Source organism: Carassius auratus, chromosome 16 (genome assembly GCF_003368295.1).
Source record: "Carassius auratus strain Wakin chromosome 16, ASM336829v1, whole genome shotgun sequence".
NCBI lineage: Eukaryota > Metazoa > Chordata > Actinopteri > Cypriniformes > Cyprinidae > Carassius > Carassius auratus.
Genome location: NC_039258.1, coordinates 16,717,405 through 16,838,921, shown reverse-complemented (window position 1 = coordinate 16,838,921; position 121,517 = coordinate 16,717,405). Strand labels below are relative to the sequence as shown.

At 37.4% G+C, this 121,517-nt stretch overlaps 8 protein-coding genes across 11 annotated transcripts; 3 read left to right on the top strand and 5 right to left on the bottom strand.

The window, feature by feature from the left end:
• Positions 1-1,399: 1,399 nt before the first annotated feature.
• Positions 1,400-6,271, bottom strand: trim109 (tripartite motif containing 109). The gene is made up of 6 exons (XM_026284425.1): positions 5,625-6,271; positions 4,011-4,106; positions 3,673-3,906; positions 3,260-3,351; positions 3,054-3,169; positions 1,400-2,837 (listed from the first exon to the last, which is right to left on the bottom strand). The coding sequence occupies exons 1-6, from the start codon at positions 6,069-6,071 to the stop codon at positions 2,332-2,334; spliced, it is 1,491 nt and encodes a 496-aa protein (XP_026140210.1). The 5' UTR covers positions 6,072-6,271; the 3' UTR covers positions 1,400-2,331.
• Positions 6,272-9,578: 3,307 nt separating this feature from the next.
• LOC113116331 (histone-lysine N-methyltransferase ASH1L-like) lies at positions 9,579-35,520 on the bottom strand. 4 transcript variants are annotated; one of them, XM_026284420.1, is made up of 16 exons: positions 34,984-35,517; positions 30,196-30,876; positions 25,998-29,511; positions 20,490-21,180; positions 20,275-20,369; positions 18,980-19,053; positions 18,482-18,527; positions 17,779-17,881; positions 17,539-17,641; positions 17,362-17,429; positions 17,056-17,222; positions 14,852-14,980; positions 14,699-14,753; positions 13,265-13,379; positions 12,673-12,922; positions 9,579-10,582 (listed from the first exon to the last, which is right to left on the bottom strand). In XM_026284420.1, the coding sequence occupies exons 2-15, from the start codon at positions 30,700-30,702 to the stop codon at positions 12,815-12,817; spliced, it is 5,775 nt and encodes a 1,924-aa protein (XP_026140205.1). In that variant the 5' UTR covers positions 30,703-30,876; positions 34,984-35,517; the 3' UTR covers positions 9,579-10,582; positions 12,673-12,814. The 4 variants fall into 4 exon arrangements, with proteins under 4 accessions (XP_026140205.1, XP_026140206.1, XP_026140207.1 ...); XM_026284421.1 differs by lacking the exons at positions 9,579-10,582; positions 12,673-12,922 and having other exon boundaries at positions 17,061-17,222; positions 34,984-35,519; XM_026284422.1 differs by lacking the exons at positions 9,579-10,582; positions 12,673-12,922; positions 13,265-13,379; ... (2 more) ...; positions 17,056-17,222; positions 17,362-17,429 and having other exon boundaries at positions 17,779-17,849; positions 34,984-35,520.
• Positions 35,521-37,595: 2,075 nt separating this feature from the next.
• Positions 37,596-42,759, top strand: dap3 (death associated protein 3). Its single transcript, XM_026284419.1, has 13 exons — positions 37,596-37,758; positions 38,062-38,103; positions 38,217-38,324; positions 39,321-39,422; positions 39,563-39,671; positions 39,759-39,851; positions 39,937-40,067; positions 40,210-40,290; positions 40,575-40,748; positions 40,888-40,947; positions 41,830-41,919; positions 42,078-42,195; positions 42,578-42,759. The coding sequence occupies exons 2-13, from the start codon at positions 38,065-38,067 to the stop codon at positions 42,661-42,663; spliced, it is 1,191 nt and encodes a 396-aa protein (XP_026140204.1). The 5' UTR covers positions 37,596-37,758; positions 38,062-38,064; the 3' UTR covers positions 42,664-42,759.
• Positions 42,760-42,892: 133 nt separating this feature from the next.
• Positions 42,893-46,632, top strand: gba1 (glucosylceramidase beta 1). Its single transcript, XM_026284417.1, has 11 exons — positions 42,893-42,932; positions 43,064-43,199; positions 43,299-43,487; positions 43,922-44,068; positions 44,155-44,288; positions 44,379-44,551; positions 44,673-44,910; positions 44,991-45,215; positions 45,621-45,784; positions 45,979-46,095; positions 46,179-46,632. The coding sequence occupies exons 2-11, from the start codon at positions 43,145-43,147 to the stop codon at positions 46,282-46,284; spliced, it is 1,548 nt and encodes a 515-aa protein (XP_026140202.1). The 5' UTR covers positions 42,893-42,932; positions 43,064-43,144; the 3' UTR covers positions 46,285-46,632.
• A 91-nt stretch (positions 46,633-46,723) lies between these two features.
• On the bottom strand, positions 46,724-60,077 carry LOC113116328 (E3 ubiquitin-protein ligase RNF115-like). Its single transcript, XM_026284418.1, has 9 exons — positions 59,941-60,077; positions 58,868-58,926; positions 56,005-56,059; positions 55,626-55,894; positions 53,493-53,561; positions 49,918-49,990; positions 49,737-49,830; positions 49,368-49,483; positions 46,724-47,600 (listed from the first exon to the last, which is right to left on the bottom strand). Exons 1-9 carry the CDS (start codon positions 60,016-60,018, stop codon positions 47,484-47,486), a joined length of 930 nt encoding a protein of 309 aa, XP_026140203.1. The 5' UTR covers positions 60,019-60,077; the 3' UTR covers positions 46,724-47,483.
• Positions 60,078-60,462: 385 nt separating this feature from the next.
• On the top strand, positions 60,463-66,116 carry polr3c (polymerase (RNA) III (DNA directed) polypeptide C). Its single transcript, XM_026284416.1, has 15 exons — positions 60,463-60,591; positions 61,453-61,599; positions 61,732-61,996; positions 63,174-63,377; positions 63,586-63,668; positions 63,762-63,863; positions 64,068-64,160; positions 64,351-64,431; positions 64,542-64,593; positions 64,893-64,953; positions 65,037-65,187; positions 65,288-65,389; positions 65,476-65,525; positions 65,608-65,757; positions 65,839-66,116. The coding sequence occupies exons 2-15, from the start codon at positions 61,453-61,455 to the stop codon at positions 65,918-65,920; spliced, it is 1,623 nt and encodes a 540-aa protein (XP_026140201.1). The 5' UTR covers positions 60,463-60,591; the 3' UTR covers positions 65,921-66,116.
• Positions 66,117-66,260: 144 nt separating this feature from the next.
• On the bottom strand, positions 66,261-101,356 carry itga10 (integrin, alpha 10). The gene is made up of 31 exons (XM_026284415.1): positions 101,214-101,356; positions 100,402-100,615; positions 89,490-89,601; positions 89,197-89,306; positions 89,008-89,096; positions 86,366-86,480; positions 86,156-86,283; positions 84,602-84,750; positions 81,196-81,346; positions 76,975-77,140; positions 76,150-76,223; positions 75,840-75,984; positions 75,574-75,722; positions 74,452-74,595; positions 74,053-74,256; positions 72,731-72,861; positions 72,407-72,573; positions 72,175-72,317; positions 71,868-71,978; positions 71,682-71,767; positions 71,292-71,433; positions 70,241-70,333; positions 70,055-70,131; positions 69,844-69,933; positions 69,674-69,758; positions 69,471-69,584; positions 69,268-69,375; positions 68,371-68,484; positions 68,150-68,245; positions 66,996-67,109; positions 66,261-66,864 (listed from the first exon to the last, which is right to left on the bottom strand). Exons 2-31 carry the CDS (start codon positions 100,451-100,453, stop codon positions 66,808-66,810), a joined length of 3,516 nt encoding a protein of 1,171 aa, XP_026140200.1. The 5' UTR covers positions 100,454-100,615; positions 101,214-101,356; the 3' UTR covers positions 66,261-66,807.
• Positions 101,357-108,160: 6,804 nt separating this feature from the next.
• Positions 108,161-113,948, bottom strand: crabp2a (cellular retinoic acid binding protein 2, a). Its single transcript, XM_026284414.1, has 4 exons — positions 113,569-113,948; positions 110,350-110,528; positions 109,926-110,042; positions 108,161-109,819 (listed from the first exon to the last, which is right to left on the bottom strand). The coding sequence occupies exons 1-4, from the start codon at positions 113,648-113,650 to the stop codon at positions 109,769-109,771; spliced, it is 429 nt and encodes a 142-aa protein (XP_026140199.1). The 5' UTR covers positions 113,651-113,948; the 3' UTR covers positions 108,161-109,768.
• Positions 113,949-121,517: the final 7,569 nt, after the last annotated feature.

Below are 121,517 nucleotides of genomic sequence, written 5' to 3'. Positions count from 1 at the left end.
CACCATGAGCTTGATAGTGACTATGCATTTTCTGTCCTGTACTGTTTATGAGGCTTGTTGCTGGAGAAACCATATAAGATTGATAGCATTCATGATTTTCTTTTCGGTGGATATTCTGCATCTGTATAATCCTTTGAATCAGTTTACATACTAAACCTGCATGAGTGTGTATGAATGTGTGTAGCAAATGTCAGGTATTCATCAATACAACTTATTTGTGTGCACAAATACTTTCACTCAGACTACAAATGCTAAAGGAATAGGCCAGGATTTTAATGGCTGTAGTGGAAAAGGTTACTTTAAATAGTGCTTGGTTATTGTTGTTCTATAAATGGCCCTCTGTTTCCCACATGTATGAATTTTTGTCACACCTTTTGACTTGGCACTGCTAATCATAAATGTACTAGACAATTGAGAGAATAACCCGGTCACGTTAGTGTGCCAGTCCGCAAAGAGCATCACACCACACAAAAATATGCCTTCTGGATTATTCCAACCAATAGCAAAAAAACAGTGGGCTACAGTAGCAGTAACCAATTCACATTGCTGTAAATATAAGTAAAATTAATGTATGGGATTTATGCATGTATGAGTTTGTCAAGGGACAGTTGATAAAGTTTTTAAGATATAGTTTAGGAGACTACAAAGTCTGAGATTTAGCTCCTTGAGAAGTTAGCATTGTAATTGGCTTGAGCTTTAATGTCCGTGTTTTGAAAACAAAGAAAATATAATAAAACCATATGGTTGGAGAAGTAAGCAAGCAAGCAGGGGTTCGGTAATTTTTTTTAAAATAAATCATATTTAGTGTAATAGTTACCTCACAGGGCAAACTGCAATGATGCATTTTTTTTTTATAATTATTATAATTATTTCTTTTTATTTTTAGTTCTTGTAGTAGTCATTTTCATTATAACTGTGCATTTATAATTGTGACATTTGAATTTCATTAATATGTTTGCAGAAAGAAACAGCTATGTTGCATTATAAATATAGAGTGCTTATTGTTTGTGGTTAATATACCATACTATTGATCTGCTTTTGATCTGTTCCTCTTGTCTATCTCTCTATCGATCTCCTGTGTGTGGTAATGAGTTGCGTAGCTCTGTGTGGTAATGCCCATCACTGGTAGCACACTTAAAGCATATTATGTACTGTACCAACTCTTGAGTTCTGTAATTCCCTGTGAATCAGCTCTATGCATGTTGGTGTTTGTAAATATACCCAATAAAATATTAAAAGAAACATTGGCAGAGAGTGTGATGCTGAGGACGTATGGTGTTGTGGTGGTCACAAATGTAGTGTTTATGTCAATTGCAATACCACAGGTCACATTAAGATGTCACAAAATGAACAAAAGCTCTTGAAAGGACTAATATGAGACAACTCCTGCACAGATACGGCTGTTGTGATGTGTTTAATGTGACGTCAACTTCAGAACAAGCAATTTATAATATAAAAAAGTCTAGATCAAGCCTCAAGACCACATTGCATTACAGACAATATATTTGCACTTAACTGCATTCACTTCTAATACACACTTTGGGATACAATATCAAACCCATATTATGCGAGTTCATAGAGACAGATCTAATTACCATTATTAATATATTTTGATCCCAAACCATGATTTCCAGAGTCAGTCCCTGTGTTCTCACTGAAAATGTATAACACTGCCCTCTTATGGCACATAAAGAAACCATAATTATGACATAAGCAGTCGTTATGACATCATTACAGCCATGAAATAATTATGACAAAACATTCAAAATTATAAAATAAGCAGTCATTATGACAGCAGAACAGTCATTATGACAATAGTTTTGGCATAAACAGTCATAATTATGGTATAAAAAGTCATAAGTGAAATGATAAGTTGAAATTGAGATAAAGTCAATTATTACATAAAAATGACTTTTTACTCATATTATGGCTAAGCATGTCATAATTTTGACAAAATTATAATCATAATTTGGACTTTATATCTTATAGGTTATAATTATGACTTGGTAATTTGTGAAGTTATGTTCTACAAAATTTTGAAGGTATGTTATAGTTATTATAGCTATATATTTATAGTTATATATATTATACACCAAAGAATATTTCTTTTTTCTAATGTAGCAGAAATGGCTTTAAAAGGACAAAAATAAATTTGGTGGTTTTAATGCCTGTCACAAATATTCTAAGATAAAATCAAGTAATCCACCCGCTAAAAAACTGAGCAAGTAAATACAGCAGCCTGTAACTACTCTCTCAAGCACGATTACATCTCCTCAAAAACCATAAATGGACAATTTCTTATAGCCATCTTACTAAAGTGTCCCAGACGGATCAGTTCCAGGTCACTGTGAGCGGATCAGCATTCTTCCTTCCCAGATAAGCTCCTGGAGAGAGGCTGAGGGAGTAAGGGATGGATGAAGGGTATGTGGAGGTGTGCAGTAGAGTCATGCCATCAGTGTTATAGAAGCACACCTGACACCGGTCACAGTCCAGGTACAGCCCTATCCTGCGTGGCTTCACCGTCAGATCGATCTCTGTCACTGTCTCATACTCTTTGATGCAGTAGCCTTGGTCATGCTTAAGGTGAAGCCCAATGTCCTTGTTTAAGTTGCTTATAGACCCACCATCGAAGCCCACACTCCAGTCTATCTTTGCTCCCACATCCACTTCCCAATAGTGCTGTCCTGACTGGAAGGTCTTGTGGGTCCTGGCCAGAGGCCTGTAGTCTTTGTGACGCAAGAAAATCCCCTTTTTGGATGTGCGGACGACACTGCGTCCATCAGAGGAGACCCTCAGGTATGGGTCATGACAGTCATGTATGACATTACGATCAGGGACTAAGGAAGACAAAGCGTGAAAGATAAATGCAATGTAGTTTTACTTTATTTACAATCAAACAATGCAGCCTTGGTGACCATATGATACTTAAAAACATAAAAGCACTATTATTCCAAGTAAATTAGCAAAATGTTAATTTCCATAATAGACATTTATATATTTTTAACATTCATTCTAATACATGGTCCACATATATAGATATCTGATGTCCTCACCTGGTTTAATAAAGCTCAGCATCTCCTTCCACACAGTAAACTGCAGGTGCGTCTCGTGAAGGCCAAGGAACAGAGAATTAGGTGTCAATTTCACACTTTTCAATGCTGACTTGAACCTACGATGCAGGAGATGAATATAACTGATGGGATATTTACTGTACAGTGCCGGTTATGTTTATCTGAAGCAGTGCAGTATATTGTCCTACTTGGTTGTTTGAGAGACAATGTCATTATTTTCACAGCAGCTTTCGTTGTCTTTCATCTCTTCGACAAAGTCCAGCCCCTTCTCAGTCCACCACTACAGGAGAAGTAGAACCAGACAAAGAAAATGGTGAGCATTTTGAGAACCACAGCTATGAATAACCCAGTGTTACATATATGCAACAATAATATAACTCCCAAAAATCACAATCTTAAGCTTGCTTTTCACTCTCAATATTCAATGTTCATATACTAGTAGTTAATATATTCAGAGTACAAAGGTGTCCCTTTAAGGGCACTTTCAGTGGGAAGTCGCTGTCCCTCTAAAGGTACTTTTTTCACATTTTTGTTTCTTACTTTTGTTGAGGTTATTGCATTAATTGGACAATCTGTGCTGAATGCATTTGTTTGTTTGAACCTGCAGAAAGCCGTCAGGCTGATCAGTCTCAAAGACCGAGCGTAGAATCCCTTCCTTCTCTCTTCCATCATTCAGCTTCTCTTCTATTTCTGCTCGGTTTCTTTTCATCTTCTCGATCATATCCTTCTCCTCTTTCTCCAGCGTTTTCTTCACTTCCTCCTCCTTTTTCTTCAGGAACTGGTGCATCTCCTCAAACTGAGCAGAGATCTGAGCAGAGAGCTGCCGAGACCTTTCCTGAGCAACAAAATAGATGACAGATAGTAATGAACCCTGCGGCTCTACTTTATGAAGTCTTTATATGGCTTGTTTTACTCTTTTGTGTGAGGTGTATTTTTCACCTCTGTTTTAGAGATCTCATTCGTCTGTTTCTTCATAAGAGCCTGCAGCTCTTCATTCTCCTTCGACAGGAAGCTCAGAGGCTCTAACAATAAATTCTGCAACAACACACGGGACAGACTTGTGGGCGTTTGACATGAATATTTCAGACATTACCTTAAGGCGCCGGTGCTCAGTCCTGCTCCTAGTGATCTGCTGCATCCTGCGGAGGAGCAGGAAAGAGCACTTCTGACTTGAAGTAAATATACAATTATGCATTTCGATGTGTTTAATTATTCATCTACAATGTAATACATCAACATACATAGTGATTAAATGGATTGTCATCAATTACCCAGCCTGGAGTTGTTCTAATGACTTTTTTTCTTCTGCTGAAGACAAATAGACATTTTGAAGTGTGTTGGCAACCAAACAGTTTTTAGGCCCATTGGATTTTTTAATATGAAGGTCTAAGTTGACCACCAACTGTTTGGTTACCAACATTCTTCAAAACATCTTCTTCTATGTTCAGCAGAGGAAAGAAACTCATACAGGTTTGGCACAACCCGAGGATGAGTATATTTACACAAATGCTCCAGAAGCTGCTTACATTTATCTTTGTTCCTCAGGTTCTTTTGAGCCTTATGTTTGAAATCCCAGTGTCCCAGTGTTGTACATGTCAAAATAATGTCACTTTTGAATACTTTTAAAATTAACCTCTTACTTTCCATTTACATTCTTTCAACAACTTCTAGGGTTTTGGATTCTGGCAAGTTAAAACAGTATAACTGAAGCGTTATACTCTATTTTACCACAGTAATGTACATTTCAAAAATATGACTGATATCCAACAATACAATACAATATAATAAAATAGACAACAGGCAAGATCTTATATGAAGATCCATTGCATTATTAAAGCTTCATTTTTAAAATCTCTGAAACATAATGAATGTATTAAGCATGTATGAAAATGTTACCAAGTTCAGTTTAGAATATGACAAGTTCTTCTAATTTAGTAATATACACTTCATAACTTAACAGACTTCCACTGTGAGCTTATTTGTACAGCTTCAAAACCACTATAGCCAACTTGGCAACTTTGTAAATGGTTTAAGCTGAAAAACGTATCTTAAAAACGTAAAAACTTAAAATCATACACTAATTGACCGAGGAATTTCAGACTTTCAAAGTCTGAATAGAAACTCAGAAACAGGCATCATGAAAACAAATGAAAATGAAAACAAAATGTGTTTAAAATCAGCTAAACTTATCAATCAAACACTATTTGATTTTCTGTTAAATTATTCATCTCAGATCTGTAAAGTGGCTCTGACTTTCTTAACTATTATCGACTTGTCCAGACTGCAAATTGGAATTAAGCTAAAATCTGCAAAAGTTGCGTATTCCAGCCAATTGTCAAAAGTCAGGAAGAAGCATGCTTCAGTGTTGAACAGAAATGGCAGTAAAATGACCCTGGCGTCTCTGAGACCACAAACAGAACCTCTCTCACATCCAGTGTGGAATTAGATACATCCAAAATAGAAACCAAATGAACTTCTGCTTTCGTATGGCTGACCTGGATATGACCTGAAACTTGAGCAGCGTCAAACTCAAACCATCAGTCCTTTACAGACCTTTCTGGGCTCCGCTGCCTCCTCCACAGGTTTGAACGTGTGTCCCTGATGTCTCTCACCATCCCTACAGATCAGACACACCAGTTTCTGATCCGTCTCACAAAACAGCTTGAGTCTCTCCTGATGCTCTGAACACACCAGCTTCTCTGGATCCTCAAACACTCTCGCTCCTGCTCCACAAGCCGCTACGGTCCCGTCCCTGAGGGCCTGCTGCTCGCTCAAGTGTTCCCTCACGGCAGACACCATATTCCGCAGCACTCGGTTGGACCGGAGGTCCCACATGGTATAGGGTCGCCTGCATTCCGGACACAGTTTCAGACGGCAGCTTTGGGAATGATTGCTGATACACTGTCGGCAGAACGTGTGGTCACACAGCAGGCTCACTGGATCTGTGAAGTCCCCCAAACACACCGAGCACTGGATCTGTTTCGACAGCCGAGAATCCATCACAACTAGGTTACTTGTTTGAAATACGTCGGCTGACAAAATGCTGCTTGTGTCCCCTAAATGTCCCAAACACTCACTGGCAGGGGGGTTTAGATATGAGCTGTTGTCCCAGCAGCTGCGGAGACAAATGACAACACATGTCTAGCACATGTGCAGGGGCAGGAGCGTGTTTGGGAGATCTTCCTCTGCCCTTACTTGACTAACACTTGTTTGTCCTAGTGTGCTATATAAAGGAAGTCATATGACTCCCTGCACAGATGAACTTGCCTCTATAAATCATATCACTGCCCTCAAACACATTTAAATTACAGTCTAACTGATTTCTACCAACTGTATTTGTTCATTTAGAATGAAACAAATGGTAGCTTCATGTTGCCGAAGTCAGATTTGACCTTCTGTCTGATATGGAGGGAATCAACAGGTGGTTGGATGATCACATGTGCATATAATATAAGCCGGCTGTTTTCAACACTATAATTAGTTACTGTGTCTTAGTTACTGTAATGCTCAACACTGTAAAGTCCCTTTATTACTTTTATCCACTTACTGAAAGAGTTTATATTTTGGTGTAGTTAGGCCAAATTTATTTGATCTAAAATACAGTAAAAACGTTTAAAATACAGTAATAAAAATTTTATTACAATAAAAAAAAAAAGTTTCTACTGTAATGTGTTTTAAAATAAACGTATTATCATCAGCCATTACTCCAGTCTTCAGTGTCATATTCTAATAAAATGATTTGCTGCTCAAGAAACATTTATTACTATCAATTATTATCAATGTTGAAAGCAGTTTTTTTTTTTCAGGATTCTGTGATGATTACGGTTACGGATACCACATGTTTGAACAGTAGTGGAAATTGAGATTAATATATAAAGTATAATCAGAGTTAAGGGTCAGAAGTTATCCAGAGCTCAGTGCAAAAATGCAGCAAAATAAAAAAATGAATAAAATCACAATGTAGGATATCTTGTGCTATTTGCATTACTGTTCTGGTCCAATTGCCACTTCTAGCTCTAAAAAGCTTGACCGTCATCAAATTGATCTCAGCTCTACCAGCTGGCAGTCCAGCTGATCCTTCATCTAAACGCTTACATCAGCTATCAGCTAAAGACCATAAATCATCAGTCTGGTTCATCTGGAAACCATGTAAAATATAAATTCTATATTTGTGCTACAGCAGAGGTCCAGTTGCTGTATATCCAGGCCCTTCACTGCTGCACATAATGATAAAAATATATACAATATTAAGTATATAAAATAACTTTATCAGAAACAATGCTGAATGTTTACTACACATAGCTGAACAATTTACGACAAAGAGTTTTCTTTATTTTCATGACTGATAATTGTAGATTCACACTGAAGGCATCAAAACCATGAATTAACACATGTGGAATTATATATGGAATTATATACATAACAGAAAAGTGTGAAACAACTGAAAATATGTCATATTGTAGGTTCTTCAAAGTAGCCACCTTTTGCTTTGATTACTGCTTTGCACACTCTTGGCATTCTCTTGATGAGCTTCAAGAGGTAGTCACCTGAAATGGTCTTCCAACAGTCTTGAAGGAGTTCCCCGAGAGATGCTTAGCACTTGTTGACCCTTTTGTCTTCTGTCTGCGGTCCAGCTCACCCCTAAACCATCTGGATTGGGTTCAGGTCTGGTGACTGTGGAGGCCAGGTCATCTGGCGCAGCACCCCATCACTCTCCTTCTTGGTCAAATAGCCCTTGATGCCTTCAGTGTGACTCTACAATTTTCATAGTAATGAAAATAAAGAGAACTCTTTGAATGAGAAGGTGTGTCCAAACTTTTAGTCTGTACTATATATATATATATATATATATATATATATATATATATATATATATATATATATATATATATATATATATCCTCCATACAACAGTATGCTATGCAGCAACTGTTTCACCAAGGTGAATATGAAGAATATTTTTTTAGCACAGATGCTCTTCACTGATCTCCTGAGTCCACTGGATGGCGCTATTATGCAAGTGTAATTCACCTCCACTCCCACGGAAAATCCCAGAATCCATAAACAGCCATTACTCCAGTCTCCCGAGTCTCGTGATCCTTCATGAATATTGAAAACAGTTTTTGTTGGCTAATCATTTGTGGCACTACCATGTTTTTGTTTTGAGTTTTAATTAAATACTTTAAAAATATATATATTTTTTTAGCAAGGATGCATTAAATTGATCAAAAGTCACAATGAAATCATTTAAGTTACGAAATATTTACATTTCAAATAAAATATTGACGTTTAAACGTTCTATTAAAATAAAAAAATAAAACAATTAACAGTTTTTTTTAAAATAAGAACCATTATTATTAAGTATAATTGAGGATCATAACGGTATATTAAAATTATTTAATACGATTATGTGTGATTCTGAAGTCTATAGCTGCTGAAAATTCAGCTTTGCCGTCTCAGGGTAGATAACATTATAACGATGATGAAAATATTATATATGGCAAATATTTCCACACGTTGTGATCTTTACCTGGATTTTTCTTCTGTCGTCAGATGTGATCTTCCTTCTCAAGTATCTTCACTGAGTCTGCAGCTGGCTTCTTGATAGACGAAGCTTATAACTTTGAAAGAAAATCTATAAGCCATTTTGTGTTTAGGAAAACAAGAAATACAAAAGTGCTACCCAGGATGCCACTGAACAAATGTCATATCATAACAAATCCAAAATTTTTACGGTTCTTTTCATTCAATAAAGTTATTTAAACGTTTGATTTGGAGTCGAAATGTTCAGTGAACATACTGTTGCACATTCAGATCTGCATCTATATTAGTATCTTAGTGTTTGTAGGCTATTTTTACCATTAGAGAGTGCCATATTCCCTTCTAACAACAATCCTGACACAGCCATCAGATGAAATAATAACTAATAAAGCTATAGGCAGGTAGTCAATCTATACATTTCGGAATTTAGGACCCAATTATTTCCCTTGCAGTCTTGTTTGCAAAGACCCTGTGGAGAATATGCATGACAGTCACACCAGAATCTATTCTTATCACCTTGTTATATAACAAGAGTGTGAAATCAGCTCCACCATGTACAAACAGACCTCAAAAGAAACTTATCTACAATTTTCCATCTACACAGGACTATACGTTAAATAATTTGACATCCAGCTTTTGACTTGAATACAGTTTGAGTATAATGTGTTAAGGCCGCGAGGAGATATATTTAATGATTCATATGATGCAATAACCTAATGTAGGTCCACTGACACACATTTTAATTGCTTATTGACAAAGCTAAAGTAATGAACATTTGGCTTATGAAGCACTAATAATTTAATGGACAAATTAAAAGATAAAAATAGATCTGCAGCTCTTCCTGTGGGTTTATTTGTGTCTATTCAAATTATTAGCACTATTGTCTATAAAGAATAAAACCGAATAAATCTAGAAAGCACAATGGTTCAAGTATCGACTCACTTTTATGAGTAATTACTAATGTAGCTGGGTTAATTCATTTATTCTGCGTTTTAATAAGCTTCCAACGATTAATTTCTTAGTTCAGCATAGACATAATCATTTGTGGCATATGTATACACAGCTATTATACATTATTAAGCAACATAAAGTATGCCATGCATAAAGAAGAATATGAAAATCTGATGTTTTACAGACATTAAATGTCCTGTCTCAAATTACACATGCATCGAGACACCAATAAAAACATTATTAAAGAACCAATGGAAAACAGGGCAATTCCCACAACAATTTAGGACTGTAAACCGAGTTTCTTGAACCATTCGAAAACATAATTTAGCTAAATATACATTAATTTACAATATACTGTACAAGGTATAAAATATTTCTGAGTCTCAAAGCTATAAAGATTACTGCTTCAAATCAATGTATTACAAAACATCACTAGCACAAGACAGCTCTGGACAAAGTGGTCGTCAATTCCCTTTAAAATAAAAATTACTGGTCTAAAATGACTATAAACTCACATTTGCTCACATTAAGGCTGTGTTATTGAACCTTTCATGCATTATTGCTTACTTTATAGGTATAACCTTCAACACAAAACACTAAAAGTCTGTAGACCACAAATCTGTTCACATCACACAAAACTGTTCAGTCAGCGAAGCCTCTTAAGAGCAGTGAAGTCCATTTTCTTGCAGGTATGCTGATGTAGTGTGTTGAATGATTTAAAACAGCCTGTGGATGTTCATTCCTTCAAGATGAAACAGAACCACGTCCTGTTCGCATGGCATCCCATTCAACATGTTTATGTTCAGTGTTACATCTCGAAATGAAAGAAATGCATGTTGTTCGGGTGTATGAAATCATCTGGAGTCTCAGATGTTGATTTGTGTTATGTCTCCCGTTCCTTCGCTTGACTTTCTTTTCCCTGAGAGAGAGAAAGGCTGAGCTGCTTTCAACTAATCATGTTGTGAAGCATCAGCCGTGTCCATGCTCACAAATGGCATTTCCAGGAGTACTGTCTTAACCTACAGAGGACAAAGAAGAGGAGAAATAGTAAGTGAGAGCACCTTACCAGCACAGAATAATACAGAACACTTGAAGTGCAGAGAAATAATGGTCTTTGATCCACGCAAAGGCCTCAGAGCTTTTACAGTTTGTGCTTTACACTCGGAAACTACTGGCTTGTGTTACATTTTCCAAAGCAAATGCTTTGGTTAGCCTTGAATGAACAAAGGAAAGATTCTATTGATGCTAACAGAGTTAGTGAGGTTCATGATTAAAATAGGAAAGAAAGAAAGAAAGAAAGTCAATGGCAAAGGCAATAATATTAATAATAATTTAAAAAATACTTTGAAAACATTTACTTGTAAATATGTCTTGCTTTAAGAATGTTTAGATGTTTTTACTGGAATAGAAGTCTAATTAAGTCTTCAAAAATACTGATTAATGATTTAAATATAATGTAATCTAATTGAAACATATGCTGATAATTAAATACTGGTCAATATGATAATCCAATAATTATTTCCATGTTATGGTCGAAAATTGCTAACATGAAGATTCAGTACTATTTAAATCTAAATAAATGAAAAATAACGCTTTTATATAATTCTAAATGTATTTAAAATAAAATATCAAACATTAATTCATGGCTAATAACTAATAACTGATAAATGGCTAACATTAAAGTTCTATAATATTTAAATTCAAATTATTTAAAAGATAATGCTTCATTTTATACTTAGTGAACAGAAAATAAAATGTAAAAAAAAACAAACAATAATAATGGACTAGGGCTGTGCAAAAAATCGAACGCGATTTTCATGCACATCTCATCAGTAAAGACGCTCCTTTAATTATAAGTATTATCTCCAGCACGTGTGCTCAGATCAGGGTTGCCAGGTTTTCACAACAAATCCTGCCCCGGTGCTTCTCAAAACTAGTCCAAAACTAAACGCGATTCCAGGAGGTTCCCAGATTGAAAAAAAAATACTTCCCGGGGTTAAAATATACGTTTTTTTTGGCATGGTTGTCTTGGTAAAATTCACATTTTAGGGGCTAAATATCACGTTATTGGTATTGGGGTTGCTTCGAACCGCGGACATGAAAAACAACCGCAGACCTGGCAACACTGGTTCAGGTGGAGCGGCAGTTACTACACAGAGCCTTAGTCTACCGACAACTAACACAAAATCGCTTTCAAAATCGACAAAGAATCGCCTCCGATTTTAAAATCGATTTTGTGTAGATTGTCAGTGAATTACGGCTCTGTGTAGTAAATGCCAACCAATGTTGCCAAGTCTGTGGTAAGTTTTTCATGTCCGCGGGTCGAAGCAACAATACCAATAACGTGATATTTAGGCCCTAAAATGCGAAGTTTACCAAGGGAACCATGCCATAAAACTTAAATTTTAACCCCGGAAAGCAATTTTTATCGGGGAACCTCCTGAAAACGCGATTGGGCTACTTTTGGACTAGTTTTGAGAAGCAACTGGGCAGGATTTGTTGTGAAAACCTGGCAACCCTGATCTGAACACACGTGCTGTAGATAATACTTCTAATTAAAAGAGCGTCTTTACTGCACTTTACTTATGAGATGTGCATGAAAATCGCATTCGATTTTTTGCACAGCCCTATAATGAACAAATGGCTATCGTTACAATTCTATACTATTTGAATCTAAATAAAATATGTTTTGTTTTTATAATTTCTAAGTAAAACAAAATATTAAGAATTAAAATCAATTGTTTTAAATGCTACAAACTAATTCAGGTATAACATATGTTAACATGTTATAATACACATAATGTACAATATAAAAAAAAGTATATTAATTTTGATATTTTCCAACAATTAAATTTAGCTAAATTGTACATTAAATGACAACAAATGTATTCTAAATGTAAAAATACAGAAAATAAGCATTCACAATTAAATATTACATTACATTACATCTATCAGACATGACTGTTACTTCAACTCTAATATCAAGTAATCAACAATAAGGTACCAACATACTGTGCATCCCTAGCAGTGATAATTATAACTGAATTAATATTTCTGAAGGTATTCACTTGTTCAAGGCACAGCTGTGTATAAATGGCAAACCTTTTACCTGTGCAGTGCATCTGTGAGTGCAACATACAGCAGGTCTTTGGTATCGGAGAGCATTATCTGCCTTCTGGAAGGCCCATCATGCCTCTGGGTTTGGTCACAGCAACACCCTGATAGAGGTCGCTGACGCGGTTTTCTGTCACTCACAGGAAACTGCCGGTCTGAGTTAAGGCCTCCTGATGAGCACTGTGGTACACTTCCCTCAGCTGCCTCACGTCACGACCCACCGACGACTCACAACCGTAGTATTTCTGATAAGATTGAAAACATAATGAGAGCAGAAAATATTAACACAGTGCATTTCTAAACATTTTGCTGAGGCAGATATTATGAAAGGTAGTGAGACATGGGACATTAGCACTGAACCCCAGGCTGCTCCAGAGAGAAGCCTCTGTAATAAATTCAGGGTGCTGTTCTATGGTAACATTAAAGGGAAATACTCTGGATGTGCAGCAATATAAAATCTATTCTGTTTCTTTCATGACTATTGTTTGATGGTCAGTCTGAGGTGTGACCCAGACAGCTTAAAAGCTTGTGACAGGTGCAGAACAACATCAAACAGTTTGAGTCCATGAACCTTCTGTGAAACTGACCTCGGCGCAGTGGAACACCTTCAGCATGTCTGAATGAAAGCTGTCCAGACTCTCATAGTAGCCTGAGAGGAGCTGCTTCTGCAGCGTACTGAGATCCACAGGAGCCGAGGCTGATCTGGAAGAGGAAACACAGACAAAATAATTTTAAGAATACTATTCCCAACAACTGGTCAAAATGCACAACACCACTGTATGCTGCTTAAAAGATGTGTGTGCGCTCTGATGTAAAAAAGCGCATTAGTAGTACATTGGGAAACACTTGAAAGATGCACTGAATGAAAGTACATTCACTCTCTGACAGCAGATGGCGCTAAACTGCAGAAAATGGAGCCTTTACTCTGGAAACCCCATAACTAAAGCAGCTGCTACTTATTTAATCTGTATTTAAATAGCCATTCAAGTTTGTGGATTTGCAATGGTGTTCATCAGAGCCAAATACTTAAATATTTAGACTTTAAAGGCTATTTATTTTCAAACGTTTTTACATTTAAATCTGGACTACAACATTCTCTAGATATATTGTTTGAAAGTGTTTTGATTCTTTATTGTTTGTTCACACTTTACATTAGGGCTTCATTAGTTTAGTTAATTCATTAGTTAACAAACTGCCAATGAAAAATTCTTCTGAACATTCATTAATCTTAGTGTCTGAACATTTATTTATCTTCATTAAAACATGTTAAGTTCTAACTTTGCAACTGTGTTATTTAATGAGCTAACATGAACTAAGACTTGCATTTTTTTCAACAAAGATTTATAACTTCTGCAGCAAATGTAGCTATTGCTCATTGTGAATGTTAATGGTTAATTAATGAGATCTTATTGTAAAGTGATACCTTTTGTCCTTTATAGTTCTTTTGCACTTTAATCTGTGTAAAACTTTTAACTTTATAAATTCTTCTGTATTGCTTTATTGATTTTAAATGTTCAGTTATTTTTGTTATAAGAAAAATGTTACTAAACCAGTTATACTGTATTATGAACACTTTTTAAAACTAAATTTCAATACCGTGATAATTCTGTATACTGTAATGAAAGTATTAGCAATTAATCGCAACATGAAAATTGGATACAGACATATCCCTTCTTTGCTTATTTATTTTTAATAACAAAAACCTAAAGTCCTGATTGACCCCAATCAGAGGCAGGCACTGAATAAAAACTTTATGCTATTAACATTAATTTATCAATTTAAATAACAGAAAATACAGACAACAGACATCTTTAATTATAATCATCACCACATCATCACTTTAAGAACATTGTGCATTCTACTGTAGCTGTCAGTGACAAGAGCTTTTAACTTGCAGGTTCCCTCAATCTTTAATCATCTGGAGACTGTGAAAAGAACAGCAGGAGAGCCACTGAGCAAACAACACAGAGTGAGTGGAAAAGCACACACACACACACACACACACACACATCCGTACAAACCTCTTTCTGGAGCACAGGTTCAGCAGGGGAGCGGCGAGGGTTTGTCCAGATGACCCTGAAAAACACAAATGACAGAAAGAGTGATCAGCTGTGCAGATCTTCACACTGAGCCTCTTGTGACAAGTCTCTTATTAATAAAATCAACAGATGTACCCTTGTGACTGACAATGACGTCATAGATCCCCTGGAGTGTTTGCGTGAGGTTTCTGCTCTGTACACTTCTCCCCTCCTCGTCTCCCTCTCTGTTTTCAGACTGTGGGCTCGAGTGAGTCAGGCACTGGTCTGCAATGTGCAGAACACACATCCTCTTACACACACCGAATATAGTCTTATTACAAGCACATCATACACGCCACATTTGAAAAACATGCAGCTGTCAATTCAAAGACTATTCAATGCACATTCAGTAAAGATCTGTAATCTGAAGTCCCTCTTAGCCTGTCATCTTTAAGTGCAATAATCGGAATGCACTTAAAAACACTTTTTCCATGAACTCAACAGGACACGGTGGCTTGCGCTAGCCGTTAACCACATGTCCTCTTCTGCCCTTTTGACTAATGCTGAGTGGAAATAGAAGTGAGGTGGTTTTGGGAGCTGCTCCAGAGCTACAGCCCGCTGAGCGTGAAGGAGGGAGAGGAGAGGAGGAGGAATAGCTGATGCCATGTTCTTCATGAAAAACCAGCCTCAGGTCACAAAAAGTGCTATAAACAGACTGTCCCACTTAATGAAAATGTACCTTGGTAGCACTAGTATAGGACATACGGGTAGGTTAAAGTGAGCCTTGCTGACAAAAAAAACACTCTTCATCCAAAAACCTAGAATGTATAAAATTAAATCATGCTACATTCAGATTTAGAAAAAAAATTAGGCTAAAATTAGTTGTTTTGTACTGTTGCAATGGGAATACGTTACGGCTATACAGCAATTTTCCAAAGATGTTGGCAAGCATCTAGGGCCACGGGCATATGGACATGATGTCAAGTTTGATCTATTTGGAAATTCAGAAACTTGGCCCATATTAAGGAAAAATATGGATAGATACTTATTTTCTCTTCTAAATACTTTAAGAAGTTCTCTGAAGTCTGATCTTAACCGATTTTGAGGGACACAAATTGACTTGATGTATAGCATGTTTCACACAGAACCTGTTACAGAAAGATGAAGGGAACCCTTGTGAAAAAGAAATACACTTCTTTACTTGAAGAGTACTTATTACAGAAGTAATATACTTTAAAGGAATATACTTTATAATAAGTGCAATCTGAATGCAATGTTCTAACACTTAATTGCATGTTAATTTCACTTGAATGAAAATGTATGGAAACACTTTATTTTAAGCTGTCTTTGTTACAAATGTAACATGTACTTACTATTATAATAACAATAAAGGTTGCACTTTATTTTACAGTACATGTACTTACATGTACTTATAGTGTACTTACACTATATAAATACTTATGTATTTATCTAAGAAAGTTCTGGTAATACAAGGTAACTACATGGGGTAGGGTTAGGTTTAGGGGTAGGTTCAGGGTTAGTACCTAGTTATTACATAGTTATTGTAATTACTATAATAAGTACATAGTATGTACATGGGGAACGGGACTGTAAAATAAAGTGCTACCACAATAAATTATGCATAATTACATGCAAGTAACCCTAACTAAACCCTAATCCTAACCATAACCATATAGTACATGTAGTAAAATAATATTACTCAGTACTTAAATCTATAATTACACTGTAACAATAACACCTTAAAACAAAGTGTAACCAAATGTATTATAGTTTTAATGTATTTAATGTGTTAAATTTAACTTAAGACTAAAGTACGTTTATATGCAATTTCACAATTCTACTGTCTTCGCTGAATGAATATGCATATGATAAACTAAAATAACTTTAATGTTATTTCTATTCTTTTTGCAATTCAGTACATTTTAAGAATATATAATTGTAATATCATACACACTTCAGTTAAAATTATGGTCAAGTACTTGAAATGTGGCTTATGTCAGTCAACACATCAAAATAAGTGTATTTCTTTAAAACACAACAAAAGATTACTAAAACAGTGAGTTAATGTACTTTAAAGTAGAATTTTTAAGTGCGCACTCAATACAATTAAACACACTCCTTTTTCACGAGGGAACTTATGTTGGACAACAAACCCTGCAGTTTGTGACTAAAAATAACAGCAAAGCACTGTCTGTCACTGCAGATGTCACAGCAGTCTGCACAATTAATAAAAGTTAAAGTAAACTGAAAATGTTTTTTCAGGTAATCTATCCCTTAAGAGCCAAGAACAATGCGACAACGCACAAACACACATTTTACAGCTATACACACTGCTGGACCTGACTTAGTGCTGGTGTCTTCGAGATCCCCTTTCTGGCTGTTCCCTCCATCGTCTTTGTTTTCTTCCTCTCGCTCTGTCACCTCCTCCCTCAGGAGCAATGACTGTCTGTCTCTCATCTTCTCATAGTTTCTCACCAGAAAAATGCCATGTTCCAGGACGAAGCTCCTATCAGGGGAATGAGAGCAAATCAAAGAAGTACAAACTTAAGAGATATTAGCCAATGAAAATTAAAAGAAGAGCATGAAATGATCCAAAAACATAAATGGGTAGAAATGCTATTGTCGGTGTTTATGCGTGTTCTTGCCTCTCCTCACAAGACAAGGGCATCATCAGGAGAGGGGAGGGGATATTTTCAGCATCATTGCCTTTCTCCTGGAAATAAAGTCATTCAAAGTGACCAAACTGACCATGCACTTTAAATGATGCAGGGATGTTGTAATAGAATTAGAAAAGTGAAGCTGTATCTAGATTTGCCTCTTACTTGCTGTTTGGGAGGGTCAGGTTGATTGGGAAGATTATTTTCATTGTCTGTTTCACTAATTTCTTTTCCGATCTCTTCTGTATTAGGTCTAGGGCTGGCATTCCTAAGTTAGGGAAAAAAAGGTTATGGGACAGGATGAAATCAGTGCATTTGAAACCAAGTGGGCCTGAGAGAATTCATCTCCACTTTAAATTCAGCACTAGATGGTGAATGTGATTGTGTATGTGTGTGTTGATTTACCTATTAGGGCTGTCAGAAACGCAGTCATGAGGCACACTCAGCTTCTGATGTTTACGGGAACTGTCTTCGGTCTGAGTGCGAGACATTACATCAACAGATCCATCTCAAAGAGACAGAGCAAGAGACAAAGAAGAATATGTTTACACAATATTAACTGCTTTACACACTTACTTCAGAGAACAAGCCATTTTAAATGTAATAGTACACAGTAGTCAGTGCCAGTAATCAAATTCGATTGGCCGATCAAGAGTTTTACAGCTTATATTGCTTAATTGTGTTTGCAGTGTTCCAGACGTATTGGAAGCCAATTTGTGACACATGAGAAAAAACATGCTTTGGAAAATCACGACGACATAAAATGGAATAATTATGAGAAATTTTATTATTAACTTTATGGGAAATACGGCAAAATTATGAGACTTCTGTTAACTTTTATGTCATAATAACAATTTCTTATCTCATAATTTCACCTTTGTATCTCATAATTATGGTTCAGAATGTGATTTTGCCTTTTTATGCCAATCACAATTTACTATAGCATGTTTTTATTTCTTATGTGGCACAAATGGGCATCCATACGGACAAATGTGTGACTGAAATTGATTATTTAATCCATAGAGTTGATTAGGCCTTACATACAGAAACAAACACATGCAAATACACACAAAAAATCTTACATGAACGAGAAGGTAAGTCTACTTACTGGATGGGGCAATCTTTCGTGGGGTCTTTCGTGACTTTTTAGGATGCTTTATTGGAACAGAGATTGTCATAATTATTGTATGACAGTCATAGAATGGAAATATTTGAAGGGATAATTCACAAAAAAATTCAAATTTTCATCATTTGCTAATCCTAATGTCATTCAAACCCTTTTAAAACCAATGACCCTTGACCCAATGATCATTGGTTCTCACGTCGTTACCAATTGTGACAGATGATTTTTGAATGTGCAGGATAGTGAATGGAATTCAATAACTACAAGGATTTCGGCAAATTATTTAGACTTAGAAAAAGATATCGCACATCATAACTTAGGTAAATTTTGTCTAATTATGGTGTATTTAAGGAAAAGGGAAGTTTGACAAAATTCCACCTGTTCTATTAAAGACATGAAGGTTTGGAATGACATGAGGGCCAAAAAAAAAAAAACAGGACAGACCACTCATGCTTTATGCTTCTTAAAGTAATCTAAAAATACCTTTTGCTTTGCACAGAGTCGATATATGTCATAGGGCAACTGAAAGTCAATCCGTTTCAGCCTCAGATACTTCCCTGTCACACACACATGGGTTATGAATGCATTGAAATTCAGTCACTACACACTTTATTGCTCCCTTTGTTTCCAAGAGGTGTAAATATAAAGTTCACAATAAATTACGACATACATATCTGCACACTTGAACTTAGCAAAAAAAAAAACGATTGCAAAATCAAAAGTTGGGAGTTTGTAACCTTTTTCATGTTTTTGAAAGATGTCTCTAATGCTCACCAAGGCTGTATTAATTTGATCAAAAATACAGTAAACATAATAAGACATGGAAATATTATTACAACATAAAATAAGCAGCGGCTATTTGTGAGTGTAAACAGCATACTTTCTTAGCGATAGATGCTATTTACACTTAAGTGCAAATAGCTATAGATTCTATTTACACTATGCTAAAATAACTGGATTTTCTGCTATTTATACTACTTACTGCAAATAGTGGCAATAATCTGCACCTCAGTATAAAAATGTACACAATAAAGGCATTGAGTGTAAATTATCATTCTAATTCTAATCATTAAATGGACGCCACTCACTGGGACAATAAAGCCCTCCCTACACATAACCTAACCCTACCCCATATTTTATTTTATACTTTTTGATGATTTCATTCATTAAACAAGTGTTAATAGACACTCCGTATAAAATAAATGTTTTATATTTTTTAAATATTTTAAAATGTAATTAAAGTCGAATTTTCAGCAGCCATTGCTCTAGTTTCACATAAGCCTTCAGAAATCATTCTGTTGTATTGATTTGATACAAAACTAACATTTCTTTTTATTTACCAGTGTTGAAAACTGACAAATTAGATCATTTACATATTTGTTTTTTAATAATAATTTGTTTTTAAATTGATTAGATTAATCGTACTATGAAGGCTTAGCTCATTAATAATTAGGCAAGCTGAATGTAAAGTTATCTAGAAATGTCAGCTCAGTTAATATTAATATTAACTGATAATTATTCATTGATTACTTACTTATTATACATTAGCAAAGTCATTGCCATGCCATGACATCATAACGAGTTTGCCAGCGGCCCTTCCCACTTCAAATGCCAACTTGAGTCACACTAGATTCCTTTTAATCAATATAAATCAAGTTTGGACTTAATTCCAGCTCATTATTGACTAACAAAAATGATTTGTTCCCCTTGCAGTTCAACTTTTATAGTGACCTCCAAATAACCCCAGTAACCACACACACACACACAGACAAACTCACCTACGTGTATAGGTGCAGGAAGTAGACCGTGCTCATGTTCTTCAGGATCATAGTCAAGGCAGTCTGTGTGTACTGGAGAAAACAGACTCGTGGGGCTGTGCAGAATAAACAAACAGACAGAGGATCTGTCAAGCTCTTTGTCAAGAGCTCTCTAAATAAAGGCTGCATTTAAACAAATATTCTTAATGCTTGTTTATTAATATATAAGAGCTCACTTCTCGCTTTTATACACATCAGAGTAAAGCCCCGCCCACTCATATTTCTTTTCAGCTTCCACATCAGACCTCTTCTCTGACTGGCTGATTACAGACACTGATGGATCCTGGGAAGGTGAGGATGTGTTGACGTGCAACTGTGACGGCTCTTGGCTCGGACCTGTGTCTTCGTCTTCATCTACCTGTGCTTCACTGCTCCTCGTTTCATCTCTTTCTTTCCTTCTTTTCTTTTTCTCATGTTGAGCCATGGACTCAATCGCACTGAGTACTGTGTAGTCATCTCTTTCACCTTTTTTACGTTTCCAAGGAGACTCTCCGGCTTCATGACGTAAAGGTGTAGCAGGGAAAGGTGGAGAAAAGCACGGTGCAGGGTTTTTTCTTGGTCGACCTCGTCCTCTTCTCTTCACCTCACTTCCTGTGACCTCTTGACCTTTGGGAGTCTTCTTCTTCAGAGGCTTTCTGACATGTTTCAGTTTACTTTTGGTTACCGTCATATTTTTAGAATTATATAAATGAGAGAGGCTGACTTTGGAGGTGTTACATGAGGAAAAAGGCCTGGTATCGTTGGTCTGAAAGTGTGTTTTGCTGATGTTGGGTCTTTTCTCTCTTCCTCCTCTCTCTTGACGTTCATTAAGAGGGGGACTGGCAGAGAAGTGCTCGGAGAAGAGTGTGCCGCCAGGCTGGAAGCTCTCTGAAACAGCAAGGTAAAGATGTGACCAATCAGCTGGGGGAAAAGGATGAGCTGCACCCACTGACGGCGACTTTAATTTGCACACAATGTCTGTGTTGTTTTAGACCTAGTTTCACCAAAGGAATTATGCAAATCAGGTAATACCCAAATGACCAAAAAAGCTGTTCTGAACTTAACTTCCATGATGCAATTCCCTAGGACTTTGACTTGGTTTTGAATGCACTACAATCTGGCAAATTTTACAGGGACTGTACAGCATCACTGATTCGGCTCTTTAAAACCAGCAGAATTTTGCACGCAACATTTAATGAGAGCCATTTAATAGAAAGAAGTTCCTGTGTAGGAAAATAAAAGTAATATGTGCCTGGTCAAACTGAATTATAGATGGTAAGTGACTAAAGTTTCATGCACACTATAAAGATAACTATGATAACTTTATTTGCATCCACAACAACCAAAGTTAACACTCAATTTTTTTTATTCCTTAAGCATCATTCACTTTAAATGCTTGCACTCTTTACTATTGGGTGCATTCTGACCTGCTGTCAATGTTTTTATCGTTCATCATCTATCAAAGTGATTCTAGCAATATTATGCTTCTGTCTCATTAACATTATAGCTAAATTGACTTTCCTATTCTCATAGAATTAGACTGTTAAAACTATCGGGGATGTGAGACAAATACTAATATTTTAAACTTATAAACTATCAACTCTCTGGCTAACTGTCATACATGCATTTATGAGTTCACAGTATTTGTCAACACATTGTGAAGTCATCACTTCTCACATGAGTTTCACATGACAGTTGGCTGGAAGCACTGTTTTATAATTACAAAAATAATAATAATATTAGTATACTTCACACACACACACACACACACACACACACACACACACACACACACACCTATCGTTTCGATTCAGAAGATATTGATTCAACAACTGGGGTCTGTCATTAATAGCGGACCAGGAGGAACTAAACAGACAGGGTTTTTAAACACCAGGAAAGTAATCAGGGGTATGGTAACAGATGGGGATTGATCAATTAACAAAATGAGGAATGGAACATGACCAAAATAGGGACACAAAAAAAGGAACAGAAAGTCTATGATCATGACAGGTTTATGCAGTTTCGTGAGTCCTTTTACACACCCTTCCTGGACCCACGAGGACACCAGTGAGCATGCACGGGGGAGGGGGGGGGGGGGATGTTGGAGAGACCAGTTTCCCGAAGAGAGGCGCGTTGGGCATTTAAACAGCGGCAGTGATGAGGCTCCATTTCCTTCAGGTGTGCCCCATCACACGCCGCCAGCCCTGACTCGTCCAGCGCCCCTCCTCTCACACACCCACTCCAGTCGGGAGCCTGTTAAAGGGCGGCGATTTAGGACAGGGTGCCGATGACAATCAGGGAGGAGGCAGCTGACTCGTCACAGTAGTTATAAGGGTGGATTAAGGTGTATGGGTTGGGTCAACAGTGTAACTATAAATGTAATTGTAGAAATTAATTTAAGATGTAATTACATGCAGTTTTTTTTATATAAGCACAATGTAAAAGATAAGTGCATTGTATCAAATTCTTAATTTAAATGCAAGTACATAGTAGTTAGGACTTTCAATTTCAATAACATGAATATCTTTTAATTGTGTTACTGCCCTGGGTTATGGTGCATATAGGGCACAGCCACAGTTTGGGAGCCACTGGTTTAGTGCATGTTCAATCAAGTTCTGATTTTGTCCGGTCTGCCCACATCCCCACTGCACAATGATATTTCCATTGTGATACTAAGCAAGAAAGTTTGAACAACCTTGGACACTGTCTTAACACAGCCTTCACAGGAACTATAATTACAATTATACAACAATGATTGCAATTACTGCTGGTACAAATTACAATTACAGTGATGGAATTAAAAGGAAGGTAAGTTTCTTTCCTGTTTTTGAGCAAAACTCATCATCATGAAGCATCGTTCTAACTAAACCATTACTAAAACATGGAGAGCCAGGGAGACAGCACGTTCATGAAACAGTTGATGTTTTTGAGAAGCAACTACTGTAATCCTGACCGTGGGAATTATACTGCAAGTATTCACTCCTTTACTGCAAATTCCACTCTCCTCCACCAGTACAGCTAGTTTAGACACAACACTAAATCAATTTCACAGAGCTCCACTGGAGTGCATTCCACAGCGAGACATACCCTGAGTCCCCAGCACAGAGATCGGGTGAGTGCTTGAACAGACTTTACTAGAGTGATAAAATCTCACATTTGACCGTATATAAAGGCTGTGTAATACAATTAACATCACATTCCTGTTATTCCTCTAAAAACTCTCTAAGAGAGACAGCAAGGAAAAAAGAAAGAAAGTCAAAAAAGATAAGGGAAAAGAAAATGGCCTATGTAGCTTTATCCTCAAGCATCTACAAAGAGCTATTTCTGGTCTACGGATGACAGCCAAACCAAGACTAAATGGAAGTGTGAGGACACATTAACGTCTGATATATCAGATACACTCAGTTTTAATAACATCTTTAGGCAGAGTAAATACACAAGAGTAGCATTTTTAGAGCACATCTGGCTCTGATTACAAAACGTGTTATTGCCATATATTCGCTTTCGCTTACATAAACATTCCTTCCTTTCTTTGTCAATCATTTTTCACATTTCACTTGTAGATTTCCATGCTCAGATTTCATCCTTTCCACTAGCATCACCACATTTCCTTACCGCTGCCGAACGCCTGCTTTTTCTCATTCACCCTTTCCAAATCAAACACAAGGTTTTGGCCACAGGCTGACAGAAGGTCTATGACAGTCTTAAATGGAAATTGTTTGGCAGGAACATGACAGAATAAGCATATAATTCATAATGTCTAAATGTATAGCAGAAATCTTGGTGGTTCCCATTTACAGAAATACTCAAATGTCAACTACTAAGATTAAAGCATGCGTTTTCTTATAAATAAGCACTTTCATATCTCACTGAAATGTAAAAGCAATTTTGATACCCTATCTGAATCCATGCCAACTGAAAATACAGAGTCAGCATGACAGAAAAAGAACTAGTGTGAACTATTCCTCAGTTATATGGACGTGGAAATCCCTGCAGTACTTGTTTAGGCATTTATATCCACAAAGTTGACTTTGTTGATTTTGTGTGCTAGACAAGTGAGTGAAATTAAACAAAAGCAAAGTGGTTCAAATGAGGCATTTCATTCCCTAAACCTAAAATCTAAGATTATGTTTACGGAAATGTTAACACTATTCTTTTACTTCCTTGCAAGATCTGGTATTTCCTTAAGGGACTCAGTAAAAACAAATCTTTTATTTGTTGAGAATTAACTAGTGTGTCATGGACTTCTGAAACGAGAAGGAAAACCCCTCTGGGTTTGGGTTTTTAGTACTATGGAAATTCATGATCCCAATTCATATTTCCTTTAGCAACTATCATCAAGCAACCAGTGACATAATACTTGTAATCATTTCAAGTTAACTTCAGTTCGGATGTGACCGAAAGTGGAGATGTCCAAGTAAATGAGCTTTTAACTTTGTAATTAGCTCGTCGATTTGAATTAGTTTTAATCATTGAGTCCAGACTGCATGTGAACATGATAGACGTGCACTATTGAATAAACAGGGCAATTAGCCAATCATGATAATGATAATGGTACGCAGGAATCATCCAATTGACAAGGTTATCAGTCAATCACAATGACATGAAGCCATTGGATTTTGCCTGTATTTTGCACATTTACAACACCTCAATGATGTGAACAAGGACTGTTGCACTCTGAAGGCTGTTGGAAAATGTTGCTTTAGATAAATGAATGCTACTTTCATTTTTTTTGTGTCTGCCTCTTCCTCTGAGAAGGAGCCCCTGATGGGCAGGTATATTTAATAAACAGTAAAAGCTGCATGCACAAAGACTAGCAGACACCACACACAACGCAACCAAATGTCCCTGTCTTCCTGCTGAGAGAAGTTCTTCACATGCTGGTGTTTATTTCTTACCATATGTTTTCATCACTGCTAATTAACCAAATATGCATTTCTTTTGATTCTAAAAGTGTATGTTTTCAGAGAAAAATACTTAAGCATTGATTCACACTTGGTTTCATGACAAAGAGCAAAAATACAAATATCTGTTGTATAAACAAATATTAAATTCTATTCAACTTGGCAATAAATCACATTTTCCACAGGTGCTACTGTGAGCCACAGTTACATGATAGTATGAGATAAAATTCACAGAGACATTAAATACATACCGTACATAGCTTTTGCAGTTCCCTTACACATCACTCAATCTAAAACTAGCTAAGAGTGCATAAGACAGAACAAGAACATAATGATAGCAACATCAATGCCAGAATACCACATAATGTGTACAGCTAATGCGTAACAACATTTACACATAAGAGAGACCGTATACCTCTCAGTGGACTTCTAAACAGATTCCCTGCCAAGGAAAATCTGTGTAGCCAATTACACGCAGAGCAAAATCAAGCTCCATTTTGGTACCCAACTAGTAAAACAGTGGGAGATAAATAAGACCATAGACTCTCAATCCTGTAATAAAACAAACTTATTTCACTGTTCAAAGTCTGTAATTTGTACAAGCATTCCTAAACATTTTCTCACCTAGTTAATAGGAACAAAAGGATACTGAATGTTCCAACTGAACCTTTTAATGCCAAACACTGAAAATGACTTATAGATTGTACCCTTAAAAAATTATATATTCTGTAGAATGTCACCTGAGCAGTGGCATTAGTTTGTTAAATGGAAAAAAAAAATAATAATCTCATGCCATCTCACCTGATGTCCTTATGCCTCCAGCTGAGCAATTGGTCATCAATGAGCTTCCAGGTCTCATTAAGTTCCTTGAAGCAGACTGAACTTCACCAATCCTCCTTTGAGCTGTCATTTGACTGTACGCGCTACTAGCAAGATTGGGGTTCCTCAGGAAAGAATGATGGTGGATGGCTCTGTCTCCTAGGGGAGGTGATGATAGGTCTTCGTCACCTTCATCATCATCCTCCTGGTACCCCGACCCAGCTCCTTTGTTTAAAACCCTGTTCCCCGGCTCTACCTGAGTGCTCTCTCTCCACCTCCATGGCTGCTGATGCTCTGCCCACCTAAGTTTTGATACCGGTCTCAGATGTGCAGGTCCTATATATGAAAGTGGTGAGGTTTTGTGTTTGTCTGCTTGTTTTGAGGGTGTTGAGGAAGAACAGGGAGAATTTGAGGCCGTGCCCCTTCTGAAATGGTCTTTTCTGAGATTACTTTGTCCTAGTAAACTCTCTTTTCCTTCTCTTTCTCTAAGCCAATCATCCACAAACCGTTTCTCACTAGCCTGATCTCTGCTGTCTTCTCTTTGCCAGCTATTTCTACTGAACCAGTCACTAGGGGAATGAGATGTTACATTAGCATATGCCCCCTGTGGCTTCCCGCCAAAAAGCAGAGAGTCACGTCTCAGAAACTTGTGCTTCTTTTTATGGAACTTTGATGGACTTAAAATGGGATTTTTAGAGTAGGGGTGCACATAAGAGGGTAGAAAGGGTGACGAAGGGTATATAGTTGCAGATGGAGGGTATCCCCTATAAAGTCCAAAACCAAGTGAAGTGGTAGAGAGTGGCATTTTGTATGGTGGATGGTAACAACCGCCTCCTGACATTGGGAAGCCAAGTTTGTGCACTACTGGGCAATGTGTGACAATATGTTCACCGGCTTGAGAGGGACACCCATTGTTCCTCTTAAAATCTGCCATTCCGACATAATGCAGAGAGTCACGAGAAAATTCTGACTGAGGGGAGTAGTAACCACTGAAGTTGATTTGAAACATGGTGGGATGATGAAGGTTTTGTGGTAGACACTGAAGAACGTGAGGATGAGCTTTCCCTTTCCCACTCTTCCTGCCAGATTTTGCTTCATCGCCACACCCTCGTGATGAAATATGATGCACAATACGAATCTCACTAAGTCTGACCACTAACTCCTCAATCTCAGCCTGGAAGGCAGGGTCTTGCCTTTTAGCCCTGAGTTGAAGATACTTCTTCTTACATTTGTGTGTATGTCCTTTAACCTTATCATGGCTGAAGCAATTGTGACCTTTTCTATGGCACTTGTATTTGAGTCTTTCTTGCTCCATCAATACTGATCGCCCAAGGTGTGTAGTTCTGCGATCTTGAATCCTTACAGAGCCTAATTGAGATTTGGCAGAAGGGTGTGGTGCAGATTGCGAGGAGGAAGGAGGTTTTGATTTCTCTTTGTGCACTGCTTTTACCTTTTGGGAACTGGTTACCTTAGGAGCAGAAAGTTGATCATATTCACAGTTGCCAAGATGAAACTTTCTTCGGAAAGAACTAAGAGTGGGTGAAGGGGACTCAAGATGCTTAAATGAATAGGGAGAGCTACACAAAGGAGACTGGCCATCGAATGTATGACTATGTTCACCAGAGGTGGACCAAGAGTTCAACTTATTAGAAGACTCTGTCAAGACTTGCTGAGACTTTTGACCCAAAACTTGTTCAGAGTCTTGACCAGAAGTTTCTGTTTGAGCTTTAGGTTTACGACCTCTCCTTTTTCCTATGTAGATAGTTCCACGTTTGCTGATATTTATTTGTGGACCAAGTTTTCCCCCAAAAGAGGTAACAAGCGAGGATAAAGAGTGTGCTCCATCTGAAACTGAACAATCGGCATCACCTTCATTGTCTTTCTGAGAAAAATCTGATCTGTTACTTTGTTTTTGCCCTGAAAGGAACTGTGTGAGTACCTTATCCTTCTTCTTCACTCTCATCCTATTAATATTTGTGATTACTGTCTTCATTATCAACCTGTTTCGTTTGCGGCTGATCTGAGCATCTCTAGCTTTAGACAAGGAGGGTCTGAGTTTTCCTTCAGCACCCCTCTTCCCTGATGCTGAGTCTAGTAATTTAGATCTCTTTTTCTTGACAGAGGTGGAACATTTGGGTTGAACTAGTGTTTTGGGAGCTGGCTTTGGCAGTTTCAGGCCATTCTCTGGATCAGGGATATTTGCATGTTCAAGTATAGGAAACTTAGTAGGGGACATTTGAGACTTACTTTCCTGAAGAGTCTCTTCCAACCTGGCCATTTTTGGACGACCCCTTTTCTTAGGACGGGGCTCAAAGGAAAAGGTTTCTGATATAGGTGATGAATTTGGCATTTCTATAGAATTAGAAGGTTGTCCAACTTGTCTTGATTTACCCTGCTGTGTTGACAATGCCTTTGATGAATTAATGGAAGGAATTTTTTTAAGGTTTAATTTTCGTGGAACCTTTTTACAGGCAGTGGAACTAACATTAGCAGTCTTCAACAATTCCATCTCCTTGCCCAGATTTTCCATCTTAGTTATTTGAACAGCTTTTTGTTTCTTCTGTGACATGATGTTTGGTTTGGGATGTGAAGGTGGCACATCACTTGGAACGGAACTGTTAAACTGAGAATCTGCACACCCAGGGGGTTGAGAGGAACACTGCACATCTTCGTCCTGGTTTGCACTATGCCTAGATCTCTTCTTATTCTTGTCAATGATATGTCCCACCCTGCTGCCATCTTTTGGCTGGACAGCAACAGCTTGAGTTGGTTCCACAGTCATCTTTCTGGTGTCATCTATAACTTCACTTTCAGTATACTTCTTATTTCTTCCTCTGCTGTCCAGTAACTCTGGCATACAAGTGCTGTTCTCGGGAGTTGCTGATTCGGCAGGTTTATCTGAAGCAGTAAGGAGCAATGGTCTCTTGATAGAGGGACTTTGCTGATGCAATAAACCATTTTCCTTACTCCTACTGTTAGTTATGGTGTTACTAGTGTTTTTGGAACATGCAGAATCACCATCTTCTTTCTCTTTAGCATTTAAAACCTTGTAAACATTACTTTCCCTGATTCTAGTTTTTTTTGCAGGGCAGGGAGCTTGCTTTACAAAATTTTCACTACATGATAATGGAAGTGATGTACTTTCACTGTCATTTTCAGTATTGGAAGAGGACTGCAGAGATGTCTGAGCATTCATATCATTTGAACCATGTGAACTGAGGGAGGAGGTCATTGCTTCTCCAGTTGTGAGATCTTCACCCTTTTCTTTTTGAGCATTTAAAACTTGGGAGCTGTCTTGTGGACTGGAGTCCTGTTGTAATAAGGAAGGTGGAGAAGGGGCAGCTGGAGGTGAATACGTCTGCTTCTGCAAGGTAGAGGAGGTAGTCCTATCTGAAAGTGGTACTTTGCTATCTGTCTGTGGTTGAACTGCATACGGAGGTCCATCTGATGTTAATAATGACTTTGAGTCAGTCTTCTTCAAGTGCTTTGATGGAGCCTGTTGGAAGAGAGGACATGTGCCGACCAGAATTCATCAGGAAATGTTTGAAGGTATTCAGTCATTCAGGTCACTCAAGGATATCCGGTAAAATTAAATCAAAGGCAGTCTGGAGCAGCTATAAATTTGAGGAAATCTGACAGGCTTCATTAGTTGATGGCTCTGAAAAGCTTAAACTTAATTTCAAACATTTTAAAATAACATATCACTAAGAGTCATGGTAAATAAGGTTTTTATTTTATTTTATTTTTATTCTTTTTTTTGTGTAACCACTATTTTATTTTAGAAGAATCTCATGGCACATGACATTTGAGCAAAAATAAATCAAATGGGAGGAATAAATATAGCTTTAGTCTTTCCAGTAACTGTTTGCTGGTCATAAGAATTGACAAAAATTAATAACAGAGTGCAGATGAAGGACTTCCATCTGCATATTTTTCAGTGTACAAAAAGATAAGTGAGAATTAAAGTAACAAAGAGAACATATGATCTGACTGAAGAGAAAAAAAACTGAGAAAGCAAGTGATAAAATGAAGGGATGTAAAAATAGATATAACAAATGGTAAACCACTGGTGGCTAAAAATGGCAAGATGCAGACAGAAATAGTATCAATCATTTGCCACTATATTTTTTTTACTAGAAATAAAGAAACAAAAAATGAAAGCATACTTAGAAAGTCTTACCTTTTTAGAGGCTCTAATGACTGGTGTAGAGTAATCTTTTCTGGATGTTTTGGAAAGTGGGACACTCAGCCTTGTGGATGCTTTTGGAGAGATGCAATCGTTCCGATCTTTTTTCTGAATCTCAGAATGTGATTGCTTGGCTACTCTGATCTCAGAATTGGAGACTTCACCTCCACATGAACTATGGCCATCTCCATGTGCAAGCCTCTGAGAGATTCTGATTGTGGGCCTGCATATGAAGTTCTCAAGGCTCTTTGGGGGCTTCTTTGTCCGTTTTGCTCCAACCCCTATTTTCATTCTCAAATTTCCATCTGACTGGTCAGACTTTGTATCTGTTAACTCCCTCGGACTAGGCTGCTGCTGCAGCTTAACTTCACTGGTAATACTCTTTGAGGAAGCTTCTGGTTCAGCCCCTTTGGTTTTTCTCATCCTCTTCCTGTCTTCTGTCCTCTCATTTTGTTCTTCTTTCTCCAGTCTAGGTGTTGTCTTTTGACTTGTCTTATCCATTTTAACTTTTAGATTAACACACGTGAATGGGACAAGTACTTTGACAGTCAAAGTTTTGTCAAAAATTTATGTTCTGCTTATGAGAAAAGGTAATTTATTTAATCTTATTTAATATTCTTCTATCATGTCACTTGACTTGAGAAAGTATTAAAGGTATTGGTACCATGGAAGGGGCTGTAAAAAGTAAAAACAGGGAAGAGAAAACATTAGTCACGGTTTACTCACAGTGTATGTGTATCACATAGTATGACACAACATTAAAATTTTTTTAATGTTTTAATGTTATAAGTTTCTTTCATAGGAAGAAACTCATTGGTGAAAAGAACCACATGGTGAAAAGATCAGATATGCAGACAGTACAACAGAAAATGCCACACATTTCAACATTCACCCAGATCAAAACACATATCTTGCTCAAAAAGCCTGCAACTTTACACTCAACTGTCCAGTTACCTGAGCTATTGCTGTGACTGACTAGTTCAAATACTTAGTGCTCAATTTAGAGGCATGGATTATCAAAGCATGTGCAGCTGGCTCTGAACATGCAGATTCAGATGCTAATGGAATCTGTTATTGAATAGCTGGCATGGAATACTTTTAGAAAGTAGACGACCTGTAGTGTGACATGTTATACTGTCTTTAAAACTAAATTCATTTGCCACGATGCAAGATTACGAAACTAAAAAAGAATAAAATAAAAACTTATGAACAGAGGAATTATTCTGAATTAATCTGTTCAACATGTGTAGATGCTTTCAGCTATGTTTGACTGCAAAAAAAAAAAAAAAAAATGCACCACATAAAAATAAATATTAGCAAATTAAGCATTAAACTAAACAATCTGAGATTAAAAGGCACCAAATGTATTCAATTATCATTACTGTCAGAGATCTTAAGATGTTACCAGCTTTATAGTTGGGTCGGGGCCCACTAGGGGCCTTCAGCAAACTTCTAAGGAGGCCGGAGGATGACTTAAAACTATTTAAAATAAGAAAAAAACAAGAATTAAAATCAGATAAAACAACTAAAATATTCTAAAATGTTTTTCTTATTTTAAAATGAACCTAATTTAATTTCTTTGAAGAATCAAGGTTGCCACAGTCTTGAAAATCCTGGGTACATGACGCATCTAGACCTGGAAATGACATATAAATTAATAAAATCTTAAAACTCTAGGGGCATTTTTATGATGAATATAATTTTTTTTAATTATTCCAAGCTCTTAAATATTTGATCAGGTTTAGTTGTGGTTAGGTTAACCTTTTATCTGTACCCAGTAAAATACGAACTGGAAAAGTCATACAAATGCATTGGTTAAAAAGAGTAGAAACCCTGAAGAATATCCAGGGCTACTAAAACTTTTAAATCCTGCCATTTAATTTACAGAAACTAGGAGTCTCTGGCATTCCAATATTGTTGTGGACAATTAGAGGCCTTGGAGTCATAAAGGTTGAGAACCACTGATGAATGGTAAATCATTAGATTACATAAACATAATACATGAAAATGGTAACAATCTTAAAGGTAACAATCTTAAAGGAAATGGCTGACTGTTCAAGTTGTTAAATAAAAATTAGGTTTTATGCATCAAGGCTACAACTTTGACAATATTTTTCAACTGGAACCCGAAGAGGAAACTTTTTTTTTTAATGTAGAAATGAGGAATGTCTTGTTACTGCTTTTAACCCAGTCGAAATGCATTAATCTCTCAGCTCCCTGAAGATATGCACATTTTCAGCTTGATTGTGGTTTCTCCATTTATTGCCCTGTCGGAACAGTTCAGAATATTTCCAAATTTGGTGTAATGTAAGAGCAGCATGGTCTCATGCCGCATGCGTCATCGCGAGATAAAAACTTCATCTTTAAAAAAAATCCAGATAGCTTTATCTAATAAAGTTGAGTTCTTTAATATACAGAATCAATTACAATGTAAACTCTAAAGGAAACTTTACAGTAACTGTAAAGGGAAGTAGGTTAGCCAGGTAGTGTTTACCTTCAAGTCGACTCTTAATCTACAATACAAATCTTTTTAACCTAGATGAAGAGCATGATACATCTTAATCTCCTAAAGACCACTTCCCTCGGGACATACCCACATAAAAATCCCCAACAACTGCGAAAAGCTGGCTGAAACTCTGTTCTGAGTTGCCTGAAAGGCAGGTGCTTTCCCACACAGAGTGAGGTCATTCTATGGAAGATTTCGCGTGATGACCTCATTGCGTTAACTTGCACAGGGGACCTATAAAATCCAGCGGCTGACCTGCAGGCTGCAGGGAACACACTAATAAAGCCCAGCATCGGTAGCCTGAGCCATCTGAGAGTTGTTGACTGGGCTCTGTCAAAGTACTTCCAATATCAAACTTTATCACTTGTACAATCTCGCCTAACCATAAGGTAAAGTTTCCCCCCCTGATCTCCCGTCTTGAATCATTTCGTGAAGTGCTTTAGCGACCCGTTTCTAGCTAGTAAAAGTAACACCCACTGCAGGCTGTTTCAGTCTTTGCAAATTCTCATAAAGAAGACAAAATCCAGCAGCGTTACACTTGCTGAGCGCAATCTTCTCAGCTCCTCCTTTAGGATTTGGTGCTAAGAAAACAATCCCTATGGAACGCTTGAGAAGAAAAATGGCCCGAGGAGAGGAGAGAGAGCAAAGTACAATGATGTGTGTGTGTGTGTGAAGAGGGAGCTCTGTGGCTATTAGTAGCACAGTTCAGACGCAAAGTGAGAAGGACGTTTGAGGGTCTTTCTCTCCCTGGGATATAAGCCTACTTTTCTGCATTTACCATAATTATTCATTTTCTTGTGCTGCTTCAATGTTCCCTCTATCTGCAGGTTTTTTATCCCCTCCTTCTCTGCCTTTTCCCTGTCCTTACATTTAATTTACTTTTGTTCATAATTTTTCTTTTCGGTATATAAGCTCTTTTACAATATATCTCTAAAGCATTTTCAAAGCAGACCACACCAAGCGGTTAAATAACTCACTGTTTCCCTGTAAATCAAAGCAATATGCTCTTCCTTAAAAATCTGTTTTGGGGTTGCTGATACAAATCTTTGCAAAAGTGAAAATTGACTAAACGGAGATCACTGCTTCCACCACCTAGAAATAATTAGCATTTCCCTTTCCCCAAATTTTCTTCACAGTGTCAGTTTTATTGATCTTTTACCCAGTGTATTCTCAATTCAACGCTTCAGCGTCAAGTGCGATGAGTCTCCAGGAAGTTATTAAGTTTCACTATGTCTCAGTTTGTGTATGTTATCTCATTACAAACGGTTATCTTATACTGTTTGTCCCAATGGGGTCTTCAAGTTCAAGTCTGCTTTATTGTCAAGTCTTCTGTCCTCTTCGAGACAACAATATGCAGGTTAACACCAGCTTTTGTCAGTTATAAGCAGACCTGTTAAGCTCTTCCTCTGTTTCACTTGTCAAGCAGATTCAGGCAAATATTGTTAATCGGTGCAATGTGAAAGTATCATACAGAAGTCTGAAGTGCAAACAAGATGACATCACTGAGCACTGCCCTTCATCCATCAAAGCTTTTCTCCCTGACAAGATTTAAGGCTTCTCTGGGCAAACTAAGAGAACTGACTGTGATTTGCCAGCAAATCCATCGGACAAATGTGAAAATACAAAAGGGATAAAGGTGTTTCAATTCTACAGGCTCCTCTGTGACCTAGATATAGGCGGGTGCTCCAAAAATAGCAGAAAACGAGAGCATTATATGAAAATATGACAGAGATATGGGCGAATAATTAGGAGTCCATGACCATGTTTTAGTTGGCTCGAGCAGACAAGCACAGCATGTCAATGTAGAGTGAATACGACTTGACTGATGGGACATAACAAGTAGGATGTAATAAGTTACTGTTCCCCTCGCTATATAATAGAATAGAATTTGAAGAAACAGTTAATCCAGTGAAAAGTCAATACAATCCTGTCATCTACAGCGCGAAGGCAGAATCGATATAAAGTTGTCGGGAAAGTGGCAAAAATAGAATAGGGAGACTGCGAGCAAGGTTTCCAACCTATTATAGTTTCCAATTTTGAGATGTATACTTGTATTACTATTTGAATAGCTCGCATACCGCACGCGCGTATATGTTTACGATATAAAAAGTGTCGCTGCGTATTCCTGCGCGAGGGCCTAACCCGTTTCAAATTACATTTTTTATTAAGCAATGGGAGTACAACACTCCGAAAATGAGCTGTAAAACTCCTCGGAGATCTGAGGAAACAACAGCAAGCATTTCCACACTGTTTCACGAAATGAAAAAATGACTTACCCGAGCTGCAACGAGAGGACGTATCTCAAGAAAATGAGCAGCTAATTTACAAGTGTGCGCAACGAGCTGAAACGATAAATGGAGGGATGTTGCGTGTCCACTGCGCGAAGCGAAGGACCCATGAAGATGAACATTGTGCAACAGCACACGATACTCACGTCCCCCCTTCTTCTTCTCTTCGCCCCCCTGTTTCTATCCGTCTCTTGCGCAGTTGTTTTACATCAAAAGCATGGTCGTACATTGTGTACCCAATAGCCACAACCCAAGTTCACCGATGAGGGGAGACGGAGGAGAGCAATGACCATGCTGTGTATGTTCGGTTACTGAGTTGATGCCTGCAACTTGAGCTAAATTTACCCACCAATAACGCAAGAAAAGAGAAATGTACACAGACTCGCGCATTTATCACCCTAGCGGATGCTGTTTTATCAACACTATCAAAGAGAGGATCAAAGCAGTGATAATCATTGTAATCTAGCATGAGTGTGTTAGAAAATGATATTGAATAATCTAACCCGAGATGGCCGACTTTGAAGTGATGAGCAATGATGTAATTGAATTGTGGGCCAGCCTGCGTCGTCTGGTTTAAAGATGACACGTTATTAGTCTATTTATCGAGGTGTTAATATTTTGTCATTTATCAATAATTGACATTTTATTTAATATTTAATATAATCATCACTATCTGGAAATCATGTGCCTAGACGTTTGGTTCTTATATTACTGATGCGATCTATCGACAACACCTATTTTTTGTTTTCTTTAGGCTACTTGCATTACGTTGTATTACAGCATGCAACAACTGCGCTTTTACTACGAGTGACCTATAGGTGGTGGTGCAATCATTACAGTTCATATCTATATACTGACAAGCTGTAAAAAAATTAAAAAAAACTTAAATATATGCAATAGTTGTGTAATGCACATGTTAGATTAAGAGGTAGGAATTAAGCTCATAATACACAACACTGATCTAGCAAATCTGAAATAGATTTTCAATCAAGCGCATACAATAACTGTAGGTTCAGTTTAAACTATACGTATCAACAAATTCTTCATTATAAGCTAAGTTTGGGTGAGTCTCAGCTGAAACCCAAAGAAGAAAGCTTTTCATGTTTCTGAGGAAAGACTTCGTGATGATTTACAGGGGGTGCTATATTTAGATTACAGCCATGCTGTGAATTATATTTATCATTTCTCTCTTTGGGAGTCTGCGATACTCGGGTAATGCCATGTTAGCATTCCCATTCATCTCAGTCATATATTTGATTGAGTTCCAAAATACAAAACAAAGTTCTCTTGACATTTAACAAATAAACACAAATAAGGTAACTACATAAAATTAAATTAAATGGAATCACAAACGTATTAAAAATTAAAGATTTGTGTCTTTTTGAATAGTTTATATAGTCAAAATACATGAGAAAACAGGAAATGAACTGGAAGTGAGAGGAAATGATGTTTTTGACTTACACTTGCTCTGATAAATATTACATTTCTATATTCTATAAATATGACATTATTAGATTTCATTCTAGTAAAGTAAAAGTCAAGATAGGTGGATTTCTTTAGTTGAGGTTTATTGTTTTTTTTTAAACAAAATATTAACTCTTGAAGATAGCATTTTGTTGAAGTTGTTTACCTGCTGTATTTGGAGACTTCCATCTTTACTGACTTTACTCCTAAAGTCACTTTGCGGGTCTCCAAGCAACACAATGTCTCCTTCCTGAATAAATCAGTGTTTCTTGATGAATCGGTTGAATTAATGAACCATTGACTCAGTCATAATGCACAAAAAGACAGTCAATTGACGCCATCTACTGGTAACTATAAACCTACCTAACTAAAGGCTTACTAAACTGCAACAATAAAGCACAAATGGACAAAAACACAACTTAATTGTAAATTATGCAGAATGAAAATATAAAAACAAGTGATATTTACCTATTTTTTTCTTTAGCCTATTTTATACACTGTTGTCAGTCAACTAAGCCTATAGTGCAAAATTTATTGTGGAAAATCTTTATACTTTTTATCCTTAAGTTGTTTGTTTGTTTAATTTGTAAACTGCTATATGTTTGTATTTTTGATACCAACAGGAGCATCTTTCCAAAATCCGTTGTATACTAAGACAACAAAGGTTTTCTATTTCCTTTTTGAACAACTTAAAAGGGCAAAGCTGGAAATTGTTTATTTATATATTTGTTGATGTATTATTGTAGTGTATAATATGTAATACGTTTTATGTAACTTAATTTAATTTAAAATGGGTCTAACTTGGGTTACAACGATAAAGAAAAAAATATTGAAGCTTACAAAGGCACAAAGGTTTTGTCACACTATATCACAAAAAGAAAATAATAACATATTTGTTTAAATCAACACCGCTGTGTAAAAGATGCAAAATATGTATTTCGTCAGAATACACTAACGGTCGTCAGTGGAGAAAAATGAAGCATAACGGTATCTTTATCAAACAGCAGAGGCTAACAGGTCATGGTGATTACAGATATCACGTATACTGTATTAATTTAACTGACAAGATTCATTTCTGACGCTTACCAGCCAAACCTTGACCTCTTGGTCATACGTCTCCGTCATTTACGTGATGACGTAACTTCCGACGTCTTTTGAAACAATGATGGCGACCTCCATCGGCCATGCCCCGTGACAGTACGACCGTTCACATCAACCAGCAGTCCGTGGTTATCGAGTTACATTTAACTCTCGATTGACAAGTTGGTTTCTTCCCATCTGTCGACTTTCTTTCTAGAGGTGAGTTATCATCGTTTTTTGTGCATCACATTGTAGCCGCATCATGCCTCATGCACTTAACGTTACATGCTTTCAGACATCATATCTCTCGCAAGGTGACTGATATCATGATCCCAGACACTCTCGCTGAGATAAACATTATACAAAAATACATTTCCTTTAATTTAGGAAATATATCACTCTACATAGATAGACACTTGCATAACCAGCTATTTGTTGTTTTAATATGGGCATGGGGTCAGCCTGACTATATTAAGAGAACCTCTTTGGCCAAATGTACAAATTGCTTTGCTTTTGTTTCAGAATATGAATCTGCACAAACTGTCCTCGCGACTGTGCCCTACAGTAAGTGGCATTCACCTGTCATTTATGGTCTTATTTTTATTATTCACAACATATATTTTAGTTAAGAACATTTAATAGGATACATTCACTCATAATCATTATGTCATGCTCAGGTAACACAGAGGTTCAGGCATCTCCACATCCAAAGCAGTGGCCAGCAGCTGGAAGCAGTTTCTGAACCAAATCTGCTGTCAGTCTTCAGAACTTCAGAGCAGGATCCTGTATGTCAAAAACAGTAGTGTCTTATATAGACATTTATCAGTAGTACCACTTGCAAGATTTTTTGTATTTTTTTAAAATAAATATAAATCTTGTATTTCTATGCAGTATGATTACGAGAACATCAGTGGTAGATGACTAGAGTGAGAATAAAATGGGGTCTGTGGGGTTCCCTTTGTCCAATAAACTTGGGTGTTACATAATAAATTTCTAATTGAATTTTGGTAACACCCTTCTTTGGAAGTTTGATCTGTAGATTTAACAAAAGCCCTTGAGATGTCTGATGTCCACAGGTTGATGCAAAAAGAAGCGACTGTGCAGATTTTCGCTGAAATAAATATATAAATGAATTAATTAAACCATTGGCATAATAATAATAGTTTATTAAAACTATGTATATTTTTTAAGGAGTTTTTTTCTGTTTTAATTGTTAATGTTTTTAATTGTAATTTTTACATTTAATTGTAATTTTGTCTGTTTAAACTATAAACCTCTGTTGTGCAGCACATTGTTTGCAAAAAAAAAATATATTTTTTAAATTGTTTGAGTTACATTTGATTACATAAAAAAAATATAATAAAAAATGTTCAAAGGTTTATATGCATTTACATTTGATAACCACTGTTTTTGATAATACATTTGTAATAAATCATAAAACAGACAATATAAAAATGATTTCACAGGGCCTTATTATTGTTAAAATTGTAGTATTATGAATTCAATTGAGTAGACACCTTTTTGATCATTAAAATTGTATTAAACCATTAAAAACAGAATCCAGAAAATTAAAACTATATTTGGGGATAAATAAAAAGGAAATAGAAAATAAAGCAGATTTTTCTGTAAATGTTAGATCGGAGCATCATATCTTTTTGCTTTGCTTGGTCATTTATGTATTACTTAAATATTTACCTTTTTAACTGCACCTTGAAACTGCATGTAAAATATGTTCTGGAAATCTTCTACATTCAATCCTTCTTTGCCCTTTCCTTTCTCAGTCGTTTCATTCAGAAAGACATACTGGGCAGTACTACACGCTCCCTGCGGCTCACATCCAAAAACTCTTCCCTCATGGACTTCCTCCACGCTTCCAGTTGCAGGTTTGGAAACCGTGCTGCAGTATGTGTGTGTGTGGAGAACATTAGCATTGATTTAATACAGTCCAAATAGAAATGCCATTGCCATGATTTGTGGTTGAAGTTGCCTGGACGACTAATGCATGTTTGTGCTCTTGTTTCAGATTAAAACATTTAATGAAGGCTGCGTGATGGTGAGGCCGCCGGCGCTGGAGCTTATCTCATATCTTAAAAAGGCTGATTACAGCAAGCCTCCGCTGCGTTATATTCTCTGTATCCTCAAACACAAAATTCCAATCCAGTGAGATGTTTTACTTTGTGCATGTTTTTCCACAATGATTCCTTGACCGTGTGCTTTAGATGGAGATATAGGCACTGGAAAGACCATGTCTTTAAGTCATGCCCTGCACTACTGCTACACTCAGGGCTGGCTGATCGTGCACATACCCGATGGTGAGCTGCACTGACACTCATTCTATCAAAAAGTAAGGTTATATGAAGTTTGGAGTCTGATGATGCTATGATGTTTTCCCTGTAGCTCATCTGTGGGTCAAGAACTGTAAAGAGCTGCTACCATCGTCTTCCCGCCCCTCACGCTTCGACCAGCCAATCCAGGCATCTCAATGGCTGAAGAACTTCAAAATCACCAATGAACGCTTTTTATCCAAGGTACATCTTGATGTGTTTATTCTTATTCTTGTGTATGTGAGGAGATGTTATTCAATGTTTTTAATACTTATCACTTATTTATTATTTTGCTCAATTTGATCATTTATTAAGCTGCTCTGATATTAATCTGATCAACTGACAGATAAAGACAACACAACAGTATGTGTGGACAAAGAGAGAAAGAACTGAAAAGGGGCAGCCTTTAGGGGAGCTTGTTGATCAGGTGAGTTTTATTCATCATCTTTATCATAGTAAACTTTACACTACTCCCTCAACGTGGCTACATGAGATCCCACAGTGTGACATGATCATCATGTTCGTACAGTCTAAAAAGCAAAAGTTGTAAAGGATTAATAAAATTTGCACAGTGTGTGCCCAGCTTAATTTTAGTTTTATTGATCACATTCTTCTTTTATTCTAGTTTTCTGTATATATATATAAATTCTATTTTTTTTTACTTTAATAAATGTTGATTGTATTTTTAATCATTTAACCTCAACTGAACAGGGTGTGAATCGCATGAAGAGCAGCAGTGATGTGGTGGGCGCAGTGCTGCGAGAGCTGAGGCTGCAGGCAGGGGGCGCCACCGAGGGCGAGGGGGCCTTTAAACTGGCTGTGGCTGTGGATGGAGTCAATGCGCTGTGGGGCAAAACATCTCTTAAAAAGGAGGACAGAACTATGGTATGTTGGTGTAAATTAGCCATAATAAATGAATATGAATGCAAATTATTTAAATAAAATGAGCACATAATTCTAGTGTTCTGATCAAATAATTTATGCATTTGTTTGACATCCTGCTTTCATTTCCGTTTTTTTGTAGTGTGAGCCAGAGGAACTGACTTTGATTCATAATCTGAGGAAGATGATGAAAAACAATTGGGTAAAAAATACTCTTACTTGAAGGAATAGTTCACCCAAAAAAGAGAATTTGCTAGAAATGTATTCACCCTCAGGCCACCCAAGATGTAGATCATTTTTTTCATATTGATTTGGATATATTTAGCATTACATCACTTGCTCACCAATGGTTCCTCTGCAGTGAATGGGTGCCGCCAGAATAAGAGCTCATCTGATAAAATAATCCAGTAATCGACACAACTCCAGTACATTCATTTACATGTTATGAAGTAAAAAGCTGCATTTTTAATAAACAAATAAATTAAGACATTTTTACCTTAACTGTTCCTTCCAGCTAAAATGTGAGTCCATCTATCCATAATACTGCTTTCTCTAGTGAAAAAGTCATCTCGTCTGATTCAGGAGAAAAATATGCAGAAGGACAGTTTACTATTGAATGAAAGCTGAATTTACAAAAGCAAAGTACCATTAAACAATAAAAAAAAAAGTCCAAAACAGTTAGAAGATAACAGGAGTAAGCATAAAACTGGAGGAAGCATCAATATGGATTTAGGACAGGTATTTTAGCCATAAGTGAGACATTATGAGGGATTTGTTTCTTACAAATATGCAGCTTTTCACTGCACAAGATATTCATCGATGGACTGGAGTCGTGTGAATTAATGCAGAGTTTTTCTCTGCTGTTTGGACTCATTCTGGCGGCACCCATTCACTGCAGAGGATCAACTAGTGAGCAAGTGATGTAATACTAAATTTCTTCAAATCTGCAATGAAGAAACAAACTTGTCTACATCTTGGATGCCCAGAGGCTGAGTAAATTTTTTGGGGGGGTAAACTCTGCTTTAATATTATAATACAGATTTAAATCCCAGTGAGTTGTTCACTCTCTCTTACTCTGTCATAGAGTGGAGGTGCTGTTCTCACAGCTTTGTCTCAGACCGGCTCTCTGTTCAAGCCACGGTCTGCCTTCCTTCCCAGTGAGCTCCTTGGAGAGGTCAGCAGCCCTCACACACAAAACAATCCCATTATGTCTGCTTTCATTAAACTACAGAGTAAATGCCTTAAATTGACAGAGATGTGTTAAAAAGGCTCATTATATTTGCACTCTTTTTCTTTCTTCCTCTCATTTTGCTTATGCCTTCTGTCTTTCAGGAGGGGTTTGATCATATGGAACCGTTTGTGCCAGTTTCTGTGTCCAACTACAATGAGAAGGAGTTTGAGAGCTGTTATCTGTATTATTTAGACCGCAACTGGCTGCAGCATCCACACAGTAAGTTTGTGCATTTATTCGCCTGGAGTCTGAGCAGTGCTGTGTGCAAAGAGAATTATGAGGCCATATAAAATGTAGGAAGTTCCTGTTTACAAGTTTGCCATTCATAATTATTTAATGTCCATTCAAGTGATTTTGGATCAAATGGATGCCTGGAGCTGCTAGGGTGTCTATGGAAATGTTTAGAGAACAAGTGAAAAAAAAATTAATTCATAATAAGTGGGTAAATAACTGAGTTAATACAGTAATATAGATGTACAGTACTACAAAGAGTAGAAAAGATGCAGCAGAAAAAATACAGAGTACAGTTTGTTCTTGAAAGCAGAATAACCTTTCAGGCATATGCTACTTGATACATTTTTATTTTATTTTTTACCAACAGGTCTATCTGAAGAAGGAAAGAAAGAGCTTATCTTCCTCAGCAACAAAAACCCATCCACCCTGGAACGATTGTGTGCCTTCTTGTAATGCACTTTGCTCTCTCTGCTTGTGTATATCATGTGATTTCAATAAATGTATAAGCATGCAGCTTTTTCATAATAAAAATTCATTTAGACAAAAAAAGTGAAAAATGTGTTTTCTTTTTTCAAGGTATTAGATTTTTGATCTTATTTGATAAAACCGTTTATCTTAAAAAAAAAAAAAAAAACTAAACAGAATAAAACATTTCGTTGGATGTCACGTGGTGAGGTGGTCACGTGATCGCAGTCTCACGCCACGCGGAACTAGGTTGCACGGTGCGTTCAGAAACTATACAGAAGATTAAAATGGTTCTTTAAAACAACATTTAGAGGACAGTATTGATTATAATATTTCCGTTTCAAGGATCGGATATACGTTCTCATATACATACGGGTTTGTCTGCTAGGAATAAGCTGTGAGAGCACGTTTAATATTTGACCGAGCATTGTTTACACGCAACAAAATTCCCCATCATCTGATCGACAGAATGAGAGAGACGCTTCTGTTCGTTCTGCTGACTGGACTGATCACTTTAGCGAGAGGTGTGTAATCAGATTAATAATATAGGACGTATGTTTATCATGTTTTTTTTTTATTTGTATTTGTGTGCTTGTTTGTGTCACTTCGCTTCACATGTCCAGCTGACGACTGTCAAGCTCTGAATTTCGGTCATGGTTCGGTTGTGTGCGCGTGCAATGCGACATACTGCGACTCAGTGGGCCGGACTGGGTTGCCAGATCCCGGTCAGTTCTTGTCATATGTCAGCAGTAAATCTGGCAGCAGACTCGTGAAGACTCAAGGCCAGTTCCAGAAGAACAGCACCGCTGCAGGTGAGACTACTACTAATATCAACGTCTAAAACTCTTAAAGGGTTAGTTTGGCACCCCAAAATGAAAATTAAGCTTTGCAACACATTAATAAATTGCATTTAAATATATATATATATATATATATAAAAAAAAATTTTTTTTTTCTATATTTATATTTTCCCATACATATGTGCAAAGATTAGTGCAAAAGGGAAATAAAGTTTAATTAAAAACGTACAATTAAATTATATAATTAACATATTATGGAATCTTATGGGTAGCAGTATTCATATTGAAATGTAATATGCAAAATGGCAATGCAATATGTAAAATGGCAATGTATTTCTGTATTTATACAGAAATACATTGCTGTTTTACATCTTTCATTTAAAAATGAATATTGCTACCTACATGCTTCCATTCCTGAACACCTCTTTTTGTCTCCTCAATCTCAGCTCTCCGAATCACTCTGAATCCCAGTCAGAAGTATCAGCGCATTAAAGGATTTGGGGGAGCCATGACAGATGCAGCAGCTATGAATATTCTGTCCCTGTCCTCTGGAGCTCAGGACCAGCTGCTCAGACAGTACTTCTCCACAGATGGTGAGCGGGACAGAGATTTGGAAAAGAAAAAGAAAATAGTTTCAGCAGTCGTAGTTCTGAATGGTGCACATCCCTGCCTGTCACAGGTATAGAGTACCGTTTCGTGAGAGTGCCGATGGCCAGTTGTGATTTCTCAACACGCCTCTACACGTACGCTGACACTCCAGAAGACTACGATCTCCAGAACTTCACCCTGGCTGAAGAGGATATTCACATGAAGGTATCATACACAAACAAAAACACAGCAAAAAATAGTTGCTCCAGCTGTGTTTGAAGCTGTTTTCAGATTCAGGTGTTGTGTCTCTCCCAGATTCCCCTGCTGCAGCGGGCTCAAGCTCTCTCTGCTGAGCCTCTCAATCTGTTAGCTAGTGCTTGGAGCGCCCCCGCCTGGCTGAAGACCAATGGGGCGCTGATTGGCAAAGGCTCTCTCAAAGGCAAGCCAGGAGGCAAAGAGCACAAGACCTGGGCCCAGTACTACATTAAGTGCGTAAAGGAACCTAAAACTGTATTTAGATACCAGTATCTTATCTATAACTAACTACAAAAGAAATACATTTCCAGCCCTTTTAACCTTTTACTAAGGCCTTTCACCTGTCCTTTTCAGATTTCTAGAGGAATATGGGAAACATAATATTTCTTTCTGGGGGTTGACATCAGGAAACGAGCCCACTGCAGGCGAAATGACAAATTACAGTTTTCAGGCTTTGGGTTTTACTGCGGAGACGCAGCGTGACTGGATCGCCCTGGATCTGGGTCCAGGGCTCCATTCCTCATCCTTTCCCCAGACCCGCCTTATGATCCTTGATGACAACCGACTTCTGCTTCCACACTGGGCTAAAGTGGTAAGTGAGGAGCGTGGACAAAAAGAGGGATGGGGGGATGATTCAAAAACCCCATTCATCTCTGTCTCTCCACGTTGAAGGTTCTGAGTGATATACAAGCGGCACATTATGTCCACGGGATTGGTTTTCACTGGTATCTGAACAACATTGCACCACCTGGCATCACCCTGACTACCACGCACCACCTCTACCCAGAGTACTTCCTGTTTTCAACCGAGGCGTGTGCTGGGTGGAACCCGCTGGATCGTGGGGTGCGTCTGGGCAGCTGGGACAGAGCAGAAGATTATGCACATGACATCATACAGGTACACGGTGTATTTAAAAAAAAAAAAAAAAACCAAGATTGACTTTATACAGTGGTGGCCAAAATTGTTAGAACACTTGGTATATTTGAGCAGATTCTGTTGATTTTGAATCAGTTGAATTATCATTATTCAATAAAGGCTTACATGTGGAGTTTATTCATATTTAATGTTAATAATAATATGTTAATATTTAATTATACATATACTCATATATATATATATATATATATATATATATATATATATATATAAAATATATTTTTAGAAGTTTGTGGGCAAAATTTTGTGGGGCCATAATTATACACTATATTTTTGTGCACTGCAGCTAATATACAAAGTGGTTGCAATACAATGTATAGAAAATGTAATTATTTAAAAATGATTAAATTATCCCTTTTTATTTAGGACCTGAATAACTTTGTGACTGGCTGGACAGACTGGAACCTGGCCCTTAATCAGGATGGAGGGCCAAATTGGGTTAAAAACTTTGTGGACAGCCCTATTATTGTGGACTCAAGTAAAGACGTCTTCTACAAGCAGCCCACCTTCTACAGCATGGCCCACTTCAGGTAAAACTCCCTCAAGACATCCGTAACAGTGACAAGATTCAGCTCTTGGATTAAAATGGTTTCTAAAGATTAAATGTAGTGTTCTCTAGCATACATGTTTATTGCGGTTTACTGATTTTTTTTTCATCATACTTGGGTTATGTAAAACGACACGTTATTTTATACTTCATTGAGAAACCTTTTGTACCTGACAGCAAGTTCCTGTGGGAGGGGTCACAGAGAGTGGGCGTGTCCTTCAGCAAGCACACCAGCCTGGAAGTTTCTTCCTATATCAGACCTGATGCCTCGGCCGTGCTAATCATTCTCAACAGGTAAAAGAATGTGATTGTTTACGCTCAGCTGGTGTCGTTGCATCGCGTCATGTGTATGTATGTAACATGTTATGAAATTGCAGGTCTGAAGAGGAGGTGCAGTTTGAAGTTTGGGATCAAACCCTGGGCTTTCTGCCAGGAAGTGCTCCACCTCACTCCATCCTCACACTGCTGTGGAGCAGACACTGAACAGCTGTACCAAACGCCATGTCAATAAGCCAAATATGCACCTTAATGAGTAACTCAGACCATTTCAAATGACTGCAGCAACCATGATTACAAAGAAATCATTTCTCTAGATTCAGCGGTGGTTTATAATCTATTCATCTCACTTGCTAAGCTGTTTACATCCATGGCAATCAAAAGACGATTTATGGGACAATTATCAATTTTAAAGGCAATACAGAAAAATAATGTGACTGAGTCATGTTTTAACAAGTAATGCTAGCATTCCTGGAAAAACTTGATGTATAGAATTCCTTGCACTGAACGCACTAAGAATTAAATAGACACAATAAACGCAACTTCTCACAGCCATCTCGTCTGAGAATGCATATTTATGTCAACAAAAATCAAATAGGAAGATCTGAATGCATTTGTTGTTCATCTGTATCACAAGATCAACATGTTGCCTTGTTTTTGTTCAGTTTTATTATTAATACATCATGGTCATACACATCATATAATATATATTTATATACTTTAATATTTAGCAATTCATCGTCATTCTCACCAGGTGTTTTTTTTTTGTCTTCCTTAAATGAGTTTTCCAACTAAAATTATTTACATTAGAAGAAACTGTCGTAGAAATGAGAGTGAAAAGAACTAAATCAAATGACATTGATGGGTTTGTGATATATACACACCAGAGTTGGAATCAAAAAGGAGAGAGAGAGAAAACTTCATGATCTCCTGGACATAAGAGATGCGACAACCACAACAGGCCTGGGGAAGTTAAGCAATGTTCAGCAATACGGCACCCCAACCCAATGAGAATTCACATTGAACGACAAGAGGCAGGGAGTACAGTTCATCTCTGGGAAACCAAACTCTTTACCATCTAAATGTGGGTTGGGGAGCTGTGCTGCTACAGCAACAACATGTGCCCGACCCTAGCCTCATCCTGCACTGTTTGTTTGTTCATTGGGGAAGGGAAAACTAGGTGAAATTCTGAGTGGAGAACTTTGGAGGAGATCAAAGACGTCTGAAAGACACAGAAACTGAGAAGGACGGTGTTAGAGAACAGAAGTAAACAAACCATAGTAAAAACACAACAGCATGGTGGGATGAACACAAAGAATAGACGGGAAAAAAAAGGCAGAGAGACAAATAAGCTTGGGTTAAGACGGAGAGCTCGGATGAGATGGGCGGACGTGTGTGCATGTGTTTCAGAAGGACCATCTCTCCGGTGTGCGAGGATCAGTGTTTAGGGAGGAAGGCTCTGAGGACCGAGTGCCACTGTCTTCCCCATTGAGGCTCTTCCTGCACACAGGACATGTGTCGTGCTTCAGGGAGGAAGAAGAGAGACAGGTATGTCAGTGACCATTCGTGACCTTAGAGTCAAGGTAGAGTTCAAACTGACACTGAACTTAATAAGTGACTAAAATCAGAATGATTTCATCTAATAAGCACAAAGATGCAAACCTTCCAGTTCTGAACAAGAGAGTAACTTTTCACCCCTGACACAGTCTGCTGTGTTGCTATCAGTCAATTCATAAAGAATACATATGATGAATTTTTGGCTAAAACTTTTTGTAAGTTTGCATATTTTCTCCGTTTACTGCTTATAACATACTTTGCATCTGGAACACACTCGCACCATCAGTCAACTTAATACAAAAGTAAATATTTTCCAGATAAATGTTTCATTTATCTTGGTTTCAGAAGAATAATATATAAGCCAATTACTGAATTTAACAATGCAGTCTTTAATATCACACACTACAATTCAAAAGTTTGAGGCAAGTACTTAAAAAATAAATGCTTTTATTCTCTCTTTACTATTTCAAGTAAATTCTGTTTTTTTTTTACATTGATCTAAAAATCCAGAAAAAAAATAACTTTCCACAAAAATATTAAGCAGCACAACTATTTTCAATGCTGATAATAAGAAAGGTTACAAGAGCAGCAACTCTGCTTACTAAAATGATTTCTGAAGGAACGTGACACTGAAGACTAATGCATGCATAAAATTCAGCTTTGCAATCACAAGAAAATATTTTTGTAATTGTAGTAAAATTTTAAACAATTTAATTTAAATTAAATTTATGCATTTAGCAGAGACTTTTATCCAAAGCGACTTACAGTGCATTCAGGTTAACATTTTTTACCTAACAAGTTTTTAAATTTTCAAATGTCATAACATGACTGTTTTAGTATATTTTTGATCCAACAAATAAAGCATTGGTCAGAATTCTTTAAGACAAAAAAAAAAAAATTAAAACCTTTTACCAACCCCAAACTTTTGAACCGTAGTCAACACTGAATAAATTTGTAAAATACACAGCTGCCTATAAGGAAGAAGATCAAGTGAATCATCCTTTTTGGCATTTGGCTTTTTGTCTTGGTCACATTTTGTTAATTCCATCTGTGCAAATCACGTGGATATTGCGGAGTCAATAAAATGTGTGTTTGGAGAAAAAGAAAAAAAGATATTCCAGATGATTTTACACAAATGTGACATTGGAACACAAAACCAGTGTAATTTTTTTTTATTGATATTTATACATCTGCTGAAAACTGAATAAATAAGCTTTTCATTGATGTATGGTTTATTAGGAACGGACAATATTTGGCACATATACAACTATTTGAAAATCTGGAATCTGAGGGTGCAAGAAAATCAAAATACTGAGAAAATCGCCTTTAAAGTTGTCCAAATGAAGTTGTTAGCAATGAATATTACAAATCATTAGTTTTGATATATTTACAGTAGAAAATTGTTAAAATATCTTCATGGAACATGATCTTTACTTAATATCCTAAAGATTTTTGTCATAAAAGAAAAATTGATCATTTTGACCCATACAATGTTTTTTTGGCTACTGCTAAAATATACCCCAGCGACACTGGTTTTGTGGTCCAGGGTCACATATAATTTAGAGCTAGAACTCCAACCCCTAAATTACATTTATCAGATGTTTAAACAAATAAAATAAAATGATTTGAGAATATATTTCCATTACCGTTCATCATTTTTTCTTACTTCAATAGATTCTTATATCTAAAAGTCTTTCCCTATTCTCTCCTTTTAGTCTGGTTCCTTCTCTCACCAGTTCAAGCCAGGGCACGATGCAGTCACTGTGGAAGATGTGGTTACAGGGCAGCAGCCTGACCGGCTCACCCACCGTGTAGTCTTCCTTACATACAGGGCACTCCATATTGCAGTCTAGGAAAAGTGAGGAGAGAGGGAGAGACAGCGTGCAGAGGGTGAGAATAATGAGATTTCAGTAGACGAGCGATGCCTTAAATAAGAATTATAATTCATCACCACACAAGACTTGTACTGATAGGTCAATGACCCCCACTGAGTCTGAAAGCCTTAAATCATAACTGAAATGGCCCACTGTGCCTTTGACAGAGCAGAAGAAAAAACAACAACAAGAGCTTCAAAGAAAAGGGAAGAGAGAGGAGAGACTAACCAATGTGTTCCTGAGTGATGATAACAGTGGGGAGGGAGGAAATTTTCTCTTTCTCAGCAGGAGGAGGACCCGTGTTCTCGAACTGACCCAATAACTGTGTGAGAGAAAGACTCAGATGATCAGCTTGTTTGCACCGAGTCACAGATCAGGTAATGTGCACACACAACTCCTGCTCAGTTACCTGTGTGATGACTGCATCCAGACCCCCCTGTCCCCAGGCATAGTCCCCAGGGTTTGAGTGCAGCATGCCCGTCCTAACACACACACCAAGATGACCAGTATGTCTGTTATTTATGTTTTAATACCATATCAGTAACAATGGATGTCATTTGAATGCACCATTTACAATAATATACCCTTTTCTTAAAGGGCTCATGAATCTTGTGAATCATGATTTTTTGACATTTAAGAGGTCACTGTATTATAAAAACATCCTGCAAGTTTCAGAACTGAAAACTATGTTGTTAGTCTAAAAACAGCTTGTATTAAAGGCAGTCTGTCAAGGCGACAGCTTTTATAATGTTCTACTCTTTGATGTAATAGTTTGGATAAGAGCCGCCTCTGCAGAAGATTGACATCACTGTCTGTTTAGCCCCGCCCACTGATTCACACGAGCAGGGTATACGAGAGAGGTGAACATGCAGGTCTATGCAGAAACCAAATGATAAAGATGGCTCTGAAGACGCTGTGCAGTGCCAATTTGTGGAAAAAACTATTTTCATTTCTTTCCTTCTGATTCCAATGTTAGGAAAGAGTTAATTTACTTTTTTTAATGATGTTCCAGACTGTGCCAGTAAGACTGTGCCAGTCTTTTGTTCACTTCATTTTTACCACGGATTCATTTACAAACAAGGCACAATTCAACGTGGGATTTAAAAAAAAAAAAAGATTGAAACTAAAAGATGTGCTGGATCTGACAGCAACACACAAGTGTGAGTAACTGTTTTCATTATGTGGTCACTATTGCTTTGTCTGTTAAATAGATTATTTGTTATGTACTTTATGTGTTTTTAACTTAAATCACAGCAGCGTACATCTGTGATGCACATTAAATTCAATTGAAGTCACTGAATTCAACACTCAACAATAACAAAAAAAATAGGTGGACATCAGTGAACAGAGTCAGTTCACGATTCCTTTAAGAAGCAATCACTATACAAAGAACATACAAATAACAACAGTGGTATTGATAAGAATCAAAGAATCAAAGTATCATAGAATCTTTTAAATCAATGATAAAACTACAAACATTTTTCCAGGAGAGAAAAAATGTCTTAACATATTTTCGCAGTAAAAACATGGTCTAGAATCATTTAAAATGGGACATTCTTTTAAAATGTTCTTTTTTTTCTCTTTGTACTACATCTCCCACAATTCCTAGTAAACTACATTTCCATATATGGTGCACTAAATTACCCATATTCCCCTGTTTAAGATCTATAAATAGACCTTACTTCCTTTCTTTGTCCCTATTGCGCTGGTGAGGTGTGGCTGTTTGAATGGACACCCAACCATGTCCTTTGAGTCCTTCCCTTAGGATGCGTTTGTTTGCCAACTGTATAGTTTGAATTAGTTTACGAATTTAGTTGGATTGTTTAGATATTTAATACCTATAAGGATTGAGTACAGTATGTTTATTGATGAATTGATTGTATGAGTTTGATTTTCTCTTTTGTATTGTTTGTAATGACTTAAAACCATACTGTTTTTATCATACAGCAAAGGACTGGTGTTTTTTCCAGTGTTTTAATCAGACACGCCACCAAGTTTCAAAAAATGTAACGAATTTTGGATATTTTAATAACTCGTATCCAACAATACTAAGAAAAAGTGTCACAAACTGGTCCACATATAGTGCTGTCAAACGATTAATCGCATCCAAAATAAGTTGACATTATTTATTTGTTTACATTATACATGTATGTGTAATGTGTATATTTATTGTGCATATACACTATACAAAAGTATAAACGCAACACTTTTGTTTTAGCCCTCATTTTTCATGAGCTGAACTCAAAGATCTAAGACTTTTTCTATAGCCCTATTCGGACGGGACTAGTTTTACAGAGGGTCGTTAGAGAAATCCGTGTTTCACAGACGTACTTGGTGATTTTAATCCCGTCCGAATCTGCCACATCTGTGTTTTTCTCACACAACCTCTGTAATAGTTCCAGAGCAAATTACCTACTGTTTTTCAGCAAACTCAGTGATCCTCTAAAAAACTAATCCCATCCGAATGTGAATGTCTGTGATTGCCGGTAATCTTTTTTTCACAATGCGTTTCCTTGTGTGTTTTGGCCAATGTGAATAACCATAGATGCTATTATCGCACGAATGGTTAATATATTTGACTCCCAGCAAAGAAATAACCATAATAAAAAATAACAATAATAAAATCAAGAGCTAGATCATGTAAACTGTTAAGACTGGCTATTGTAATATCAGCATCAGGTAAGATTACTCACGTTCATTTCTGCACTAAATTACATAATGTTTTTATTACATATGTACCTTTTATTAAAATTAAATATGGGTTTACTACAAAAAAAAAAAAAGTTTATAGTTAAACTAAAGTAACCACACATTAATCCATCCACCTCACAGGTGTGGGATATCAAGATGCTGATTAGACAACATGATTATTACCCAGGTGTGCCTTGGGCTGGCTACATTAAAATGAAACTAAAATGTGCAGTTTTATCACACAGCAAAATGCCACAGATGTCGCAAGATCTCAGTGTAGCTCATCTGCATGCTTGTCATCCTCATCGGAGTCTCGACCTGACTGCAGTTCATCGTCGTAACCACCTTGAGTGGGCAAATGCTCACATTCGCTGGCATCTGGCACTTTGTATTTTATGTACATTAAACACAGTTTTTTATTTTATTTTTATTGCTGACATTTTGAATGCACAGAGATACCGTGACAAGATCCTGAGGCCCATTGATGTGCCATTCATCCATAACCATCACCTCATGTTGCAGCATGATAATGCACGGCACCATGTTGCAAGGATATCTACACAATTCTTAGAAGCTGAAAGCATCCCAGTTCTTGCATGGCCAGCATACTCACCGGACATGTCGTATACGACAGCATGTTCCAGTTCCTGCCAATATCCAGCAACTTTGCACAGCCATTGAAGAGAAGTGGACCAACATTCAACAGGCCACAATCAACTCTATGCGAAGGAAATGTGTTGCACTGCATGAGTCAAATGGTGATCACACCAGATACCGATTGGTTTTTGGACCCACAAATACAGTAAAACTGCACATTTTAGAGTGGGCTTTTAGTGTGGACAGCCTAAAGCCACGTTTCCACTGCTGGAAATTTACCCAGGAACTAGCGACTTTGGGCTGGCATTCAATGTGTTTCCACCATGGGAACCAAGATCCAAATAAAGTTCACATATATTATGTAAACAAACATTTATTTTGGATGTAATTAATCGTTTAACAGCACTAATATATATATATATAAAACCGATGTTAAGTAGTAACGTAGTAGAATGTTTTTGTATGCCATAATTCAGTGAAGCTTAACAACTTTGAAGTATCAGTTGGGCTACCTCATATATTTGAATGAAAAGACCACTACAAGTGTCATCTAGAAGACATCTGTCATTGTCAATGACAAAAAAGAACAAAGAAAAAAAAAAGAATCAATCATAAAATAAATACATCTATCTATCTATATATACACTGACTTCCCAAATTACAGTTGCAAAATATGGAGTAAAATGTTTTCTTTACCATGACAGTGGAGGAGAGCCTGGTACTCCTGAATTGGCAAAAAGACCTGCGAGAAACTGCTGTACTATTCTAGAAGGAGAGAAGAGACATCATTGAGGAACTGATATTGGCATGGGGGGAAATTCTGCTAACTTCCTTCATTTTTTTGAAAATTGCCTTTTCATGAGCTGTTTTAGTCATCTGATCCACATGCAGTACATATAAGATTTACAGATTTTGTTCTCAGCATTTTTTGTGGAACAAAGCTGTTTTACATATACTATTTGAGAAGAACAGTCTCATTCATGTTACTAAGCTGGGACATTAACCTTTCTGAAGAAGAAGTTTACTACCTATTGTAATACTATGGCAAACCTAAAGTTAATTTAGGGTAATTTATTAACATTTTTATCCTTTATTTGCTTGTCATTATACCTATATTCAGTTTGTTAACTTTACTGCATTGTTTTTGAAGAAATCTAGATGTCCTGCCATTTAGAAATATACAGTATCATACGTCCTATTCACACCAACTTTGGAAAAAAAAAAGCATACTAATTTGTATTATATTATTTAACAAGGATATCTATTATTTATAGGATATTATTTTACTTAGTGTTTTTTCCTAAGGGCCATGATTTAGTTTATATTTAATTATTACATAACTGGACCTAGTATTATAACATCCTTGCATTAAAATACAACCATGTAATTGATACAGCCATATATATATATATATATATATATATATATATAGAGAGAGAGAGAGAGAGAGTTCGACTGATGAAAACCTGAACTTTCCTTGCAAACAAATTGATTCTATATTCCTTAAAATGCATCACAACAGCTTGATTAATCTGCAAACTTTTACTTTGCTGAGACTGTTTGCTCTTTATTAATCATGCCAAATATTTGTGCTGGCTTCACATTTGGTGTAGGGATGCACTGATACCTCTTTTTCCAGTACTCGCCCGATACCAATACTTTTATTTTTAGTTCTTACCAATACGGAGTATTGGAATATGGATTTTTATTTGCATTTGTACATTTTATAAATATTGGGTCCCGAAACCAAAAGAGTATGTATAATGTTAGCTGATTAAATTAATTTATGAAATAGATACAATCAAACTACAATTTATTCAGTTATCTTTAACCTTTCTTACATTATCAAAGTTTATTCTCTATAGTTTAGAAGACGGTAATAAAATATGACAAGAACTCAAGAGTCAAACTGTGTCAAATTCAGCATGATAATATTAGATAACTTTGATAGAAAGGTATGTAATGGATTATAATCAACCAAATCTCCACATCTATCAATACTTAGTCGGGCAACCCTTACTTAGCCTTAATGACTGCCTGTAGTCTCCTGGGCATGCTGTCATCCAGCTTCATGCAAACCTGAAATTCACTTTTTTCCCCAGACTTGGTCTGAATAATTTTTGGACCCAAATTTGTATCAGTTTTACTGACAGTTCACTGTTTGAAGAATTTTGGGGTATAATTTGTTACAGTTTACTTTATTTTGCTATCATCACTTATATAAATGGACCATAGTGTCCTGCACCCAATAGTTAAAAAAATATATTAAAAATTATCTGGTATATCTGGTCTCCGAATAATTTTTGGTTTGACTGTATATCCTTTGGTTATTTTCACACTTAATTATGCCCATTAAAATCTATTTTCCAAGTTTTTGTTACTTTCTTTGCTCTATGGTCCATCATCTGTAATTAAATAGCATGCAGCAACATTAACATTAATACTGAATGTTTAACATTATATTAATTGCATAGATATCCAATGTAGACAACCTTAATCTCTCATAACTCCATTCTGCTGTCTGTTGTTCTGTTGTCGGTGTATCTTTGTCTGAAGATGGCACTTATCACATGTGCTGTGTGGTATCGGTGATTGGTATCAGGGTATTTTAGTGAATACGAGTACAGGAGCTCAGTATCGGGCCCAATACAGATACCAGTATCGGTGCATCCCTAATTTGGTGTGGTCTTCAGCAAAGACTCAGTTAAAATTCAAAAAAGAAACCACGACAGAAAAAAGGACAACCTCAGAAAAAAAGAGAATGAAAACAAATCCACTGATTTGGGATACAGAGCATGACCGAATGAAAATCGGAGATATTTAACTTACCCTTCAACAGCGGGCGAGCGATCCGGTCGACTGCTTCCTCTGGACCGGTATCTCCTCTGCGTGTGCAGGCGTGGAGGACGACCAGGACCCCAGTGCTCTCCTCCAACTAGAGGGCCGCCCAGGGACCCACCAAGCCCACCTGGGACAGAACCGCCGAACGGCCCTGTTCCGAGACTCCCAGACCCAGTTCCCCCTCCCAGGACCCGCTCAGAGTCAGGACTGTCTAGATCCAGACTGAACGGCCTCTCCACGAACAACAGCTGCCATAGCTACAGTGAAATAGTGCAAGATGAGTAGTGCAATCAACCTCACTCAAACTTGTTGAAAAACTCCTCATCTCAGACAGCAAAGATGTTGTGGAAGGAAGGGGTCAACATACCTCAGCAAACTGTGAAGCTGTGTCATCAAGGCTATTTGAGCTACTGTCCAGAAGACTAAGGATAAAACAATCACATTCATGTCAGATCTGGCTACATACTGCTGTTTTAATGGAACTTGGCAACATACACTGCAGTACAGCTGACTGTCACAGAGAGGGAGTCATCGATCTGAACCAGCGCTTCTCATCCAGAACAGCACAATTCTGATCTCTCACTAAAGGCTAAGACAGCTGACTTCACAGAAGCATTTTAGTGAGAAGGCGCCTCCTATGAAAACTGGTTACGTCTGTTTTCATGTGAGCTTTAGTTATAAACAAGCTAATATTTAATGCATGCAATGGTTATTGTTCGTTAAGAATGGTGACATGCGTTCAAAGAATGTAAAAAAGTTGACCTTTGCGAACTCATTTATTTAGTTTTTTTTTTATGTATACCATATTCAACAGCTGAACTACACAAGCAGAATGGTGGGATACAATGAATAACACTGCTCTACTACATAGTATTCAAAAAGGAGTAGCTTATATAAGATTACAGCTGACATTGCATTCAACCAGTGGACACTTTGCCATCCTACATTGCCAAAGCAGCTAAGAAGTCATTAGATTTGAAAAGCTGAGAGAGCTGGGAGTTGAGCAACTTTTTTCTAGTGTAAGTAGGTCAATGACAAATAAAGAGTGTCTAAGATCAAAAAATAAAGTTTTTAAAATCTAGTTTTTAATTTGTGCAAAGCTGTTAAAGTGAATTCATTAATGGTTTTGAAAAACACAATTTTCAAGAATAGTTTAAATGTAATGACTCTAAAATGTCTAAGTTAATACGTTTTCTTTACACCTTCAAAAAACCTTCAAATATTATTAATGTTTAATTCCAATAATGTATTTAGCTTATTACATAAGCTTTTCGGAGGGTTGCACAACATTCCACAACTTGAACTAACCTTGCTGTATCATAATACGATCAAATTATCATATATTTTAAGAGACATTTTCAACCTCAACCTCATGACCTTAAAAGTCATTAGGGTCTGCAAGGTCTATCACATTTCCTGTTTTATGGTTTTTCTTTCTTACATTTTTATGTATTTCAAATAAACATACATATCCGCAAAAAGCATTTCACAAACCACAATGTCATCAACAAATTATTTTATACTAGGCCTACTTGTTCAATACCACTCAAGTAATTTATTTTCAAGGTTATTGCTGGTACATCATTATCAAAATATATTTTTCTACCAACCTATTCATTTTTATATTATTTATGGGTTATAGGTTTATATGTAAAAAAAAAATCATAACTTGACAAAGGCTACTTGTTTGGCGAAATGTTGGTAACAAATAACCAGTGCTTAAGAGAGTGTGCAGTGATATTTTTCTTGATTTATGGCGCTTTCCCACTGTGAGGTACAACACAGTACGGTTCACTTTTGAGGGTTTCCACTGGGTACAGTACCTGGTACCTTTTTTAGTACCACCTCGGTTGAGGTTCCAAGTGAATCGTACTAGGGCTGCACGATGTGTCGTTTAAGCATAGATATCACGATGTACGAATCCACGATAGTCAAATCGTAGGATGTGCGATGTAGGCTGTCATAGTTGATCCGTTATTCATTAACTGTACGTGCCAGCTGCTCCCCAGCCCTTGACGAATGTGATTCGCAGAGAGCGCGAGAGAGAGCGCGTGAGAGAGAGAGAGAGAACCCCGGCCGCATGCTCACAGTCTTCAAACAACACAAACTCTCTCCCTCGCACATGTTAATCATTTGACACGATGGTGTCGATGTTTAAATCGTTTAAAATGAGAATGGAAGTGTGCTCACCCCATTTTTGTTTTTAAGGAAAAAATTTGATTAGATTTCATATCGCAATATACATCGCAGAAAAATAAAATATTGCAATGTCATTTTTTCCCAATATCGTGCAGCCCTAAATCGTACTGTTACCAAAACGTGAAGTCTAAACTCTGATGATCACTGATAGGCCGGAGAGAATCTTCACTACCTGCGTCACTGCACTTGCGACATAAACACAATAGAACTGCTAGATTTAAATCTTCGCAGTCAGCGAAGGATCAAACACAACTGTTTTGAACGAGCGCATCATTTCGTTGTCTGTTGAGGAAGTATAGATGTTCCTCTCATTGATACCAGAGGAGCGGATCCGGTGAGAGCTTGATGGGGCGACGTGCAATGAAAACGTTTTTCTCGAGTCGCGACAGTAGAGGCAACTATGATGACAACTATGAATAATCCCACCCAATCTAAAGTGGTACTAAACCGCAGTGGAAACACATACCACACAGTGGAAAAGTGCCATTTTACTACTTTAATGTATTCACAGCATTCAAAAGTTCTTCAATCAACAGTCGAGGGGTTCTTCAAGTACTTTCACAGTATGCACTGAATATAATGATTTCAGATGCTAATAAAGACCTAATCTTACAAATAAAAGAGAAGACATCTACAATGTGCAGTACGGTGGAAATCTAAGACCAGGATTGGGACCCACTGGATCTAAACCTTTTCCCCAATAAATTCCAATATGATCCAAACTAAACGGAGCTGGAATTAAACAAATAAATTGAATCCTTCATGTTCCTCTGGCAGAATGGTGGCATAAACTATGAATGATCTTTAACTCTACATAATTTATCAATATTAAAATTGACATTACAGCTCTGTGTTCACTTTTATTTCTCATGCCCATTTGGTGGTGCTTACGAATCCAGGTGACACAATCGAATTCTTTACATACTCCTAAAGGTACTGAAAGAGCCGCCATGGTAATCTAGTGCAGTGCAGGAGCTTCAACATGCCACTGGAGGCAATGAATGATGAAGTGCAGCCACTGAAAAGCTCACCTGGAATCTTCTGTAACCTCCTCGATGAAGCCCGAGTCACATCTGGGACAGATATACTCCTGAATACAAGCAGAATTACAATTAGAATAACATTTTGGAAAATCACATTGGTGACATCAATGTAAAAAAAAGCTGTGGTTTTGTGAGGACAGACACATTTGCATAGCACTAAAATACAGTCATTTGAATTTAAAACAAATAGTCCTGTAAAAGGAGAGAGACTCTCCCAGTAATGTGTGTCACGACAATTGCTGACTGATTCAATTGGCTGCTTCCCTATATTTTTCTTCTCTGATTCGAACAGGTCAAGACAGGTCATCCTGTGGGTCTCCAACAAAAGTGGGACAATGGCTGCTTATCTTGACATGCAGCACAACTCGGGACACTACTAAGCCTTTTTCACACTAAACATGAACCAGTTCTGATTCATCTTCTGTGTACAGACGTTTACTGAGTTAAATGGGTAGTAAACACACAACTCATCCTCACCAGGAGAGTTCATGATGGATTGACTTACTGACACACTGAACAACAAGTGCTTGAATTAAACAGTCATCGACAGATTTGCGATCCACGTCAAATGTCATGTTACAAATAATTAAAACAGAAACAGAAATATTTGGTATTCCGGTTTCGCTTTTGAAGAGAGTTCAGGATAGATCCCATTTAAAGACGTTTTTGAAAACCTCTCAAAACTCTTAAGAGCTTGAACTGAGCGCCTGTTAAAGCCAAACGTCCTAAAACGTGAAAAAGTTCCTATTTGTACAGTAATATAGTACGAAAACATACCAAAAACACTGGAGTGTAGCATTTATGCTAAAGAGAAAATACGTCAGTTTTCTCCGTTTTTACGTGAACGAGTAGCGTTAGCAGTCTTACGTTTAAAAATACCGGTCACTGGAAAAATACGTTTGTTTTTAATGTGTATACACAAACAACAAAGCACGAGAGGCCTTTCTACACTGCTACCATGCTAACTTTAGCACAACAGCGAAACCTTGCGAGAGCGACAGTGGCAGTGAACAAACCGATTAAGGTGAACCGGCTGTGAGTTACAAGCGACACGGACTCACCGGTAGTTTGGGACTCACTTCACCCTTACAACAGTGACAGAAGAAGCGATGCGGAGTGACCGCCGCAGCCTCCGCCATGTTTTCCGTGAGACTGTCTGTGTCCCAACAGCAGCAGCGCTGGCCGTCGGTCCGCCCACTGCGGAGGGAGGCGCTCTGACATGAGCTCGGAGGTCCGATTCAATGTAGCGAGTCGATTCACTCGGACGGTTCGTTTAATGTACCGGTAGAAGCAATACATTGATTCCAGTTTATCTGTTACACATCCTTACAGCGGCAGTGAAATGTGCTGTTACAAGCCTGTAAAAAATAAAGTAAAAATAAAGGGAGTGATTAAATTACAATAATAGTGCATTATTAAATTAAATAATCCAAAATACGCTGATGTACAATATTATGCTTGTTTCATTCATCAAACTGTTTTACTTTAAAAACATAGTTTATACAGTCAAGTGAATCAGATTCAGCTCTTCCGAGTCATTAAAAGAATCAGTTCATTGCAGCGATTCGTTCGCTGATCAGGCATCATACTGGAACTTCACATGACCACGGAAATTCGTCAGCGCTGATCACTACACACCGCCTGAACAACACATGCGAGATTAAAACGATACATTTAAACTCTAAACACGTACAGCTAGATCGTTTTTAGAGGTAGGTTAACTTTTTATCCATATGCATGATTGTGTTTTTATCTGCAATGTTAGGGTAAATTGGATGTTTGATTTGTAGAAAGGCCAGACAGCAGCTAATGCTGCTTTCATGTGTTAGATCGTGTAATGAGGCACTTAGAACATAAATATGAATTATATTTTACTGTACGTTTTGAACAGGATGCTCTTTTGGTGCTTTTAAAACGCTGCTTTTAGGTACTGGTTAAAACACTATGTAATGTGACAGCTTGTTAAGTGTTATTTTTCTGGTCAGAATATCAGAATATAAAACTTTAAACAATTTGCTTCTCGTTCTTTGAACCTTCGTAAATGATGCAATAAAATTAAGTGGCTGTGTAATACAGCTTTTGGACTCACAGACATCGATCGTATTTATTAAAAATATTTTTATAATTATTTATATTTATTTATATTTATTCACGTTTTATTAAATATTATTATTTTGACCAATTTATTGTAAAATAATAAAATACATGCCAGTAGTTTGAGAGTAAAGGGATGCATCCAAGCCTTCATGGGAGTTTTGTTTCTTTATTAACAGCAATTCCAAATCTTTCTTCAGGATTATGGGTAGTGTAGTTATTCACTGGGAACTCAACAATTAAAAATAAGTTAAATATGAATAATAATAATAAATTGAAACTAAAATGACTGTGGGCTGCTACAGCCCCCACATAACTGCTTCAGAGCTTATGGCATGTCTTGAAAGCTATATGTGTTACCACTAAAAATATGATTCCACTCCATAGTCAAAACCAGCAAAATTCGGGTTCAGAGTTTATAAAATCATGTTATTTCACGAGGTGTTTTAAGTGCTTGGTTGTTCCTCTCTTTCCTGCAGATGACAGCGCAGGAGGTGCGTTTGTGCGGGCTGCTGCTGCAGGAGCACTTCGGAGATGTGGTGGAGAAAGTGGGCACTCATCTGATCCGCAGTGGAGTTCTGACCCTGCGAGCACTTGCCCATGAGACCAAACTTCCTCTTGACCTGGTAATGTCATGTACTTCAGCTTTCTCTGTTATTACATCCTTCCCTTTCTCTTCTCTTTCCATTCTTTCTGTCTTCCTTTCGCCGAGCCAGTAAATCCATCATACTCTCTTTAACACACTCTTCTCGTGCTAGGTCAAGAAGTCTCTGTGTGTGCTGATGCAGCATGGGATGTGTGCATTTGGTGCTGGGCGTCGAGGGCCAGCGGGACCTGTGGAATATCACATCATCTGTGAGCGCATCCTACACATGCTCCGTTATCCACGCTACATCTACACCGCCAAGAGTCTTTATGGAGACACAGGCGAGCTCATTGTTGAGGAGATACTGCAGAGAGGACAGATGACTATGAGCAGCACTGTCAAGACTGTAGCAGACCGGCTGACCCACAATATGCCAGGTGAGAAACTAGAAGAATACAAGAAGACCGAAGGGCTAATTCATATCAATGAAACAGGATTTCAAAATACAGGGGTTTATTTTTTGTAAAAACTTTGGCTTGCAGTATATATGATGGATTGCTCCAAACAAACTTTAAAGTAAGCTCAGCTCCTTTAAACCAAACTTAACTGAGACCATCTTGGTATGGGTATGGCTTGCTTATAAGACATATTTTGCAAGCTGTTTTATCATTCAAAGGGAATGTTGGGATGCAGAGGAAATGAGTTGCATGTATTTTTGTTTCATAGACTTGCCAGAAGCTTATAAAAAATGACTGTAATTTTTAAAGACAAATGTCTTAATACTACCTCGGAAGTTTGTGTAAAAGTTAAATAATATACATAGATGCTATTCTGTGCGTTTTTGTTATGTATGTATTAATATTTTTGTATATACCATAATCATCCTCTTGTTTTGAACTTTTATTTTGATTGGAAAATATATATATATATATTATTTTTTATTGATATTTATCCTATCTATCTATCTATCTATCTATCTATCTATCTATCTATCTATCTATCTATCTATCTATCTATCTATCTATCTATCTATCTGTCTCTCTATCTATCTGTCTGTCTATCTGTCTATCTATCTATCTATCTATCTATCTATCTATCTATCTATCTGTCTCTCTATCTATCTGTCTGTCTATCTGTCTATCTGTCTATCTATCTATCTATCTATCTATCTATCTATCTATCTATCTATCTATCTATCTATCTGTCTATCTGTCTCTCTATCTATCTGTCTGTCTATCTATCTATCTATCTATCTATCTATCTATCTATCTATCTATCTATCTATCTATCTATCTATCTATCTATCTATCTATCTATCTATCTATCTATCTATCTATCTATCTATCAGCCACCCTGCTCTCTAAGATATGGGTAACAGTGGACCACTAATAATTATCATTCTCAATATTATATTATATTACTATTCAAATTAGCTGGGTTTCACAAAAAATAGCACACGAAAGGCAAACTGAGGTTTTTTTTTTTAAAGAGGACCAGACAAATGTGGTACAAAAAGAAAGAAAGCTAAAACTATGTCTGAAATAGGTTCCATCCACTTTCTTATGTCTGGACTTTTATTTGAAATGTACCTACTGAAACTCTTTTTTGCACCAGAGGGCCAGAGTATGGACTACAGTGAGGTTGTCTCTGCGTTCTCCCGGTTGGTGGAGACTCATTTCCTGCAGCGTTGTCCTCCTTTGGCCTCAGCAGAATCCTCAAGCTCAGGAGAAGTCAACACTCCCCTTCCAGCTGTAACAAAGCACACTGAACCTGAAGACCACCCAGAATGCTACAAACTACCCTATATCAATCTCACCGGTCAGTTACTTCAGTCAAAACACTCCTCGTCAAGTACTATTAAACTCTTAGTGGTCAGCTTTTATGATATATGTGACCCTGGACCACAAAACCAGTTTTAAGTCACTTGGGTATATTTGTAGCAATAGCCAAAAATACATTGTATGGGTTCTTAATGTTCACCATATGACTACAGTAAAACTGAGGTGGTTGAATTGTATTTATTCAGGTCAAGGAAAACGCAGACGCTCAAGTGAGGACGGTGAAGCTGAGCAGCGTGCGGCAAAGAAAGCCAAGACAGACAATAGTGAGGTAATACCATTCAGATGATGACATCACCCATCCACAAGTTCATTAGCTGAGTGTTTCATGCATTTCACATCTGTTGTCTCCCTCTCTCTCCAGCGTGGTGATGAAGGGATCTATTGGCAGGTGAATTTTCAACGCTTTCACCTGCACTTCAGGGATCAGGCCATCATTAATGCTGTTTCCTGTAAACTGGATCAGGTGACAGTAACGACCACTCTGTATATCAAATAATCTAAGATGTGCTGTGAGATAAAATTAGGCTGTGGACTGAATATTCTTTCTCGGCTGTATCTGAGACCGAATGTTCTGGATTCTCACATTTAGACTTTCTCCTCCAGGGAAATAATATGTGGGTAGAATGTAGGTCTTTATCGGCTAAATTTCTCTGTTTCTCCCATGTAGACTAGCGGTGAGATTGTTCGAACCATGTTGCGGATGAGTGAAGTTACCACGTCGGCTCACGCTGCTTTCACACAAGCCCTTTCAGCCAATGAGGTAATGGGCAGACACGCTTATTTTTGCTTGATAAGGCCCTTAATGAAAAACATTTAAAGAAACCGGTCTAATTAATTCATTGGAGTTTAAAATGAAAATGGCTGTGTGAACTGCCGGTCCTACAGATCAGCTTAGAAAACCAATCCAGACTGGGGTGAAGTGTGATCATAGCCTTATTGTTTTCCATCAGATCTTCCGAGCTCTTCCATCCAGTTACAACATCGCCAGACCAATTTTAGACCAGTACCTCACTCTCCTGGTGGATGATCCGGTAAAGCAATGCATACACAGATAAACGCTGATATAGTTGCTGGTTATGCAAGAAATAAATGACTTTAAAATGATTGAAATGACTTAAAAATGTATATTGTGTTCTACTAGATGGAATTTGTGGGGAAGACAGGTGACAGTGGAGGAGGAATGTATGTCGTCAGTATCCCTTTTTTTACAACACCTGGAAGAACAAGGAAGCTTTCCATGTCTGACTGCAAACTGTTTTTAAAACAGGAGTTGCTTAAATTCAGCTTGCCATCCAGGAATAAATATACAAATATTAAAATTATTTAAAATAGAAATATTACTTATATTAGTAATTCACTTTAATAACTGGTTTTGCTTTATTTTTGATTAAATGCAGCACTGGTGAACATAAGAACACTGACATTTTCCCATCCACAGCTCAGCTATTTTTAATCTAATAATAAATTGGTTGACCCTTGACCCTGTGGTCAGATTTACATCGTGCACTGGCTAACCTGGCAAGAGCTACACTAGAGTCTGTGGTCCAAGAGAGGTTAGTAGAGTCATAGTGCTTTAGCCTCCTGAAATCTTTTGGTTTTGTTCTTGGTTTCATGATGTGGCTGTGTTTTATGTCAGGTTCGGTTCCCGCTCCGCTCGAATCTTTCGTCTGTTACTGCGAAAGCGACACCTGGAACAGAAGCAGGTGGAGGATTTTGCCATGGTCCCTGCCAAAGAGGCCAAAGACATGCTGTACACACTCCTGTCTGAGAACCTGGTCCAGCTGCAGGTAACACTCTCACAGGTTCTGTTCATAGAAATAGATTAGACTTAGTTTAAGTTAACTGTAACAACCCTGGTTCATAGCACTCTTTGTACTGTATCTGCAGGAAATCCCCAAAACGCCAGACTACGCCCCTTCTCGCACCTTTTACCTGTACACAGTTAACCAGCTGCCCACCGCCAGACTACTTCTGCAACGCTGCTACAAGGTACACAGCTCACATGAACATCCCTGGAATGCGTGTTTAATGCTTATTAAAATGTCTTGACATATTTGTGTGTGGACCCCATACAGACCGTTGGCAACCTGATCGAGAGGCGATTGTATGAGACCAAAGAGAACAAGTAAGTCCCTTCTTTTTTTGTCAATGAAAACATTTATTCTAAGCATTAGTCCTCATTTGTGTCTGTTAATTGGTTTTGACAGGCGACTTTTGGAAAAGTCCCAGCGAATTGAGGCCATCCTGGCATCCTTGCAGGCCACTGGAGCAGAGGCGGAGCAGCTGACGGAGGTGGAGGAGATGATCACAGCTCCAGAACGACAGCAGCTCGAGTCTTTACGACACCACATTAACAAGTACTGCACTCTGTCCACATGAATCAGTCACATGACTCACGTTCAGCCAATCATTAATCTCATCTCTTCTCTTGGTGGCAGATTGGATTCCAGTGAAAACCAGGTGGATGAGACCATATTTCTTCTGGAATCCTACATTAACTCTACACAGGCTCCTCGCTGACAGTTTTTATACAACTTTCGACTAGTTCAGGAAATTGTTGATGTTTGTTTGAAAAGAAATAGGTGGCTAAAGAAGAGATGTTTATTTCTTCTCCAACAAGGAGTGGCTGATTTATATTTAATAGTGTGAGTATTTTGTGTAGCCGTGAACAATTTTATTTTTTCCACAGGAAATAAATAAAGATGTGATCCTTTTATTTAATTGTTTACATTTTTTATTATTTAATAGTTTGTCTGAATGTCAAAAAAGCAAATGCAATTTACAAACCTATGCATTGAAAAAAAAAAAACCTGAAACAGATATTGTTATTAAAGACTGCTTGGTATTATACCATATGTTTTCAACTTAAATACGAATTTCATTATTTTCTTTTTCACAAATAGTGCGTTTGCTTGGTTTCCTGCTCGTTCTTTCAATGCAATGCTATTGTAAAGGATCAGTCTCTATGAAGCCAGAGAGTTTCCCATATTAACTTCCTTTCTCATCCTTTTGTGACACAATTGGATTCTTTGTGCTTTTTGATGCCACAACAGAATAACGTAATTAAATAACATACTCGACTGACCTGCAAGAATTGATACACTCGTTGTTCGGAAAGTTTTATGCATTGTGCATCCCTTTTTATGTTCAAATATTAAATATTTTGGCACATTTTAGCACTCTCAGCTCAATGTGAAATATTTTATCAGGTTTAAATCCATTCTGCAGATTTTTTCCCCCCAAAATCAGCAAAGAAAATGAAGAATAAGTCTGTAGATTCCACCTGGACCTGATAATGGATTGCTTGTGGTCCGGGAGCAGAAGTGTCATGTCTCAAAGGGGAAGTAATGGTTACAAAAGGCATTTTTCCTAGTTGTAAAAGAAACTCTGTTCAGTCTGCTCCGCAGTCAGTTGTCATCATTCTCATCCTCATCCTTCCTCTGTTTCCTTGTGAAAAACCCCAACTGTGAAGAAACATCAACACATGGCTTAAGACTGCTGAGTGCTAGTAGTTTTAGTACATATAAAGTGTTTTGGGCAGAAATGAGCTTCAGATGTAGCTGCTGTACACCTGCTTATGTGTTGTGCTAAGTACCTTCCAAAGGATGAATACCAAGAGTGCAAGAAGCAGCAGTCCTCCAATGATGCTGCCAATCAGAATCCAGAGAGAGATTGGAATGGAACGCCCCTTCAGCACTTCCAAAACCGTCTATATATACAGAGACAGAAAGAGCATTTATAGCACAAAACTCTGGATTTGTTTGTTGTTTTGAAGTCATTTCAAGTTTGATTTTGATGTAACAAAGCAGCATTTTCTAGTTGTAGACTTGCTTTTTAATTAGTACAGTACCAATTAACACCATTATTCATTCATTAAATGAATATATAATTGGATGAATGGATAGATTAAGAATTTATTAAGTCACTAAGCAAGTAAAGTAAATTTACGATTGTAAATTCAAGTTTTTCGCTCAAATTGTCATGCTAACAATGTAATTTGAGCTGAAAAAAGTTAAACGGAAACTTTTCATCAAATTAAACCATTTCTAAGTCACTAATTAAGTAAACAAATGTGAGATTTTGTGAACTGAAATGAAGCATTTATAATGAGCAAAAAAGCAAATCAGAAACATTTCAAAATTGGGCTCGCAATTTTGGACCCCACTGTGTAACAGTTTGAAAGCCTGCAACCTTTAGCTAAAAAGTGTAACTGCTAATGCTAATTCTGATGCTGTGTGCAGGAAAGAAGACCAGAGGCCGATTTTTTAATGGATGTCAACGGCGGAAAGGCTTTTTTGAGGAAACAGCTCATCATGTAATGCCTGTCAGCTAATCTTCAAACATGTTTTACATGTTTTTGAAATTCAGTGACGTCAAGGCTATAATGTGATTGGTTATCAAAGCACATGTGATCCAAGTTGACCTTTATGCTTTCTCCAACAGTAAAGTTGCATTCATGCCATCTTGTAATTACCGTAATTCAGGAGTTCACTTTCTCATAGAATAGTAACTTGTGAACTAGGACCATTCAAAGAGCTACATCTTGTACTACCTGACCACCTCAGATTCACTTTGTGGTATGTTTAGACATTGCTAGTGCAGAAGGACGAATACAGTCTCAAGACCTTGAATGGCTGGTTCAGGTGTGTTTAATTAGGGTTGGATCTAAATTGTGCCAGACAGTGGCCCTCCAGGAACAGGTTTGGACATCCCTGGTTTATGAGTTTGTGTCCTATCAGTTTTTCTCACCTCCCTCAAGAGGGCAGCATTTCCCATTGTAATCAGATTGGACTCTCGAGCAGACAGCTGGTAAGAGCCCACTATTGTCACCGCTTTAAACTTGGCCTGACAGAAGCACACAATTAGTCAGAGATTAAAGACTGAAACACACACACACACACACACACACACACACATCCCAGTAAATACATGTTGCCATTTGCCTGTGTGGAATAAAAGAGAGATGTCACCTGTCTGAAGAAGTTGTCATGTATCCTCCTGGTGATGCGGATCAAGGCTGTCTGTCCTTTCAGTAGCTGTTGGATGTGACACACAACCTCCACACACCACGAGGATGAGCAGTTCTAAATATGAAAACAACATGATATAATAGTACAAGATCATTTACAGCAGTAGATTAAATTAATGATCTACTGGTTATTTTTTTTATATCTATAGAATCATTTCATGCAACCACTGATGGTGGTTTCGGTCCCTGATAATTTGGGTAAGGGTTTTCAAACTAGTGTTTACAAAGAGGTGCTAGGGAGTCTGTGGAAATGTTTGGAGTAAAGCTCCAATTAAATAATTAATACAATTTATATTAAAATAAATAAATAATAAAATATAATTAAAATAAGTGGAAACGTCTTAATAAATGTCAAATAATTTAAATCAGATTCAAATAAATAAGTAAATAATTTAGTAAATAAATGAATACAAATAAAATGTATATACAATCGAAAACATATATTTATAATATTTATTTTTCATAAATTGGGTCTTTATACAAAACAACTATATACAGTAGATGCAGTTTAAATTTTAGTATCAGTATCCCTCTCTAGTTTGGGCTTCTTCTGCTGCTTTCATTCTCATAGATATGCAGCCAAAACTCTCTGAATCATTCCAGTTTTCATTTTATTTTCTCCTCCACCCAAATACAGGAATTTTGCCCTACTTTTAAACAAGACAAAAAGAGGCTGACAGCTCTAGAATTTGATGGCGATTTTGACGGCAAAGAATAATGTCTATGCAGAGACAGCGAGTTGTTATTTGCAAGCGTGTTCCAAATAAAATCAAACTAAATCAACAAATCAAACGGATTCACTTCAGTCTGTCAGTGAACATAACATCTGTATTCTCACCAGTAGTTCAGCTTTCTTCATGTCTTCTGGGTGAAGTGGACGCACATCTCTCTGGCTGGACTTTAACTTGGATAGATCACCCAGTATAGTGCAGTTCACACCTGAAGACTACAAATAAACAGAAAAAACACCAACAACTACATGAACACGAAGATGCATGTGAATTACAGTAAGACTGTTTAAACGATACACATGGTACTTACATTATAAGAGAAAGCATCAACCACAGTCGCAAAAACTCTGTCTCCTGAAGCCACAGCGGGCAAATTGACAATCAGCTCCAGATTACTGACAGCATAACAGCCTAGATTCTGCACCTGATATCAAAAAACATACTTACATGTACTCACAAGCTTTCTGATTTTAAACATAAACCTATGTGCCTATCAGGTTTACTTTGACCCACCCTGAAATGTGTGTAGAACTCGGGTCCTGTCCCCTCAGACACGGTTCTGGTTGGGTGGACCTCATAGCGGTTTAAGTTGGAGTCACTGTAGTGAATTAAAACGAAATAAGACAACCACATATGCATGCTGTACACTGAACATCCATGCATTTCTGATGTTAGGAACTAACCTTGTGATGAAGAGATCTGGTTCATACTGTACAATACTCTGTAACTGTACAATGTTGTCCGAACGTGTGCCTTCCCTCTCCACACTGTCACTGTGGCAACACACACATTCAAAATACATTTTAACATAACACGTGTTTATTTACATTTAGTTGCGTTAGATTCAAATGACTTTAAATGCATCTTGCATTGTGTGTGTGTTTGTGTGTGTACCTTGAAGCATTAAGCTTCATCTGGACCTTGCTGATGAGAGACGTACAACTGAACTCAAATTCCAACATGAAGTTCACCTGAGAAAAATGAGGCAGTTGGGAGAATCACTGGTCAATGAACCAAAACGACTCTGTGACTGTTTGAATGAATCATGATGACAAACCTTCATCTCTTTCAGAGGCTTACCTTGGACTGAGAGCGGAACACTGGGTAACTGACATTACAGGAGTGACTGTTTGAGCTTAGAGCCGTACATTCAATCTTAAACTGGGCGTCTTCCTATAGAGACAGAAAGAGGGAAAAATGAGGCAGAAAGAGAAATGAAGAAGCATGAAGTGTGATTCATAAAACAGTGGAATATACTGTGCTTTTGTATAAATTATGTGCATAAATCAAAATTCTTTTTTGTTTAAATACACTACCATTCTAAACTCGGGGGATGGCAAGTGTTTTTTTCTTTTTCTTTTTTAAGAAGTCTAATGCTCGCAAAGGCTGCATTTATTTACTTAAAAATACAGGAAAAACAATTTAAAAATAGCTTTTTATATTTTGAAATGTATTTTATTGCTTTAATGTCAAAGCTGAATATTCAGGAGTCATTACTCCAGTCTTCAGTGTCACATGAACCTTCAGAAATTACTCTAATATGCTGATTTGGTGCTCAAGAAACACATTTTGTTATTATTATTATTATCAATGTTAAAATTAGTTGCGCTAATTAATATTTAGAACATTCAGAAGAACAGCATTTTCTGACCTCAAAATATGAAATGGTTGTACTGTATATATTCTTTCTACATAATTGTGACATTTATTAGTAAAGTATCTACTATATTCCCTTATGAAACAAAAATATATTGCAGTATATTGGAAAATATCATGTAATATATTAGGCATATATTCTTATATATATTTATTTTTTCCAATATATTGCAATATATTGAAAGCGGCAATCATTTGTATATTTTGCAATATATTATATAATATATGTATCATCAATATATTATTAAATGTATTCAAATATATAAAATAATAGAAAATAAAAAGATATACAATATATATACAATATATCACAATATATTTTAAGAAATATATTGGTAAATATATTTTCCTTTCGTAAGGGTTACTCATTTGGCCTAAAACAATCACACTACCATATTTAACACATGTTGGTGTATTTGTACTAATATGCATTTATGTTTGTTTTTGTTTTTTTAAAGAGAGATTTTGCTGGTACCCGTATACTCAGACTGCTGAAGTGCAGGTTTTTAGAGTAATGAAGAGTGAGGCTAGTGTTATAGGCGTTTTCTAGCTGGTTTTGTAGCTGCACTTCTACTGCAAGTCGTCGCCGAGGGCTGCGTATAACATACGGTTGCTCCCTGCAAGAACAGATGAGAGCAACATTGACATTACATTACAGGAACACATGCTTTTTCAATCACGGTTTCAGGTTTAGTAGCCACTGAACTGGTTAAATCTTTACAAATGTTACTATTAATATTTCTATTTGAACTATTAACATAGCACTAGAAGCAACTAGTTGTGCCAATGGTCAACATGTTTGGACTAGTTGTAAGATGTGCTTGTTCTATACATGCAAACAGCAGGAGGACAATTTCTCTGTTACTTTGTTCCAGAAATGTCCATATGGGCTTGTAAAACCAGATCCGTTACACACACATCATCCTCCCCACAGTCTTTGAAGAATTGGATCTAAAGGCAATAAAAGAGATCAAACTTAGCATTAGCCAGCAGAACCCATTCATTTATATTCCTATTTTTCAAAGGATTAGGTCAACCGAATAGCACTCACAGACTTCTTGAATGTTGTCGGCCAGCCCTCATCTAGTACCGGGCCGCTTTCTGTGTCATTGATTTTGAAGCGCAAAGTGAAACTGATTGGTCGGATGTAATCAGCTGTATCCTAGATATATAAAGGAAGACCGAAACAAAGAGAATAGCACTTTTACTTGAAAAAAATCAGTAAGTACTCATGTAATAAGAAGGATAATGTACAGGCCGTTGGCCATTAGGGCAAAACAACCTCTTTTTTTTGGATATCGACCGGGTAAATGTACATTATCCTTTACTTCATTGATTTTTAAGCAGTTTAGACTTACAAAGACATGAAATGGTAGCGTTTTGCACATGGTCTGCCCTACACGAACAGTGACGCCCATTAGGGTCTGCCGCTGGGAGTTGTAGTCAAACAGAGCACGAGCCAAGATCTTTCTGTCATCCAACATGGCCCCCATCTGCATATCTATACAAATAAACAGATGTGGTGGTAGTTTAGGAAGTGTATGTAACACAGAAATGGAAGAAAAGCTTTTTGGTTACATGACACTTTACCAAAAGTTGTGCCATAAGAGCCAGGAGAGCGAGACAGGGCCAGAAAGCAAACTGTGGCGTTAAGGCACGCGGAGTCTCGTCCAGCCCGGTGGCAGTTCTTCTGTATCACGTTTATGGAGTGTGGCTGGAAGGACAGGCTGACGTTGATCTGCACTATACTGCGTGACCTGTAGAGTACAGAGAGAGGTCAGAAGTCAAGCCAAGTTGCTCGAAACAGGACTTTACTACTGTTTGAGACACAATTTAAAGTGACAAATTGGTGGCTATGTTGGCAGTGTTTAGATGATGCATAAAAACACAAAACTGTAATGAGGCATAGAGTACTTCAGTAGGACGGCATTGCCCTGTGCTCCCACAGCAATATCCAGTAACTCATCCCCATCCAGATCCAGCAGAGCGCTCAGGCTACGGCCAAAATACTGCAGCCCTGCAGAGAGAGAGGAGCCTGGGATACGCTACAAAGAGAAAAAGAGAGCTTTATTAGTATGTGAAGAAGAAATTACAGGTATAATGGGGTCTGAGAGAAGTGGTCACCCCATGTATACTAAAGTATAGTCTCAAAACTATTAACGTATTTACTTCTCGATACGTACTGATATAAAAATTAGAATTAAGTCTTTAAATGCAAAATATTTAAAGTGTTGTGCCTAAAGTATACTTGCAGAAGTTGCACTTTAGCACAATCAAATAAACTTCAGTATATCTTTAGTCGGACTTCAGAACTACAATCAAATAATTAAAGTGGATTAAGTAAAAATGAGTTGTTCCAATTTAGCAGATTTTAAGTATAGTGGTTTAGTATACAAAAAAATAAAATTGCAGGGTATTTTTGTTAAGTATAGACATATGTAAATGTATTTGTAGTATACTTAAGATGAAATTCATGTATTTCAAATACATTTGAGTATATTTATTGTTCACTCGAGCATTAATCACCAGTTTAAAAGTGGTCATTAGTTGTCAGTTGGGGTCAGTAAGTTTTTTTTTTTAAGAAATTAATTATTTTATTCAGCAACTTGACCAAAAGTTTTTAAAAAAAGAAAGTTTTGTTTTCAAATAAATGCTGTACTTTTGAACCTCTGATAAATATATCACAGATTACATAAAAATGAAGTAGCACAACTGTTTTATTTGTACATGATAAGAATAATAAATGTTTCTTGAGCAAAAAATCAGCATATTATAATGATTTCGAAAGGATCGTGTGACACTGAAGACTGAAGTGCTGCTAAAAAATCAGCTTTGCCATCAGGAATAAATGACATCTTAAAACTATATATTTAAAAAGAAATCAATATTACTGTGTTTTACCATATTTTTTATCAAATAAATGCAACCTTGTTGAGCATAAAAATGTAAAACAAACCAAAAAGAAAACTTACTGACCCCACATTTTTGAACAGTAGTGTATATTCTCAAAACTGAATACAATTAAATGAATTATGAATATAATACATTTTTTGTAAATTTTGTAAAGATCAATAGAAAATGTATTAATATTACTACTATACATATTTCTTCATTTTCATCATAACATATTTTAATACATTTATATAAAACATATATATTTATTTAGCTTTTTTTGTTGTTGTTGTGATGTCTACAGATTGTCTGGTCTCAGCGGTCTCACACTTTTTTATATTTACTTGTTTATACTGAGGTATGATGTAGAATTCGTCTCCGTGGTAGATGTAAAGAGCTCCCTGGTGGTCATCCTCCAGCGGAGCTCCCACAAGCAGGTCAGCGTATCCGTCATGGTTAAGGTCAGGGGCCACAGCCATAGCATAACCAAAGCGTGCATCCTGTGCTTTCTTCTGAGACTGTAGTGTACCATTAGGAGCAAAACCATCCTGGTAGAGAGACAGACAGATGAAGAGTCAGAAACAGAGACATTTCGGATAAAATGTTCATGCAATTAGACATACATTTTCTGAAATGGCATATATTTAAGTGTAGAAGAATATGTTGTCTAGCGTGAAATAATGGATCTCTCTCTGCCTCTCACATATACATCACACAAACAGTACTGCCACTGTGGTTCTCACCCCATCCAGACAGTAGACATAGACTTTGCCTGTTTCTTTGTTTCCTGCTCCCAGGAACATGGGAGCAGCTATGAGCAGGATGTCTGTTATTCCGTCCTGATCCACATCCACCACGCACACCTCACTGCCAAAATAAGAGCCAATCTGCAGAGAGAGGAAAAAGATGTTGAGCAGTCTGAAGGTTCCCACGCTTTTTAACCAATGTGTTTCCATTAGGGAAATAAACCTATAAATGTAATATTATGGCTGATAAATGACCAATGCTGAAAAATATACACTAATCCATTCAAAAGTCAGTCAGTCAGTAAGTGTATACATGCACATAGATGTCCATACAAATATATATATATATATATATATATATATATATATATATATATATATATATATATATATATGTATACACACACACACACACACACACACACACACAGTATGGATCAATACTGATAAATATGAATACTGTATGATTATGAGCAAATAAACTGCCAGTGTTGAGAATTAAAGAAGAATCTATATTTTGAGACTGGTTCTATAATGAATCATTCAGACTGATATGTGAATGCATTTAAATGATTCAATGAATAGAACCGACTCAGAACAACAAATATTTTACAAAACGAAGCATGCAAGCAGGTTTTACTCTACAAAAGCTCTAAACAAAAGCAATATCTAGCTGACTAAATATTTTAGGGCAGGTCATGACTAGAAAAATGTACATTTATTATAGAAATGTTTAAGATTTTATACATTTCTGTGAATTTTCCAGGCCTATAAAAACTATTTAAAAATCCCCTGGGTTTTTCACGACTGTGGGAACCGCAAACCTCTGTATTTTGTTCTAAGTATCACTTTGATTTTAGGAGTGGTTTGAGAAAATGAAACCCAGTTTGCTGTTGTTTAATAAGAAAATAAACTCATTAATTGTAGGATAGCAGGAATGTGGTGTGAAACAACGACTGAGAGAGGGAAAGCAGTAACAAATCATTGAGAAAAGAAGCATAATGCAAACCTCAAAGAATTGGCCTTCACACAAGGGTTTGATGGAGATTTCATTTGTGTGTGTGTGAGAGTGGAGGGTGTCAGTACAAATAAATATAAGAGTGAAGGAGAAAGCTCCACCTGTTCTCCGTTTAGGGCTTGTGTGATTATGACATCTGCTTCAGGGGTGAGGTCAAACAGGATGACCTTTCCTTTGTGCTTGAATCTAGGTGCACCAGCAACATACAACCTCTTCCAGTCACCTACAGTCACCGATGACACTGTGTAACCTGCAGAAGTTCACACGTCCACATCTAACCATTAGTAAATAGCCGTAAATGTTATGTTAACATACAAACTTGAAGAGTAATTTATTTGGTGGTTGGTTTCACAAAGTAAAATGATACCTAAGTAGGCAGCGTGATTCTTCAGCTCCAGTGGGAACTCTTTCTCGAAGGCCTCTCTTGAGGGCTTGAGCTGCCCTTCTTTGCTCTCCTTCAGGACGCCTCCCTCCCAGTCATATGCACCCACCATGCCAAACAGGATGCCATCCTACAGTATGGTCCAAAATATTATAGCTCATTACAGCATGATTGCATGTTTTAGGCCATCTTTTCTACATACATTATATCTCAGTTTATAATTACAAATATTTAAATAGGCACAACTGCATGTGAACATAAAATACACTGCACATTGTAGTACATTGAAACTCACATCTAAAATGTGTGTTGAAAAACCAATCTGAGACATCTCCATGAGAAAGGCACTTTCATTGTATCCCAGGGTCCCTGCAACAGCAGAAAATGTTACCTTTTCATAACACACTGTAAATGAATACACATACAAGTACTGCAATCAAATTACAAAGTAAATGTCATATATATAGAAAAAACTTTTTTTCCACTACCCTTCAAATGTTTGGGGTCAATATTTTAAAATTAAGAACACATGAAAAACAAGATATTTATAATTTATATTTTTAAAATAGATGCAGATCTTTAAAGTTCAAGAAAAAGTACACTCATGGAAGGTGGAAAATGTATAAAACAGGATTAGTTATCGTTATCAAGTGCAGCATAACATATCTGGCGGCACAATGTGTGAATTTCAGTTAGCAGCTGTGCCCATTTTAAGGTCATCCATCTCCTTCTTTCTATCCTTCTTGCTTGGCTTTCCTCAAAATCAAGATGGCACAAGCATCACACCCTGTTCTTACAGGACTTTTTTTTTTTTTTTTGCATGTTGTACATGCATTTTTAAGTAAAATTTCTTGAAACAAAGGTTTCATTGGCACTTTATATCCAAAAAGTATCATTCACATTAAACATGAATTTAATAAATGTTACTTGGTCTGACATGTTGTGTATCTGCATACATTTTTATATTTGGTTCAAGTGTCTAAAGCTGAAAAAACATCATCAACATCCTCAATAAAAGGCAAATCTGATTTTCTGTTCTTTTTAGATCAAAGAAGCACACTTGCTCTACAAGAGAATAATTTTTTTTATGGTCATTAAGGATGAATGTTCTTCCTCTTACCCTCTAGACTAAAAATGCGATCCCCCAATGCATCTACAATGTCATTTAGAGCAGCCTCATCCGTCACATTGAAGAAGTATTTCTCATCGGGGTCACTGGCAATGTACTTAATTTCATTGATAAAGGTCTCTGGATCTTGCTGTCTGCGGATGTAGTGACCTAATACCTGTGAAAGAGAGAGCAAATTGTTTCAAGTATACACTGATCGTAAATTTATCGGAAATGCTGATTACTCAGGCTTTTGTTCACTAGTCTTGTTTGAGACAAGTCAGATATTAGAAGAAGAACAATAACAACATAGATTTTCTCAGCAAGAGAGCCAACACCTCCTCCATTCCATTACAGTGAAAGCAGATGATCTGATAGATCAATTAATGATGGGATACAGGACTCAGAGGAAACTCATCCTAGAAACACCTACGCAGAGGAAACAGAGAGAATATCACTCATGGTCACTGGCAACACACCACTAATGTCAAGATCATGAGTTCACTCTCCACTGACATGCACCTGTGTCCCTAAAATTTCACAGACTTCAGCCGGTTGGATATATGAATGAATAAACTACTTCCAATCAACATGAGAAATATGGGTCCAAATTTTTGTCCGGTCAAAATTATTTGTCTTCATGTTTTAAATGTATAAAGATCTGGATCCACAATCCCTTAGTGCCTTCTACAGACTGCACGACTTTAGCTTTCCTATAAGATCATTCATCGCAAATCACACTGTGCAACATGGATCTAGTAAACGTGGGTGTAACATGCAGGAAGACTGTATGCTGATGGGAACTATCAACTCGTACACTACGATGCACATTTCAGTTGAAGGATAAAACGTCATTACCATATGCTAGTGGTAAACAAAAAGAGCATGATGAATAACACTGGCATTTGTAGTTTTTATGTGTGCTGAAAAAATTGGAAGGGCAAAAGAGGAAGAGATAAGAGCTTGAAGTAAGCAGTTATATGTTTTAGCGCCCTGTCGTATTGATTTCATATCGCATTTTTATTGGTTGGTCAGTAAACATGGGTTACAGCAGCAAACACACTGTGCAGTGATCATGCTGAATTTTTTGACACTGTCAGAAAATTATCATAGGTTTTATTTTTTATTTCAAGACCATCACAACGGCCATATTTGAACCTCTCTTATTGTATGACAAAGGACCAGCGTTAGAAGCCACGATCACAGAAATCACCCTCAATGGTATCAATCATGCATTGTGTCTCGGGCTTCAAAGCAATGGGAATGGAACATTGTCCAGGAGATCTACTGAAAATGCGCAAATGAAAGAACACAAACAAAGCCATTGCATTTCCATAATAACAAACACAATCTATCAAGAGTTACATTTTTTTTTGAAAATAGTCAACTGAAATGGAAACAGTAAACTGACTTCCACAGACCTTAGTAAATCAACTTGTATGATTAATTTAAGCATTCTCCTCCCACAAATGTTGTGCCTTAAAGGTAAACTCCTACAAATGCATATGCACACCTTTTCCCGCACCTTTTCAATGCTATTTATTATTGCTGTTTTGACTTTGTATCTTTTCTGACAGGAGTTTTTTAAATGCCTAAAGCGGCTTTGCACTGGCACAAGTTATTAGTAAATCGGGCCTCAGATCTTACAGTCAAAATGTGACAAAATGACTTGCAATGTCACTTTATCTCTTGCAGTTTACTGTTTTAAAAGCCCTCAAAATAATCTGCCACATTTACTGTACATGTGTCAGAGTCCACAGCCTCATGGAAAATGCTATGTTCAAGTCCTGACTTTAGGTGCTTTCCTGAATCCTGATCCTGCATCTGATCTATCATGTCCTGTTCTCCTTTAGTGTAAGATGTGTTCATGCTATCATGAGATGATGGCTTGGCACCCTGGACAGAGAACTGAGGATTTCTTACTAGGTCTCATCTAAGACTGGACAGATTCCTACTCTCAAAAACAATCGGAGAGCAACTGGAAACTTTTCAAGCATTTTCCCAACTAGTACCAAGGTAGTCACACACAAGAGGGTATTTGAGTTCATAAGCAATAATTAAGCAATTGAATCTACAATATTCAGTCTATTTTAGTTCATATCTGCTGTAATTTACAGTGGTAACTGTTGCTCCCTCTAGTATCTTGTTGTGAACTCCAACCCACTTCCCCACCCACCGTGTTCACATTCCCAACATCTCTATCCTGTAATGTCTAAAACATATCCTGGCTGCACCACACGACCAATACAAAAATTCATCTGAAGTTGTTTCTCTTCTCTCCCGCGAGTGTTTTACTTTTCCATCCGTTCCCTAGTTCTGTGCAGGAGGAAGAGGACGAGAAAGGAGAGAGGGAGAACATAAAACACATCAAAACATGAAAGCTATGCTTTGGCTGGCGGGGCATTAAAACCAGCTGTCATAATTTTATTCCACAGTTTCCCAGAGGAGACGCAGAGAGACATATTACCCAGATGACTCTGCAAATCCGGACACCATTCTGGCACTGTTTGTCTAATAGAACAAAACATGGACTCATCAGGAGCAGGTTTACACACAGTCCTCCGTTCCAATAAGTGGAGTACAGCAGAAACGTCAAATCACCAAGAACAGCAGTGAGAGGCAGTTAAAACTGAAAAGTAAATGACTTTCATATGGTTTCTGGTTCTTTTTAATTCTTTCGAGTCTTTCTTGTGGTTAAGCCGCACTGTATAACCAATGGGCTTATATTAAATTTTGTTAGAGATTGCACTGGGGAAAATTTAAAGTTGCACCACTCTTTTTGATTATGCTTTGTCAATCTCTGCTGCTTATGGGAAAAACTAAACCAGAACTAACACTTTACCTGCAGCGCCAAACAGTCAATGTTAAGAGGCTTACTAAATACTGCTATATTCTTAATAAAATAATGTTACATTATGGTCCTAAAATTAATCATTTTTTGTTAACTGAAATAAATCTAATATTAAAATGAACATGAAAACTAAGAAAATTCTGTTTTCACTGAAATAAAATAAGTTGAAGTACTAAAACCACTAAAATTTAAATAAATTAAAGCTAAATAAAATGATTAAAAACAATAAATTGACAAGAGCACACACTTTTTAAAAAAACAAACACAAAACAAACAATAGTATATGAATAATAATAAAATAAAAGAACAGAATTCATTTTTATTTGCAGTGCTGTGGTGTCTGTAGTTTCTCAGCGTCTGTTGTTTTTAATAACAAATGTCATGGTTTGTTTTATAAACTATAGCCACATCCAGTCATGGTAATGAGGGATCAAGGATGGTTTTACCTGTGGTTACCACAGTCTTATTATAAATACCAGAATTAAAATATGCAAGAGCTCTCTCTGAATCCTCCATGAATTAGAACGAGCTATCAGCTTTCCTTCTTGTTTGCATTCAGACATTATAAGATATGACCGTAATCATGAATATCCTTGATGAAAGGAAACTATATCTGATGAGAAGTTCATACTCAGTTCCCCTGTCAGAATATTTTAAAGGTGAAGCGTGTTACTTCTGCGCCACTAGCGGCTCCAAACAGAAATGCTAAAATAAAGACTTTTATTTGTACACTATAAAAAAAGTTGTAAATACAAAAGAGACGATTGAAGTAAGTTTTACAAGAAATACTATTTCAGTCTTTCTATTAAAAAAATGTTTCTTGCTGTTTCTTCGTAATTATTTGGGAAATTTGCTAGCAATTTCAGAGTGAAAACAGAAAATTGAGCGGACAAATCTTTTTTAAAGATAAAAGCAACTAGACAGTCTAATTGGAAAGCCATTTTATCTACACTGACACCCCAGCCTCACTTGGTCTTTTTCCTGTGCTTGTTGTGGTTTTGGGTGGCAGTGAAGAAGTGCTGCCCGCCCCTTGACCCACCCAGAGGGGCTGGGTGTCAATGTCGAGAGGTTTGAGGGTGTGGTTCATTCCTCTGATGGCGAGGAACCCTGTTTAAGTCTATTTCTGAACAGCAATAATGTGGTTATGATTGTTTAAAGAATGAGGGAAGACAGTTTTATCATTCAAACGCAGACAGAGAGCGAGAGAACCGGGTGGAGCTGAGCAGAAACACTGAAAATAGACCAGTGCCAATTATGGTCAGTTTAAGTGGAGATCTGATATTTAGGCATACAGTCTGCTGCTCACTGGTTTTCTTAGGAGGGGTTGTAGGATTTTCCAAGGGTCAGGTTTAATTATGGTAGGAATGTGTATTTGTACTTACGGCGATGGCGTATCTGGTGATGTTACGTTTCTCACATTCAGCCAAGGAATCAGGAAGGTCTTCACCATCATGGGACTCTCCATCTGTCACGACTATCATCACTTTAGTGGCCCCTTCTCTCGCTCCTCTGTCTGGACTAAAGGCCTCAGTGCTAGACATGAGTGAGAAAAAGGAAATAATGAAGTTTTTTCATAGTTAAAGGCACAAGTGATTAAAAAATGTATAATTAATAATGTTACTAAAAGATTTTCAATAAACACACATCCTTTAACTTTCTATTTAGCAAATGATTCTTAAAAAAAGTCATTTCAAGACCTACATCAATCTCAAAACTGTCCATAATCGTATTAAAATCCACATAAACACAAACGAATGCAGAAAACGTATATGTTTGAAGCAGCGATACATGCAGCAGGTTTCTGTGCTGATTGTGTGAGGGTTATATGCATTTTGCAAGATGTAAGTTTCATAGCCACAACCAGTGTTAGTCAACTTAGTGATTTTCAGGCGGTTGTCCAGACTCTAGCTAAATATAACTATGTGGCTGCCCGCAAGAGAGCAGAGTTTAAAAACAGCCAGCAGCCTTATGCCTAATCACATCCAGTGAAAGCAGGATAGGAGAGGTGTATAACCGTATATGTACTGAAGTAACGAAGCAAAAATGGTGGAAACACAAAAAAGTGTATCTTTGAATATAATATGTGCTTGAGATTGAATCCACACAGAGGGACGAAAGGAGAACTGACGAAAGAGCATGGAACTGTTTTGGTGTGGTATGTGAAAAATAGAGGGCAGGTTTTAATGCTGGAGAAGAATGTTTATTCCATGAACACATTTACACACAGGATGTTGTGAGGGAGAAGATCTTGAACAAATCTTGAAAAAATTTGTGAATATAAGAAAGAGACAGAATTTGTTATGCAGATGTTTCCGTGGGATTTTAGTGATTATGAAGATTTTTTAGAAGGGATTTAGGAAGAAAACAAGCAAGAACCCCTGTGAAAACAAAGCGTGCTTAATTGAATGCACACACACACACACACACATATATACATTATATATATGTGTGTGTGTAAAATAAAAAATATACTTTAAGTACATGATTGAAATATTAACTAGTTAATATATTTTACTAAATTGCAAATTCATCATTACAAATCTGTGATTAAATTTTTTTTTTAAATACATGCCATACATGGCTTCAACAGAAATGACATTAAATTATATTTTAATTTACCATAAATGCTTGTCCATACTTTTGCCAGTACAGTCAAATTAATTATGAAATTACATATTAAGGTGTAATTAAGTAGGTCAAAAAATTAAAAATTCAGCTAACTGCATTTAATATCAATTTAAACAATAATTTATTTTAATTTGTAAATAACGTTATTAAGACTCAGAAAACATTACATTCAAGTCGCACTTCAGAATATACAGTATGTTTAAAGTATCCTTCTCATAAGAGCATCTTTCTAAACTATATTTCTAGTAAAAGCATGCAACTACTTTTGAGTGTACTACTTTTGAAAGCAAGCAAAAAAGCAAGAATGCAAGAATGCAAGAAAGAAAGAAAGAAAGAACGAGTGATTTGAGCAAATAAGTCTGATAATTGCTGGGGCTGGTGTTATTTAAAGGCTGTTGTGCTTTTATTGAGTGCTACATCTGGACTTATGTGGTTTTTAACTCACACTCTCTTTCATTTTACTGTGAGTTTGAATTAATTACTATATTAGAAGTCTCTCACGTCTCACGTGTGTGTGAATGTACTGTATGAACATGGTCATGTGTGTTTGAACAGCTGCATGCGTGAAGGCTGCGTCTGCTGGATGGTGACCACACCTGCAGCTCTGCTGAGCCAGCTCTCCTTCTCTCTCTCCATCAGCAAACCTAAATGTTATGACAGCCTTCCTCACCTCAGAGAACTACTGCTATCACTTCATCTACCCTGAGAGAGTGTAACTGTCCAATATGTGCCTTACAGAGAGTGGGAAGTCTTAAATGAGTCTTTAATTGTGTAGGAACACAAAGATACACACCACAAACACATAAACAAACTCTCACACAGTAAGAGAGCTGAAGAACCTGGTATAAACAAAGCAATTCCATTTATTCTGTGCAAGACAACATTAAGCATTGTGTGTTTGGCACTTAACAGAGATTTTAGACTGAATTCCTGAACATCCATGTTTCAGTGTTAAATACTCATTGTACATAATTAAATTGTAAGCTGTGTATTTTATTCACTAAAACAATTAGTGCTGGTTTTAAACTACATTTTTAAACTACGTTTTTGATTCACTAAAAATAATTGGTTCATAAGAGTCATTCAATCTGGAATCAGACTACACTTACTCTATGTTTCTGATGTAGGGAAAGCTCATAAGAGTCATTTGTTTTATGTATTAAAAAGATATGCTCACAAGAGCCATTCATTCAGAAATCAGACTACATAGTTTGTATTCTATGTTTCTGATTTACTAAAAAAGAATCAGCTCATAAGAACCAATCAAGGAAATCAGACTATACTGGTTAGACTATACTTCTATGTTGTCAGTTCACAAAAAAGAACCAACTCCCAAGAGTTTTTTTGTTCGAGAAATCAATTGGTCTATTTTTTTTTTTTTATTTGCTAAAATGCAGTGACTCATAAAAATTATTTGTTCAGAAATCAGACTAAAAAATTTTTTGGGTTGGTTTTAATATTTTTACCCAGGTGCTAGATAGTTTTTTTCTGTAACTATGTTGCTGGGTCATTTTTAACACTTGGGTTATTTTTTTCTACCCAACTGCTGGGTTAAGCCTGTCTCCGATGAAACAACCCACATCCAGTGAAATTTTCCTTGATATGGCCCTTTTAAAATGCAAAGCTTGACTAGACTGGATTGTTCAAATCTCATTTTCAGACAGTAGTAAGTTCCTTCCCAGCAGTCACTGAAAATCTGAGATGAGTTTCATTCTGTGAGCCTTTGCTTTTGTGGTCGGCAAGTGCCAGATATGGTTAGTGTTTTACATGTGTGTGTATATGTGTGTGTTGGAGGGATTCGGTATTGGGATACCAGTAAGAAGAATGACGGAAGCAGACATTACAGGAACGGAGAGAGTGTGAATGGGACTCAGAGTGCAATGAATAGGAATCTCTTTAAACAAATCTTTGCTCATGTATGAGAGTCTCAGGGGAAGGGATGGAATTACAGTTCTGAGGAGGCACCTTCAAAAACAATAACATCAAAACAAAGAAACTATTGACCAGATAGATTCAACTATGCTACACACTTTACATTATCTCTGGATGTTGTGAGGGATCATGGAAAGGTCAGAATGGACATAACGCGATACCTTTCATAAAAGAGTAAGAAAGAGGGCCGTGCTACATTTGTTTTGAATGAGAAGTGGGTCACCATACCAGGCCATTTGGATGGCGTATGCTGTGCGGGTCTCCCGTCCCTCTTGACGACTGATGTTTTTGGCGGCTTCAACCACATCCTGTGTTGTCTGATAGTCCCTGAGAGACCACTCATGGACTGAGATCTCGCCGTACTGCAGGACACCTACCTACAAATAGTCACAAACAGTATTTCAAGGTGATATATATATATATACTGTTAAACGTGTGCTTTCTTTCTCAGCTGTTTGCTTTTAAATTACTGTGTTTATGAAGATACTTGCAAAGACGGGCATTTTGACACAAAGACCTCTTAATGTTTGTTTATTTTACTGCTCAAGACCTATAAAAAGGCTAAATAAGTCTCTTTAATACTCCCGCGCTCTATGAGCACAGTAATTTGCTTGTAAAACACTGAAGCAGTCATTTCTGCAGAATGGATAACTCTAGAATGAGATGTAGATGAGATTGGCATCTCCACTATGTGCTTGGCCCCACCAACATGAAGGCCCAAATCTGTCGGAGCAAGAAATGCTTCACAAACCAGAGGAATTTCCTTTTACCTCTTGTTGCCCCCAGCCTGCCTACCGCCTTAAATAACTCGCATATAAAAAACACAGTCCAGGAACGTAGATACACACATATCCATCTCTCTCTTAATCCATCCATCTATCCACGCATCCATCAGTCCATCTTCTCTTTATCATTTTCTGGTTTCTCTAGCATACATTCATACATTTCTAATTCTGTCCCCTTTGTCTCTTTCCTCTAGAAACACCAAATACTGTCTGTTCACATTAATATAGTCATTTATTTTCTCCAGCCTGCCAGCACTGTTTCTGTTTGGGCTCATTTCTCTCTGCGGATTGGCTTGTGGTTCTGTTCCTCACAAACGCTCATACTGGCCCAGTGCATCAAAGATCAGTGTTGGAGCTGCCAGAGACTGGATTTAAAGTAAAAAGGCAGTTCTACATATCTATCAAAACCTCAGCCAGGTCTCTGCTACCTAAAAGCACACAGTTGGACAGTAAAGACTGTTTATGCATAACATCCAGACCAATGAATTTTCATGATTTTTTCATAACTTTTCCAATTGATTATTATGACTGGATAGGAAATAAAAGAGGTTTTTAAAGCCATTTTTGCACTTTCTGACTTAAGAAATATTTCATAACTGTAAATAAACAGAAAAATTGTTAATAATGACAGTATTTTCCATAACCTTTTCAGAATGCACTGATATATATATATATATATATATATATATATATATATATATATATATATATATATATATATATATATATATATTTTTTTTTTTTTTTTTTTTTTTTCAGGAACAATGGGAACCCTTCTTATGGCTACAAATGATTGTAATAATTTTTTGAGGACTGAATATATCCAACTGTCAGGCTAAGATGAGTTACTTATTCAAAACTAATGTTTACTAAAGTTCAGATCTAAGCCAAAGAGCCAAATCTGGAAAAACATATTAGGTGTTTTTTATATATATACAACCACAAAAAAATCTATCAAAAAAAAAATATATATATATATTATAATAAAAAAACATACCTGCATTTGTTCAGGGCTTATGTGGAACTTGCTGAGAATGTTGCTAAGAAAGTTCTGCACTTCGAACCAAGGGTAGATACTATTAGAACCATCTAAAACAATCACTATATCCATGTATGTGGTGCATCCTGTGAAAAACAAACAGTTCAGTTAGATGCAATTGTTTCATTCAATCCAACAGGTCAGATGGACAGAGGATGTTCATCTCACTCTGCGCAGTGGGTGCAATGATCTCCTTGGGCTCCATGTCATTGGTGACAGAGGCACAGATTCCTGTGCTGAACAGAGATGTACCACATTCCTGGGACCATAGTGGAGCGCAGGCCTAAAGATTACACAGAGAAAGTCTGTATTACAGTTGAAGTTCAGCATCTGTCGCACCACTTTTATGCTTTACACAATCACTATTGGTACCTTACAGACTTATTATGAACATTGAGAATATTTGCACAAATCAGGGATTTTGTAAGCATTTCAAAATATTACTGTGTTTACTGTATTTTTGATCAAAATGAATGCAGCCATGTTGAGCATACAAGACCTCTATCAAAAACATTTAAGAAATCATATCAACCCCAAACGTTTGAACAGACGTGCCATTGAGTTCTCATAACTTTGTCTCAAACGATTCTCTTAAAAGAATAAAGAAAACAATAAAGAATTTTGGAATAATTTGATTAAAGAAAATTCAGATTGAAATCATATTAGTCTGAACAGAGTTCAAGTATTGTTGAGATCTCTTCTGAAACTTGGAAGTGGAATTATTCGGGTCTCTTTCTCCGTAGAAAGAGATAGACTGAGATTCTGAAGATATGTGATTTTCTTTTCTTATGGGAAATGATCACTAAAATGAGATCGAAAAAGAAGACTGAGAAGAGAAAGAAAAAATGAGAAGGAGCGATATGGAGAGCTGTTGATATGGTCATAAATGCTTTAACAGAGTTGGCCGCTGCTCCTGCAATAAAGCAATTTAAACGTATTTGGAGGGAATTGGGGGGAGAAGGGCAAAAAAAACCACATAAAAATAGTACGTCTTCAAAGCGTGCCATTTATTTGCCTGAAAAACCATTGTGAGGATTGGTGAGGCAAAGAATGGAGAGAAAGAAAACATACCAAGAGTTGAAAGACGGAGAATGAGACAAAAGAAAGACGGGTTTGGAAGGAGTGGTTAGACTGAAGGGGGGTAAATGTTCTCCGACTCCCCACCCTGTTATTATGAAGGCCTGTAACAGAGGAATGGGAGGATGGAGAAAGGGAAAGGAAAAAGGACAGAATGAGTGTAAGACAGAACTGAAATGGTGATGAGGGTGAGAGGTGCTATGGCTTTTCCACGGCCTGTCATTACAAAGGGCTTGAGTCACATTCCTATCCTGTTATAGCACTGACCAAAGGAACAAACACAGACCCACACATCCCTAAACAGGTACATTCAATTAAACGCTTTGGTTAGTGATACTTGAATCTGCAATGTGGGGCTCATTACATCCATGCTGTGAGCGCTAGTTTTAGTTGGCATACGCCATGGTGAACTATGTGTGACTCCATCTCAGAAGCTGTACTCACTTGCTCTCTGTTTAACCCTACACAAACACACACACAAAAACATATTTTTGATTGAACACACATAGCCCGACTCCATCCGCTGAAACATTCGCTCGCTCTCATAAAACGTCTGACTACTGGTGAAAGCCACCCAGCTATTCCCCCAAAGCCGCAGCGGAGCGGCTTCCTAAACTGGACTGATCTGGTTCACTGCGTTCTGCACGAAACAAAAAGCTTTGTGTTATGTGGAAGAGAGAGTGTGTGTGCGGGGAACAAGAAATTCAGAGGCTGAAACCATGAATATTAAGAGGAAGACTGACTATTCTGGTTGAGTTTTGGGTCAGGTGAGGTTTTGGCTTGTTTTTGTCTTTGTCTCCCACTCCATCTACCAATCCATACTTCCATATGTCTTAAAGAAATAGTTCACTCAGAAAGGAATGTTTTACTTCCTTATGACTAATAATGTTAATATACCAACTTATTGAAGTACTGAAATCTGTTTTGTACCTTTGTAATACACTGGTACCCAGCAAAAGCAGCTGGTGATGAGAAAGTCACGTGATGAAACAAAGCCCATCAAAAACAGCTTTTTGGGGAAGTCGTGGCCTAATGGTTAGAGAGTCGGACTCCCAATCAAAGGGTTGTGAGTTCGAGTCTCGGGCCGGCAGGAATTGTGGGTGGGGGGAGTGCATGTACAGTTCTCTCTCCACCTTCAATACCATGACTTAGGTGCCCTTGAGCAAGGCATCGAACCCCCAACTGCTCCCCGGGCGCCACAGCATAAATGGCTGCCCACTGCTCCGGGTGTGTATTCACAGTGTGTGTGTGAGTGCTCGGTGTGTGTGCCCTACGCATGGGTTAAATGCAGAGCACAAATTCTGAGTATGGGTCACCATACTTGGCTGAATGTCACGTCACTAAGTCACTAAATAAGATACATAGAAGCACAGTGCACAGTGTCATTCACACAAGCACTAAACACCATCTACACACCCAACACACCCATCTAGTCAAACACTGACTGTATAATGTGTCATTCAAATTGCAGCCACTTTTTAGCAGGTGGTCACATGAACATAGATGGTGGTCATGACAGATGGCGGTTAAGTGAGATAGAGGGGATTTCATAACCATTCATTCTGCACACCATACCACAAATAGGTACACACTCATGCCTACTCACATATATATATATCACATATAACACAAAAATTGCTGAATAATCTAAATACTGCTGTGATGTCAGTGCTGAAACATGAGATGTTTTTGGACTCTAAATACAGTCTACAGAATTTCAAATATAATCTCACCAGGAAGCCATCTGAAGCAGCAGGGGTTAGCGTCATCCCCAAATGAGAGTTTTTAAGATTTCGAGACACGTTCTGAAATGCATTTTCACCTGTACAGGGCATAACACAAAAACATGTTGTAAACTACTACTCCATGCACAACACAGTCATTGAATGTAAATGTTCATAGCCAGAGAGTTAATCCAATACCTAGGTTGACTTTTGAACAATTGGAATTTGTCTCATCTCCCACAATGCACTTGTAAATATCCCCCTTCCTGTTATTTTGTGGTCCATCCCATGGAGCACCAACCAGGATTCTGTTCATAAAACAATGAGTCACTCAGAATATCAAAAAATCTTTACAAATGAGACTTTCCGAACACTGTAAAACATTTATTTATATTTGTAATTCTAAGTTTTGTTATAGTTTGTGATCACCTGATGATCTCTTAATATACTAAAACCTTGGCAAAACCCCCAAAATATTGAAAAGTACTCACGATTTCTCTCCATTGTTCTCATGCTGTAACACAGAGAAGCCGAACAGAGCATCTTCAGGCCCACTGAAGATCCGTGGCCTCTTCACATCAATATTAAAACACTCACACAGCCCTAAAAAAAGAGAAACATAAAGTAGAATAATGCATACGATAGTTACCATAAATAAACCTGTGCTGCTTAATGTATTTGTAGGATGTTTTTTAAAGAATGTTTAAGCAATAGAAAGTTCAAATGAACAGCATTTATTTAAAGGGATAATTCACCCAAAAATGAATAGTGACAGACAGGCAGACAGACAGACAGACAGGAAAAGGCCAGAGAAATTTGTGAAAGAGAGAAGGGAAGAGAGGAAAAGAGGAAAAGAGAAGGGCGTCAGTTGAAATAACTACTGAACATAGTAGTTCCTTGTCATGACATACAGACCTGGCTTTTATATGACTGAAAGAGAGAGAGAGAGAGAGAGAGAGAGAGAGAGGCTGAAGCAGTAGTTTACCAGTGGATTTGTAGCTCATGGCAAATGTAACTCGAAACAACCTTACTTGCCAAAACAGACTTGTGGAACAAAGATGACCAGTCAATCACACTCCCAGCATAATACCAACCCTGAAACCCATCTGACGAGATTTCTCTGTTTTGTGTGATACGGTTTTGACCCACACTGAGGTCTCATTCACTGTGGGTGAAGTTGTACTCTGAGTGGATTTCTTAGGATTTTTTACTCAGAAAGCAGAGGGGGAGGCTTTCACAAAGGGGGCAGGCAGAAAACCAAACCCCACAGACCTCAAACAGGGTGCCTGTATTTCTTTTCTTTCAGTCTCTCATCGTCTCTCTCTTTCCAATGGAATGAGAACATGGAGGGGGATCCATATGGATCAAAGAACAAATGGCACATGGTCTGTAATTCATGCTCCCCCCCCCCCCTGAAATGTTCACAAAACCTAACTTGTCTTCCCAAAATTCTCCTGTTCCCCTATTTCTCCTTTTCCATGTTTTCACTCTTTTACTCCAAAAAAGAGTGACAAAGTGAAATGCAATGCTTTCAAACTATACATTGGTTCGGTTTGTGTATTCCCAGGGAATCAAATGATAAATTGTCATTTATCATTTTAAAGACAAAATACATAACATATAAAATGTAATTATATTTACATTTACACTTAGCAGACGTCATTTAGCAGACACTTTTATCCAGAGTGACATACAAATGAGGAAATTAGAAGCAATCAAACTAACAAAAGAGCAATATTATGTAAGTGCTGGGAAAAGTCCCAGTTATTCTAAAGCAGTACACATAGCAAGTTTTTTTTATAATAAATAAAAAAGAAAACAATATATAACAAATAATAAAACAAGTAGAATAGAAAAACAATAGACAATGCTAGTGTTAGAGGGTCATTTTTTATTATAATAAATAAATTAGCAGTGCTAGTGTTAGAAGGTCAAGCTTTTTTGTGTGTTTATATATATATATATATATATATATATATATATATATATATATATATATATATATATATATATATATATATATATATATATATATATATATATATAAGTAAACAAGTTAGAATAGAAATTGAATAGAGTGTGCTAGTGTTAGAAGGTCAAGAACTACATCCTCTAGGGGTCGCTATGGGGAACAGCTCGTCGTGACCCGTGTCTGAAGCATACATTGAAAAAACAATGGCGACAGCATCTGATGTCACTTCCGGCACGACTATAAATCAGCGCCAGGAGAAAACGTCATTCTCTTCTTCGCCTTCACTGACTGTTCTGTTTGAAGCGTACATCTGAAAGAACTGGTAACAGCGATCTTTCTCTGTATATCCTGGCAACTACTAGCAATCGTTTAGACAATGTGTGCATCCGTGTCTGCGTTATTTGACACCTGATGACACACGCAATCTTTGCGTCATTTGTTTGGGTGAAGAGGACTGCGCGATGTCTTTGAGGAGGCCATCTGCATGCATTGTGAAAGTTTTTTCAATGAAAAACTCCATTCTCATTCGTCTCTCTTTCTGATAAAAAAAAAAAGGAAAAAAGGCAGCCATTTGCTTCCCGTGGTTCAGGACCCACCGCTGCTGAGGCACGGAGGAGAATGAGCTCATGTCTGAATGGTTTAAGATGGACTTTCCCCCCGCTCGTAATGGCGGCGGACGAGAGAGAGTCTCGGGAGGATGATGTTATATCTTTAACACTTTCTGATACTGAGGTTAGTGCTCTGCTGGGTTTTTACCCAGGAAAAGCAGGAGATATTTGAGGACGGTGAAGAAGCTGAGGCTGAGCCTTTTCAATTCTCCTGCCCTGCGTATGAAGAGCTGTTGGAGGTTATGGATCCTGCCACGAAAAAGTTGGACTTGCCATGAAACTGTGCTAACAAGGTGATGCTCTGGGGCCAAAAAAACAGAACAAAAAAAACCTCAATGAGCGTTATCATTCTGACCATAGCCCTCCAGCTCAGGTGAGCCTTCCATTTCTGCCTGATCTCCATACAGAGATTGAAAAGAAAATGAAAGAGGCCATTTTCTTCCCGCATCCATCGGTTACGGCATAAGAGCGGTACTGACATCGAAGCGATGCACGAAAATGGCTATGAGAGGATGCCCCCTGTAGAAAGAGCCTCTCTTAATCTCCCTCCTTGCCATCTAAGCCCCTTCAAGAATTACATCTGGCTTAAATGCCAAGACATACGCAGCAGCAGGTCAGGCTGTGGCTTTATTAAACATGATGGTGGTTGTAACACATTAAAAACTTCATATTCACGGGAAGAAGGAGGCGGGAACCGGCGGAGAATCAAACAGAAACTTTAATTACAAAATAAACACAAAACAGCGCGGCAGCCCCTCACACCCGACTGCCGCACACAAACAAAATCAAAACACACACTAAAACCCAGACCTGGTCCTCTCTCGTCCTTCAATGTCGTCGCTCCTCTTTTATATCCTATCCTATCCAATCACTCCACCGGCCTCGCTCCTGTTCCCATGGCTCTCGGCCCCGCCCCACTCGTCACAGTGGAGCTTCAAGCATATCAGACTGATCTGCTAAGAGACCTGGATAGAGGCAAGGGCCTTTCTCCTGATCAGGTAGCCAAGCTGCGCCGCACCAGAGATCTCTCTTCATGCTACCAAGCAGGCTGCCTCCACCATGGGCAGGACTATGGCGGCCATGGTGGTAGCGGAGAAGACATCTGTGGATGAACCTGGCAGACATCGGGAAGAAAGAAAAGGTTTTCTTCTTGATGCTCAGGTTTCGCCTTCTGACCTTTTCGGTATTTCCGCTGAGACTGTGACCGAGAGGTTCTGGGAGACAAAGACGCTCTGCTGCTTTCAGATCCTTCGTTCCACGAATGTCCCATTCATCTTGGGCGCCACTCCACCTATGTATCCTCGGATACCTATCTAAACAGGGTGTTGCTACTAGAAAAAAGCTACTTATCGAAAGCTAGCGGTAGCCCCTGTGTGACAGGCAAGACTTAGCATAAAATGCTAGGTTCTTAACCTTTAAAGGAATCTTTCCTGATTCCGAGCCTTCAACTCTACCCCGGGCCAAGGCTCTAACAATTAAGTTGGGTATGTAGCATAGGCCTGTGGCCGTAAGGGGTACTGTTGGTACTTAGTGTTCGCCATGATTCTGGCCTGCACTCCCCTCAGCATGGCAGCGTGGGTATACTGTTCCCCGTAGCGACCCCTAGAGGACGCAGTTCAAAGTTCCCTTTAATGTCTCAGGTTATGAATGTAACCATGTTTCCCTGAGTAGGAAACGAGACACTGCGTCCTCTAGCTCCCTGGCATGCTTCAGACGCAGGCTTCAGGCGAAGAAGTGAATGACGTGTTCTCCTGGCCGGTAGTGACGTCAGAGGCTGTCGCCGGCCAACAAGTTGGTGTTTTTTCAATGTATGCTTCAGACAAGGGTCACGACGAGGTGTTCCCCATAGCGACCCCTAGAGGACGCAGTGTCTCGTTCCCTACTCAGGGAACCATGGTTCATTCCTAACCTGAGACGTTTTTCATAATACATAAAAAGAAAAGAAGCAGTTAGAATAGAATTAGAATAGAGATTGCTAGCGTTAGAGGGTCAAGTGTAGTTGGAAGCAGTGTTGGATGTAACTAGTTACTAAGTAATTATTTATATTACTATAATTTAATTACTTTTACCTTGAAAAAGTAAAGTAAGGGATCTTATTTTTTCTGTAATTTATTTACAGTTACTTCTTATGTTATTGAACTTAATACTGTGTATAGACTAGAACTTTTACAGTATATACAATATAATTGTGGATTTCGCATCAAAATTTTAAATCTAACCTTAAAATGCATGATTTTTATCAACCCTTCTCACTTTAAATACTTTGGTGGGTTAATAAGAATATTGGTAACACACAGTGTTCAATTCTCATGATTAACTCAGTTATTAGCCTGAATATTGTTGTTGTATTGGCTGTTTATTATTACTATCTATTATCTAATTCTTAAACATAACAACTACTTTACTCAGTATTAACAAGCAGTAATTAGGAGTATATTGCGGCAAAAGTCATTGTTAATAGTTAGTTATTAATAGTAATCTAAAATGTGACCAGAATATTTTATGTAGTTATCTATTATTTATTTGAAAGAATTAAAATAACCATTTCATGTCTATCCTTGTATCAATAACTTGTTGTGGTTGATATAGGATGTAGAAAGTAATCAGTAATGAATAATAAATTTCTTTTTGGAGAGAGCAATTTGTACGGAAATCTAATTACCCTGTTGAAGATGTAATTTGTAACTAGTAATTAATTACATTTTTAGAGTAACTTACCCAACAAGTTGGCTAAAGACTCAACTGCTCGATGTTAAAAGTTTGTGAAAGTGGTTTTGTGCTTCTTTGTGATGGCACTATAATGCACCATTCTCTTGCTGATTGCAAGCTTCTGGGTGGCACATAAGTCTCTGAAGTAGTGAACTGAGGTAAAGGGGTGTAGAACCAGTGGTTGTTTTCTAGGCACACATCAATGCTTGAAACATAATTAAAATACTAAATACTAAAGTCATGAGAAATTACCAAAAAATCTAGATGTAAACTGAATTTTTCCCCTTAATATTTATTTTCCCCCTATTTTGTCCTGAAATGTTCATAAAACCTAACTTGTCTTCCCAAAATTCTCCTGTTCCCCTATTTCTCCTTTTCCATGTTTTCACTCTTTTCCTCCAAAAAAGAGTGACAAAGTGACATGCAATGCTTTCAAACTATACATTAGTTCGGTTTGTGTATTCCCAGGGAATCAAATGATAAATTGTCATTTATCATTTTAAAGACAAAATACATAACATATAAAATGTAATTATATTTACATTTACACTTAGCAGACATCATTTAGCAGACACTTTTATCCAGAGTGACTTACAAATGAGGAAATTAGAAGCAATCAAAGTAACAAAAGAGCAATATTATGTAAGTGCTGGGAAAAGTCCCAGTTATTCTAAAGCAGTACACATAGCAAGTTTTTTTTTATAATAAATAAAAAAGAAAACAATATATAACAAATAATAAAACAAGAATAGAAAAACAATAGACAATGCTAGTGTTAGAGGGTCATTTTTTATTATAATAAATAAATTAGCAGTGCTAGTGTTAGAAGGTCAAGCTTTTTTGTGTGTTTATATATATATATATATTTAGGAGAAAACGTCATTCTCTTCTTCGCCTTCACTGACTGTTCTGTTTGAAGCGTACATCTGAAAGAACCGGTAAGAGCGATCTTGTATCAATAACTTGTTGTGGTTGATATAGGATGTAGAAAGTAATCAGTAATGAATAATTAATTTCTTTTTGGAGAGAGCAATTTGTACGGAAATCTAATTACCCTGTTGAAGATGTAATTTGTAACTAGTAATTAATTACATTTTTAGAGTAACTTACCCAACAAGTTGGCTAAAGACTCAACTGCTCGATGTTAAAAGTTTGTGAAAGTGTTTTTGTGCTTCTTTGTGATGGCACTATAATGCACCATTCTCTTGCTGATTGCAAGCTTCTGGGTGGCACATAAGTCTCTGAAGTAGTGAACTGAGGTAAAGGGGTGTAGAACCAGTGGTTGTTTTCTAGGCACACATCAATGCTTGAAACATAATTAAAATACTAAATACTAAAGTCATGAGAAATTACCAAAAAATCTAGATGTAAACTGAATTTTTCCCCTTAATATTTATTTTCCCCCTATTTTGTCCCTCATTGTTTTTATTGAACATCATACTGAATCAAAATCTTCAGTGTTCTGGAATCAGGAAATTAATTAAAGGGGGGGGGGGGGGGGTGAAATGCTCGTTTTCACTCAATATCCTGTTAATCTTGAGTATCTATAGAGTAGTACTGCATCCTTCATAACTCAAAAAAGTCTTTAGTTTTATTATATTCATAAGAGAAAGATAGTCTGTACCGATTTAAATACGAGTGGCTGGAGGCGTGACGTGTGGGCGGAGCCAAAGAATCACGAGCGCGAGTAGGCTTTTGCGTTGAGAGCTTTTGGAAGCTGTGACATTACCGTGAGGAAAAAAAACATCCAAAACAAACCATGGCTAACAGTCAGATTCAGCGTATATTTATGATCCAGAATCAGATCCAGAGGCTGAAATTTAACAAGAGCAGCATCAGCAACGACGTCTCTATGTGGTATGTACTGAAACTGTATATATTTGCTTAGCGGTTTTGGAAAATTACCAAGTTCCACTTTATGTCGTCTTTTTTTTTTTTTTTTTTTATAAGCTGTACATGTGGAAAGTGCAGTTTGATGACAACATCGCATGTTGTTTACTTGATGTGCTTACGCGCCGAGAACTAAGTTAACAACACAGAGATATTTGAAGCAGTTTTACTCACCGCCTGCGGTTCCAACACACAATCGTGACCCTTTTTCGTTGGGACTGCATTATCCTTAAGAAATAAACGATGTGCAAATCCGGCGTCAAACTGGGCCTTGTTTGTAAAACAAGCATCTTCAAAATGCAGGGAACAAACAAAAACACTTGCACAACTCCGTCGATGCTCTGTAAAAATAAACTCCATCCACTGGTCCCTTAATGCTGTTTTTTTTTTTTTTGGTAATCTGTGCAGGGTTGTCTTGCCCTGGCAACCAAAAACACACTTCTTTTGTGACAATTCGCTCTCGCTCTGATCAGTGAATGTCTGTGCTCTGCTATACGGGAGCGCGCGCTCTTCCGGCAGAATTGCCCTTAAGACCCATATAAGGAAATTCCGCTCCATCTAACGTCACACAGAGCCATACTCAAAAAACTTTTGGAACAAAAATACTCCTTCAAACTTACAACTTAATTTTTGAAACTTTGTCCATGTTTAGCATGGGAATCCAACTCTTTAACAGTGTAAAAAAACTCAGTATGCATGAAATAGCATTTCACCCCCCCCCCCCCCCCCCCCCTTTAAGATTAATTGTTTTCAACACTCCTTTGTTTTTTTAAATAAATATAATGAGAACAGGCAGCATTGTCTTAATTACAGAAAAAAACCTGAATAGGAAATATCCTAACCAGTGAGGGGGGTCTTTGCATATTGTGTTGGACAATTGGGGTCATTTTAGAACCACTGCATTAGTGGAACATGCCCATACACCCGCGGTTACTCTGCAGGACACTTGTGTGAACTTGAGATGGACTGACTTCATATATACATTTAAAATGACACTAAGATGAAAACTAAGAAAAGTGAAGTGAGTTTGGAGAAGAGTTCTAATATCAGATCCATTGACATTGACATTCACTGACATGTTTAAGCGTGACTTATTTGTTTTATTTATTTTCCAAACTATCTTCATCTAAAGCCACCCTCTGAATACTCCCCTCTTCTCAGTTACACTTGTTTTGCTCTTATTCGTCAATGTTTGTTTCTATGTGTGAATGAGATGTAAAGTATCTTTAGCCCTCTGTTTCAGCTCTGTGGGTTTTCTTGGTCCATGCCTCTAAGGCTCTGTCATGACAACTGTAAACATTTATATATCTTGGTGGTGAACAGTCTGGAAAAGCAGTCCAGATTTTCTCACTCCTTACACATAAAAACACATATATACACTTATTACACACATTAATGCATTCCTACACCACTCTGAGACATAGACATTATTACCCTCCACTGGATGGAAGTCACTTTGAATGAATCTTATTAGAAATGCAAATGTACAGTTCAGTAATCCCAGCATGACTAATATGTGAACACATATGGGACACATTACTGAGAGAGAACATGTTACTAAGAAACATACTCAAACGGGAAACTATTTTATCCATGTTAAAAACAGTGCAATTTAGTTATTCCAACCCTCTTTTCCACAAGCTCTCTCATTTCTGTCAACTATTTTTGGGTCATTGAAATCTAAGTCTACAATATAGAAAAGCGGTGTAAAACACAGTTTCTTAGAAATGTATGAATAGTTCTATATGATTTCACCGATGCGTAAAACAGACACATTTACCCATCAGGGCCTGTATTCTTAAAGATTCTAAGGATCCTCTCAGAGAGCTCCTAATTTAGCTTAAAACATTTCTAATTAGGAGTCGTAGCTTAAAAGGGATTCAGGACCAATCTGGGAGCAACTCAGGAGACAGGGCTGACCTTGATGCTAGCTTTGACACATTCTTTTGAAGAATTTGATTGGTTGTTGTCTATGAAGGAAATAAAAGAGCACTTTTAAGAGTAGGGTCTATTATAAGCCTTCACTTTTAAATTACAGGCCTAATTTTTCCTGTTTTTACCATACTCTCTCTCGCTCTCTCGCTCTCTGTCTCTCGCTCTCTCTCTCTCACTCACACACACACACATTATGTATGTATATATATTATACATGTCATTCTTAACATATTTGATAGGAAATGACCATGACAGGAAATGACATTTTTGTATTTTTCCAGTTGCCAAATATGTTGCTGTGGTTAATGTACTAATTCACTTCTATTTCTGGTGCTATGGCATTTCTGCAGAGTGTCAGAGATGTTAGTCTGTCTCTAATGAGACCAGTCACAAACACAATACCTGCACCATCTAATGTGTAGTGTCTTATTAACTAACTGTCATGCATTGAAACACATTTCTTCTCCCTCTTCATGTTTCATCCATTTTCCCCTCCATACTGTCAAAATCCTCATCCGTACTCCTAACAATTTTGGACCTTAAAGGGTTAGTTCATCCAAAAATGAAAATTATGTCATTAATGACTCACCCTCTTGTCGTTCAAACCAGTAAGACCTCCATTCATCTTCTGAACACAGTTTAAGATATTTTAGATTTAGTCCGAGAGCTTTCTGTTCCTCCATTGAAACTGTGTGTACGGTCTACTGTCCATGTCCAGAAAGATAATAAACACATCATCAAAGTAGTCCATGTGACATCAGAGGGTCAGTTAGAATTTGTTGAAGCATCGAAAATACATTTTGGTCCACAAATAACAAAAACTGTTGTGAGTACGTTCAAAACACTGCAGTGGCGCTGTTGACGTATGACACTGCCGTCGTGTTAACTATGTTATTGGGCGCACCAGAAAACACGTCAGCATTGTTTTACGTCAGCAGCGTCGTGAGCACTCACAACAGTCCCGTAAGAGAAGACAATGCTGAATAAAGTCGTAATTTTTTTATTTTTGGACCACAATGTATTTTCGATGCTTCAACAAACTGACCCTCTGATGTTACATGGACTACTTTGATGATGTTTTTCTTACCTTTCTGGACATGGACAGTATACCGTACACACAGTTTGAATGGAGGGACTGAGAGCTCTCGGACTAAATGTAAAATATCTTAAACTGTGTTCTGAAGATGAACAGAGGTCTTACGGGTTTGGAATGACGTGAGGGTAAGTCATTAATGACATAATTTTCATATTTTAACCGATTTAATGTACTGGATCTATTGAAAACCATTTCAGTGGATTGCTCCTGTCTAGCACTTTTCTCTTCTGCTTTATGTTGTTTTTATTTTTCATGTTATGTCTCAATCCACTCTCCTGTAAGTGGCGGGGGCGGATGGTTTTAGAGTGAGAAATGTAGGGAGCAATGGAGGGGGCAAGGGGGTGGAATTCCCAGAGTCCACACCTGTGTTCTCCATCTAAAGCACAGAAGAACATAGCTAAACACGAGAGAGCTTGCTCATCACAGAGCATCTGCAGAATCCATCAGCAGCCACAGCGTATATGCTCAAAAACAGACACCAACACCTACAGTATGCAGTCTAGGTGGCACAGCGCATATAAACATAGGCGGTATGGTGTGTAAAGAATGCTAGTGGCATTAATCTTGACTACAGTCTGGAAATACTCAAACTGCAACTGCTGTGGTCCATTAAAGCAGTATTTCTAGCGTTTACACTAATTTGTCCAGATATGTGATGTTGTACACCTAATAGTACCATGATAAGTAGGTTACTTTATCTAAAATCTTAGTTTCTTCCAGTGTTGAATTTAAACAAAAGTCTCCCTCACAATCTCCACGTCTTGATGAAGTCAGACAATAGGATATACTGAAACTCTATAATGTAAGTAATTACAGTAAAAAGACTACTGCAAGGAAAGTGATGTAGTTATGATTAGATAAAGATGATTTTCATGCTTTACACTATAATTAAATACAATCAAGTATATTCTTAAACTTATCTGAGCCACATCAGTAATTATTGCATGGTAGCCTATAACATAAATCTATGGTAGAACAAGACTTCAGTTGAACAACGGAATAATGTCTTTGGGGTCACAGTCAACAACTTGTGTTACAAGATTGTAGTTGGAGGGGTCTTATAGATGACAGCTTTAAATTGTTTGATATATATATATATATATATATATATTTTATGTGTAACTAAGTCAAATAATCTAATGACATCACAAAACAAAGCATTGCAATTAAACACATAAACTAGTTAAACTCACCTTTGAGAAGAACAGTGATATTCAACAGCAGCAGGTACTTCTGAATCTCCATTGGTCAGTTAGGTGAATGAGTTTCTTTTTCTCCTTTTGTATTTGTAATTCTCAGCAGTGGTTGTCAATAAAGCGCGCGCACGCGCGTGATCCCTCGGGTGGAGATGTATAACTCACGCGCTCATGGTGCTGGACTGTAGCGCACGCGTCGCTCTCACATTCCCTGCGCATGAAAGACATTACTGTATAGCCTTTTGGTCTGGACTGGACGCAACTTTTTATGCGTTTTTGTTATAGTAAAAGTAAAAATTAAAAAAAATAGTTTTACCATGTTTCCAATTAGTAACACTACACTCGCGCGTACGCACGCAAGTCACTATGTTTCTTTAATTAACAACAACAACAACAACGACGACGACGTTCAGTCGAGTTGCTAATAATTACAAATGATAAATAACGACATAATACAATGACATTTGACCCAAAATTTATAATTTGCTTATTCACTCACCCTTATATTATCCAAATCCATCTTTTTCTTTCGTGTTAAAGAAATGGAGACGCTAGGCAAAATATTAGGAACTGACAATACTTTTTCATATAGCCTAAAGAAAGTGAATGGTGACTTAAACTGTCTTCAGTCCATTCACATCTCCTTTTGTGTCTCACTAAAGAAAATTAGACTTGGTTTGGCAAAACATGAGGGTGAGGAAGAAATTAAAGAATTGTAATCACCTTTAAATGTTGGGGTAAACAAGCAGTTTAACGGTAGCTATTAAGCACAACTTGACAAACCAGCAAATTAAAAAAGGTTAACTCACCGTATTGTTTCCCACGTAAACAACGTTCATTAAAAATCCAGTTTTGCGCGGCTCCAACACCTGCTGTCGTCAAAAGAGCGCGCGCGTAAGTTTAGTCCAAACGAGCGGTGCCAAAATAAATAGGCTACATTCGCAAAAAAAAAAAAAAACCTCTCCAAATTATTTTTCCGGGATTATATGTCAATGCTTTTAAAGAAGAAACATGTATCCCTTGCATATGAAATATGGAACATATCTTAAATTTTAATTTGCACAACTGTCCTGAGGTGAAATTTATTTCATTGCATTCATAGCAGCTTTCTTTCGACCGCAACGTGTTTCCAAGTCTCCATAATATATACAAGGAAATGAAAGAGCGCCTTGATTCTGCAGCAAGACCTTCGTCTCTCTCAGTCAACTGGACACTCTTTCTGAGCCTGGCCCACAAATCTCTCTCTCTCTCTCTCTCTCTCTCTCTCTCTCCGTGTGTGTGTGTGTGTGTGTGTAAAACACTAGTTTACTCTCATCTCACGCGAAGTTAGTGCATTAGATGCGGTTTTGTTGGAAAGATTTGAGGGGAAAAGAAAACAGTATTACAATTTCCAACCGGAGTGATTCTAATAACAAATATATTATGGATTTGGCAACTCCATGCAGATTCTGGTAGCGATAATGGATACCTATTAGTTTGTTTTCCCTATAAATAAACCTTTTATTTTATGACAGAATCGTGTTGTCTTTGTTTTTGACTTTTATCCAATGCATTAATTTATCATAAGTTATTATAAAGACCTCAGTCTTAGAGATTAACTTGAAATGCAGACTGACCTTCTCTTTAAATAAAAGCAAGATTTGGTTGATTTTTTTTTCTCGCCACAGTCATGCCACAGATATTATCAGCTTTGTTTTGTTAAGACTTTGTCAAAACACTGTAGGGGCCTTAGTTCATGTCTGGGTTCACCACAACCCAGAAAACTCATTTAGTTTTGCTGGAGTGCAGCTTCGAAAAACACAACATAAAGCCTTTATCTTTCACTTATTAAATAGTTATGAATTGATTTGCCTGTTTATTGTTCTCCATCCCCGAAATTCATTCATACTGTCATCTATACACACACACACACACACACACACACACACAGATATATATATACATATGTATGTATGTATGTACATATCTGTGTGTGTGTGTGTGTGTGTGTGTGTGTGTGTGTTTATTCACCCTTATATTGTTTCAAACCAGTATGACGTAACTTCTTTTTTTTTTGCAGAACAAAAGATATTTTGATATTTTGTTTGTGACAGTTATCGTTCCCACTGGCAAAATAAATAAATAAAACAAAAGAAATATACTGCAGGAGTCAACGGCAACCAAAACTATGTGTTTTCTACCATTAATCATGAGATTAATATTAATACATATCATGAGAGTGAGCTAAATTATGATCTTTAAATAGTATTTTTTACTTTTTGCCATTCATGACAAAAGAAAAGCCATGAAAACAACAAACAACAAAATCTGACCTTGATTTTTCTCAGTTTTCTTCACAAATCATGTGGCATATTTTAATTCGGAGCATGCTTTTCATTGATAATGTTGTTGTCGCCTTGGTAAACAAAGTATACTGAGTGCAGTTATTGAATAACTACTCTGAATAAATATTTCCAAACAATATACATTTTTGCTTTTGGTTGTTTACTGTAGAGGCCTATGGGGAGAATTTCAGTCATGCACCTGTAATATTAATCCAGCAGAGGACGACAGAGTAAATCATTTTGAAACACGTAATTTCTTCTGACATTTCAGCAAGGATCCTCAAGGTGGCGCAATTCCCCTATTCGTTTCCCATCCGAGCACATCGGCGCTATCTTGCAGGCGATGTCTTTCTTCTGAGCGCATTTCTCGATTATCAACTTTGTTTTTTTGTTGACCTTTTACACTGAGCATTACCTAGGATTTTAAGATTCACAGTAATTATAAGTTTCTGTAATTTTTCTGTGGGGGTTATGCACCTCTTGTAACGTTAAGAAATGTCATACAGGTAACAGTTATGGGGGAGTGAAAACGAATTAAAAATTCGTTGTTATTAACGTCTCTCTCTCTCTCTCTCTCACACACACACACACACACACTGTCATACAGAATGATTATGCAAACAGTTTGTTCTAAATGTGACAATATGTTCTTTAAAGGAAAAAAAAATAATTGCAGTAAAAGGTCATATTTGTAATAGTCATATTTTTGGCAAAGGAATCTGGTCTTAAACACAAATTATATTACCGCAGACACAAATACCCACAAACACTAGTCATGTACATGCAAAAGCTAAAATTCAAATCAAATGTTATTAACTGGAATAGCAGGATTTTCTTTCTGACTCACACTGAAAGAAAAAAAAAAAAAAGCAGGGTGTTCACATCATCTCCAAGTACACACTCTTTCCCACTACAGAGTGAGCATTGAGGCCAAAAAATACTGTAACAAAGGGACAGATGTTGGGAGACTGTGTGTTTTGACCGTTTCTTGTCTTCTGCCTCAGTTCTCTGAACTAATCAAATCTCAGCAGTCACCTGACCCCAGCAGATGCCTGCTGTTACTAGCAAAATGGCTTCCCACAAATATTGTACAATACAGCATTGCATGAAACCTGTAAATTGGGACTCCATTCAGTACAGTATGTGAGTGATAATGGGGGGATGTGCATGAGAGGTAAAAGAGAGAGAAACACAGAGAGAGAAGCATTGTTTACATAGCAGCAGTCTCTCCTGTATTTGAGTGCTTAATGTGGTTAAGTTTACATTAAGTTTGGTTTTTTATGAATGTGATAAGTGCATTCTAAGGAATTCACAAATATGAATTTGCACAACCGTTTGAACACAACTTGGTGTGTATTGTTTTCAGGTGTGGTTTTGCTAACTGTAATCTTAAAGGGACAGTTCACCCAAAAACCCTCCATAGACAGCACTAAAAGTATTTTCATAGCTACATAAAATTACGGTTGAACCACTGATGTCACATGGACTATTTTAACCATTTCCTTACTACCTGTCTGGACCTTGAATGTGGTAGTTCCCTCCTTCTATGCAGGGTCAGAAAGCTCTCAGATTTCATCAAAAACATCTTAATTTGTTTTCCGAAGATCAGCAAAGCTTTTACATGTTTAAAATATCATAGGGATGAGTAATTAATGAGTAAATAATGACAGAATTTTCATTTTTGGTTGAACTATCCCTTTTAAAGTTTGAGATCCAGTCTTTTATGCTCAGTCTTACTGTTTATAGATAGACTACCACATGAGCACAAAAAGAGGACTGACTTCAAATACTCGTTCATACAGTGACAGCTCCTATCGAAATGGCAACTGTGCGTAAACTGTTGTGAGAGCAGGACAGTTTCTAAGAGACAGCTGTTTCTAAACACAGCTGTCAATCCCAAACTCCGACTGTGTAAACATAGCCTAAATGTTGCTTTATTATTACGTCTACACCCCCCCCCCCCCCTTCATGCATTGAGTTCCATGTAATGATATCTTACGCTATAAAAGCAACAGTGAGTCACTGGGGTCAACGCAGTGATCCTTGGGTAGTCTAATGTCTGCTGATGTCATCTACCATTTCGGGCATCTGTAATTTTCCCTAACGTTATTCTCGCTGCAAATACTGAAAGGGATATGATTCAAATTTCAGGAGGGACATGCTCTCATCAAAACGTGTCCAAAAAGGACACTCTGCCAAACTGATGCACATGTCCTCAGACTCTCTTTATTAGAGTTATTATTTGGCAAGACTGAGGCCTAAAGGATTATTCCAGGTTTTGTGGCATTATGTTGATTAGTCCTACCACAAAAAATAAGGTTGACTCATCCCTTGTTTTCTTTAAAAATGCAAAAAGGAGGTTACAGTGCAGTGAAAGTGAGTGAGGAATGCTGTCGATTGAACTAAACTTGTCCTGAACCCATAATATTCGTCTAAACTTGACAGTTGACCTAGAAGCCTGGCCAGGAGATGCGACTGTTTCCGTGTGATTCTCTCCACACCTCGGTGCGGGACTCACTCTTTCCGCACGTCTGGAATCTTGGAATCCTCACCACCAGCTCACTTTGAGTCAGCACCGCTGTGAGAAATGTTTAAACTGTTTGTCTTTTTCTGCTGGAAGAAGATGCCCGAGTGCATGTGTGCGGAGTTGTGTATGAATCGATGCACCTTTGGTAGTTTGCAAGCAAAACGTGTAGATTGATGGGTGTGAGAAACTAATTTGTCGATCTTAGCCTTGTTTACTTTAGTGCGTGTGCGTAAGTATCTCACAGACTGCCCTCGAGGTGCATGGATCAGGGCCAGCTGTAATTCATCAGTCAGCTGGAAGGTGACAATGGTTTGTTTGACCCATAATGCTTTGCAATAAGCACACAGGTCCTTTAGGAGTGTGCTGTCTGTGGGATGTTTCTCATGGCTAACTGTTTGACACACACACACACACACACACACACACACATGCTTGTACATGTCATGTTTGGAAAACTCTGTGCCTACACAGTTTCTGCACACACCCTTCGCTTCAGTTTTCCTTTCTGTTGCCACTCAGTGTCCTTGACAAAGTGGTTTTTGCTTACACACACACACACACACACACACACACACACACACACACACACACACACGGTCCAATAAATCTTTCTGTCTATCACAGCATTCTGTGCAGTCTCTGCTGCAGGGCACAAAATATTTATCATTACCCAACTGACTGTCCGTATATTTACATGCGTAAATCTGATCCCAAATCACACCGTGCTGTCAGATTTAACATGGATCTGATATATCTGTTATCTTTCAATAATGAAGATTAAGATCTGCCTTTGTATGACAGTCGGCTCATCCCATGAGATATTTGTCTATGCCACACACAAAATTATTTCACAGCTACAAATCTTTCATCAAACATGTGAGATAAGAAATTAGAGTCAGTTTTAAAGGGTTGTTACTAACAACATAAGTGTCGGTGAGGGAAACTAGTGGGTCTTAGGAATTTGTTTGTGGAATGGAAATAACATTTGGGATCTTTTTTTTTTTTTTAAGAAATTAATTGATTGATCAAAAATACTGAAAGAATCCTGAAGTAAAAATGCATCATGGTTTCCACATAAAATATTGAGCAGAAATCTATCTTCAGCATAACAATAAGAAGTGTTTCTTGAGCTCCACATCAGCATAATAAAATGATTTCTAAAGGATCATGTGACAGTAAAAAAAAACTATAAACTAAAATACTATAAACTATAACAGGTTGATATTATACCACGATAAATAAATTATATAAATAATTTTCACAAAAAACATATTTGGTTTATATTTAATTTACTTTTTGTAGATAAAACCATCATTTTAAATGTGATCATTCATATTATTATGACATTTTCATAGTGTAGGACTGAAAGTCTGGCTATAGATGATTTTGGAAATTACTTTACTACTGAATTGTGAATGTCATTTTCATGTTTGTAATTGCAACAGTGGCTTTGTGTGTGCGTGTGCGTGTGTATGTGTGTGTGTGTGTGAGTGTATCTGCTTGTCAAATTGCCTGTTAGTCAAATCCAAAGCAAACAGAATACAGTAGATGTTGGGAATAGATTGCAATTCCAGATTTACCTGCCTTGCACATCGCTGGGCAAAATCAGCATGTGTGTGTGAGTTGTTAGACTATCTGCTAGTGTTCCTTTGAAGTTAATGGCCAAATATGCAAGAGTTTCTGCCACATTAAGGCCCATTATTAGCTGTGGGCACTGGGATGTGTGTGTGTATGTGTGTGGGTGTGTATGTGCGCAAGTGTGTGTATTCATGCGGTTTTATGGTCTGTGCTTACACTGGCCAAAGTGTTTGATGGTACATGTGAAGGTTCAAAAGAATGTGCATGTTTGATTTCATATGTGTGCAAATGTGCGGGTGGTTTTTCGAAAGGAGAGAGACAGCTGCCTTTTACTGCCCCAGGGGGTAATTAAGGAGGAAGGAGAGGCAGTTATTTGGGGTCTTTTATAGGGGCAGGAGGTAGAGAGGGGTTGGTTTTATTAGGGTCACACAGTAACCAAGTACAGCTGCAGGCATCACCCCTAAACCTCTCCACAATCCACCTTCACCTCCACTCTACCTTTGTTTTCCTTTTAAGTGTGAATACACTTGATTATGTCTATTAATATGTATATATACTCTCTTAAATGTCCTGGATGTGATGGCTTACTGTGTGAGGGATATATGTACAGTACATGAATATGTATATGTGTGCACTGTATGTTGGTCCTTATTTCATTTTGACCCTGAGTTTCCATTCCCTGCTCCTTGTTAAGCACATCTGCTGTCAATCATCTTCACCTTGTAATCCCACTGGCATTTCCTGCCTGGATTGGAAAGTTGACTTGTTTGCCTGGATCTATTTAATTTAACAGCTTTATCCCATTGGCTAGTTGAGCGTCTAATAAATGACCCACGGTCAACACTGTTCTGCACATAACGCTGTCGGCATAGCAAACAGAAATGTTAATGTTTTAAATGGAAGAGCAAGTTACTGGGGAAATTTATTTGACGACTTATGGGCGTTTTCCATCCATTTTACATTCCATTCATTTTAAAAGTGTAGGGTTTTGTAAAACTGTGAGCTGAAAGACAGGAACCAGAGACACACAGAGGGTGATAGTGATGAGAAAGGAAGACTGAGATGGAAAAATCAGGGAGAAACGGAGGGGTGGAGAGGGACAGACAAGTTATTCTAGTTACAGCCAGCTGGCAGAAATACTAAAATAAGACGTCAACCTACCAGTGTGAGAAAAGAGAGTGAGAAGGAGAGTAGGTCAAGGAAGTTTCTTTAATTTCTTCTTATTTTGAAATAAAAACCAGCTGACATTCGTTCCATTGACATCACAGAACTGCCAGTAAGCTTCTCTGTGGATAAATGACTCTGAATGACAGGAAAGCACACACTCTGTCTTGGCAGTAACCTTTATTGTCCATGAAAAGAAATAAGTAATGACTGCTGAAATTGTTTGTATAAAAAACATAATGAAAAGAAACTTCAGATTCAGGTTTTATTAAAATATATACAGAAAAATAAAGATGAAAAGAGATGGCTGGGACTGGAGCTTCATGGGGTTCTAATTACTACTGAACCTTTGCTTAGCTCCGCCCCCTTGGAACTGTTGCTACATCAGACAATACAGAGCCTCACATTGGAATGAATTGGAGATTTTGATCTCACAATCAACTGAATACAGTAAAACTGACTGTAATATATAAATATACATTTGAATTTAAAGGTACAATGTACTGTAATATTGACTAGCTAGTGGTTGAAATGGGTACTGCAGTCCAAATTCAAAATATTGTTTTTCCTGCCTCACGTGTTGTCAGATTGAGGACATGCAACAGGAACGAGCGCAATTGACAATATCCACGTTTTAATATACCTCTGGTCTTACAGCTATTTAAATTAATGTTGAGGCTTTTAAGGTGGGGTAGAATGTGTGATCTGATAGGATTGGTCAGTTACAATTTATAGCGGTGCTTAGCAAAGGGTCAACTGAGAAGATTAAAAAAAGGACGGAGTAAACTACAAACATAACATTTTCTGGCAGCATATTGTACATAGGCTTACATTCTTAATAGTAGGGATAGCTCACCAAAAAAATTAATTCTGTCATTAATTACTCACCCTAATGCGATTGAATAATGTCATGTGATGAATAAAGTTGTTGTTTTTTATTTCTTTGCGTAAAAAACTATTCTCACAGCTTCATAACATTACAGTTGAAGCACTGATATCACATGGACTATTTTAATGATGTCCTTACTATCTTTCTGGACCTTAAATGTGGTTACTGTGTTGCTGTCTATGCAGGGTCAGAAAGCTCTTGGATTTCATCAAAAATATGAAATTTGAATGAGAGTCTTACAGGTTTGGATTGATATGAGGGTAAATAATGACAGAATTTTCATTTTTAAGGGAACTATCCCTTTAAGTTACGGTCGCATAAGTGGAATTTTACAGGCAGAAAATGTAAATTGTCTATTTTCATTAGAGTAGTGATGTATGAAGCACAGCTTACACAGAAATCATTTCACCTGTTCTGAAATCTGTACGTGGAAATCTGTCACCCTTACATTAAATCCCCATTAATGGAGATAACTACTGATATTACTATATTTCACCTATCAAAATTTACAATAGCAAATGTGACCACACCATTACTTTATATTTTTTAGTGGTGATTATGAACTGTCTCACCAATGTCTGGTTTCCAAGATTCAGATTTCCAGGTCTTCATCTATGTGAAGACCAACCCTTAAAAGTGCTTTTGAGTCCAAAATGATGTATTTGTTAAATGACAAATCAGGACCCAATTTTGACAAAACTCTGGAACCTCACATGAATTATTTGCATGGCTCTCTGATGAATTATTCAAATACACTGTCAACAACAAAAAAAAAAAAATAGATGAGGGAGAAAGGAAATAGATGATATAAAATCACAGTCATTGTGGTTAACAAGGAAAGAGAGCAATCTGGATGGATTTTCTTCCTGTTTCCTCATACTTTCACTCTCTGGCATAAACTCTTGTGCACACCACATCGTCTGCACTCATGGTCTGCCAAAGAAAGCAGGAAAAAGACCATTAGAAGAAAAAATATGATCAAAGACCCTTGTGTGTAAGAATTATAAGGATAACTCATAATAGCAGGAATAAATCTTACCAGAATCAGTTCGCCGTCATTGGTTATCTCCCTGGTCCATGAGGTTTTTGGACCCTCACCCTTCTGCAAAGTCTGTTCGCAACTTATCTTGCTGTCTGTTTCCCAGCGAGGAAAGCTCTTAAGAGAAACAGAGACAGACAAATATGTGAAGGCAGTGTTTTTCTTTGGAGATGGAAGGAGTGAGAAACAGATCAGTGCCCATGAGAATGTGAAATCCAGAGATGGAGGTTGAAGGAATGGGTGTGTGTGCAGTTTGATAGCTCCTCTGAGATGGAGGGTGTGATTGAGTCCACATCAGAGATCAGAATCAGATAAACACACATTCCATATGTTCTTCTTGCTCTTTTGAATGTTATGGAAACTGAAAACTTGTCACAGACAGACAAATGTCAACAAAAGTGTTTTTCTGTAGGTGTGTTTGTACCGTGCAGGGACGTCCATCCACTGTGGCCTCATTAAACTCCTGTCCAACTGTGAAGGTGACATGGGTGGTCCTTACAGAGGTGGAGGTCTTGATTGACAGGGTTTCTCCATCCTGCGTAATCTCCACGGATGGCTTTGATGCGGCTGTGACCGCAATCTTACGCAGCATCACGTTCACACCTGACAAAACACACACACGTGCACATCAGAACACTCTCCTGAAGAACAGCGAGTACTCTGGCATCCATAGAGGTTATGGAGAATTGTTCATTTAAAGAGTTTATAAGAGGACAAAAAGACTAGATCGGGGGAATGAAAGTGGTTTTATGAAGACTGGCTCTGCTCCACACATCTGTGCTCTCTGCTGACACCACTGGATATAATAGAAGAGAAAGCCAATGGAGAAGCTGGAGAAAAATAAAAATAAAAAGCGCCCAGAAAAATAAAAAGCAACACACACTAGACATGGACTAATATTCTGAAATCACAACAAATATGGTAAGTATTATAATAGTATACTAATTCAATTGCTAATCGCTATCATTCATAACATATTTGAATTACTGTTTTTGGCAGACTACAATACATATATAATATTAATAATTATTATTATTCTAATGATACTATATAATTATGAATATTTCTAGTATTATAATATTAACCTTTATAATATTTATAATTGTAATAGTTATTTACATTTAAAAATGTATAGTAATTAATACTATTAAATATAAGTATATATAATTAGATTACACTTTATTTTAAGGTGACCTTATTACAGTGTAATTATACATTTAAATACTGGGTAATATTAATTAACTGCGATGGCAGTTGTGAAGGCAGTTACTATATGGTTAGGGTTAGGATTAGGGTTAATTGCATGTAACTATGCTTAATTAATTGTTATTATAATAGCAAGTACATGTCTATCAAAGACACCTTGAAATAAAGTGTTACCGAATTATTGTTATTTTTACTTTAAGTACCGTTTTTATCTTGTTTTGCTGCATATATCTCAATTGAGAATGAGTAAAAAAAAAAAAAAGAAGATTGATGCAAACAATAAAATTTATTGTGCAAAAGTGTATTGAGGTGTACTGATTTTAAGGGTTTGTTAAAGACCTACTAAATGGTGATTTATCAATAAGTACAATATTTAATAAAGAATAACCAATTTTTATAGGAATAATAAAAATGGCAAACCAATTATCGATAACACACTATTTTATTCAATACATAATTTTTGTTCTACATACACATTCAAAAAAAATCTAACTGTACATACATTCAAACAAACTGATTAAATACTGCATGTCAAATGGAGTCATGCTGTGTGTGTAGGTGGGTGAACAAACTGAAAGGGGAAGTTATTCACCCTGCCACAGGGGATGCTGTAATCTATTAAACCTTCCTGACAGGAAATGAATAGAGCGCAGTTTGGAAGTAGGGAAGGGCAGAGGCAACAACAACAAAAAAAAAGCATGGCACAGTCGAGGGAGGGTGAGATTACTGACAAGAGAAGAAAAAGGAGCAAGAACGGCAGCAGAGACATTGAAAAAGGGCACTCAAGTGTGGAAAAAGACAGCTAGGTATAAAGGCCAGTATCTCTGTGTGTGTGTGTGTGTGTGTGTGCGTGTGTGTGTGTGCGTGTGTATGTGTGTGTGTGAAAGAGAGAGAGCCTCTGTGCATCGAGTAGAATTTCACACTACTCACCTCACACACATTCCCACCTGTCACCAAGTGTAAATATATACACATGAAGGCAGACAAGAGGGGGCCAAAATTTAGACACACGTTTAGGCAGAGATGTGTAAACAAATTAACAATTACTTCAATGACTTTTAACCTTTTATAAACCTACACACTATTGTACAAAAAAATTATTTTACAAGGCATATCTACAGTCTGAGAGTGTAATCCTGGCAGAACCTTGTTAAAAACATTATAAAGCTAATAAAGTTAAACAGACTCATGTCAGATCAAGCACTGCTTCAAACCCCGAGAAAAGATGTCAGAGCAGTCAGACGGTCAGGGTCAGTGTCACAGGTTAAAGGTCAAAGGAAGTATTTCAGAATTGAGGGATAGAGATGAGGACACAAGATGGAGGAGGGTGGATGATAGGGTGTGGTGACAGGTCGGGCCAATCTGTGCACTGAAATATTTGTGTGGCGAAAATAATTTTAATGCCCCATTGCTGAAAGTGTGTGAATTACACACTTTAAGAGTTTGTACATATGAATGTGAGTGTGTCTCTGTGCAAAACATTAAAGCAAGGCAAAGTTCATTCCTCAATCAACCGATCTGTCAATCATGCACAGCCCTCACATATAGCCACGCCCCCTTCATTTTTACGACCACATTTGTCTTCAGAGGGATTTGCATGGATGCAGACCTCATCTCCTGCAATTTGGGGTATTCATACATACATCATGTCCCCATGTCAGAAACAGCAGGGCTTTTTCTCTCCATTGTGCTCCTTCTTTGCCCTCTTTAACTTGTCTAGTTCATTTCATCATTCTTTTGAATGGTGAAATGAAGGACCCACTCTTCCTTCTCAGGGAATCTGCTTCTTTTGTTCGACACAGACTGTTGAAGAGGGGTGTTTGGGTGGCAGCAGGGCCCTCGTTAAATCGGACATCAGTCGTACTTATTTATTCTTTTTTTTTTTACCCACAGGAACTCCGTAATTGAACAGTGGCAAATATTTAAAGATGAATTTACGAATTGACATCTTGTGAATTGACTTTGCCAAACACACAAATAGAATTTACGAACACAAAAACACATAAAGCGCGAGGCGTTTTTATATCCAAACAAAAATTATCGTGGACGAATATGGATCTTTGCTCCAGTCAGGATAACTGCTCAAGGAAATTAAGCGAAATATCAACCCTGCCCAGTCTAAAAGCTATGCCAATTGTTTTTTTTTTTTTACTTATGGGTTTATTGTACCAATATCTAATAAAAAGTTTTGCATCTATGCTAAATATGGTAACGCGAGAACACTGTAACTATCTGGATATAGTTGATATAAAAATAAATATATAGTAGTAAAATAAGAACAGGTCTGTGTATATGGAAGGAATATTAAAACGGTTTTGCACACAGAAGAGAAGTGGTGAATTTGTTGGTCTATAATGCAATCCATGCCCGCGCATTGAGGATTGATAGTCAATTTTGCGCACTCTCTGCGGGCGCGTGCATCGGGATTAACACTTACCCAGTGCTTTGAGAAGCTCTTCGAAGTTCTCGGAGCTTTTCATCTTCCAAGTACCAGCAAAATCGGGGATTTTGCGATCCATCGTGCGTCCTGGTCGTTCCTTTGAGTGTGTCCCACTATTATTTTCTCTGGTGCGCGGCTGAGTGACAGTCCTTTAACCTGACACTCTTTAAAAGTACCTGCAACTTTGATTCTGAAAGCAGTGCTCCCCCTGATAATGCCAAACTGACTTTCCTCTTTCCTTCACCCTTCTAACGCTCTCTCTCTGCCTTGACAAGAGAAATTTAAGGTGACAAGTGGGTTTCTTTACGTCTCAGACTTTCATTTAGCTCTTCCAAACGTTATGAATAGACTGAACCGAGAAATTTGGGCCAGATATCATCTTAATCCGTGAGCGCACACACCCCTTCTGCGACAAACTCCTCCCACTATTTGCCCTGTCAAATCAAGGAGCCAATGATACTTCGAGATGACTGTCTTGCCCCGCCCACACCAAGCCCCGCTTAAAACATGTGCGCATTTGAAAACGCCCATAAAAACTCAATTATATGTATGGATTCATTTATTTGCACGTTGATTCCCCGGAAGATTTCATGGAAGACTTTGTTTCTTAAAGTACAATGACAATATAATAAGCTATATACAATAAATAGAACGGGGATTAAAATATGATATAGCCTATACAGGATACAAAAATCTATAATATACAATTTTTTTGATCATTTCTCTGGTGATGTGTTATTGGCATGATTTTTACACGCAATATTAAAAACATTAAAACAGAATAGAATAGAATAGAATAGACATTCAACAAGATGGGATGTATTTTGCAGATGTTTCACTCTCTGTGACAGATACACAAGCTGTGTGCCAGTAACTATTGGACACACAAATGTAAATATGATCGTAAAACATTCAGGACAATCTGTCAGGCTAATAGCTAAAACAGAGCTTTGTCAAGTTCAGTCTCTTCTCTCCTGTATAAATCACAGCACACTCAAGACTCGTGTAACTGGATCTGTCTCCGCTGTGGTTATCCTCTTCCACGTTTGGGACGGAGGGTCTTCTGCGGTGGAGCAGATTCCGGAGATCCCGACGGGAGCGAAAGAACGCGCGTGAAGAGAATGACGCAGGCACAAAAGGTGACCTAGCAGAGGCCAGGAGGTTGCCGGAGCGCCCCGAGGGTCTTTAGTCTCCCCCTCACCCCTGCTGTTGAAGCGGAAGAAAAGAGCCGGGCATAAGGGGGGTAGGGGCTTGGTAAAAAGGTGGAAAGGCGAAGTTTGGGTCTCTAATGAAGACGCGGGCCATGGAGACTGGATGATGAATGTGAGTCGTACAAAGAAGTCGTTAACCATTTACTTTTGATGGATGGTCTTCCGCGCCACAGCGAACTGAAGATTTCAATACACGTGTTACCCGGGTGACAGCCTGGAACGCTCGCGCTGAGCAGTTACTCCGGTGTTGCCATGTCCCCTTATTATAAACACACACACACACACACACACATATATATATATATATATATATATTACTTTTTATTTTTATTTTAGAAAATTGGTTTACAAAATGAACAAACGGCCCTTATAAGTTAGCTACGGTATAAGTTTTGTGTATAGACGCCGGTAGTCATCATAACACCCTATTTAATTACTTATTTAATTATTTAATTGAATTGGCAGGAATGAAAACGAGGCAGTGAAAAATAGTATAAGCCTACAGTGCATTCAACAGATTGTAGGCTACAAAAGATTGTGCATCCACTGTTTAGTTGGTGAAACTTTTTTCTGAAAAAAAAATAATAATAATAACTTTCAGTGGACAAAAACTCATAAAACAATTAGTTGTGAGTTTTGGAAATGACGTGTTCTATAGGACCTTTATAAGTCTCGTTTTCATACGTGCTAAATTCAATATGGCGTCTAACCTTATTAAGATCTATTATTTAGGCTATATTTGAAAATAAAATATTACCACATTTAGTGTAGATAGCCAGCTATTCCAGGCACATTGGCATTATCAGTCACCATGAAATGATTTATCAATAACAAATACATTATATATATAACATATAGGCCTACATTTATATGATTCATCATTTTAGTGTCCATTTGTATATGTAATATACTTTATAGGCCTATATTTGTAAAATAATATATAGGTCTAATAATTAGGCTAGTGAAAAATAACTTTATAATTTGTCACATTTTTTTGCCTAGATTATGCAATTTGTATTTTATGCTGTCTATTTTTTTATGTTTCCTTTGCTGATTGATGAAATTAAGCAATTTGCTTTTCCATTATTCATAACCATACCAAACTGTTTGTTTTTCTTGCGAGATCTGGCAACACCGAATCACTCACCCATGCTTCATAATACTCACAGCCTGCCGACACACTTCAGTTTTACGATTATTAGTTTCAAACATCTCACACAAAGTTGTTCCATATTGTAGGACTTTCTTTTCCCGTTTATAGAGGGGCAATGTATCCCCGTGGGGTCGCCGGCGATCACTGCATGTCGACAAAGCGCGACGCTTGTATTACAAGCACTTGACAGAGATAGCGCGAGGCGATGCGTCACACATCACACACCTTGCCGATTGTGTTCACACAATAGCTTCGTGTCCACACATGTTCCTCTAAATACAACAACAACAGACGATAGTCATTACACTCTCATATCAATGGCACTATTTGTCTTCTTATCGCCGTCCTAATCTCTCCCTCACGGCGTCTTCTGCCTTTGTAGGTATTTGTTGACTTTTTTTTTTAACCTGTTAGCTGCAGGCCTGTAAGCATGAGAGAAGAGCTATCAACGGTATATCTAAATACCCCACTTAAGCCCCTTTCACACTGCCATTCCGGCAAATACAGGGGTAAAGTGTTCCTGTAATTGTTCCCTGGTCGCTAGATTTGGCACTTTCACACTGCCAGTGATGACCCGGTATATGTGCGTGCTTTCACACACAACCCTTGAAGATCCCGTAACGACACGTGACATCAGCGCGTGACGTGTAATGTACGAGTCGACAACGCTTGGCACGTTATACTTTAACTGAAGCAAGCAAACGATCTCAGCGTCAGCGCGGAAAGTGAGGAACTAACTGATCTCTGCTTCATTACAGTTTGCACATATGTTTTCGTCGCGAATGTTGATCTTCCTTCAAAACAGCCGGTAAAAGAGTCGCGCGATAACGCGCGTCATCACTTCGATACGGAATTAGATCTGGCTTTTGTTCACACAGCGCTCGTTCCGGATCGATTACCGCAATGTTACTAGGTCCCCGACCCGGGTTCAATTCGGTAATCAATTCCGGGACGTGGTTGCTTTCACACAGAAGGCGACCAGGCAATGTTACGGGAATATTGCGGGTCCGACGTGCAGTGTGAAAGGGGCTTTACTGGGTTGTGCCCACCATCAAGAAATTATGTTCAAAGCTAAAAAGCATTCTTGCATATGAAAACACACGTTTGACCTGAGGAGAAACCAGCAGTGTGGACACAGGTGAAATTAGCAAAGCAATTCAATGGATGTTTTGTGGTAAACATTTAAAATATCTTCCCTGTTCTGGGTGGCCAGTGACACCGAACACCCTCTCGCTCCTCTTTTCTGTTCTCATCCCCCTTTCCCCCCCTCTTCACTACCCGTTTTCATTCCCACCCACTTATCTTTTGTTCTTTTATGCTTAGGTCATTTTCTATGACTTTGTTCAGGCCTGGTGAAAGGAGGAAAGAATACGTGAGAGAAAGAGATCAAAGCCCAACGGGGAATGACAAAGATGGAGAAAAGGATGAGAGACAAAGAAGACACAGAGTAAGAGAGAGAGTTGAGGGGAGTAAGGAGATGTGCTTGGCAACGAGGGCATAAATATTTCAGTGCACTTTGAAAAAGGAATCATTTTACATTTCTCTCACTTTCCACACCCTCTCTTTCTGCTTCTCACTCTTCTTGCCAAAAACTCAGCAGGGTAAGTGATACTCCACTCCGGGGACTCACAAAACCCCAAACACATGCCACCAGCACACTTGTGTAAATGCTTATGTCTGGTACACCACAGACAATCGCACCTTCTCTCATCCACGACGCCACACACTCATATGTTGGTTGCGTTATGTTAGGAAGACACAATGAATTTTATATGATGTTCCCAAATCCTTCTCAAAAATGGACCCCTGAACCTCACACAATCCTTTCAATTGTACTAGTTTGAGAACTAAACACTTCAGAAGTCATAATAATAAATTAATAAATAAATTATATTATGCTTTTTGATATTTAATATTTTTAATATAAAGCCATTTCATCCAACCATCATCCCCAAAAATTATATCATACCCTCATGATTGTGTGTCATATGATTGTGTCAACAAGCCCTATAATATTTCAGATAGTTTGACATTTTTATGACAAAACAATGCTATAGTTCACACGGCATACCATTCCACAAAAACCTATGCTTGTGTAATTTATTAATTAGTAATTAAGAGTATCTTGAAAAATTTATCTTCGCCACACTTTTATTCATCATCAACTAAAAATGTGATTTTTTTTTTCTTTCCATCTTGCTCACACAAACAAGCATGCATCTGATGAAGGGCTGATTTATAAAACAGCTAAATTAATTTGGGTGAAGAAGTAAATCTAGATCATGCTTGACTGTTTGACTCATTACCTCTATATATCCATCATTACCAACTGAAACGTAACATGAACCACATGATCTCTTTAATCAAGCTGTTCCTCTTTCTCTCTCCTTCTATATACATCATGTTCCTCCTTTTTCTCCCCATGTGTTGTTCATTCTGTCTCAGTCCACCCTTTGCTCATTATCAAACCGTTCCACTTTCCTTCTCCCCCTTTCCTCCTCCTTTATTCTCCCTCTCTTACACATACATATCCGCTCTCTCTCTCTAATCATTAATTCAGTCTTTATCCTCCTTTAGTCAAATCAGTCTCGGACTGGTGAGGCAGCAGCCCAACATTTGTCTACCCATTATTGGCTGACTTCTTATCTCTAAAACCACTTCCTACTGTCTTCTGTCCTCCATCCTGTTTCCATCTGAATAAAACACTGAACGGAAACACACACATTGATTATCTTGTAAATGTAGTTAATTTTTCTCATGGTCACACTTCTGGCAAACCACAGCCACTCCAGCACTAAACTTGACCTGACCTTTGACTTGGTGTCCTATGACACCAATCAGGCTGTTTTCTTTCTTCGCTTTGTTCTGAACAGAGGCATTTCTGAATCCAATATAGCAGACTGAATGTTCTCAAGTTTTGTTTGTTGACCGTGATCCAAAATGCTGCATAAATGAACTCTTTTACCTCGACAAACCTCAGTCATCTGGGGCTGCAGTTGAGTGTGTGCGTCAAAACTGGCACTCTAAATGAAAAGGCTCATTCCAAAACCACCAGGCATGCCAAAGCAGTTGTTTCTTGTTTATTTTCCCCTGATGGGTTTAGTCTGGAGGTTGAAAGTCAGATTGCACGACCAAGAACAATGCATAAATATTGACCAGTGATGTTCTAAAACCCACAGTAAATGTATATGGTAAAGTCTAGGTAAAATATAAAGTCATTAATCAAACATTTTTGGTCACTATTGCCAAAAAAAAAAAAAAAATACAGGCAGCTGACCGAAGTTATTTTAAAAAGATAGAAGAACAGAGTGTAGCTAAGGTAATGGAGTTAAACTGAATTATAATGTATGGTAGATCTCTTCCTCTCTCTCTCTCTCTTTCTCTAAGTGGGGGATTTCAGAGACTGTAATTTTGTATTATTGAGTCCTCGTGCCTTGATTTAGATCCAAAATGCTGTTTAAATGAACTCTTCCAACCACAGTTTTTTTAGTAGCTTAGTCATCCAAAGCACTGTAAAGGTTGACTGGGGTTATGAACAAACAAGTCTTAGGAGTCAGTTCTTTTATAGTTTCCTTAAAAGGAAAGGATTACAATTCTTTCCAGTTCTGCATCAATCTGACGATACCTTCTCGTGAATTTACTCACAGAATGGCTTCTGAATCAACAATGAATCATAAGTCCCTTTCTGAACTGAAAGTATACCACCATGTCAATTCATCATTGCTGTGCCACAAAGGAAGCAAAAATAAGTTATCTTTTTCTGCATCCGTTCACGGTGAGTTATCCTCACTCACCTTAAGCCTTTTGATAACAATGAAAGTGATAAGTAGGCAAATGCAATATGACAATAAAATTATAACTTGAGGAGAGGAGAAAAAGAAAGACATGTGGGAAGAAAAGCGAAAGGCTTTTCCCAGCCTCTCACCTTAGTTTGTGCGCACACCTCTTATTTTCTTGCCTTTTTTTTGGCCATAAAGTTCAATTTGAGTGCAGGCACGGTTTCTAACACTCCACCCTTTTCTACCCTACCACCAACCCTCAAAACACCCCCTGCCTTTCACTCTTCACTCATTCTTTCAGTTCATTCTTTCCTCCTTTCTCCTCAAAACCAATTGTTACATTTACTGGCTCTGCCTGGTGTGTGCATGCATTGATTTGCCTAATGTCATATTTGTGTCATGACCTATTGACTGAAGTAAGTCCCAGCTTGCCAGAGCTTAAGGCTTGATTAATAGTTGTTCAGTGACATTTTAAAATGAAAGAGCATGAAATTTTCTTGGAGACTGGAGCGTGTTAAGGATATCATGCTTCCAGCTCATGTATCCCAGCATATAAATGTAGCAAAATTGTGCATAGTTTCAGTGATTCTTCTATTAGTTTTTAAAAAGAATTATTCAGAACTGTGTAGAACACTAACACATTTAGTTACATTTAGCATGCCTAAGCCAAAGGAAGAGTATGAACAATGTGAAAAATAACAGAAATTCAGAGGGCAGAGTGATTGAGAGAAAGAAAAAGGGTGGAAATGTGGTGGAATTCTTGTAAAGAAAGGCCAGATTCCTGTAACACATTACAATAACTGCACATGGAGAGCCCAGGGAACAAGTGATTTAATGGGTGGAGAGGTGAAGGAAAGGTTAAAGGTGCTGTAATTTTTGATTTCCCAGAAAAAGTGTTAACACTGTGGCTTTGTGGCGCTATGAAAGCATTGCTCAGTTTGTTTGTCTAGCCTAACCACCCTAGCCTAAGGAAGTCTATAATACCTGGTCCTCAGCTCCTGTGTGTTTATGCGATAGTAAAATGTCCACAGTTCAGAATCATGTCGAAGACCTAGTAGAAGCGGTTGGTCATATGAATTGTTTGCTTGCAAATACTGTGCATTTGTTCACACTATGCATATGATGAATTGTGTTTTGCATGCTATATAACAGGGAATTATCATATTTTGAATGCAAGCAATTATTTTTGCAAGTAGGTTGCTTATGCTAGAAATTACACATAACACTTTAAAATACAAAAGGGAGGAAAAAGAAGGAAAGAATTCTGAATTGATTCAATTGAGATTAAAATTCACAATAGGACATTTTGTAGATAGAAGCCTCACTCTGATGCCCATAAGTCTTAATAATCAGCTTAAGGAAATGTTGTTGAGAGAAAAAGGGACTGCCAAAATTATCTGCCTCGTGCTGTGCGATATAAATTTAAGCACTAGTGTCATCTCGTGGACAAAGTTATGTAACAAAATCCGTCCATATTGAGGGAGTTCACAAAAAAACCTGCCATTGGCTACTAGCTTGGAATATCGTATAACATACTATAACATGGTAATATATAGTCTAGTACTCAACAATGTATTTGTCCCGGGGAAGAAAAAAATTACTTCATTAACATGAGTCTTAAAGTTTTGTTCAGGTTCAAAGGAAACAGGCTTATTCTGTTCAGACAATTGAGTAAAATGCGGAGAACAAGAGACCCCTGGAGGCAAACATGTGCATTAAAATAACACTGCGGTTTTACGAACGCTCACATTGCACCTGCAGCCTGGAATTTATGGAAATCTGTTAGAATTCCAGTGTGCTACA

Excerpts from the sequence above, each read along its gene's own strand:
- trim109 (XM_026284425.1), bottom strand. The coding sequence starts at position 6,071 with ATGGATTCTCGGCTGTCGAAACAGATCCAGTGCTCGGTGTGTTTGGGG. Across the intron at positions 4,107-5,624 it reads AGGCAGCGGAGCCCAGAAAG|AATTTATTGTTAGAGCCTCT; the intron begins GTCTGTAAAGGA and ends GTGTTGTTGCAG. Across the intron at positions 3,170-3,259 it reads ATTGTCTCTCAAACAACCAA|GTTCAAGTCAGCATTGAAAA; the intron begins GTAGGACAATAT and ends CCTGCATCGTAG.
- LOC113116331 (XM_026284420.1), bottom strand. The coding sequence starts at position 30,702 with ATGGATAAGACAAGTCAAAAGACAACACCTAGACTGGAGAAAGAAGAA. Across the intron at positions 17,223-17,361 it reads CCCTTGTCTTGTGAGGAGAG|GAGCTTCGTCCTGGAACATG; the intron begins GCAAGAACACGC and ends TTCCCCTGATAG. Across the intron at positions 14,754-14,851 it reads CGTCATTGTCAGTCACAAGG|GGTCATCTGGACAAACCCTC; the intron begins GTACATCTGTTG and ends TGTGTTTTTCAG.
- itga10 (XM_026284415.1), bottom strand. The coding sequence starts at position 100,453 with ATGGAGATTCAGAAGTACCTGCTGCTGTTGAATATCACTGTTCTTCTC. Across the intron at positions 81,347-84,601 it reads TACGCCATCCAAATGGCCTG|CACTGAGGCCTTTAGTCCAG; the intron begins GTATGGTGACCC and ends ACTCATGTCTAG. Across the intron at positions 74,596-75,573 it reads AAGCCCTAAACGGAGAACAG|ATTGGCTCTTATTTTGGCAG; the intron begins GTGGAGCTTTCT and ends CTCTCTCTGCAG.
- crabp2a (XM_026284414.1), bottom strand. The coding sequence starts at position 113,650 with ATGGATCGCAAAATCCCCGATTTTGCTGGTACTTGGAAGATGAAAAGC. Across the intron at positions 110,529-113,568 it reads AGAGCTTCTCAAAGCACTGG|GTGTGAACGTGATGCTGCGT; the intron begins GTAAGTGTTAAT and ends GTGTTTTGTCAG. Across the intron at positions 109,820-109,925 it reads ATGACGGCGAACTGATTCTG|ACCATGAGTGCAGACGATGT; the intron begins GTAAGATTTATT and ends TTTCTTTGGCAG.
- LOC113116328 (XM_026284418.1), bottom strand. The coding sequence starts at position 60,018 with ATGGCGGAGGCTGCGGCGGTCACTCCGCATCGCTTCTTCTGTCACTGT. Across the intron at positions 58,927-59,940 it reads AAGTGAGTCCCAAACTACCG|GAGTATATCTGTCCCAGATG; the intron begins GTGAGTCCGTGT and ends GCTTGTATTCAG. Across the intron at positions 55,895-56,004 it reads CAGCTTCACAGTTTGCTGAG|CTATGGCAGCTGTTGTTCGT; the intron begins GTATGTTGACCC and ends ATTTCACTGTAG.
- dap3 (XM_026284419.1), top strand. The coding sequence starts at position 38,065 with ATGAATCTGCACAAACTGTCCTCGCGACTGTGCCCTACA. Across the intron at positions 38,104-38,216 it reads CCTCGCGACTGTGCCCTACA|GTAACACAGAGGTTCAGGCA; the intron begins GTAAGTGGCATT and ends TGTCATGCTCAG. Across the intron at positions 38,325-39,320 it reads GAACTTCAGAGCAGGATCCT|TCGTTTCATTCAGAAAGACA; the intron begins GTATGTCAAAAA and ends TTCCTTTCTCAG.
- polr3c (XM_026284416.1), top strand. The coding sequence starts at position 61,453 with ATGACAGCGCAGGAGGTGCGTTTGTGCGGGCTGCTGCTGCAGGAGCAC. Across the intron at positions 63,669-63,761 it reads CCAAGACAGACAATAGTGAG|CGTGGTGATGAAGGGATCTA; the intron begins GTAATACCATTC and ends CTCTCTCTCCAG. Across the intron at positions 63,864-64,067 it reads TTTCCTGTAAACTGGATCAG|ACTAGCGGTGAGATTGTTCG; the intron begins GTGACAGTAACG and ends TCTCCCATGTAG.
- gba1 (XM_026284417.1), top strand. The coding sequence starts at position 43,145 with ATGAGAGAGACGCTTCTGTTCGTTCTGCTGACTGGACTGATCACTTTA. Across the intron at positions 44,069-44,154 it reads ACAGTACTTCTCCACAGATG|GTATAGAGTACCGTTTCGTG; the intron begins GTGAGCGGGACA and ends TGCCTGTCACAG. Across the intron at positions 45,785-45,978 it reads TACAGCATGGCCCACTTCAG|CAAGTTCCTGTGGGAGGGGT; the intron begins GTAAAACTCCCT and ends TGTACCTGACAG.